The sequence below is a fragment of the Pinus tabuliformis genome, chromosome 4_2, assembly GCF_031772625.1.
Source record: "Pinus tabuliformis cultivar Carrire ecotype Pingquan chromosome 4_2, CPIR1, whole genome shotgun sequence".
In the NCBI taxonomy this organism is placed as follows: domain Eukaryota; kingdom Viridiplantae; phylum Streptophyta; class Pinopsida; order Pinales; family Pinaceae; genus Pinus; species Pinus tabuliformis.
Genome location: NC_142304.1, coordinates 922,689,699 through 922,833,877, shown reverse-complemented (window position 1 = coordinate 922,833,877; position 144,179 = coordinate 922,689,699). Strand labels below are relative to the sequence as shown.

The 144,179-nt window shown below is 37.2% G+C and overlaps 1 protein-coding gene across 5 annotated transcripts; it reads left to right on the top strand.

Annotated features, from left to right (window-relative positions):
* Positions 1-38,349: 38,349 nt before the first annotated feature.
* On the top strand, positions 38,350-102,175 carry LOC149172703 (25S rRNA (uridine-N(3))-methyltransferase-like). Of its 5 annotated transcripts, none has more exons than XM_089427791.1 (6): positions 38,350-38,654; positions 99,693-99,764; positions 100,334-100,522; positions 100,640-100,838; positions 101,026-101,295; positions 101,397-102,175. In XM_089427791.1, coding segments are annotated over exons 2-6 (1,206 nt in total). In that variant the 5' UTR covers positions 38,350-38,654; positions 99,693-99,763; the 3' UTR covers positions 101,944-102,175. The 5 variants fall into 5 exon arrangements, with proteins under 5 accessions (XP_089283917.1, XP_089283914.1, XP_089283916.1 ...); XM_089427788.1 differs by having other exon boundaries at positions 100,271-100,522; XM_089427787.1 differs by having other exon boundaries at positions 38,351-38,654; positions 100,259-100,522.
* Positions 102,176-144,179: the final 42,004 nt, after the last annotated feature.

The following is a 144,179-nucleotide window of genomic DNA, read 5'->3' as shown; positions in this document are numbered from 1 at the left end:
ACATCTCATGGATTGTACTGGGTACTTTGAGAACCATTGACATTACTGGTGGTCTCTCTCACGCTTGTTAACAGTTTACATCATCGACTGGTAATCAAGTGGTTTCTACCATGTTCGACATCGACTCATTTATTCGCATGGCTAGAATTGTACCAATTCGAGAAGTAGGAATGAAGACCCTGGATCAAATCTTTACCATCCAGGCTGCGAGGAGTTTTGTATTCATTATCTAAGTAGACTAATCATAAACAGATGGCTGCGTCCATACTGTGTCTACAAAAGTCTATGATTATGATGTACTGCAAAATCATTTCTGTATCAGAGTAGTTAGTCTGTTAGTTAAAGTTTTTATCTGAGTATGGGAATGCCTACCTCAGTGATAATATAATCTTATCCATGTATTTTGTGTTGAAAATTGCAGGTTCCAACCAGGTTCTCCATGAGATAATCCTCGAAATGATAAAGCGCTTCACCCTTCCTAGATAATACAAAACCCTAATCTATTCTAGGCTTCGCACTTTAGGGGGCAATCTGTTACACTAAAAAATGTCACCATGGCTATTTACAGTCGGTATGGCTCAATCAACAGTCATACTACCCTTTTGAGCAAGTCTTATGCCTCTACTATTCATATCAAACTCCAAGAAAGAGAGAAAGTCTTTATAAAACATGTTTATCTCTGGGTACGCAGGTTCTCTCAAGCCTTGCCTGCGGGTATGCACCTTTTGTTCATAAGGTCTGCGTCCAAGGACGATCTGTATCTAAAGGGGCAGGTGCGTCCCTCTGAAAAGGTTAAAATGCGCAAGTTTTATCTTCAAAAACTTACTTGTGGTCATTTCTAGAGCATTCTAGAAGATTCTTGGATGAGTATTGAGCGCCTCCAGATGGTTCATGCACTCCTATCAAAGAGGAACTTATCCCATCAATAAGGGAGTGATCCCACCCAAAGAGGGGACTATCCCATTGATGGTGGACCTGATTAACTTCCTCTTGAGCACTATAAAAAGAGGCATTGAGCCAGAAGGAAAAAGGTTGAAAGCTATAGATTTCTAAGGGTAAATGCTGCAGGAATTAGGACTCCCATTTAGAAGCTTGTGAGGAGAGATTGTCATCTTTACTTGTTCTATTTGGAAGTGGGTGAGCTTTGTCAAAGTAGAGGAAGACTCTTGTGGACCCTGGAAGGAGCTTGCACAACACCAAGGCTCAGGTTGTAATGGTTCCTTTTGATTACCTTTAATGCAAATTGGTCCATTCTTCTCAATAGCTTGTTGTTAACGGGTTATTTCATGTACTCCTTGGTCTATATGTTGAATATGCTTTGTTTTATGTTATAATCAGGTGCTATTTAATTGTTTGACTGTTGGTGATTGCAGGTTTTGGAGAATGGGAGGAGCTCATCCGGATCAACAAAGCTTGGACTTCTACAACAGCGTTTGGACAGAGGTAAGAACGAAACACTTGATTTCTCATATCATAATGTATGTTTAGAGAAGGATAGCTCCAGTTTGTTTTGTTTGTCATTAGAATGTCTTAGACTTCTAGGAAGGTCAGCTGTGTCCGCACCCTTGACTGATTCCGTGTGACACTACCAACAAGCTCAGAAACTGTAACAGCTTCGGGATTATAACCTGTCTCTAAACGTTGGTAATCTGGATGGACTACCAAGGAAGATTCTCCTTCTTCAGGTGAACCTACTCTACTGCCACTAGGAGGAGTTACAAGGACCTTCAACCCTTCGTACTGACCCAGAACGTCTTCAGGAGATCCACCCCGCGATCTACGGAGTTTTCTTAACAAATCTGTTCCGGTAACAATTTCAGGTTACTTGCCCCGAAGTCTACGGGACTGTCTCGGTAATTCCGCCACAGCTAAAATCTTTTAACTACTACACACGAAAACAAAATAAAATTTCAAATCAAACGACCTAAAGTCTCTAAAGAACCAAACAAATTTGAATCACACGCCTAAAGAATCTAGAGCGTCAAACCAAGCACAAACAGTAGCCTTCCAGACCGAAAGCGCTAGTTGGTGATGAAGCCCAACATCGCTGGATTCAGTACAGAAGTGGCGGGTGGAACAGTTACCCCGGCAACCTGCTTAATGAATAGACTGGACCAAGTTCCTCCACTTTAACCGTCTCGAGTGAAGTGAACCCCCCAGAAAATCCAAGTGAGTCTAGCCGACGGCTGCTCCAGGTACAGTGGGATCTTCCCTCCACCGTCACCTCGGTAGAATCCTAAAGATAATGGTCACTAAGGTTACCAACCGCAACAAATGCACCTGGGGGAATAGTCTAAACTCCGACAGCACGCAAGGGCAGAGTAGCAAGCTCAATCCCCTTGCCGGCTCCTTGACAATAATCCAAGGTTTACCGACAAGTGACCCCTGGCTCCTCGACAATGGTTAATCCGAGGTTTACCGTTTGTAATACGTGCGTGTCTGGCGTCGTTCCCAACGAGGGGGGATTGATCCCCTCACTGGTTCGGACACGAGCTCGTGCTTCTCCTTTAAGAGGAGCTTTCCCAGAGTACAAGTGAGACAATTGGATTTATTCTATCACAAGATAAGCTACTTGTTTGGTTTTGTTGTCTTGGAGAGTTAATTACTCACCTACTCCAAGACACTAGCCTGATCTAAATTGGTGTTTCAGAGCCCTAGTAAATAAAAGTTACTACGTCGATTTTACTTTAAGCGTTAATTTTATGGTTTTTCTTTAAAGACAAAAGGTAGCGGAAGTGAAACCAATGGTGTGTAGACTCGACTCAAACCACTACAAAGATGAACCTAAGATGATTTACGCTACTTTTCCTTTTTTCAATGAAATTCTTAACTAAGAGAGTTGAGAGAATGCAAATTTTAAAGAAAACCACTTTCTTAGAAAAGACAATCAAAGAAACAATTCTCTTTATCTTTTCAAGCATACAAACATGACCACTCTTTACGTGCACGAAAAACTCTTTTTCTTTCAAAACTTTTCAAAGCTACTTGAAACAAAACTTTTCAAAGGAGATGTTTTTGTTTTTTCTCTTTTCAATAAAGCATATAAACCTATCTTAACAAAAACAATCTCAAAAGCTATAAAATCTATGAAAACTTGACTCACAAGCAAATCAAAAAGGAAATTACTCTAAGCAAACCTAACAAGGCAAAATCTCACAAAGATGATTCTAGGTTGTTTTACTTGACCAAAATCAAATCAAGGACTAGCTAATGCAGAATCAAAAGACTAGTCAAAACAAAACTCAAATATTTTTGTTCTTTTTGTAAAATGGAATTCAAGACTCAATCAACAAGCACTTCGAAATTTGCCAAAAAAGGCAACTCAATGGTAAGTTTCTCTCACAGGTAGACTTTATGATAGGTCTGACTTCTTAGAATGCTGACAAAACCAGAGAGATCTAAGGCTTGACAACTTCTACCGCCAAAGTCACTACAAGACCTACTTAAAAATCAAACCCTAGGGCTTACACTTCGATGAAATCCACTAAAACACTCAATGCTAGCGAAACAAGTTCAGGTGAAGATTTTTGACAAGGGACTAATGAATCTGGGTAGTAAAAACTAAGAAAAAACAAAAATCTAAGAGCAAAAATGCAAAAAATGGAATTTCCTCAAATTTTAGCAGGGGACGCAGGCGACCCGTTAGCACAGGTGCGGGCCCGCTCTGTGCACACAGCAACAGTGCGTCCAGGGACGCACTGTGCAACACTCAGAGGGTGCGTCCTACTGAAAAACTCAAGAAAAACCAAAATGAATCTAATCCTAAGCTAACCCACCCAAAGACAGAGTCACAGAGCCAAAATCAGAAAAATAAATCAATTTTCTCAGAGCAAAGTTCACACAAAGGAAAAGACTTTTCACATCAATGGAATCCCCAGCGGAGTCGCCAATTTGTCACACGGAATCAGTCAATAGTGCGGACACAACCGACCTTCCTAGAAGTCTAAGACATTCTAATGACAAACAAAACAAACTAGAGCTATCCTTCTCTAAACATGCATTATGATATGAGAAATCAAGTGTTTTGTTCTTACCTTTCTCCAAACGCTGTTGTAGAAGTCCAATCTTTGTTGATCTGGATGAGCTCCTCCTTTTCTCCAAAACCTGCAATCACCAACAGTCAAACCATTAAATAGCACCTGATTATAACATAAAACAAAGCATATTCAACATATAGACCAAGGAGTACATGAAATAACTCATAAACAACAAGTTATTGAGAAGAATGGACTAATTTGCATTAAAGGTAATCAAAAGGAACCATTACAACCTGAGCCTTGGTGTTGTGCAAGCTCCTTCCAGGGTCCACAAGAGTTCTCCTTCACTTTGACAAAACTCACCCACTTCCAAATAGAAACAAGCAAAGATGGCAATCTCTCCTCACAAGCTTCTAAATGGGAGTCCTAATTCCTGCAGCATTTACCCTTAGAAATGTATAGCTTTCAACCTCTCCTCATTCTGGCCCAATGCCTGTATTTATAGTGCTCAAGAGGAAGTTAATCAGGTCCACCATCAATGGGATAATCCCCTCTTTGGATGGGATAGCTCCCCTATTGATGGGATAAGTTCCTCTTTGGTAGGAGTGCATGAACCATCTGGAGGCGCTCAATACACGTCGAACAACCTTCTAGAATGCTCTAGAAATAACCACAAGTGACTTTTTAAAGATGAAACTTGCGCATTTTAACCTTTTCAGGGGGACGCAACTGCACCTTTACATACAGAGCGTCCACAGACGCAGCTTTTGTGAACATTGGGTGCGTCCCCGCAGGTAAGGTTGAGAGAACCTGCGTCCCCAGAGATAAATACATTTAGAAAGACTTTCTCTTTTTTTTTGGAGTTTGACATGGAGAGCAGAGGCATAAGACTTGCCTAAGAGGGTAGCATGACTGTTGATAGAGCCATCCTAACTGTAAATAGTCATGGTGACATTTTTTAGTGTAACAATAAGCATGGTTAAATGACTGGTTCATGGTTATTTCATGTATTTACTTGTAATTTTTAAATGGATGGATGCAAGACCTAATTGATCGTATAATAGTTCAATGGAGAAGGCGGTGATCCTTTTGGTTATGTTTCATAATTTCTTTCAGTTATTTATGCTTTTTCTTTTATCCTAGACTTATAGGTTGCATTGATGCTAAGTGTTTGACAGAATGTCAGTTCTAGTTGGGGATGCTCAGACCTAGTCCTTAGGTTAACTTTTTATTTTCTTATAGTGGCATCATGTATTTGATGCATTCTGAAGGTTATAACAAGATATGGGTAGAGGCTGGGATTCTGGGCTAGAAAAGGGGCTCAAATCTTGTGGATGTTGGCACATGTCTACTAGAAAAAGTCTTGGGACGCTAGCACACATGCCACTGAGAGCGACTTTGGCTTTCGGTTGTTCTCTTGCCTATAACATGAGAGTGACTAGGGGTTAAAAGGCTTAAATCATTAGTGGGACTCAGGGACAACATGTCTCAGTGTTTGACATGTCTCCTGAGGCTATTTTTACTAATGTGGATGGGTTTGTTTAATATGTTCTATTGATTACATTTCCTTAAGGTCACCAAGGAAGTCGAATCCCTTATAGTAGCATCTCTCGTCACATGTTTACCTTGGATAATCGGTTTCTTGGGTGGACCTGGGAGGAGGGGGTGTTACAAATTGGTATCGGAACATGGCTGCGGTATCCTTGAGTGAAAGTGTTGTTCATGCATGCATATCAGTTGCATGTGTGTCTCTTACACTTCCATTTTATGTGCTTGTTGCATTGCATCATGTTGATCATGATGGTAGTAAGGTTGTCATGAGGAACTTGATGTGATTTTGTGGGATGCATCTTCGGAAGGATATGACTGTTTTTATATGGTTATATGTCTCTTACATGTTGATTATATTGAACTTGACTACATCCTTGTATGTCAGGTGCATTCTTGAATGTTTTGATTACATGTATCAGTCTTGTAGGTTGATTACAAGAATTGATCACTTATGCTCGACTACATGCATTCATACATATGTGTAGTTGATTAGGCATTTCTTATGCATGTTGATAGTTGCATGTGGAAATGTGTGCATTGGAGTAATGGTTGTTGTCATGCATGAGGTCATAACATGCATTTTTGATATGGCCTTGCATTGATGATTGGACCCTAGCTAGAATGATGTTTATGTGTTGATACACTTATTTGATATATGTCTATATGTTGTTATGATTATGTTATACATGTATCACGCTGATTTGATGATACTGCAGATGAGGTATCCTCCCCAAATTATGCTAAGGCACATTGGTTTATTATGATTTGGTTTAGTTGACATAGTATCCCTTACAAGAAAGAGATCAGATGGCTAGCAAGGTGGTATACTACATAGAATCTCCCTATACATCAGATGGGAAGTGTGGTGTAGGGCACTCTTCTAATTTGGTAGACACATTGAAAATCCTAAAGGAAGAAATAAGGAGTTGCAAAGCAGACAATGAAAAAATCATATAGGCACAAGAGAAACAAGTAGAGGTGAATGTGATACTACTTCCGAGTTTGTCAGATTTATAGCGACAAGGACCACTTCGGATCAGCCATGGACATGAGGATAGAACTAATGGGACATATGGCAATAGTTCTCCTAGTAGACATGGGTCAGATAGATCTGACACGATCAGATATGGATGGTTATTGGACACTCCAGATAGGAGAGGCAATTGACATAGGTACTATTCTAGTTATGGTTCTACCAGGCATCATGATCATCATTATTATCATCCTTATAGGAGGAGTGATAGGGGATACTTTCCATATGAGTTTAAGAAGGCAAAGCCACCTACCTTTGATGGAGAGATGAAAAAATCATAGGGTGCAGAAGCATGGTTTCTTGGTATGAAGAAATTTTTCCGATTGCATGATTATTGAGAAAACATGAAAGCAAAGATAGCCACTTTTAGTCTCAAAGGTAAAGCGGATATTTGGTGGGAATACGTGAAGAATTTCAAAGGTATACACGAGGAATATTTGACTTGGCATATATTTGAGAGGCTCTTCAAGAAGAAGTACTTATCAGAGAGGTAATATGATGACAAGGCAAAGGAGTTTTATGAGTTGCGGATGGGTTCTATGACAAATGATGAGTATACTAGCAGGTTTTGGGAGTTTTTGAGATATGTGCCTTACCTCATGGAGGAGGAGGCCAAGGTTCAAAGATTCATCAATGGACTTCCAGTTGCATATAGAGACCGAATTGAGTTTGATGATCCTAGATCGTTGGAAGAGGCCATCTCAAATTTGAAATATTGTTATGCACAGTCAAAGTGCAAAGTTGAGCCTAAGCATGAATTGTAAATAAATCAGAAAGCTAAAGGAAAACATCCACCAAAGAGAGGAAGACCTCAAGATGCAAGTGAGAAAGAAAATGCAGTTCCTTACAAGAGATTCAATACAGCTAAGAAGGGACATGGAGATAAGCAAGCTAAAGGTGATGGTAGGGAACCATTGCAGTGTTGTATATGTGGGAAGGATCATCGCAAGAGGGATTGTTCACAGTATCATAGTGGTGGTAGACCCCAAATCTATAATGCTCAGGAGGTGCATACAGTTGGTGATGTTGGTCATAGCATTCCTCAGATCTATGTAGCTGTGGACAACAGGCAAGCAGAGCATCAGGCACCAATCAATTAGATGGATGGTAAGCTTTGTGATCAAATTGTTTCTATTTTTATTGATCCTGGATCTAACTATAGTTATATTAATCCTGACCTGGTGGATAAGTGTGGTTTGAGAAAAGAAGTGCATGAAGAATCTTGGTTGGTACAGTTGCCTACAGGTACGAAGAAGAGAGTTCACCATTGGGTGAGAGATTATGCATTTGAGTTAAATGGTATGCCTACAACAACACATTTGAATGTATTTCCATTGGGATCATATAATATTATTTTGGGTATAGATTGGTTATACCTTCACAGAACCATGGTGGCTTGATTTGACAAGGCCATTGAGTGTGTGGATGATTGTGGGGAAAAGAAGACTTCGTAGGGGAAGAAGAATCCTACATCAGTGAGGATGGTTATCGCTGTGCAGGCTAAGTGTAGTTGCAGAAAAGGTTGTGTGATGTTTGTAGTACACATTTCGAGTGACAAGAGTAAGGCAGTTGAGGATGTCGATGTGTTAAGCAGGTACCCAATTTTGCAGCAGTTTCAAGATGTGTTTCCTGAGGACATTACAGAGTTTCCACCTCATAGGGAGGTATACTTTTCTATTGATTTAGTGCATGGGGAAACACCAACACCAAAAGTGATGAGCACACTTGAGTTGGTTGAGTTAAAGTTTCAATTGAAGGAAATGTTGGACAAGGGATACATTAGGCCAAGTGTATTGCCTTGGGGTGCACCAATGTTGTTTGTGAAGAAGAAAGATGGTACTCTCAGATTGTGCATTGACTACAAGCAACTAAATAAAGTAACAATTAAGAATAGGTAGCCATTGCCACGGATTGATGATTTGTTTGATCAATTGAAGGGAGCAACAATGTTCTTTAAAATTGACTTGAGATCGGGATACCATCAAGTACGCATCAAGGAAGAGGATATCTTCAAGGCTGCGTTCAAGACCAAGTATGGGCATTATGAGTTTTTTGTTGTTCCATTTGGTTTGAGTAATTCTCCAGCTACATTTATGTGTTTTATGAATTGTGTGTTGCATACTTATCTGGACAAGTTTTTTATTGTATTCATTGATGACATACTGGTATATTCTAAGAATGAGGAAGAAAATTTCGAGAAGTTAGCAACAGTGTTGATATTTCTAAGAGAGCATCAATTGAATGCTAAACTTAGCAAGTGCATCTTACTTCAGACTGAAGAACATTACTCGGGGCATGTTGTCACCAAGGATGGCATAAAAATGGATCTAGAAAAGATAAGGGCTATCATGGAGTGAGCATATCCTAAGAATGTGGATGAGGTGAGACCATTTATGGGATTTCCTGGTTACCATAGGACATTCATCAGGAACTTCTCATGCATTGCATATTCTATCACATCATTGCAATAGAAAGGTAAGAAGTTCGAATGGAGAGAATAATGTGAGGCTAGTTTTGAGTAGCTTAAGCAGTTCTTGACACATGCACTAGTGGTAAAGATTGCAGATTCGGAAAACGAGTTTGTAGTGTGTACAGATGCTTTCATGAGAGGACTCGATGGATTTCTCATGCAAGAAGGATAGGTAGTGTGCTATGAGTCACAAAAACTGAATGAGCATGGGAAGAACTATCTGACGCATGATCTTGAGCTAGCAGTGATTATACATGCATTAAATATGTGAAGGAACTATCTTCTTAGCAGGAGGTTTACATTGATGAGTTATCATAGCGGGTTGAGGTATTTGTTTGGCCAGCCGAATCTAAATGCCAAGAAAGCTAAATGGTTGGCTACCCTCAGTGACTTTGAATTTGAAATGAAATACATCAAAAGGAAGGAGGACCAGGTTGCAGATTCTCTTAGTAAGAAGGTACAAGTAAATCATATAACAGCTATGAGCTTTTATGGGATAGAGTTATAGGATAAGATCTTGCAAGAAGTACAATGGGATGAAAAATTCATGGAGATTATGCATAGGTTACAGTAGAGCATAGTTATAGGTACAGGTGCAGGAGATCGGCATATAGACTATGGCCTCATGACAAATGGTTTGGTGAGATTTAGAGATAAGATCTATGTGTGAAATTGTAGTGAGCTCAAGAAGCTTATCTTGAGGGAGTTTCATGCCAAGCCATACATGGGTTATCTAGGATATTAGATGACATTGACGCTGGTGAAGAAGTTCTACTATTATCCAAATCTGAAGAAGGAAGTGGCAGATTTCGTGGCCAGGTGTTTAGATTATTAACAGGTAAAGTTGGAATGTAAGCATCCAGGTGGTTTACTACAGCCTATAACGATTCCGAAATGGAAATGGGAGGTCATTTCCATGGATTTAATTATAGGTCTTCCGAGGACAGTGAAGCAACATGATTCTATTATGGTTATGGTTGAGCAAGGTAGCTCACTTCATTCCAGTGAAGATTACATATCCAGCTAATGAGGTAGCACGTGTGTTCATCAGAGAGATAGTGAGACTGCATGGTGTTCCGAAGAATATTGTGTCAGACAAGGATGCAAATTTCACTTCCAAATTTTGGAAGGAGCTATGTGTAGGCTTGTGCAAAGAGTTGGCCTTCAGTACAGCTTATCATCCACAAACAAATGGACAGACAAAGAGGTTCAACATGATCTTGGAGGATATGTTGAGGATGTACGTGATGCACCAGTAAAAGAAATGGGAGGAGTATCTTTCATTGGTTGAGTTCGCATACAACAATGGTTATTAGGAGTCATTGAGGATGAGTCCTTTCGAGGCATTGTATGGGTAGAGTTGTAACACTCCCATCAGCTAGAGTGATCCAATGAATAGGTACTTATTGGACCAGACATATTGGCAGATATGGAGTAGGAAATGCATGTTATAAAGAAGAATCTAAAGGTAGCATAGGATAAACAAAACATTTAGGCAGATTAGCACATGGTTTTCAAGGAGTTTCAAGTTGGGGAGCCTGTGTATTTGCACATCAAGCCCAAGAAAATCTCTTTGAGGATTGGTTCATGTGCCAGGTTGGAACGATGGTATTGCAAGCCTTTTGAGATCCTTGAGAGGATTGTACCAATGGCATATCGACTTGCACTGCCTCCAATAGTGAAATTCCATGATGTTTTCCATATTTCATTGCTTAAGAAGTATATAAAGGATGTGGGTCATGTTATTGATTGGTCTATATTGTAGGTGAAGCAAGAAGGAGAGTTCCCACCAGAGCCTCAGTGCATATTACAGTGGAAACATCTCATGCTCGGGAACAGATCCATAATGCAAGTTAAAGTGCAGTGGAAGTATTTTGGGCCTGAAAAAGCTACATGGGAGATGGCAAATCAGATGCGGGCCCTGTATTCTTCATTATTTACTAGTTGATGCAAAAAAAAATTGGTTTGATGTTGGTATATGTTTGGCATATGTTTTTCTGATGTTTTGGTATATGTATGTATATGTACATGGATGTAAATATATCCATGAGCTAAGTTATAAATATCCAATAAGTGGTATGGGTGTCATGTTATTATGGTTGTTATATTGTCATGTTGTCATGATGTCTTTCTTTTAAGCAAGTGTTTCATTGTAAATATTGCAACAATCTAAGTTATAAAGCTCCATGAGTAATATGTTTTCTTTTCAACGGTTTTGTTGAGGTCATGGTGTGGTTTAACACTGAGGACGGTGTTCCCTAAGGGGCAGGGGGGTTCTTAACAATCTTGGTGAAATTTTCATGTAATAAAATTGATTAAAGGCAAAATAAGACCATAGTTAAGGGACACTTATTCCAAGTTGAATGCTGGGCAAAAATATCCTAGTGGGCATCACTGGATGTGTTTTTGGCTAAGGAAATTGGCAAGGGCAAAGGCATTAAATGGAAAAAAGACATTTCTGGCACATTTATTTATGAAAATAAAGGAAATTATGAGAAAAGTAAGGTGAAAGGTCACAGGTTGCATGTGAGGAGGAAATTGAATGAAAAATAATGGAAAATGAAAAATTTAGAGGCCTCATTAATAAAAAGACTTCTGAGGATCAGTTGGTAACCTGTTGTCAGTTCAAGTTTGGAGCTATCTCATTATTCTCTCCCTCTCTCACACTCTTGGTCACTTAGAGTTTTATTGGAAGCACTCTAGCAAGGATCAAGGAAGGAAAAGCAAGCAGAGGGAAAGGAAGGAAAGCAAGGATCAAGGAAAGGAAAGCAAGATCAAGAAGCTTCAATAGGAATACTTGCAGGTAACCTTTTTCATGTGTGATTTCCTAGTTGGTTTGAACATGAATGGCTTTGCATGTTGGTGTATGGTTCTCTTGCTATCAGTGGCATGGTTTTGTCGGGTTATGACAGTGGTTTTCAGCCTAGCCTTGCCTTTTTTCGGATGCCATGTTGTTAGGATGTTTATTTTGGGTTTTGAGATTTGGTTTGTCGAATGGATTTCGAAATCTGGGGCGGAGGTGGTCTCAAAGTTCATTCCTAAAGGCTTAGGAATATCTTGATCGGTTTTGGTGGGATACACGGTAAAGCCTGAGGGTGAACTCTTGGTTTAGGGCCTAGTGATCTGGGTTTGGATTGCAGTAAATCCTGAGAGACTGCTCTTGGTTTGGAGCCTAGTGATCCAGGATTGGATTGCGGTAAAGCCTGAGAGACAAGGAGACGGAAAATTCATCAAGGGTAGCGATGGATTCTAGATGGCATTCCAAGTTTAGTTCGGTTGTGATCGGAGCACTAGTGATCACAGTTTGATGAGAGTGGAGGTGGTTTAACTTTTGGATTCACTTGATTGATCTTGGATTGGTTGTTCTATGAGATCCCACATTCATGTTTGGAATATGGCACGGGGGTGACTGGTTGAAAGATATATTTGGTTCAATGATGTCTACGGTCGGGTGGTACGTGGAAGTCCCGAACTTGGTCATATTTGCGTACGATTAATAAAAGATAAGTTCTCTTACTTTTGAACTGATTTATATGTGGATTTAATGGCTGTCATATCTCTAATATTTATATGGTTTTATGCTAGTTATAAGAATAGTTAAATGATTGGTTCATGTCATGGTTATTTAATGTATTTACTTGTAATTGCTAAATGGATGGATGCAAGACCTAATTGATGATATAATAGTTCAATGGAGAAGGAGGTAATCCTTTTGGTTATGTTTCATAAGTTCTTTCAGTCATTTATGCTCTGCCTTGTATTCTAGACCTGTAGGTTGCATTGATGCCAAGTGTTTAACAAAATGTCAGTCTCGATTGGGGATTCTTAGGCCTAGTCCTGAGGATGATTTTTGATTTGTTTATAATGTCATCATTCATTTGATGGATTCTAAAGGTTATAACAAGTTCTGGGCAGAGGTCGGGATTCTAGGCTAGAAAAGTGGCTCAAATCTCGGGGATACTGGCATAGGTCTGCTGGAAAAAGTCCAGAGATACTGGCACACAAACTTGTGAGAGTGAATTTGGCTTCTGGTTGTTGTCTTAATTATAGCAAGAGAGTGACCATGGGTTAAAAGGCTTAAATCATTCGTGGGACTAGGGAAAACATGTCTGAGTGGCTGACATGTCTCCTGAGGGTGTTGTTGCTGATGTGGATGGGTTTGTTTGATATGTTTCATCGGTTCCATATCCTTAAGGTCACCAAGGAAGTTGAATCCCTTATAGTATCCTCTCTCATCGCATGTTTACCCCGGCTGACAGTTGCTTGGTTGGACCTAGGAGGATGAGGTGTTACATGGCGAACTTGTATAACCAGTTGGGATGACCTATCCAAATCTTTCATATCTCCTCACTCCTATATAGTGAGAGAAAGTACCATATATCCATGGGAAGGTATCAACATAGTATTTTAAGCCATTTACTCTATGTTTCAACATGAGCCATTGAAATTTGGTAGCTCCGGGAGAAATTCCCACCTTTGGGAAGCCTTCCTCATCGAGAGAAGACCTTACTAGCCCTTGGAAGAATTTATTTTTCACAAGGAAAAATATTATTTTTGATGTGAAACCCACATGTGCACAAAAGTACAAGTCAGCCTAGGAAAGGAAATTTGACTCCCTTGGAAACATATAAATAGACTTTAGGTCACATCACTTGGAAGGTATTATCACACATCACATCATCTTCTCTCTCTTAATTTTATTTGTTCGTAGATGTCTGAAATAGGAGTTCTGAGCTCACTTGTGCGAAGGGAAGGGGAATATTCTTGTTTGGTTTATTGACCTTTCCATTGGGACAACTTTGAACAGCCTTTAACTTGGTTTGATTTGTTTAATTTTGACTTGGACATTCATAATTTATCTCTATTTTGGAAGGTGAATTGATGGGAAAGAGACCAAATGTTTTTGTGCAAGTTGACCTACTTTGACTGCAAACTTTGGCTAATTTTGACAACAGATCTGTTGAAGGTTGACTTATCTCTCCTTTGAATGAGTTTTTGAAGGCTGCTTTAACAAGGTTTTACTAAGAAAAAAAGTTTGAGTTCTTTGACTATTTGACTAAGCCTTTTGGAGGTTGACTTTACCATTGATCGGGACTGGTTAGGGTTGTTGTTGCTGCCATTGAATTTGACCAAAATTTGTAGATTTAAATTTTAACCAAATTTGACATTTTGGGCTCATCTTTGATTGGATATTAGATTGGCATTTGGGATAGTGAAAACTTTGACCTTTGACTCTTTGTTGATGAGCTTGAACATTGTATCTCTTTGTTGAATATTTGATGACAATCTAATAGAAGAAGAATTTGAAAAGGGTTTTCTCCCTTGTGGGGTTTTTCCTTGGTATTTGACCAAACTACTATTTTTCTATTGTTCTTGGCTATCTTCTATTGTGAATTTGATTTAATGTTCTATCTACAATTGCTTATTGTTATTGGAAGATTGAGTTTGATTGGATATTGATTGTTAATTGAAGAAGAATTAGAATAAGTGATTGTGTTAAGCATAGAACACTGGAAAATTAACATGAGATAGGTACTTATAGTAAACATTCCTTCAATGATGATCCGGATTTAAACAGGAACGCAAAAAATTACAGAGATAACCATAAACACAGATATGCAGCGGAAATAATACTTCATTTCATTAATGTAAAATACTGAAATATGCTTACAAACAGTAATGGAAATAAACTAGCTAGGGCGATGGTAGCTTATCTCTGAGAAGAGATGTGGTGGCTACATGCCTCTGAACTGTGTTACAATGAGGCTCGAAGGCCTATTTATTGTTGAGAAAAAATGGAAAACCCTTAACATTCCAAAACCTAACCCTAGAAGATGAAACGCCAAACTGTGGGCCCCGTTTGGGTAAATTGGTACACCAACTTCCCGGGGTCGTAACTTTGGCATACGATCTCCGTTTGACGCGTACAATAGCTCGTTAGAAAGATCTATCCGAGAACTACCACTTTGGGAGGCAACATTGGTCCATGGACCCATGTTGCCCCAGATTTCCCAAAAAATGCCGTTTAGGGCCTCAAAACGGCTCCGGAAGTTCAGGACCCGAAAAACTGCTAAAAATAGTAAGTTGTGCCACAATTAAGGAAACTGAAAATGCTGAGAGAAACAATGGTGGGGGTCCAGGTGGACTTGGGGCCACCAATATCCACCTGGATCATTCCTCCCCCCTTAGGAAGCAATGGTCCCCATTACGTTGAGTTCCTCCATGAGATGAGGAAACTTTTGCTGAACTTGTTCCCTGGTGAGCCACTTGCCCTGGTGCAGGAGTTGGCCTGCTTTGACAACTCGATACAGTTGGATATTCTGTTGGCGAGTGTTCTTGATCTGTGTGTCCATGATCCGATCAGTTGCAGCTTGTTCCATGCAATCCGGATTTAATTCTGTGGGTGTGAGCTGTTCTGCAATGTCGGATGTGTCTAGCAATGGTGGAAAGTATGGCCGAAGGCGGTCCACATTGAACACTGGGTGCAGGCCAAGGAATGGGGGAATGCTGAGCTCAAATGCATTGTCTCCCATAGCCTTAGTAATGGTGTAAGGACCATATCGGAGTGGTCTCAGTTTCCGATAGGCTCCAGTAAGGCGTTCCTTTTGCAAATGCAACCAGAATTTGTTGCGCACCTGAAACTTGTGTGGCACCCGATGTTGATCATGTCGCTGCTTGTACTTGGCATTTGATTTCTCCAGAATTTCATGGACCTGCTGGCGAATATGTTGGATGCGCTCAATGAAGCTGGTGGCCTTATCTATTTTGGACTGGACATGAGTTGAATTTATGTGAGTAGCTGCAAGTGGCATGGCCACATCAATGGGGCAGAGTGGCTGGAATCCCAAACCCACCTGAAAAGGGCTATGGCTAGTGGAGCTGTGAAGAGCTCGGTTGTAGTTGTGCTGAACATAGGGTAGGCTCTCGTCCCATGTGCGTGGATGCTTTGAGTTATACATGCACAGAATGTGCACAATCATCCTATTGACAACCTATGTCTGGCCATCAGTTTGAGGATGGAAGGCTGTGGACTTCGTGAGTTTGGTGTCCAGCATTGACCAGAGACTGGACCAAAATGTGCTGAGGAACCGACTGTCCCGATCTGAGATGATAGACTGTGGGATCCCAAAGTGCACCCACACTCGTTCAAAGAAGAGTTTAGCAGTGGCTTCTGCTGTGATATTCTTCTTGCAAGCCGCCATAATGGCCATCTTCGAGAACCTGTCGACGACCATGAAAACACAGTCATTTCCATGCTTAGTGGAAGGAAGGCCTGACATGTAATCCATGGAGATGGATTCCCAAGTTCGACTAGGGGTAGGAAATGGGGTATAGAGGTCGTGCTTCTTGATGGTCGGTTTGGCAATGGCACAGGCAGTACATGATCTGATGTACTTCCCAACATCCTGTCGAAGATTCGGCCAATAGAAATAATTTTGCAGTACTGCCACTGTTTTCTCGACCCCAAAATGCCCAGCAGCCCGACTGTAGTGTGCTTCCCAAATCATCTTGGCACAAAGGTGACCCAAGTGGCATAACAGGGTATCCTGGAGGTGAAAATCTGGAACATGCCGACCCTCCAAGAGTTTCTGGTATGTGTGGCCGAATTCTAGGTCGCTTTTGTAGAGAAGTGGCCAATCAGAGGTCTCGTGCCCACAAGAGTTGAGCACGGTGGTTAGCGCCATGATCGGTGGTCTCGTGCCCACAAGAGTTGAGCACGGTGGTTAACACCATGATCGGTGGTCGACTAAGGCAATCTGCAACATTATTGGTGCTGCCCTTCTTATACTTGATATTCAAGTGGAACTATTGCAGGTATGTAGACCACTTCCGATGGCGATCATTCTGAAATTTCCCTTGGGTCTGTATGAACTGCAGGGGTCAGTGGTCTGTGTGGATGATCGTTTCCTTCCCCAAAATGTAATGCTTCCATTGTCGGCAGGCCTGCACAATGGAATACATCTCTTTATCATAAGTGGGGTACTTCCGGACTGTGTTTGAAAGTGTTTCACTGTGATATGCCACTGGATGTCCATGTTGAGTAAGGACTGCCCCAATAGCATAGTCAGAGGCATCTGTCTCGACCTCAAATGGTTTTTGTAAATCTGGTAACGCGAGCACTGGTGCTATGCAGAGGCGATCCTTCAACTCTATGAATGCTTTCTGTTGAGATTCAGACCAAAAGAATTTTGCTTTCGCCCCTCCCTTGGTGACTTGACTCAAGGGCCAAGTAATATGAGAAAACCCCAACACGAACCTGCGGTAGAAGTTGGCAAGACCTAGAAAGCTGCGGAGCTCTGTCAGAGTGGTTGGAGATGGCCAATCTCGAATGACTTGAATCTTGGCTGGATCCACATGCACCCCCTGTTCATCAATGATGTATCCTAGATACTGACCTGGGTCATGCCAAAAGTGCATTTCTCCAAATTGGCACATAGCTTGTGTTGCCACAGTGTTTGGAGAACCTGTCGGATGTGGTGGAGGTGCTCTTCCCAACTCTGGCTGAAGATCAGAATGTCATCCAAGTATACTACTACAAATGAGTTGGTGAATGGCCACAAGATGTCACCCATTAGCCTCATGAAGGTTGCAGGAGCATTCGTCAATCCGAAAGGCATAACCAACCATTCGAAAAGGCCCTCCTTGGATTTGAAGGCAGTCTTCCACACATCAGAGGGTTCGATTGGTACCTGGTGATATCCTGACTTCAGATCGATCTTGCTGAAATATTTTCCCCCTTTAGTTGGTCCAGGAGGTCATCAATCCACGGGATCGGGTACCTATTACGGACAGTGATCTTGTTCAGTGCCCGATAGTCAATACAGAGTCTCCACATCCCATCCTTCTTCTGTACCAACACGATCGGGCTCCCATAAGGCGATGAACTCGGACGGATGTGACCTTTCTGCAGGAGCTCCTGAATCTGCCTCTTGATTTCATCGTTCTCCAGAACGGAGCGCCGATAAATTGGTCCATTGGGTAGCGGCGCACCTGGGGTCAGATCGATGGAGTGCTTGACTTGACAGTGCAGAGGAACCCCTGCAGGGGAGGTGAAGATGTCCTCGTACTCCTCCACGACCTTGTCCATCTGTAGTTGTCGTGCAGAGGGGCCCTGTCTGGAGGCCGCGACCACCGTCTTCTTCTTTCCTTGAGGGCGTATCATCAGGAAAACAAATTTCCTGGTTTTGGAAATGAGCTTACTGCATTGTTTTGCAGTAATCAAAGAGATGGCGGTAGGTGGTGCTACCTCTGGTATCCTGTACAACTTATTTCCCAATGTAATAATAACAGCACGGGGCCTTGATTCATACACAGCATGTCGCTTCCACAAGTATGGTTGTCCTAATAATACATCACAAACTTCAAGGGGAGCAATATCACACAATACCTCATCCGTGAAGGGCTTGATGTTGTATGGAAGGCGACACTGCTCGCTCACGCGAAGATCTCGTCCTTGGTGAAGCCACCCAATGGTGTACGGTTGTGGATGTGTTGTGGTCGGTAAGCCCAACCGCTTCACGACCTCTGCCGAAATGAGGTTCTTTTGGCTCCCGCTATCAACAATGAACTGTATCGGGGAGCCCTTTACCCACATCTGGGAGTGGAAGAGACGCTCCTCCTCCTCTGGATCTTCGGGTGCATTTTTCTGGATCTTGGCGGTTGCAACAGTGGTGTTGGGATCCGCATCAATGATCTGCTTCCCTTTGTCATTCCCCTTATCGGGTTCTGACTCAGAGTCGGAACATGCATCTGATTCTGAAACCTTCAGCTCGGCCACCAGTGACTGCTTGGCCCGACACTCACTTGTGTTGTGAGTGGAGCTCTTATGGAACTCACACCATTTTCCCGTGTCCTTTTTCGGCTTCGCTGCGCTGTTCTTTGCTTGCAGCTTCGGCTGGTTGTCTTGGGCTGCCCCACCTTGGCTTTGTCCTTTGTTCTGTGGTTTAGGGGCACCTTTCCCCTGCTTTGGATTCGCAGATCCAAAGTCTCGCTTCTTTTGTCTAAACTTCTGCTCGACCTTGACGGCATATCGGTATGCTGTGCCGAGCGAGGAGATGTTCAAGAATTGTATTTCTTCCTGAATCTACTTGTGCAGGCAGCCACGGTATTTGAGTATCAAATGCTGCTCCAAATCCTTGATACCCAACTTTGTGCGAAGGGTATGGAAAAGATTGGTGAACTCTGGCACGTCTTGGTCCCTTCCTTGTCGCAGCGTGGTCCACTTTATGTATTCATCCTCATAGCTTCCGACAGGGTAGTACTGCTCCTTGATGGCCTCCCGGAATGAATTCCAGGTGGGTGCGGCTGAAAATAGTGAGCTAGTACTTTCATCCTTCTGCTCGCAGTAGGTTTCCCACCAGTCTTTGACGTGGGGGGCTGCTTTGAGAAGAGCGAAAACAATCTTTTCCCGACTCGAAAATTCATGAAAAGAAAAATAACCCTCTAGCAGATTTAACCATTTATCTACGGCATCTGCGTCTATCTGACCCTCGAATATGGGGATTTCAAAATTAACTTGTACCTTAAAGGGTGTGGCATTTCCAGAGTAACTGCTGGAAGCCGATGCATCGCTTCTGGGTAGCTGCTAAAGGATTTGGGCAAAGTTGTCCATCATCACGTTCCGTTGTCACTCGAGGGCTTCTTCGAGCAAGATTTTGATAGGATCTCCTGCCCCCTCGTCTTTCTACTCATCCGCCATTGGAGGCCGTCGGGATTTGCGAGGTTGGTCTTGCAAAGGTTTGACCAGTTCAAGCCCTAACTCCCTATATCCCGACCTTGTTGGGGACATGCAAAGAAAAACAGAGAAAAAGCAGACCGCTCTGATACCACTGATCCAGATTTAAACAGGAACGCAACAAATTACAGAGATAACCATAAACACAGATATGCAGCGGAAATAATACTTCATTTCATTAATGTAAAATACTGAAATATGCTTACAAACAATAATGGAAATAAACTAGCTAGGGCGATGGTAGCTTATCTCTGAGAAGAGATGTGGTGGCTACATGCCTCTGAACTGTGTTACAATGAGGCTCAAAGGCCTATTTATTGCTGAGAAACAATGGAAAACCCTTAACATTCCAAAACCTAAGCCTAGAAGATGAAACGCCAAACTGTGGGCCCCGTTTGGGTAAATTGGTACACCAACTTCCCGGGGTCGTAACTTTGGCATACGATCTTCGTTTGACGCGTACAATAGCTCGTTTGAAAGACCCATGTTGCCACAGATTTCCCAAAAAACGTCGTTTAGGGACTCAAAACGGCACCGGAAGTTCAGGACCCGAAAAATTGCTAAAAATAGTAAGTTGTGCTACAATTAAGGAAACTGAAAATGCTGAGAGAAACAATGGTGGGGGTCCAGGTGGACTTGGCAGGTGGCCACCAATATCCACCTGGATCAAATGATGGGCTATTTAAATTGGGCATCAAGAAAAAAATAGTATCCATATAATATTTCCAACAATATCCCCCAGATTTGACATTCTTTGTCTCCTAACTTTGACATCAATGACAACATAATATTCGACATACTTCAATTGAAAATCCATTAAAAAAATGGTTTTGGATGTTATTGGCTCTATAAATCCAAATTCTAATAGTGTACTCATATATAGTGAAAACCATTGACTATTTTAGAAAATGGCCTGAAGTTGTAGCATTCAAGACTATTGATTCATAACAACTCATTCAATTCTTAAAGGACAATACATTTTCCATATTTGGCATCCCACAAATATTTATAATAGAAAATGATTCTATTTTCATATGATCAAAATTCATAAATATTTACGAAGAATCTATTACATTGAAGGGAAATTCATTTAATTATTATCCACAAGTTAATGGTTTAGTTGAATCAACAAACAAATCATTGATTCAAAATATTGAAAAGATAATCCTAACAAATCAAAGGTACTTGCATAAGAAGTTGATGAATGCTTTGTGGGAAGGTGAAATCACTCCCAAAAGAAGCATAGCTCATTCACCTTATACCCTACTTTATGGAAAAGAAGTAAGGCTACCAATATATTTGGATCTTGATGTTTTGGTTATTACAATTAGAATTGAAGATGAAGGGTTAAAACCTATCTAGACATGTTATTATCAATTGATTCAATTGAAGAAAACGAAAAATCCAACTATAAAAATTATATGTAAAAAGAAATAAGCAATTAAAAAACACTCTGATCAAAGCATCACATTGAAATATTTTGAAAAAAACTAGTATTATTATACTACCTACACTAAACAAGTTTATGCCACTTATATCACTTTTGCAAGACATATTAGGTGTTTTTACACTACTTAGGCCACAAAACATGCAATAATTTTAAACATTATATCAGTTAAAATACCACTACAACGACCAAAATAGAAGATTGTGCTCTCATAACAAAATTTTGTTACATTGTTAGAAAATTCAGAGACCTATCAACAAGTTAAGGAGGAAAAAGTCGGGGGCGCTCAACTCTAGCTCTGCAACCTAGGGTTCTGGATCGCCTCTGCAACGGTGCAATCTGATCTTTTTTTCTGACTCCTCTCAACGTTTTTACTCCATACCGGGACAACAGCTTGCGGTTATACTCTGCACCACAATGGCATTCCCCCGGGGGGGGTTTCAATGCCCTCCCCCTCTTCTGAAAGCGATCCTCAAGCGATGAATACGACCGAGCCTCTGGGGCCTGAACAGGATGACAGGGACAAACGGGACCCTCGGATGCAGGAAACGACAAAAGACTCCACTGTGCAGCCTGACAGAAACAATGAAGAACAAGAAGGAAAGTCCAAGCAACAGGAAACGCCAAAGTTTACCTCATCGACATGCAGACCCGTAGCCACTGAAAGACCCAAAATAGAACTTCCCAACCACAAAATCAATGGTCGGATCCAATACATGAAGGACCATGCGCTCATTGGAAAATTTATTGGATTCTGGCCGACGGAAAAAGCTTTGCAAGGATGGATCTCAGCCAAATGGAAACCCAAGGGACAGGTTACCCTGCAGCTAGGACCAAAAGGGTTTTTCACGGCGATTTTTATCTGCATCGAAGATCGAAATAGGGTCATGGATGAAGGTCCCTACTTCTTCAACTCTGTTGGACTGTATTTAAGAGCTTGGAGAGAGAGATTCAACCCTGACAAGGAGGATCTCAACTGGGCGCTAGTATGGATTAGGCTATACTCGCTCCCAGCAGAATACTGGGATGAAGAATCACTCAGAGACATAGGTAAGGGGCTGGGAGAGTTTGTCAAAATTGTTGAAGAAACGAATATGAGTAGATATACCTCCTATGCCCGCATCTGTGTCTTCATGTGCCTGGACAAATCCCTTCTGGAATCGGTAAGTCTCTTCCATGATGACTATGAATGGATTCAACCCTTAGATTTTGAACATGTTTCCTTTCGTTGTCGTAAGTGCCATGCCCTTGGGCATCTGTTCAGGGACTGCCATCTAACTGATAATCCCCAAGCCTCTGAACCCTCAGGCAAGGTGGACCATGAGGGTTTCACCAAGGTTGCAAGCCGTAAAAGATCGCACAAAAAACCTTCCTCTGGGAAAAAAACCCCATCAGGAAGTTGCTTCCATCCCCTCCACAAGAAACAGTTTCGAGGTTCTAGCAAATACTTCGGAAGACCCACCCCAGAACTCTGTGCCAATCCCTCAGCCGATCATCCCATCCCCCCAATCCCTCCTTCAACCTCCTCTCCCAATCCCCTGCCTCCAAAAATCTTCAGTGGGACTCCCAAAGCAGCTCCAAAAAACCCTGATTGGAAATCCAAAGAAATGGATGTTGACAGTCCCCAAAGCCAATCCATGCACTTAGCTCTCATCTCAGAGGAAAGCAGTCAAGCGCAACACATGGATGAAGAACCGAAAAGCATAGATTTGGGCGGTCTAGACATTTTTGAGCTGGAACAAGTATGCAGAAAGAAGGAGTATGATAAGATCCAAGCGCATCAGCTTAGTACTCTGGAAGTTATCATATCCAGAGCCTATCAACAACAACAATTGGGAATATAGCCGGGAAGTCAATGGGATGGCTGCTTCCTTCCTAAAGACTCCAAAAAACGCGGAAGAAAGATAGATCTCCAGAGAACTATAGCCATAGGGAAAATCCTGGTTGACTCAGGCAGATATGCTAAATTGACAAAGTATTACAAGCCCACTACTAATAGTGAATCATGAAGCTCACTTCATGGAATCTAAGAGGGCTCAATAGCCTCAGGAAACTCAGAATGATTAAAAATATGATAAAGCAGGAACAGCCCCAGATATTCTTTCTGCAGGAAACAAAATGCAACAATAACACTTTGGGAAACATCCTTTCAAAAGCATGGCCAGGTTGTCACTCGGTTGTAGTGGACGCGTCAGGTGCATCTGGAGGATTGGCAATTGCCTGGAATACGCAAGCAATAACGCTTTCAAACTTCCATGCCTCCCATCACATTATTTAGGCAACGTTTCATATAATCGGCACCAACATTCATGGTCATCTCACTAATTTTTATTTTCCACAGGAAGCAGCCAACAAAATTGCTCTTCTAGACACCATAGAAGCACTTAACTCCAATAGAGACCATCCTCTATGGATCATTGGAGGAGACTTCAATATGATCACCAAGTTAGAGGAAAAGAAGGGAGGTCGAGCCAGGCTGGAACAGGAAAATGACCACTTCAAAGATTTTATCCACAACAATAGGCTAATAGATATGCAAACCTCCAATGGAATGCACACTTGGAGCAATCGCAGGGCTGGGTGGCAACAAATTGCTTCAAAACTTGATAGATTCCTCATCTCGGATAACGCAGTGCATCTCGGTGGCGACCTCTCAGCATCCATTCTTCCTTTTTCTGGATCCGACCATTGGCCTATCTCTCTCTAGTGGCAACGGCCAGGCGAATCAACCAGACATCCATTCAGATTTGAAGCATTTTGGCTTTCCCATCCCGCCTTCAACGACTTCATCAGATCCACTTGGAACAACTTTCCTGCGCCAGAGGGATCAAAAATGTTTCTGTTTCAACAGAAACTCAAATTCTTGAAAGCCCAAATCAAACGTCGGAATAAAGAGACTTTTGGAAACATCTTTCAGGCTCAAAAAGATCTAAACAAAGAAATGAGAGATCTCCAGCAACAGATAATCACAGAAGGACACAAGGATGGGACTTTGGATCAAGAAAGGCACATTCACAATCAATTGGAGGAGAGAAGAAAGCAGGAAGAAATTCTATGGAAGCAGAAATCTAGGATTAGATGGCTGAAAGAAGGCGAAAGAAACACTAAATTCTTCCACATAACTACTATTCAAAGAAGAATTCACAATACCATCTCCTTTATACAAAAGCAAGGAGGGGAAAGAGTGGAAAACCATGCAGAGATTGAACAGGAATTCATCAATCACTTCCAGGAGGTCCTACAAGAACCCCAAATTGATAGACGACCTGCTATAGAAAAGATCACTCAAAATGTGCCAAAAATTATCACAGAAGAACACAACCAACTCCTTCTTCGACCTGTAGCACCTCAGGAGGTGGATCTGGCCATGAATCAGCTTAAGGAGGGAAAAGCACCTGGACCAGACGGTTTCACCACTACTTTCTTCCACTCTTTCTGGGAGCTTATAAAAGAGGAAGTGTGGCAAGTGGTGGAGGAATCACGCACTCTACATTGGCTACTGCCCTTGCTTAATTCAACTTTTATCGCCCTCATTCCCAAAGAAGAAAGTACCCTCACTCCGGACAAATTTCGCCCAATCGCTCTTTGCAACGTTATATACAAGGTTATATCCAAAGTCATTGCCAACAGGTTGAAGCCGCTTCTGCCCCTACTCATATCGCTTGAACAATCCGGTTACGTTGAAGGGCGTCAAATTTTGGACGGCATCATCCTTACTCATGAAATCATACACTCCCTCAAGAACTCCAAACAGGCAGGTATGATTCTCAAGATTGACCTTTCCAAAGCTTTTGATAAGTTAAGTTGGACTTACATACAAAAAATGTTACATGCCTTTGGTTTCTCACCAATGTGGGTTCGCTGGATTCAGAGTTTAATTTCCACTACCTTCTTTTCAATCCTTATAAATGGCATTCCCTCTCGACCATTCAATTCCTCTAGAGGCATCAGGCAAGGGGATCCCCTATCCCCTTTCCTTTTCGTTCTAATGGTTGAAGGGCTAGGTCGACATATCAAGCAAGCCCTTCTCTCCCAGCATCTCAAAGGAATTTCCATTCACAATTCTCCTGCCACTACCCATCAACAATTCGTTGATGACAACATGCTTTTTGGATACCCATCTGTTCAGGAAGCCTCCATCTTTAAATCCCTCCTGAAGGATTTCTCTAACGCATCAAGAACAAGCATAAATAAAGCCAAATCGCAGATCTTCTTTTTTCACACCCCTCCTATTACTCAACAAGCTATTGCCCGCATTCTAGGCTTCTCCATAGCCTCCTTGCCTTCCAATTACCTAGGCACCCCCCTTATAGACTCTGCAATCAAGCACGCCTCCTGGCGTATGCTCCTGGAGAAACTTGAATCTCGTCTCACTTTGTGGACTCACAGAACTCTGAACATAGCCAGTAGATTAGTGCTAATCAAAGTTGTGCTTCAGGCAATGCCCCTCTATCTCTTCTCAATTCTGGCAGTGCCTAAATGGGTCCTTAAAAGAATCAGAGATCTTCAGCGCAATTTTCTTTGGGGGGCATATGGTACAAATCGCAAATGGGCCCTTGTCAAATGGACTACAGCATGCAAGCCAAAGGAAAAAGGGGGCATAGGTCTGCGAGACCCTAATCATAGTAACGAAATCATGGGCGCAAAAATTTGGTGGCAATGGCTCTCTGCACCCAATAAGCCTTGGGCAGCCATTTGGACAGCCAAATACGCCAATCACAGACCAGCGGAGGAGCTTATTAGATTCACACCTTCTGAAAAAGGATCGCTAATTTGGAATGCGGCTAGACAACATTTCTTGTTGATCCAACAACACAGCTTTTGGGAAATTAGAAACGGCAGCACTGCCCGATTCTGGACGGACGCCTAGAATCAGCTTCCAAAGCTCAACAGCATCCTCAGCCTGCCGCCTGGCCAAGAATGGGAGGAGCAACAAAAGGAATCAGTCAAGCAACAGTGGACTCCGGAGATAGAACAAGGGTACAGACAATGGAAGCAAACCGACAGGCTTATCAGAAATGTTGATAACCAGACAAAAGAAATCTTGGAGAGTGAGCTCCAAAAACGTCGAATTAGATACTCCGAAGGCAAAGATATCTTGAGATGGGGATATACCCCTAGAGGATCCTTCACTACCAAAGAGGCCTACAAAATTAGATGCCAAGATTCAACGCCTCCGGATCCTATTTGGGGAAGAATCTGGGCTCCGGGTACTTGGCCCAAAGTATCCTTATTTCTCTGGCTCACTGGGCACCGAAAGATCTTAACTTGGGACAATCTAAGGAAGAGAAACATTCATGGGCCCTCCATTTGTCCCAACTATCATTCTCAGGAGGAAACGCTTCAACATCTCCTGGACTCCTGTTCTCTGGCCAACCAACTGTGGGAGAAGGCCAGTTTCTGATGCCAAAGAAAATGTCGAGTGTCCGAGGACATTATCAACTCCATTCACCTTTGGCACCAAAGCCCTTATAAAAGCGCACTTCTCAACCATTTATGGAGAATAATACCCAGCCTCCTCCTATGGACAATATGGAAAGAAAGGAACAAGCGTATCTTCAAAGACAAAAGCACTCCTTTAGAAATCATCTGGGGCAACCTCTATCACAATCTGAAAGAGACCTTGGCGCTTCAATCTTGCCTTCCAGATGACTTTCCCACGATGGCAAATGAGATAACCATATGGGAAAATTGGAACGTACAACTCCCTAAAGGCATTCCCACTTGCAAACCTTCAGAAAGCATGAATACCAGAAAGCACTCATGGTGCCCCCCTCCAAGGCATAGATTCAAGCTCAACTTTGATGGAGCTTCTAAGGGTAACCCTGGCAAAGCAGGATTTGGTGGCATTTTCAGAGATCATAAGGGCTCTCCTCTCCTGATTTACCTCGGCAACATTGGATGGGACACGAATAACTCAGCTGAGCTGGAGGGTCTCTGGCAAGGATTACTCCTTTCCCAGCAACATGGTTTCCAGCCTCTGGAGATAGAAGGGGACTCCCTAATCCTCATCAACTTGGCCAACCAGCTGCTCAATGGAGCTCATGCGCATAAAATAGCCAACAGTTGGAGACTTGAAGCCAGGCTGGATGCTATAGAAAAAGCACTCAACACCAACCAAGCAATCATATTCAATCATGTTAAACGGGAAGGAAACAAGGTCGCGGATCTACTGGCCAACCTGGGAGTGGAAAATGGGCATTCTCTTCTCACTGGAGCTCTAGACATAATTCAGAATCATGAACAAGAACAGGAATGCAAAATTCTGGTCCAAAAGGATGCAGCTCCCCCGGATGCGGGTGTATAGCCAGATGGTTAATGTGATGGGATAAGGGTGCGGCGAGGTGGGACGACACCTGCCTGCCCTGTACCACATGGATTTTCGTCTGATGCAGGATAAACAGTGGCATTTGGGGATCTTTGGGTGCATTTGTTTCACTTCATGTGGCTTTGATCCGCCCAGCCTGTCCTCTGATTTCCCCATCGCCTCCGCATGCTCTGGTCTGCGCTGGGCCTCGGCTCTCTTCAATGTAGTAGTTATGGCGGGTGCAATTCGAGGCAGGACGGAGGGCGATAAATATAGGCTCAGCCTTGGGATTGCTTTGAAGCCTCTGGTGCTTTGCTGGTCTAGTAATGGTCTATTATGGTCTGTTGCTTTGTTGGTCTGGTTATGCTCGGGCAATCCTCCGTCAACTCCCAAGTTTCTTTTGGAGGCTTCCAGCCCTCATTCGGATGCTCATTTGAATAGCCCGAGCTCTGCGGAGGTGGTTGAGCGGTCTTGTTTTCATAGTGTTGCTGCGGTCTTCGTTATGCCCCGTCTTCGCCATAGAATGAGGAGTCGCAGGGGTACTCCTTGGCGTGTGCCCTCCCGCCCGTCCTCCAATTCTCCCTCCCTCTCCAGTGATCTCTCAGCCGGCCATTACCCTCGCACTCGCAGTGGGAGAGGGCGTCTCCATCTCCCCAGCCACTACCCTCTAGACTCCACGTCGTCTCCCTCTTTTGGCTCAGCGATTTTCACCTTTAATTGTTCCCTGAATCGTCCAAGAATTACTGCTCACATCTCGGTGTTCTTTCATGAAGAAGCCCAGGAGGTAGGAGAGTCCAGCTCTCATCAGGAGGGCCCTGCCTCTGTCTCTGCGCAGAATCCTTTTTCTTTGCAGGTTCCGGAGGTCCCAATTCACAATGCCTTGGACGTGGTGATGGAAACGACGGCTCCTGGTCCTTCTGAAACTGATGCTGCTCATGCAAGGGATGATACTGATGTTGCTCGTGCAAGTGCTCTAACTGAGTTCGGCTGGTGCAGAATTGTGGAAGAGCCTCCAGATGCGTAGTTCTTTCTCTGTTGCCTCTGTTACTTGTCTCGCGGCCCATAATAGTGGGCAAATTTTGGTTCATGCTGCTAAGTGGGTTCACATCTGTAAGATATGGTTCAATTTGCATGTTTCTTTGAATTTTTGTAAGCTCAGTAAGAGGGTCAATACTTGCTCCCTTACGTGGGATTTGAACACTAGTTTTCGGCTAAGTTCACTGTCATGGGCAGTGTTTCTGATACTCTCTACCGCTCCTACAGGGCAGTTGTTTTTTACTATGGTCTAGATGTAATTTTACCCCTTTAATGTTAATAGAGTAATTTTATTTAGAAAAAAAAAAATACCACTACAACATAAAATGTTATTCATTAAGGAATTTAGACTTCTGTGATCCATAACTTGTTTAGATAATCTTCGGCAAAATCACATAATAAATCGTTTGTCGACGCGTTTCGAACCAACCAGTGTGGTTCATCGTCAGGACAAGTTGAAGAACCAATCTGGATTAGCTTGATTAAATAGAGGTGCAGAGACTCCAACGGTTATAATGTCAACGGCTAATTTTGACCAATCACCCTAGTCAAATTTAATATATATATATATATTTATTTATTTATTCCTAGAAAAGGTAAGTAAAGGCATTTCACTTGTTTATTTATAAATAAATAAAGAGAATTCATATTTTAGTTATAAAGGTTATTGTATAAAGTACATATTTATATTAGTAATCATCCCAATATTGTTTAAATACAACTAAAAAGTGATAAATCATTATTATTTAGGTAATGCGTAATAATTATTAAAGGTTCATTGGTAAGTTAGATCTTTAAATTATATTATTCTTATCTATTATTTTAATATAATGGTCTTTAAATTAATAAGTAATGAATGTTTAATAATAATCTATATCTACTTAATAATCCATAATTCCAAACAAATTGTTAAATTATTACTTATTCCTAGGAATTAGTTCCATTAGGTACATAGAATAACTAATTATCCTTATGGTTAAATAATCAATAATAATTTAATATTTCAAGTTTAACTAAGTCATTATTTAATTACTTATAAGGTAATGTTTATTAAAAATGGTATTTATTGGTATATCCTAACTAATCCTTAATGGTAAAATTTTATATTCAATGATAATCTGTATTAATTTATTTATGGTTAATTACGTCAAACTATAATAAAAAAGGTTTTATTAGACAAAAGGTAAACTCAATACTAAGGATATAATAGAATTAATAATGGAATCAAATCTAATAGTAATATGCCTACCTAATTCATAATTTAAAAAGGACCTAAACACTTCATAAATCAGCCAAAAGAAGAATAAGAGGCGGGGGAAAAAAAAACAGAAAACTAAGACCTACCCCAAAGGGGAATGAGGAACCAAGGAAGACAAGGCTGGGACCCAGCAACGGCTAATCTTCCAGCCATCATCCCTATTAAGATTCTCCGGCCTTTTCTCAATTTCCAGGGCCTCTCTAAATTTGCGATGGTGAAAATGCGCAATTTTGGCAATGACTCGAGCCTCCTCTATACAAACATGGGGTAGGTCTTAGTTTTCTGTTTTTTTTTCCCCCGCCTCTTATTCTTCTTTTGGCTGATTTATGAAGTGTTTAGGTCCTTTTTAAATTATGAATTAGGTAGGCATATTACTATTAGATTTGATTCCATTATTAATTCTATTATATCCTTAGTATTGAGTTTACCTTTTGTCTAATAAAACCTTTTTTATTATAGTTTGACATAATTAACCATAAATAAATTAATACGGATTATCATTGAATATAAAATTTTACCATTAAGGATTAGTTAGGATATACCAATAAATACCATTTTTAATAAACATTACCTTATAAGTAATTAAATAACGACTTAGTTAAACTTGAAATATTAAATTATTATTGATTATTTAACCATAAGGATAATTAGTTATTCTATGTACCTAATGGAACTAATTCCTAGGAATAAGTAATAATTTAACAATTTGTTTGGAATTATGGATTATTAAGTAGATATAGATTATTATTAAACATTCATTACTTATTAATTTAAAGACCATTATATTAAAATAATAGATAAGAATAATATAATTTAAAGATCTAACTTACCAATGAACCTTTAATAATTATTACGCATTACCTAAATAATAATGATTTATCACTTTTTAGTTGTATTTAAACAATATTGGGATGATTACTAATATAAATATGTACTTTATACAATAACCTTTATAACTAAAATATGAATTCTCTTTATTTATTTATAAATAAACAAGTGAAATGCCTTTACTTACCTTTTCTAGGAATAAATATATATATATATATATATATATATATATATATATATATATATATATATTTTAAATTTGACTAGGGTGATTGGTCAAAATTAGCCGTTGACATTATAACCGTTGGAGTCTCTGCACCTCTATTTAATCAAGCTAATCCAGATTGGTTCTTCAACTTGTCCTGACGATGAACCACACTGGTTGGTTCGAAACGCGTCGACAAACGATTTATTATGTGATTTTGCCGAAGATTATCTAAACAATGTTATTCATGTATGAGTAATCATTAGCCCCAAGTTTATGCCACTTATATGGCTTTTTTCCGAACATATTAGGTGTTTTTCCACTACTTAAGCCACAAAACATGCAATAATGTTAAACATTATATCAATTAAAATACACTACAACATAAAATGTTATTCATGTATGAGTAATCATTACCCCTATCCATAAAAGACTTGATCAACATTAGTAAGAAGTGATGTGTCTTCTTACTTGAACCTTGAACAATTTGAACCCAACCCAAATTGTCTCTTCAGCCATCCAACCATCACAACCTTTGTATCCCAACTTTCAAGCATTGCATCTATGTGACGAAATGATTTCTTAAAATAGGACCACCAAACATAGTTAACACTGGGTTTATTAGATAAATGTTCATGTTCAGATGTAGATAAGCATCGTTATGAAATTTGAGATTCTATCTTTCAAGCTTGAAAATAAAAATAAAAATAAAAAGTAGTTTTGCAAATTATGTTATTAGTTTTCTTTATATTTTAAAGGTGATAACTCATAGTTTCGTTTTGGATCTCGTTTAGCTAACAAAATTCCGATGTCTTTATGATTGAATATTTTTTTAGTAGATAAGGTTTCAAGGAATTTCTATTATTACATAGTTGAAGTACGAATCATTATAATAAAAAACTAAAGTTTAAATAAATTGTATATTTATTTTTTAATAATACTTAATATTTTTTAATTTAAAAATATAAAAATTATATATATATATATATATATGAATATTTCGCTGTATATTTATTTTTAAAAAATAAAAATAAAATATTATAATTTATATATATAATAATTATAAATATTATAGTATAATTTTAGTAGGTAAGGTTTCAAGGAATTTCTATTATTACATAGTTGAAGTACGAATCATTATAATAAAAGTGAATTAAAATTAAAATTAAAGTTTAAATCAATTGTATATTTATTTTTGAATAATATTTAATATTTTTTAATTTAAAAAATAAAAGTAATATATATATATATATATAATTATGAATATTTCACTGTATATTTATTTTTAATAATATTTAATATTTTTAATTTAAAAAATAAAAGTAAAATATTATAATTTATATATATAATAATTATGAATACTTTACTATATGAGTATCACTATTAATATTATTAATTTGAAATATATGATAATGTAAAAAGATTACATATTATATTTTTTATATAAAAATAACAATTTAAAAGAAGTGCATTTCTATTTATAACATTGAAAAATAAATTAATGGAGAGTGGAAAGATTATTATGAATTGAAAGTAATTGTAAATCAAAAGATTTTTAGATATAATTCAGTTTTATATATATATATATATATATTTTAAGATTTTCATTATTCTTATTATTTTATATGGATATGAGGTTTTAGGCTGCAGTGCTTTTAAAGAGCCATACAAGAAGATCAAATAGATCCAAAGGCCATTTATAACCTACAATGTAAAAATTGAAGGAAATACACTCTATTTTATCCTCCTCATCAAGGCTAGCTTCTCCTGCACTAAGAACATAGTCATGATCATGTGTTTAATGTATAAGAAGAGATTAAACAAGAGGCTTTCAAAAATTGCTTCAAGGTCTAGCTGAAATCACATTCATCTGAAGCAAAGGATGACATAAGGATTTCTAATCTTCACTAGATTGTTTGGGGATAAACAAAGAGATTATTTGGAGAATAAGAATAAGACTAAATATTACTACCTCAAATTTAAAAGGGAAATTGTTGTGTGAAAAGGAGTATGAGAAAAAAAGGAAATGAAGATATTATAAGGAGGTGATCAACCACCATCTTGAAAATCAAATTATCCTTCTATCTTGAGTAGTGTAAAGAAGAGAATAATCATTTTTAAAATAAGAACAAATTCTTATGAGTTCCATACTTAAACTAAGCATTGGCAAATTCCCAAAATCCTCAAATTATACTCAAATTATGTTCAAATTATATCCAAATTTCAAATGCTTGTCACAATACTAGCATTATTGACCTTTTAAATCAATAAAGCTATGGTGATCTTGGAACTTTTTTTTAATGTGTTTTGAGCATAAAAACAAGCTTGTAAAGAATTTCAAGTAATATCCTACCTTTCATAAGGTAGGATAAACCATTTTTAATTTTAGTAAAAAAAAAAAATTGTGAAGTAAATAATTTATGTTGCCTTCAAACCAAAGAGTGCATTTTAAGTTTTTGAATTCTGACTTAGTCTGTCACCAAGAAAATTGGGCCTTAACCATGATTTAAATCTTTTTGAAAGGGAAAAAAAAAATAGTTTGCCTAGAGAATCAAAACCAAAAAACCCAAAATACATATCTTGAACATAAGACTTCCTAGGCCCTGAAGAGATTGAGAAGTAAAAGAATGAAACATAAAACTAAGAATAAGAGACAAAGAGTCAAATTAAAATGAATTATCTGAATCTGTGGCGTTAGCGGGTATAGGATCCTTGATGCTATGCAGAGATCAACTAGAATAAGGAGGAATGCCCAAATGTTTCTCAATACAACACAACTGACTATCCAACACTCTCATTTGTCGATGCCTGTGATCAAAAGCAAGGAGAACATCCTCTCCACTTTTGCTTATGTCCATCATACCCCGCCAAAAGCAAGGAGAACACCCTCTCCACTTTCGCTTATGTCCATCAATACCCCGCCCAGAAGAAACTTAAGATCCCAGTAAATGTCCAATATGTAAATGTATTGATTATATAGTCTCCACGTGTGCTCAACATTACCATCCCAATCCGCAACTTCTATGTGAAATTTCATGTCCAGGAGGGTACATCTCTTATTATCCAATTCTCGTTCTTCCTGAGGAAGGTCCCCTTGGATAGGTTGAGGAGTGAGCTCTCAAAACAGTACAGTTGAACTTTTTGCCCTTACTTGTGTCCAAATGCATCCATGTTCCCCTAGGCCTTGGTAGTAAGAAGCCCCATGATGAACCTAATCTCGTTGATGTATCATGTTATCTGTGTTGAGTGAGGAAAGGCCCAAAGTAAGTCAAAGGTTACCACCTGCTCAAGATAGAATTGAGAGAAAAAGGTGAGCTTGTGGGGGATATGATCCTTGTCGGGAGCCTTGTTAGATAAAATAAGCTAGGGCATATTCTTTGAATAACATAGACTAGTAGTTTTGAAATGGGAAAGAGATTTGTCACTACCAAATCCCTCTCAAGTTCTTATAGAACCAGCTAACACCAAACACAAGATCAGGAGAAAATTAAGATAATGCATAAAGAGATCAAATTCAAAACTAAGTTTTTGGATGCTGGGAATATTTGTAGGTTGAATGCTAGACCTATCCTTGTAAGTCTACCTACATGGAATCCAACTAGAAAATACTCTTTCAAGGTGTGACTAGGGCAGGGAGGCTACCCACATTCATTGGCTAAAAATGATATAAGCAGAGGGAATGGAGGAAATGGTTGGTTCTTGTTGGATTCTCCAGTAAGACCCCTCGTGATTAATTCTTGAACAAATGAAGGTCCAAAATAACACTATTTCAACCTGCTTCAAGAGTATCAACATCACCTCCATGAGGAGGATAAATAATGTGCTTCTGCCATGAGCAGATTAATAAAGTATCGACTCAATACACTTGGTTTGAATCACGTAACTTAATGGAGATCCACCAAACTGGTGGTGTTCCATAAAGTTTTTGAGCTGTGAATTATTGTAATTATCCTCAACTCGAATATATTAAATTATCCCATTATGACCTGTGGTAGGGAACCAATCAAACAAGGTTGGCAAATCCCCTTAGAGCGTGTGAAAATATATTTGTATGTGGTGGATTCCACTGAATAACTCGAGTTGTGAGTGAATTGATATTTATACGAGACATGGGAGAGTTTAGTGGAGATGTTCCTCATGCCTTTCACGTGGAAACAATCTAAACCATTATTGGGCTTCGTTGCCATGTCCCCAAGGCATATGGCCAGGTGGAACCATGGTAAATGGGAGTTGGCCCCCAACCCTTCCTCGATTCAAGCAACCCATCCTTGATAATTTGAATAAATATTAACCACCATTATTAAAAAAAGAAATTTAAAATTAAATTTTATATAACTAAAAAAAATAAATATATTTTTAATTTTTTAATTTTTTTTTTTAATATTATTACATAAAACACTTCCCATTATTACTAATATGATTAAAGATAAATGTGCCTTCCCAAAAGCCATCTTTAATTTTTATTTTTATCTTTTATACAACACAATAATGTGAAGACTCTTACCTTTTAAGCTAATATAATAATAATAATGTCTTTTATTTTAATATTTACAACATTATTTTAAAAAAGTTGGTTTAATTACTTTTATTCGAATGAATAATGAATATTATTTTCTTAACAATAATTAAATAAACAATATGAAATTTTATTATAATTTTATTATGAAATTAATAATAAGATAATCATTTTAAGTCTTTAAGGTTGGCTTAATTGGTTGAGTCCCCATCGTTAAAGCATCTTTGTTATTGAGAGTTCATGGGTTCAATTCTCTCAACACTCTCGAGGTTAGGTTCTATGGTTGATTCGACAGAAAGTGATCCCTTTGAGTGGATCTGCTTGGTACAAATATTTCTTAGACATAATGACTCATTGATCTCTCGCATTTGTGAACCACATAAAAAATTAAGATAATCATTTAAATATACATAGTCTTATTGTTTGACATTATATAATTATATATATATATATATATATATATATATATATATATATATATATATATATAAAGAGAGAGGGGGCATGCACTTTATATTATCACATCAACGGGTTATATTGTCCAAAAAAAATCCTCTTTGGTCTACATAATGGGAAGTCAAACCAAAAGCTAAGATTTAAAGTCTTGAGGTTATAGAAACCCCTTCTAACTAGAGCATCTAATAGAAAAAAAAGGTTATACATAAGTTGAAGGTAGCAAGAACTAGCATGCCATAGTCTATATGAGAAGAGAGCATTACAAAATATACTATCTAAAAACCAATGATGCATAAAGATTATTGATTTCAATTAACTAATTACAGAGTTTGTTCAAAGTCATTCCACTCGAAAGAGTGAGGGCAGTTAATTGTCTCGTTGATAGGGATGTCTAGCTTATGATCAATCCCTTCAAGTCGCTCCTCCAATTCTGAAAATCTTATGTTGTTTTCCTGTTGTGCGTTGTTGCTGTTAGTGAGGACACAACCTAGAAGTACTTTGGTACACCAATAAGAATTGACAACTTTCATATAGCTTAAGAAGCGTGAGCGGATGGAAGTGCCAATGTTGGGAATCCAATCTCGAGTATCCGCATTGACATGATGCTTATTAGTACGACACCTCTCATGGTGGACCTCACCTTCAATTATCTTGATCTCTCAATGAAGTAGTTCAAGAATCATTTCCTCATATCAAGCCAGGGATTTTAGTGTTTGTGCTTGGGCATGTCATTACAATGTGAAAACAATGTTGTTATCAGTGGGCCCATAGGGAAAGGAGCATCCCATGCCTTGCTCGTGACGAACGGAAACAAAATGTCCACGTGACATAGTTAACTAGGTGAGAAGATCCATAAGAGCTGACAAATGTTGACACAAGAGTGGGACTCAGGAGCGAGGCACAAAGCAAAGTGAATAACAAAGGATTGGGAGGGGCAGAGAATGGATGAAACATAGCGAGGCCGGAACGAATTAGAGATGTGGGATGAAAAAGTAAAGCCAAATTCAAACGAATAAACAAAGATGGAAAGGGAGTCACCAAGGATATACCAGGCATGGGAGATCTATTCTGATTATGGTACCCACAAAAGAAAGGTGAGTCCAAAATCCAAAAATGAAGTTATTTAACCTGCTAATATGCATAAAAACTGGGAAAATACAGAACTTGATGACAAAATGACTTAGTCTAGGTGGGGTGAAGCATATAAATAGGTCAACTCCATGGAAACTGAGAAAAGTCGACAAGAATTCGTTGGCAAAGAACCAAATAGAACTGGTGAAGTACAACATAACCAAAATTTCCTGCCTTGATATGCTCAAAGTTTCCAAATTCGAGGAGATCCATATCGACCAAAATTAGGAGGAGCCTGCTGATATAAGAGATAAAAGAGTCCCATCCCAAATCAATTTGATAATTACACTCATTATTTTCCTTGTGATTATTTCGCAAGAAGTGTTAAGGGAGAACCAAGGAGTTCACAAGAACTATCATGTTGCAAAGAGCTTTACCAACCACAACCCTTCGTAATAAAAGCCACTTGTGCGGCATGATGCTCTGTGTTTTCATCCACCAACGTTTATGCTTAGACCATAAACTTGTGTGATGCAACGAGATGATCTGTGAACATGCAAGGTGTCATGTCATCTACATGTCATAATAAATTTTCATCGAAGATAACATTCAATCAAGGCAAGGGAATCACATTCCACACTCCATAGAAAATCATTTAAAATATAGTATTTATCGTAATATTTCATAAACCCAGATGAGGCATCCCGATCGACCATGCTTGTGTGAGTGAGGACTTTGACCCCAAAATTCTAGATTTAAGTCCTCCCTAAATGAACAATGTAATCATATGTAAATATTATATCAACCTACAATTTTTTTTTCTTTTATAAATTTCATTAAAACAAATTCTACTCCTTCCAAATACCTATAAATCTTACACTATTATAACTATAATATAATATGTCTAATTTTACTCCTTCCAAATACTTATAAATCTTACTTTATTATAACTATAACATAACATATCTAATTTTACTCCTTCCAAATTATAAATCTTACACTATTATAACAAACCTATTATTGTAAAATAGACACCACATCCACCCAAACCTATGGCTGTAGCAAAAAAACATTTATTCCTCATAAATATATTCTCTTAATAATCACCTTTAAAAAGGAAGTCACGTACATCATATTCCACTTCCGTATGAATGCCATCGCTCTCGCTTTAGTGAACTGCGTCTCTTCGATTTAGCAAAAGGCGAGCAGAGGTATCGTTTATGAATTTCGTTGATCGGCCAGGCCGGTCATCTTCGTCTTCGTATACAGTTCTATTCCCGAGATGTAGATTGATTAATTTTTTATTTTTCCAAGTTTAAATTGTATGGGAGTTTGTAGAAGAGAAGTTGAGGTTGGAAGTTATTTGGGAGGAATTAAAATAATAGACCAATTATCTAGAAAAACATTTAAATTCTCCTTTTCTTCCTCTGCAAGCCAAAGTTACCACTACTGCCCGCAGTGGCAGCTTTCCTTCCAAAAGTGAACTAATTAATTATTCTTTCATCCAATAAATTCTCCTTTTCTTCCTCTGCAAGCCAAAGTTACAACTAAGGGCAGCAGTGGGAGCTTTCCTTCCAAAATAAATTAATGTTTGATTGCATCTATGTAGTTCAGTTTTCTGCAGGTTGGGTATCTCTCACAGTTGTTGAATTAATTCACAGTTTTGATTGCTGCTGCTCTCATCGGGAATTTGGAATCATCACAACATTGGGTTTCAAAATCCACTGCAGAGAGTGCAAAATGAAGAAGCTTGCAAACAGTCAAGGTGAGCAGCTTTACATTTTTTATTTCCTCGTTTCTTTTGGTGTCTGCAGTGAGCGTTATAATTAGAGAAACAGAGTGGGGTTTGATCTGATGGTGTGTTTTTCCAAGACAAAAGGCTTGAACACTGCAACATAAACTGTATGTGCCAGCCTTTTACCTTGGATAATACACCCAGATCTGATTTTTTCAGAACACTTACAGCTTAAAGATATAATTAGTATGGCTTGATTTCACTTCTGGATTTAGGGGAATGAATTTCCTTTTAAGGAGCAAGTTTTAAAAGTAATTTTTTATTTATATGTGTTAGTAAGGTAGGAAGATCTAGTGTAATATAATTATTCTGAAAATTAAAATTAATCTTTATGTATTTTTCACAATACTGGTTAATTGGGTTTAGTTTTTGAAAATTAAAACAATGTTTATATTGTTTTAACATTTTATTATTATTATTAAATTTGGTTTTTAAAAGCTAAAATTAATGTTTATGTAGCTTTAGTGTTTGTAAATCCCCAAGGGTGAGTTTACGTGGTCTAGAGTTAGATATGAAGTTTTTTGATATTGTTGGTAGTGTTGATGATATTGTTGGTACTTGTTGATGATCATGGGTTTGACTCTCTTCTTTGATATTGCTGCTAGTTGTTGGTGATCATGGGTTTGACTCTCTTCTTTGATATTGCTGCTAGTTGGTTGGACTCTCTTAGATTCCCTTTGGGGTTTACTGGTTTATCATCCAAGAAATGTGAGGAAGTACTCTGAGATTTCCCATGCTTTCATTCCTAAGTGTAAAAAAAATAAAAAAATAGTCCTTGTTAATTGGGTTTAGTCTTAATGGTGGTGGGATAGAGTGCCCACCAAGGTTATATTCCCATATGTTAAACTCAAAACAAATATATTGTTCTAGCAGTTATGATCTCTATTGTTGAGTAGCTTTGTGTTCTCAAGTATCTAGGACTTACCTTAGGCATCATCCTAGAAATTAGGGAGGTGTTTAAGGGCTTCCCCAAAAATATGTTGCCTAGAAGAAAAAAAAATGAACACTCCCCAAAAATAAAAATAAAAATGGAGAAATGATTTTCCTTCTCTACTTGATTAGTCTTACATAGATTTTAAAAATTCCTTCTTATCAATATGTTTTAGGTTTTCCTTAAAGACTATTTTTTCTTTAAGCTATCAACAATATAAAGATATAACTTGGGGTTAATGATTTCTTTGTACTAAATGATTACCAATACAAGTTTTCTCTTTAGCTTTAGTTAAGATAGCAATGATACTTTCAAAAGAAACCTCCTCCACTATGCCCCAATGGTGAAGTCAAAGAAATCACATCTCTAGTCTAACACATTTTGATCCTCAAGTAACTTTTCTCATAGGTTTAGTAACATAACACTTTTTAAAAATCCTCCACTATCCCCCAATGACGAAGCCAAGACATCACATGCCTAGTGAAACACCTTTTGATCCTCGAGTAACTTTCCTAATAGATTTAATTGTGATAGCACTTTTAATGATATTAATATTTCCAAACACAACCTCCTTTACTATCCCCCAATGGTGAAGCCAACAAATTACATCTGAAAATTTAGGTTTCTTTTCAAAGGCCATAAGTGTTCCTTGATAAAATGATATCATCTACATATAGAAGGGAGGTGATGATTAATCCTCTTATATTCATGCCTACATAATCTCCCTTCCTTTGGCAATCCTTTAACTTGCCAATAAATCTTAGACAAAACTTCTTTAAAAACACTTTGTTTACAAAATGTTATCCTTTTATTAAGGGATTGTAAAAAAATCTTCCAAGAGTTCAAAACTTCACCTCAAATAATAGGTAAACCAATTCTACATCTCCTCAGGAAAAGAGCACAAAAAACTCCAAACCTAGTTGGGTTAGTTGTAGAGATCAATGGAGACACATTGCATTACAAAATAATTATTGAACAAGGAGAGGGTAATAGGAAATAAAGTCCATGAAGCACACAAAAAGATGAAGATACTTGGAGAATAAAACCTGGAAGTCTCTTGTTTAAGTCTAGGGAAAACATTACCGCAAGCAAGTCAAAGCCAAAGCCAGGGAAATTTAAGATCATGCTTAAGAAATCACTTCTAGGAATGGCCAAAAAATCAATTGATTTTCATCCAAGTGGCTCATGATCACTCCACATACCTATATACAAAGGGTCAAGTTAGTCAAATCCTCCTTGGTTGAACATGACTTAGGGCATACTATGAATCATTATTGAAGAAAACAACCTTAAGATCATTGATGAAACATTTGAAAGTGAAATCATTCGAGATATATGGAATCTAGAACTATAAAAAGCAACATGTCTAGATGGATTCACAAACCACTTCTATAGTTCTTGTTAGCAAATCATAAAATCAAACTCAGGTTGTATGATCAATGACTCAAATAATATGGAAAGAATACGGAGAGGGATCAACTCTTCTTCCCACCATATGGGGGTTTTTCAACCAATGTCGATGATGGATACATATTCACCAAGTAAAATGCACTATTAGCTTCCTCTCCCTAGAACTTTTGTGCCAATCCAACATTGTTGAGCATACTCTACATTTCCATTAATTTCCTATTCGTTCTTTCTGCAAATCCATTCTGCTGATGAGTATATGGAGTAATTATATGGTGTACTATCCCACGCTATTTGCATAATTTCTCAAACCCTTTCCCACATAATTCACCTCTTTATCAGTTCTCAACACCTTTATATATGTCTATTTCTTCAAAAGACATTTGAATGCCCAAAACATCTTAAAAACCTTTGATTTATTCTTAAGGAAATATAACCATGTCATTCCAGACACATCATCAATGAAGTTCCATACATAATATATGGACTCACCTAGGGACTCCACTGCTATCAGCGCAAATATATCACTATGAATTAACTCCAAAATTCCTTTTTCCCTTAAAATGCCTTATGGAAATCTAACATGAATATATTTCCCATAAACACAATGTTCATAGAAATTAACTTCTAGAGAGTTACTAGGTAGATGTTAGACTATACCTTTGCTTTGCGTAGCTCGAATTCCTTTCTCTCCAATGTGTCCCATTTTTTGATGCTACAACATGGTTTGATTGACTAGATAAGAGGATGACCCATCAACTTATAGGACAACCCCACTACTAAATCAACTTGGGTCACTATGCCATGAAAACTTGTATAATTTCCCAATCCAAACACCTCTTATCAATACCATCACTCCATGTACCATTTTCCATGAATCCTTCTCAAATGCCAATATGCACACGTACATCACCCATTTAACTAATAAATATTATGTTTCTCTCCAAACCTAGAATGTGTAGTACCCACAACAATGTTCTACTCTAGTTGTCCTTTAGCACTAGTCAAACATGACTTTGATCAACTATTATGGTTAATGAGTGCTCCCCCGAGTAGATATATTCACACTCAAAAAAATATTCCATGTGGGGTGTCACATGATATGATTCTCTTGATTCGATCAACCATACCTCATGATCTAATTGTGTGCTCGTTGAAGATAAATACACATCTCCTCTTTCATCCAAAGAAGTTATCATTTCCATCAACTACTCATCAAATCCTTTTCGTTGTTTAACAATATTTGACTTGCAAACTCTTTTATAGTTTCTAACTTTACCACGTTTGCAACATCTTCTTGTCAACTTACTAGGAGACTTAGATATTTCTTTTTATCTTAATCTTCCTTTGGAGAATTTACCTTTACCTATATCCACTAGTTGACCTCTCATTGATAAATCATGTTTAATTGATCCTTTTGTGTTCCTTATCCTCATCTCCTCTCATAATAGAGATGGAAGAACATCATCAAGTGTTATTGTGGTCATATTACTCATGATAGCAATGACTAAAATATCCCATGAGTCCTACAAAGAACACAATAGATGATAGGGGATGCCTTTGCTATTGAGGGGTTTTGATCGAGCCTGTGATAGACCCTTTTCAATGGGAGATCTACGTGATCAATTCTTGTGGTGAAAGAAGATGGCGAGCACTTGAAAGATATAGATCAAGAAATTTAATGGTCAGAGTTTTGAGTTGTGGAAACTCAAGATGGAGGATCCGCTGGTGGATAAAGATCAGTGGATCGTGGTAGATTCGGGTACTAAATCAACAATAATGTTAGCTGAAGACTGGGCGAAGTTGGATCAAAAGGAAAAGAGCACAATACGATTATGTGTATCAGATTCAGTATTGTTGAATGTATCAAGGGAAGCTTCAACGAAGGCTTTGCGGAACAAGATAGGGACTTTGTACCAATCTAAGTCTCTGGTGAATAAATTGTTCCTATGGAAAAAGTTGTATAACCTGAGGATGAAAGATGGAGACTCAGTGGTAGAGCATCTGAATGCCTTTAATACTGTGGTAAGCCAGTTATTATCTGTTGATATTAAAATTTTAGATGAAGATAAGTGCATCAGTTTGTTGTGTTCTCTACCATATTCATGGGATAGTTTGGTTGTTGCAATAGGTAGCAATGCAACTACCTTGCAGTTTGATGAAATAGTCTCATTCTTGTTGTCAAAGGAGATGAGATAGAAAAATATGGAGGGCCATAATGGTGATGTGTTGTCTTTATAAGCATGGTCCCAGAACATAAATAAAAATAAGTCCTCGAGTGGGCTATCTAAATTTAGAGAGAGATCTAAATCTCTAGGAAAACCTATAAAGGTGTGTTGGAAATGCGGAAAGGAAGGGCACTTCAAAGGGACTGTAAATCTAAAGCTCTTGAGAAAGGAAAGGGATCTGATGTTGCTCCTTCTGTAGAGGCGAAAACTACCTCATGAAGGTGGGGAAGTGTACTTGGATTCTTCTTCAAGTACACATGTAGATCATGAGGCATGGTTGATTGACTCGGGTGCATCCTTTCACTTCACTCCCCATAGAGAGTGGTTTTGCGAGTATGAGAAATATGATGGTGGTGATGTCTTCTTAGGAGATGAAAGGAATGATAGAATCGTTGGTCTTGGAAAAGTCAAGTTGAAGTTGCAATGTGGAAGGATTAGAACACCTCTAGGTGTTCTGCATATTCCTGCATTGACCATAAATCTGATCTCTGTAAGCAAGTTGGATGATGCAGGTGTAAAAATAGTGTTCGATAAAGATACCTGCAAGATGGTTCGGGGAGCACTGGTATTGATGCAGGGAGTTCGGATTGGAACTTTGTACAAGCTTCAGGGTAGCATTATTATTAATGGGTGCAACAGTTTTGTGGTTCCTGAAAGTGGAGCAGAAAATCTAGTGGTCTTTGGAGAAAAGACCATGCTATGGCATCAAGGGCCTGGACATATTGGAGAGACACTACAACAAAACCAACGATTAGTATCCCTTTTTACTTCTTTTTTTGCATCTAGAGCCCATTTTTGGTGCTATTTGCATCCATTTATCAAATATGGTGCAAAACTTGACAAAAAATTTGCATCAAGTTTTGCACCAAATCTTACACCAAGTTTAGCACCAGGTATTGCAATAGGTTTTGCACCACGTTTTGCACCAAATTTTATGCCAAGTTTTGTGTCATCCTTTGCACTAGGTTTTGTTCCAGGTTTTGCATCAATTTTGGCATCTATTTTTGTTTGACATAATTTTGCATCCTCATTTGCATCCACTTTTTGCACCTACACTTGCATCAACTTTTGCATCGACTTTTGCATCCTTTTTTAAATCATTTTTTGCATCCATTTTTTCATCCATTTGTGCATCACTTTTGCGCCACGTTTTACATCGAGTTTTGTGTCTAGTTTTGCATATAATTTTGCATCTACTTTTGTTGCATCCACTTTTCCATCTTGTTTGGCATCCATATTTACATCCTCTTTTGCATCTATTATTGTACCCACTATTGCATCTAATATTTTTGTGCCACAATTGGCGCCTAGTTTGACACCTCCTTTTGCACTCACTTTTGATTATAATTTTGCATCCACGTTTGCATCCTCATTTGCATCTAGGTTTTCATCAACTACTACATCTATTTTTGCATCCCTTTTTGTATCCAATTTTGGACCAGGATTTGCATCGGGTTTTGTGTCTCGTTTTGCATCTACTTTTGCATCGACTTCTATTGCATCCACTTTTGCATACAATTTTGCATCCACTGTTACACCCATTTTAAATTTCACTTTTTGCATCCCTTTTTACATCTTCATTCGCATCATATTTTGATTCTTTTTTTTCATCTATCATTACATCCACTTTTGTTATGCCATAATTTGCACCATGTTTTGCACTCACTATTGTATCCACGTTTGCTTCCAATTTTGCATCCATGTTCACATCCTCTTTTGCATCAAATATTGCATCTATTTTTGCATCCACTTTTGTGTCAGGTTTATGCATTGGGTTTTGCATCTCGTTTTGTATCTACTTTTGCATCTACTTCCATTGTATCCATTTTTTTCATCCAATTTTTTTTTGCCTGTTGCATCAATGTTTGCTTCCACTTTTACATCCATTTTTGCATCTTTTTTTTCTATTGTTACATCCACTTTTGTTGCACCATATCTTGCGCCTACCATTGCAACCACATTTGCTTCCACGTTTGCATCCACATTTGCATCCTCTTTTGTGTTCAAGTTTGCATCAGATATTGTGTATGTTTTTGCATCCCCTATTGTATCCACTTTTGTTTCATCCATTTTTGCATCTACTTTTGTGTCCGTTGTTGCATCCACATTTGTTTCACCACAGTTTGTGCCAAGTTTTACACCTATCATTGGACCCATGTTTGCTTCCACTTTTGCCTTCATGTTTGCATCCAAGTTTGCATTGACAACTGCATCTACTTTTGCATCCACTTTTGATGTTAGGTTTTTCATGTTGTTGTGCATCGAATTATGTTGTATCCACTTTTCATCCAATTTTACTTCTATTGTTGCCCCCATTTCTATGTTCGCTTTTGCATCCCTTTTCCAACACTCATCATATTTTCTGCATTGATGATATTCCTTATGGCATTGACAATTATGAACAATTGATGACAATGTCAATAATATTGACAATGATGAAAATGAAGATGATGGCGATGACATGAATTGTGATTATGATGATAAAGACGATAGTGGTTACAATGACATTAATGATGATGATGGTAATGATTATGATGATGACGACGCTAATGACCTTGGCGAATCTTCCCAATTTTAGATGTTGTCATTGTCATAATCATAAGCATTATCTTTGGTGTCATCATCATCATTTTCATCTAGGTCATCATCAAAAACAATAATGGCATGAATGATGATGATGATTACAACAATGTTGATAGAAATTACATTAATGATGATGATGGGGATGATAAAAATGATAATGACGATGATAATGGTGGTGATGATGATGATCATCGATCATCTCTCAAAAATAGAGTTGTTATTTCTCTTACGTATATCAATGTGTCCTAAACAACCCTTTTCTAGCACTGATCACATTTTTTTGGTTGATGATATTTCTTACAACGTCTATAATTATAAACAATTGCAAACAATGTCCATAATGATGATGATGATGGAGCTGATGATGATGGCATGAATGGTGATTATGATGATAATGTAATGATGGCAATAACGATGACAAGTATGATGGTGATGATGATGACAATGATTATGATAATGAGAATGAACAATTACTAGTTTCACTACCATCTTCTGGATACATATTACTATCATACTTTTTAAATTTTCTGTCTCTCTTGAGGTATCTTACTATAATGGTGTTGTCAACACTAGAAAGATATCTTGTTGTAATGGTGGTTCTAATGTTAGGACTAGCAAAGTTTTTGTTAAATTTTGGTTAAAAAAAATCGATTTATGCAATTATTTTGACAATCTATGTAAAAAAGTAAATAACATCCAATTATTTTGACTGTAGTCCCATTGATTATCATGAATTCACCAGTCTGAAGACCATCTTCTACATACATATTATTATTAAACTTTTTGCGTTATATCCCTCTTATAACTTGTTGTAATGGCAGTATTAGCACTAAAAAAATATCTTGTTGTAATGGTGATGTTAATATTAGCACTAAAAAAATCACTAAATTTTGGTAAAAAAAAGTTTATCATTTATTTATTTTTAATTTGGGAATTTTTATTTTTTTTTTAATTCTATTTTTATGCAGTAATATTTTTTTTGGTTGAATTTTGGTAGTAACTAGTTTTTGGTCGAATCATATGTATTAACCATGTTCTTTATGCTACAAGTCTAATTGTTGGGACAAAATTGCTCTTTCAAATAAGTTGCAAAAGATATTTTACATCCATTGTTGCACCCATGTTTACACCCACTTTTACATCCCTTTTTGCATCCTATTTTTCATCTTCATTTGCTTCTTTTTTTGCATCTATCATTACATCTACTTTTGTTGTGACAAAATTTGTTCCATGTTTTGCACATACTGTTGTACCCACGTTTGCTTCCAATTTTGCATCCATCTTCACATCCTCTTTTGCATAAAATATTTCATCTATTTTTGCATCCACTTTTGTGTTGGGTTTTGCATCTCATTTTGTATTTTCTTTTGCATGTACTTCCATTTCATCCATATTTTGCATCCAATTTTGTTTCTCATGTTGCACCCGTGTTTGCATCCACTTTTACATCCCTTATAGCATCTTGTCTTGCATCTAAGTTTGCATATTTTTTTATGTCTATTATTACAACCACCTTTTTTGTGCTATTATTTGTGCCATATCTTATGCCTATCATTGCAACCCACATTTTCTTCCACTATTGCATCCATATTTGCATCCTCTTTTGTGTCCAAGTTTGCATCAAATATTGTTTATGTTTTTTTCATCCCATTTCGAATTTACTTTTACATCCACTTTTGATTTGTCTAGTTTCGTAACTAATTTTGTGTTCACTATGTCACCCATGTTTGGCCCATGTTTACATCCCTTTTTTCATCCAAGTTTTCCTCCTTTTTGCATTCAAGTTTGTGTCCCTTTTTTTTTACATTCATTGGAGTATCCACATTTGTTTCACCACAATTCATTCTAAGTTTTATGCCTACTATTGTGCCCATGTTTTCTTCCACTTTTTCATCCATGTTTGAGTCCTATTTTGTGTTCAAGTTTGTATGAACTATTGCATCTACTTTTTCATCCACTTTTGTTCAATTTTTCTGTCTTGTTCTGCATCTACTTATGTTGTGTCCACTCTTCATCCAAATTTACGTCTATTTTTACCCCCATTTTTTTTTTACTTTTGCATCCATTTTCCAACACACATCATATCTTTTGCATTGATTATATTTCTTATGACATTGAAAATTATGAACAACTGATGACAATGTCAATAATTATAACGATGATGATAATGAAGATGATGACGATGACATGAATTGTGATCGTTATGATAATGACAATGATGATAAAGACGATGGGAGTTACAATGACAATGATGATGATGCTAATGACCTTGGCCATTCCTCCCAATTTTTAAATGTTATCATGGTAAAAATCATAATAATTATCTTTGGCGTCATCTTCCAAGTCATCATCATCTGATCATCATTATCATTATTTTCATCTTGGTCATAATCAAGAACAATAATGGAATGAATGATGATTATGATGTTCATGATGAAGATGACAAAAATTATGATAAAACTTATATTAGTTATGATGATGGGGATGATGACAATTATAATGACGATGATAATGGTAGTGATGTTGATGATCATCAATCATTTCTAAAAAATAAAGTGGTTATTTTTATTTCATATATCATGTGTCCTAAGGTTGGTGATATTTCTTATGATACCTATAATTATGAACAATTGACGACAATATACAAAATCATGATGATGATGATGATCATGAAGAAGACATGAATGGTGATTATGATGATAATGAAATGATGAAAATAATGATCACATTGATGGTGGTGATGATGGCAATAATGAAGATGATGACCCTCCCTCTAAACTAGCGAGGTACTCATAATGAGAAAAAAAAGTACTCTCAAGTTGAAATATTCATATAAGAAGGGATCTAGATTGATAAGAATAAATGATGATTTACATCATCATAGCCAAAATTTTCAAAATAGTAAGGCCTTGACTAACAAGTTTATCTCTCCATTAGATCAGAGCACAATGTTGGGAGGCATAAATTTGGACACCACTGCCTTTCAAGGCACTTACCCCACCAAGATGTTTACCAGGTATGTCCTCACATGATCATTTCCTAATCCACTATCATAATATTTGACACCAAAAAATGTCAATCCTCATGACTATTCTTATCTTGGATTAATGTACTTGACTTATGGCGATTAGTCCTAGTCAATGTCCAAATTCTCAAAGAATATTGGTCCCAAATGTTTATCAAATCCACCATTATCCCTACTAGTGCCTTTACTAGGCTTACGATTGTTAATCCTAGCCATAGTACAGGACACATGGATAACATGGTGTCTACCCTCACTCCCTCTCAACCAGGGAGGAAACATCCACAAGCATAAGATTTTCTCAAGAATACCCATCATTTTCGTAGAGAATAACATCATTAATTTGTTTTCATCACATGACAACTTTATGATTAAGCATTCATAGATGTGTGGCAAAATATTTCCCCTTTTGTATTTGTGATGAAATACAATAAAAAAGTGAAAGCCAAAATCATTAAACATACACTATATTGATTTATCTAAGTCTAAACTCTAAGGTTGAAGTGAAAATTCATGTAAATCTTATATCTATGAGTTGTGCCAAACTTATGAAAACCTTATTCCCTAAGTCCTATATATAAGAAAATGAAAAAGAAAGAAAAATAAGGGCCAATAAATGGTAACTCATGTATTCACTCCCTCTTTGGAAAATATATGAATATATACACTCCTAGTCACACTTGATCACATGTATGTGATGGTTAAATCATGAATTCTTCTTTTCTCCTTGCATTTTCACTTCATCATTTAAGCACCTAATTGAGGATCTAAGGAATGTTTGTTTCCTAAGGTTTTCATGTCTACTCTTGGTTTACTTATGTCACACTACTGTCAATTTATGTGACAGAGTGAAATACATAAGTTTGTGGAGTTATTATAGAGGTGTATTGAGTTCGTAACCACACACACATGTATTACATCTCATTGATCCACATGTGTGGGTTGGAGACTCATTTCTTGACAACTTTAATGGAGACTACTTTGTGGCTTTAATGGTATAGCTTACAAAATATCTTGTTAAACATTTCGATTCATTCTTTCTTTTCCTCGAGACACTTATAATATTGAAGTCACTCCCAACAATCCATGGAGATGGGGAGTATAAATTACTTGTGCTAAAAATAGAATTGAGAAATAGAGGTTTTCCATTTGCGATATTGGAGTCATATACATTGGATACATGGTAGTAGTCCTCAATATCAATTAACTAAAATTGTATTGTCATAATGCGAAAAGAGGTAAACATATTGGTAACCTTGATGTATTAATCATTTCAAATAATAACCATTCCACCCAAGTATCTCTAAGCATCAATCACTACTACTTGGAAATTCCTCCCCCATTTTCTAATTATATGAGGTTGAACCTCACTTAATATTTTTGCTTCTTATATCAACATTATTTATGGGTGCTTTGCATACCATTTTTCTTTTAGGAGTTTGTTTTCGCTTACTATTGACGCCCCTCATGTTCCAAGACTATTTTCATCAAAAATTTACATAGAAAGAAAGTATAAAGTGACTAAAAAGAAACATGACTCAAGATTTAAGTGCTTGGACAATTCCACTTCATGACTCCTATATTTCCTTAACCTGGGACCAAATGGTGAACTTGATGGCATTAAGGGAAATTGATCAATGAAAATCTAAAAAAGAGGTGATTTTTGACTTTATCACATATAATTTAATATACTAAAAAAATTATCCATAACAATTTCATCAATCAATGAATCATTAAAAAAAATATCAAAAACAATTTCATCAAGCAAAGAGTCATTGCATTATAAAATACAATCTATAAACATTTTGGGAAAGTTTTGCTAAAACATGCTTAAAAATCAGCATATTTAATATTAATATTTAACAATAATATGGACAATAACACATTTTGATAAATTAAATAACATATTATCAAGCCTAAAAAATGTCACTAACTGAAAACTACAAAGCATGCAACTAATGGAAGTGACCACTCAAGGCCACCACAAGACAATTAATCTATTAAGACCAAGATTAATGGGGACAAAGATCTATAAAGGACAAAGGAAAACCTATTTTAACTTTATTGTTTTATTAGCCTGGTTCAAGATGAACATTTCAAGATATCATGAAGAACATAATTAGTTTTATTGCATTAAGAAAACCCAAGCACATTCTATAACTTAGCAAGAAAGAGATGTATAACACCCATCTCAGCAACACGACACATGACATTAAGTTACTTTAGTATATATAATTTAAACTACTATCATAAAATCACAAATTTAGCATGAATGGAATGTTTAAAATCCATTTTTATAAAAACAAAATATAATTTTTCTTATAGAAAAATATACCAAAAACTAAATATATTTTTCTAGAAAAAAAAAATACTAAAACTAAATATATATTTAAAAAAAACTAAAACATAAGCAAACTAGAATTTGAATTTGACATTCTTGGTCACTTTCGGAAACATATGGTGGAATGTAATCTCTTTATCCTCATCTTTAGCTTTTTCCTAAAAAATAAAAGCATACAAAAGTGGGAAAGAGCCATAAAGCATGGGGAAGCTTTTTCCTAAGCACAAAAGCATCTAAAAAGTGGAAAATTCCTTTTTTATATGAGGAAACATTATTCACCCAAAATATTTTTCCCAAATTGAACTAATGAGTAATTTTGGAAATCTTCATAGCCTCCACTTTCCTATATATTAGAGGCTTGGCCATTGAAAAAATGATGGGAAATTTGTATTGTCACGCTCTTGAGATCTGTCTTGAGAGGGAGAGTTTTGGAGCTATGAGTTGGGGGAGGTGATGTTGCAACGATATCTGATTGTTGTAACTTTCCTCCAACTCCTTTATTCATATAGATCAGTTGTTCTTCCTTCCATATGTTTCTATTCATTCTTTACTTCTTCTATTTAACTAATGTATGCATGGGTTTTTGGTTTATATTTATTTATTCAATAATATTTATATGTTTTTTATAGTTTTGATTATTAAGATATTATGTTGTGAAGGTTGCTTTATTCTCTCTCTTATGTGTAGGACCAAGCTTTGGAGCTAGCTAGGAGCGCTTCTTGGCTATACGAAAAACTCCAAGAAGACCTGCATGCGAGGACTCACAAGAATTCATTCTCTTTTTCTTAATCTATACTCTACATCTTGATCTACTAAGAATCCTAAGCCTTAGAACAACCTTTCTCTTAATTGGTTTGTCCTAGGTTTCTGAGATAAACTGAGAGGGTTTTGTTTTCATCTAACAATGCATTAAATCCTACAGCAAAATGATATTTAGAAAATTTAATATATTTCACTATGTAAATGAACTTAGTAAATGAACCCATAGAGGTGGTCATAAATGGAAATAAAAGTAAAACTCTAAACAAGAAGCCAAAAGTGGATTTAACCATGGATGAAAAATTGGGAGTAGAATTGGATGTTAAACTAGCCATCAAAACAATATGCAAACAATGACACAAAAAGGTTTTTAAAGTAAAATTAAAAAAGGGTGCAACACTAGACACAAAGAAAGGAACAAAATAGGGCATATGAAAGGATACCAAATTGGGTGCAAACAAGGATGCAAAAATGGACACCAAAATGAGGATGCAAATAATGGTGTAAAATTAGGATGCAAAAAGGATTTAAGAAAAGACACAAAACAAGATGCAAAATGGGACTAAAAAATGGTGAAACCAAGGATGTCAAAGATGATGCATAACTAGATGAAAATTCCAACTAAAATCTAGGTGCAAAATGAAATGCAAATGTGGACACAAAATGTGGCAGAAAAGAGGATGCAAATTTGGAAGCCAAAAAGGATGAAAAACTAGATACCAAAAAGGATGCAAATTTGGACATAAAAAATGGTGCAAAATTGGACACAAAAGAAGAAAAAATGGTGCAAAAATGGGCATAAAAATGGCTCGTTTTGGATGCAAATTGAGATGCAACATTGGATGTAAAATGATGCAACAAATCATTCAAAACTTGGTGCAAAAACAAATGCAAAAGTAGACGAAAAAATGGCTCAAAAGTGAACGTAACAATAGACACAAAATGGGATGCAAAGGTGGATGCAATATATGGTTCAACATAGGATGCAAATTTAGATGCTCAAAAGGATGAAAATTTGGATGCAAGAAATGGTGTTAAAAATGATGCTAAATTGGATGCAACAAATGATGCAAAATTAAATGCAAAATATGGTGCAAAATAGGATGCAAAAAAGGGAGATAAATAAAATGTAAAAGTGGATGCAAAAAATGGTGCAAAAATGCATGCGAAATTTGGCACTAAATCAGATTCAACATATGGGCAAAATTGGATGGAAAAGATGGTGTAAAAAAAGGCACAAAAATTGGCACAAAAATAGATGTAAAAATAAGTACAAAATTAGAAGCAAAATATGGCATAAGACCAGATGCAAAAATTGGCACAAATTGGATGTAAAAAGAGGCGCTAAATAAGATGTCAAAGATGGTGTAAAAATCGATGCAAATTATGACACAAAAATAGAAGTAAAGAATTCCACAAAAGAGGAAGCAAAAAATGATGCAAAAATAGATGCAAAAAAGGCACAAAACTAGAAGCAAAACCTGTTGTAAAACCAAATGAAAATCTTGGTGCAAAATATGATGCAGAAAATGATGGAAAATTTGGCGTAAAAAAGATGCAAAATTTGGTGCAAAAAAGGACGCTTTAAAAATTGTACAATAGAGCCGGATTTAGCGCCAGGTTGCTCATCCCAATTGAGAAAAAAATGCACTAGAATCTGGTGCTAAATCTAGCGCAAATTGCTTGTTTTGTTGTAGTGAGAAGAGGCTTTGAATACTTCATGGTAATGGTATGGTATAAGGTATGTCTAATTTCTCTTTGGATTTTGATTTATGAGAAAATTTTGTATATGGAAAGCAAAATCGGGTGAGTTTCCCCTCTGGTGCTAAGAGGGTGAAACATATATTAGAGCTTATGCATAGTGATGTGTTTGAACCTGTGTCGATTCCATCACCGGGTAAGTATGTGTACTATGTATCATTTATAGATGACTTCTCAAGGAATACATGGATATATTTCCTCAGGAAGAAATATGAATTCTTTGGCAGGTCTAAAGAATTTAAAGTTATAGTAGAAAACCAGACTGAGAAGAAGATAAAGGTGTTGAGGACAGATAATGATGGAGAGTTTTGCAAGAAGGAATTTGAAGAGTTTTGTAAGAAGTCTGGTATAGCACAACAGAATACTACTCCATACACACCTCAACAAAATGGAGTTGCGGAAAGAATGAACATGACATTGATGGAAATGGCAAGAAGCATGCTCAGTGGTGTTGGGTTAGGACATGAATTATAGGCATAGGTGGTGGAGACTGCATGTTACCTGGTCAATAGATTACCTTCATCAATGTTGGAGCATAAGACTCCACAAGAGGTATGGACTGGTAAGAAACCCTCTCTTTCACATCTGAGGGTATTTGGATGTGATGCATATGTGCATGTTCCAAAGGAGAAAAGAACCAAGTTGGATAGTAAATCTGAAAGGTTCATCTTTATTGGATATAAGGATGGTTTAAAAGGTTATAAGCTTTGGAAGCCAGAAACAAGGAAGGTTGTGTACAACCGTGATGTGGTGTTTAGAGAGGTTAAAGATGTTATTAAACATGAAGTCCTACCAAAGGAACCTGAAAAGATAGAGTTTGACCTAAAGGAGAAAGAATCAGACTCTACAATAGAAGAGGAATAAGAAGATGAGGAACCACAAACTCTAGTTGTGAGAAGATCAGTTCGAGAAAGAAGGTTGACAGAAAGGTATAGTCCATTTTCTTTCAGTTCAAATATTTCTTTATCTATTACTGACGATGATCCCAAAACTGTGAGGGAAGGAGTAGATTCAGAGGATGGAAAACTCTAGAAAGAGGCCATGGTTGATGAAATGGAATCTTTGCAACAAAATGAGGCTTGGGATCTGGTGGAGTTGTCGGTTAGGAGGAAACCCATTGGAAACAAATGGGTATTTAAGAAGAAGATGAATGAAAAAATAAAGGTGGAAAAATACAAATCTTGGTTGGTAGAAAAACGTTATTCCTGGTGTCGGGAATTGATCTTGGTGATATTTTTTCTCTTGTTGCCAAGGTAGCTTCTATTAGATTACTTTTATCTGTTGTTGTTGCTTTTGATTTTGAGGTAGAGCAGATGGATGTGAAGACAACATTTCTTCACGGGGATCTAAACAAAGAGATCTAAATGAAGCAACCTAAAGGCTTTGCGGTGAAGGGTAAGAAAGAATTGGTATGCAAGTTAAAAAATCTTTGTATGGGTTAAAATAGTCACCAAGGATGTGGTATAAAATATTTGATACATATATACAGGGACTTGGCTTCAGCAGAAACAAAGAATATCACTGTGTGTATTTTAAATTAATTGATGATCGTGTTATTTATTTGGTCTTGTATGTGGATGATATGTTGCTGGTTGGAAATGACAAAGAAATTATCCAGGATTTGAAGATGCAATTGTCCTTCAAATTTGACATGAACGATCTTGGTTCTACAAACTATATTTTGGGCATGGAAATTAAATGAGATCAAGCAAAGAGGAAGCTCTAGTTAGACCAGAGGAAGTATGTCGAGACAATATTGTAGAGGTTTAATATGAAGGATAGTAAAATGGTGAATGTTCCTATTCATGTACGTGTAACGTTATTTGCTGAATAGTGTCCCAAGACACAAGAAGAGGAAGAGGACATGTCATGTGTTCCATATGCAAGTGCAGTCAGTAGCTTGATGTATGCAATGGTCTGTACTATACCAGACATTGCACATGTAGTGGGAGTATTGAGTAGGTTTATGTCAAAGCCAAGGAAGGAGTATTAGACAACAGTGAAGCGAGTTTTTAGTTATTTGCGTGGCACTAGTGATTATGTTTTGTGATACCAAGGAAGACCAAGATTAGACAAAGTTTTGGACATCCATGGCTTTGTCGATGCAGACTAGGCCAGAGATCTAGATAAAAGAAGATCTACAAGTGGTTATGATTTTAACATATTTGGATGTGCAGTTAGTTGGATGAGTAAGAGATAGTTTGTAGTGGCACTTTCAACTACATAGGCAAAATACATGGCAGTCACTCATGCAATAAGGAAGAAGTTTGGTTGCAGATATTGTGTTCAAGTATCGGGTTAGTAAAACAAGATATAAGGATATATTGTGACAGCGAAAGTGCAATTTTCTTAGCAAAGAACCCTACTTATCATTCAAAGACAAATCACATTGATGTTCAGTATCACTTTGTGATGGATATGGCTGAGGATAAAAAGGTGTTGTTGGTAAAGGTGAACACTTTGAAGAATACTACAGATGCATTGACAAAGTATGTGAACACTAAGCTCTCTTGTGTAGAGAAACAATGGGAGTTGCACAACTGGACCAATGAATAAGCTCTCCTATGGCCCCCTGTGGAAAGAAAACAACAAGTGGGATAATGTTGGGTGTGTGTTATATTCTTTCCACAACCATCCCATGCGCGGGGGGGCTCACAAAGGGGGAGATATATTAGGTGGGCGGACCTACCTATGGTTTTTTGCATGTATTTCACACATGGTTTTGGGCATGATGGATTTTTGTCCATGGTATTTTGTAGATCCATTTAAGGGAACTACGGTTATGTTATAATCCAGGGTTAATGAATTGGGGTTTATGGATACTTCGACATGTATATATATGTATTGTAACGTTGAAGGTAATATAATGAAAAGTCAATCCAGTAGTCCCAGTTTTGGGATCCATGAGAAAATATCTGTGTATATCTATTTTATGTTTTATGCTCTCGATATTGTTTATTTTTTGTTTTTAGAATTTGTATGTAGGTAATTTTTGTATGGGGTTAAAACCTTCAATAGATTGATACACATTTTTTATTTTGCAATGGAGATATCTACATTAAATAATTGATATATCATAATGTTAAATGTATGAAGGTGTTCTATGATTGAATCACCCTTGCTTATCCTCAAAAGATATTTTTTCCTCCAAAGGAACAACTTATTAACCAATGATTTTGACTAGCATGAGTTTCTTGACATATCACACAAGTTCTTGGTAGTGTCTTCTCCCAAGATATTTAGCAATACCAAATATACAAGACAGTGTTGAATCATAATCCTAACTTTTCTTTCAAGTTTCACCCAATCCTTCATCGATATTCCAATGAGAGGTGTTCTTCTATGCACTTTGATTCAATGTTCTCGATCTATAAGGAGATCTCCATTTTAAGCTTCCAAAGCTTAAAAACCTATTCGTTGAACTTCTCAATCTCAATTCTTGTGTTTTCATCTATCCTTCTTTAACAAAAGTTTTGTATAAAGAATCCCACTCAACCAACCTTATTTAAGATCTAATCAAGAATGACATTCTTGAACAAATGCAAATTAAACATCCTCAACATTTGATAGTAGAGGCAATCCTCTGCAATCAAATGAGCTCTCGTACTAGATGTTGGGCTTAACGTACTTGATCTACACTTCATATACAAAATGTCCAGTAGAATATCAATTAACATAAAACTTTAATGATCACGAGAGAAATTAAAGATAAGAAAATAATCAATGAAACAACATAAATAATTACAATGCACAAAAACATTTCTCCCTCGAAAACCTTAATCAAGAAAACCAACTAACCTTTGAGCTCCACCATTATTATATTCTTAACTGAATATTACAACTAGTTTACAATGAATGTTGACCTTAGTCTTCTACTATGAATAATACATTCATATTACATCTCTCATCTTTCAGCATATTTTAGCTTTCAACATCTCTCATTAGTCTTACATCATGCTTTATTTATAGGCATACAAAAACCCTAATTCAAAACATCTTGAATCGATACAAGTAGTTGAATATCATTGGATAAGATCTTAGGAATCTACAGATTCATAATAATTTTCTAACTATAACCAATTCACTTTTTACCACCATTCTAAGTCAATTATATGCATGTTCCCAATTGCAATTCCTTCAACTGCTTTAGTCAACTATCAACATCCATCAACTACTGGACCTCCCATCCACTTTGACTCAGGTAACTGATCTTCTAGCTTAACTATTGACATATCAACTTGATCATTGACTTCTCTTCCTCTTTTATTCGTTCTGAACCATACTTGTTGAGATTCATCCCTAGTCATGTTTCTTTACTAGATCATTCAATTAACTAAATTCTAGTAAATTCTAGTCAACTGAGATTAATTGCAAAGAGTATTTCATCTTGATAAACCCTCTCTAAAATATCAAGTTACCCAATCGTTGTATCGTTGATTTTTTTGGAAAAGGGGGTACCAACCAATTGCTCGAAAAATAGGTCAACATGCATTGAACTTTGGAAACCCTTCCAACATATCAATTCTTATGGGGTCTTTCCTTACCACCCCTCGCTTACCCATGGTGTTGATTCTCAATACAAGGATTTTTGTGGAAACACTTCATTTCTCAATTCAAAAATGTAAACGATAATGGTTTGCATAAGGCTAAACGAGCATTTTGATGGTTGGTTGGGTTCTAAACATACATCTTCATTTTGAACTAGCTTGTGTATGATTCAAAATGACGTGGATGCAATCATGGTGAAAAGTAGTTGGGTTAGAAATATTGTTGAGTATTTGATGCATGAGCATCTTAGCTCCAAATCAAAATACATTTTGACTGGAAATAGAGATCTTTAATTTACGAAGGGTGTTGATTCCATAATTAATTATGTTATTGTGTTTTCCTATGTATTCATGAGAAAATGTATATAAGTGATGAATATTGTAAATGGGAGAAGTGTCGAGAATATTTGAGAGAGATAGAGAGATCATAGGGTCAGTTATATATATTGGGGAAAATAATTCTAGGAGATATAATAGTTAGTTTGTTGAGGAAATTGTGGATCTAAAAATGAATTTAGTTCAAGATCCTTTGTATAATTGTGTAACCAAAAAACATGTATTGATATGTAGAAGTGTGATAGAGATAAGGAGAGAGATTCAAGAGGCTTAGAGGCCAAGTAAGGCCACAAGACCAAGAAGGGCCAAATTAATGTAAATCAAGCTAAAAGAGGTCTTGGTAATTCCCTATATGTGTGTATATTTATTAATGGAGAAACTTTGTTTGAGCGTTTGAAGTATTTGTATTTTATTATTGTATACAAGTGTGATGTAGACCAAGCAAGTTAAGCTTAGGGGATATCGTGCAGAATGACCTATAGCAGATCAAAAGATACAACGTGGGAATCTACTAAAGCTCAGGAGGGAGAGCATTTGAGGACATATGTTGGAATCAATACAAGGGATTCAGAGCCTTTTCAGAGTAGATATGAGTCTTTCTTTTATATTTGGAATGAATAAGACTATAATCATTGATCAACAACATGATCAATGATCCAAATTTAATAAATATTGAAGAGGAGCACAATCTTAATGCAGAGGCATTGCAGAGGTGTTGGAACCGTGAAGGAATCAATTTCTTTGAATTAGAATATATCAGTGGTGCAGTGGAAGTAGTGGAGTCCAAAACCAAAAGAGAGAGAGAGAGAGAGAGAGAGATAAGAGGGTTGAGACTTAAGAGAAGCTTTAAGATAGCCATTAAATCGAGTTAGAGTTGGAAAACCTATGCAAGTTAGAATTGTAGGAGTGACAGAGGAGCATCGAAGAACATTAACAGATTCAAAGCCGGAATACAAAGGTAGAGTCGAACATAGAGGAGCACAACACTTAGTTTTTTTAGAGTCCTAACAAGAGTCTGTCAATTAATAATGTTGGAAACTTGATTTTTTTTAGAGCAAAATCCAACACTTAACAGTGTTGGGCCAAAGGCTTTATCTCAGAAGGATAAGAGGAGCACTTCATGGGAATATATGAGCTAATTGGGACCAGGCTGGCGTGCTAGAAAACCAATCAAAAGGAGGCCAAAAAATTACGTAGACTGTGGGTGGGTTTGTTTTAACTCATCTTGGAGGATAAAGGATTGAACTTTGTTTGGAAAGAGCGGGAACGAAAAATGACAGATCATGAGGCTAACAGTTGATAGAGAAATCTCAGAATCTGTCTCTCAGGGACATTCCCTTTGCACACTTTGTAAACGGTCAGGATGGCATGACTGTGAGATGCTATGTCGAGCAGGATTGACAATTAATTGAGTTGGGATGACGTGTCCAATAGATGATTCACACGGCAAGTAAAATGGTTGGGGCTTGGTAATGAGAGATGGTCATATTACGAGAAAATTAAAATCACCAGGGGTCAAAGGAGTAAGGCCATAGGAGCATTGCCTGTTATAATAGAAGCTCAAGCCATGATTATAATAAGGAATAAGGAAAAGGATCTGAGCATGTTCGAAGATGAGGAATTGGGTTGGAACTCCAAACCCACATGAAATATTGGGAAATAACTGAACCACCCCATGAACGATATCGATCATTGCTTTACCAAGGCTTAGGCAATATTGGTAAAACGATCCTTGGTAATGCAATCCTGGACATAAATAAGCGGTCTTATCACTGATAAGTGGTTAGGCCTGCATCGATATGAGAGTCATGAATTCGATGACAATAAAATTATGACAAGTGATCCATCTAATGATTGTGGAAAAGGTAGAAAAATGTTGAGGGTGGTGAGTGCATGATGTGGAAAGGTAGCAGGAAAAGTCGTAACATTGTTATGATAGACAAGGAACAAAGTACATATGCATATATATGTTATTGAAGGGTCAATTCTAATCATATGACAAGGATCACTCAATAATCATATATATATATATATATATATAATCTCAATGAGTTTTTCATGATTTAACCATATTTTCAACAAAGAGAAGAGATTTGAACTTATTTTTACCTTATGTTAGAGAAATAAGAAATTAGTTTGGCACTCATATTTATGCTAGTATTTTAAGACCATCAACATGGAAGACAAGACTAAAACTTGAGAACCTATGCAATATGTCAAAGGAATGTTGATGCCTAGTAGTTGAGAAAGATCAAGGTGATGCTAAATGTTGTCGGCGGATTTGGGAAAAATAAAACTTTTCTTTTGCAGAAGATCACTGGAGAGCTCAAGTAGGAAGCCATGAGTTTCCTGTGAATCCCTAACCTATGGATTAGAATCTAATTAGAATAAAAAATAAACTCAAACAATGATAGGGAACTCAAAAGGAATGTTAAACATATAGTAACCACTATAAATATTTTCTAAATACTAAGAGAATCCGCTTAATGATGCAATCAATAAATTCTAAAGCTGCCACTGGACAACTCTCAAAGTGTTATTATTTTTATGACACAAATTTTGGATGTGGATATTCTTTTGGATATAAGAACAGAGGATGCTTATGCAATTTATATCATGGGTTTCCTCGAGTTCTCATGAGAAAAAATTCAAATCTTAAATGTTCTGAAAACCCATAGAACTAATTGATTAAGAAGGATTTTTTATGAAGTCTAAAATATCCCACTTATTATTCAGATTGAAAAATGAAAGACATCTAATTTTCTATCTTACGTTACGCCACAAGAGGAAGGCAATTTTGTTAGATTTAACCAAAATTTCAACCTTTACAACATGGAAAAAATAAAATGAATGATGAACTATGACTATTGAGGCATGTAGAATGTTGAGAAAATGGTAATACTTGGAGGATCCTGCAGCTATTGAAAAATATTTGTGAATTTTTCCTACTAGAGTCATGGTTTTCAAATTGAATTCATGTTCAACTACACAAAAGTCTAGTTCTCACAATGGAAACACTCTCTCTCTCTCTCTCTCTCTCTCGATATATATATATATATATATATATATATATATATATATATATATATATTATCTTTATCTTTTTCTTGTTTTATTTTTTATTCTCTCTCGATCTAGGTGTGTGTGGGGCGGGGAGGGGGGAGGGTAGTAATAAAGGAGTAAATTGAACCAAGGTGGGAGGAAGTTGGGAATCTTCCTTGCTGAGTACCTTCATTCACAATTTCTATAATACATCTTGAATAAATTCCTCTAGGATCATAGCCTATTGATCCATTTTTATTTTATAACAGTTAACCAAGAGAGGAATTCCTTCTCTATGAATATTTTTATTATCATGGAATCATTTTCAAATAGTCTCAATTTCATAAGGGCCTAACCATTAAGAAGTGAGTTCCCCTCAAAATTCTTAATTTGGGAGTAGAAAATGAGAGCACAATCCCCTAGTTTGAATTATGTCTTCTGAAAAAATTTGTTATGCCACTTCATCCTCTATATTTGGATAAGAGTGTTCCACTAAATGGGATCCTAGTGAATTTCATCTAGTTCATTAATATGAGTTATCCTATACTGTTGGACATTTGAGAGATTAATAGCTAATTAATTTGGAGCTATAAAGGTATTTACTTGAAACTTGATTGGCAAAAGAACTTGTTTACCATACACAAACTCATAAGGTCTAAATTTGATTATATTTCTCCATGTAGTCTTGTACGACCAAAGTGCCTTGGGAAGCCAATTTCCTAATTGCGATGGTGTATTTGAAGGGTATTAACCGTACCTACATCCACCTTAACCCCAGATCTATCAAGTGTCGAGAAGGGTTGAATCTCTCAAGGTGCAAACCTCTTTTTGAGTGCAAAACTTAAGGAAAGGTTTGCACCTTGAGATATTTGATCCCTCTTGACACTTGATAAATCCGTGGTTAAGATTGATCTAGGTCAATTTTTATATAGAGGCATACCATATATAGGTTGGATCCATCTCCCCCTTTCTCTTTCCACCTTTCTCTATGTATTTATTCTTCCCTCCCTTTCTCTCTCCCTCCAATTCCATCTCTTTCTCCCTCCCTCTCTCCTTCTCTCTCCCAAGTCCTCTATATTTTCCTTCCTATCTCTCCCTTTATCTCCCATCTCCCTACGTCTCTACCCCAATGAAACTCTCTCTCTCTTTGCTCTCCAACTTTGTCACTATCTCCCTTCCTATATCCTTATATCTCTCCCTTTCTCTCTCGCCTCCATATCTGTGTCTCCCTCTCTCTCTCTTTCCCTTCTCTCCCTCTCTCTCCTCTTCTTCCTCTCTCTTCCCTCCTCTCCTCTCTGACTCTCTCTCTCTCTCTCTCTCCATCTCTCCCTTGTCACTCCCTGTTTCTCTCCATCTTTATCTCTCTATGTCTTTTTCCTTCTCTCTCTCTCTCTCACTCCATCTCTATGTATCCCTCTCTCTCTCCTCTCCTTCTCTATGTCTTCCTTCCTCTCCTCACTCCCTCACTCTCTCTCCATCTCTCCCTTGTCACTCCCTCTATCTCTACATCTATCTCTCTATGTCTTTATTCTTCCCTCCCTATCTCTCCCCCCCATATTTGTCACTATCTCCCTCCCTTTCTCCTTCTCCCCCCACCCGCTCTCACCATAATTTAAGCAAGTATTTTCATAAACAATGGATAGGAACAAGATGTAAAAACTATACTTACAGGAGTTACTTCCCACCATTATTTATGTTTTTTCAGCACTATGCAGGAGCAAAATTGTAAATGTGTAGACTTACTAATTGTTACTACCCACCAAAATTTATGGAAGTTCTTATGCTTGAGAAAGTAGTTTACTTATCCATTTCACATCTCAATTTATTAGTTCCTTACAAATCAATACTATAGGATCATTTGGCTATCAACCATTATTAACTTAGCATTGACCAATGCAACTTATAATTATTTATGCAAATTTTCTCATAGCATAATTTCTAACTTGAGTTGGAGGGACTAAGCTTTATATTAATTTTAAACTTTTATTGTTTTTTAATTGATCCAACATATAAACGTTAAATGTTTATGTTAAATTCTGAATTTTACAAACATTTACTCCTATATTAGGATATAGAGTACCTCTCTAGTGGACTCCATTTTCCCATCATGTTGTGGATGGTAGGAAGAGTATTTTTAGTGCTTTATTTGATATTGTTGAGTGATGGACTACATAAACTTTGATTTGAATTGTGCTACGTGATCTATAACAATTTCTCTAGGAACATCAAAGGAAGTGAAGGTATCCTCAAATACAAAATGAACAACTACTTGTTTAGTGGCATGAACAAGAGCTTTAGCTTCTAACCATTTAGTAACATAATAAGTAATGATATGAAAGAGGAGAGAAAAATTAGGTCTTGTTAGAATTGGTGCTAGATAAATTGTCTCTTTTATAGTCTTAAAAGCATTTTGACAATGTTCATCAATATAAAATTTAGTATCCTTAGCAATTAATTTAAACAAAGGAACAATTATTCTTGAACTTTTTTCTACATGACACCTATAATATCTTACGAGCCCTAAGGAATTATTACATCCCTTAGAGACCTTGGAGTGAGAAGTTTAGGTAGAACTTCAATCTTTGTTAAATCAACTTGATTTCCTAAATAAGATATGTGGTGACCAAGAAATCTGCAACATATGGCATTTTTTTGTTAATTAATGCAAGGTTAGTTTGTTGGCATATTATCAAATTGATAGTGTAAGATTGGATAAATGAAATTAGCATTGAGTGATCTTTATAATTATGCTTTAACGATTTCCTTTAAAGATGGATTCATCCATATTTGGGGTTGTAAAATAAGATGAGATTTTTCCTAAATATAAACATGGTGTGTACAAGTATAGGATGCATTCCTTGCATATCATAATAACTTAGAGCAAATGCATTAAAATGTTTTTGTTGCATCTTAATGGATTTCTCCCATTGAAGGTTGTTGAAAGCAAATTTAATATTTAAAAAATTTCATGGATTAATTTCAACAAGGATAGTATAAGATTCTAATGTGTTTATAGCCAATGCTGAAGGATTCAATGATGAAAAAGTATTTAAACCACAATTTTCATGAAATTCTGGACCTAAGATATGATCAAATTGATAATAAAATGAACCAAGATATCAAACAAAGTCTGAATTAGTAAGGGAATTATCAATATTATTATATTCATTATTCCTTTTAAAATGCATAGCTTAGTCTATTGTGAAAAATAATTGCACATTTTCTTCATCTTTGTTAGTGTCATCAAACCATAAATTATTTTCCAACTCATTGAAATATTTTGTAAGTAGATACACAATTACCTTTTAACTGAGTCACCATGTGCAATAATCATATTTTTGGATAGGTAACCAATAAATGCATCCAAAGTAGCTAGCTATGGCCTTCCTAAGATGAAGGGATACCCTCTTGTAGAAGGTTCAATCCATAGGACCATAAAATCAATGAAGTATTCTCAAGAATCCAAGGATACAATGATATCATTTAATACACATCCTAGTTTAATTTCAAGTCAATTTTCTAATTCAAGATGTATCGGTGTATGATGGATATTCGATAATTGTAATTGTTCCATGGTTTATTTATTCATTATATTAATTGTTGCCCCTAGGTATATCAAATTATTTGGAACAAGGATGTTATAGTTATGTACTCGAATAATATGATTGCTAGGATCAAATTTGTTTTCTATGGAAATCTATTCTAACATTAACTCGACTAATTTTCTAATAAGTTCAATAGTTTTTTGTTCAATTTTATTCCTTCCAAGTTTCTTCTAGAAGAGTTTCCTAATTATTTTTGCATAAATGAAAATATCTTTGATATATTATAGCAATGAAACAGTAATACAAGAATTCTTCAATTTAGTGATTTAATCAAATTTAGAGCACACAATAGGTTTTTCAAAGTTCAACCTCTCTGGATCGGGACTTGAATTGGATGATTGAGGTTGATTTATAATTGGAGAAGTTTTCTTTATTGGCATATCATCATTTAGTACATTGGGAGTTTCATCCTCTTATTCTCTTTTAATGATTATACAAGAATCCTCCTCCTAATAAAGTGCCTTTTCTTGTCTTAATTAAATATATTGTAATCCTATTGGGGTAACCAAATAAGTGGGAAAGTGTCGAGACTCAACATTAAGAATACGTTGAACCAACTTATAATTTGGGTTAGGGATCTGCTAAGTAGTTAGTTGAGTAGTTTCTGAAGGTTGAGAGGATTGAATCTATAATTGTTGAGGCGGTGCAACTTGTTTTCATTATGATTGTGTAGGGTATTGCTATTGAAATTGTGAAGGGTATGATGGTTGTGGATATTGCTCAGGTTGTGGTTGCATAGGGTAAGAAGGCATGTTTCCATAGCTAATCCCTCACCATCCTTGTTTCTGCGAATGGTTTAGGACTTTCCACTAAGGCCATGCTTTCCATGTCATTGTGGAATTCCAAAACTATGATGGATCTTGTTGGCCATAATAGTATGGAGAAAATTGAGGTGTAAGGTTTGAAGGTGTACATATGCTTGAAGATTCCATGGTCTCTCTTGTGCATGAACAAATAATTTATCTATGGGTTCATTTACTCCTTGATACACTACCTTAAGTCTGGGTAGAGAAGAAAATGCTCCATGAAATGTTCGCCTACACAAATGGAAAAAAATTCAATGTTATCCAAAGGGAATTCTTTAAGTGGATGTTTCTTTCTACATCTAGAAAAAAAATATAGAGAGTTTCATTCTCTTCCTATTGTTTCTTTTTTAAATTGTAAAGTGTTTAACTACATACTGAGAGTAGCAAGAATGTTAGTCCTAAATTTTTGTAATAGATTTCCCAACTCATCCATAATTACTCCACTAGTTGCAAATTTGGTAACTTTCAAAAAAGTGTCTCAAGATCCCTTGCCATATCTAGCTACATCATACACAATTCACTAATTTTCCTAAAGGTTAGTTGAGAAGCATATGCAACTCCCATTAAATTATGTAAATTTATAAAACCATTCAAAATTTCCCTCAAAAATATAGTTCTAAAGGTTATGCATCTAATCTATTTTGTTTGGATCATTGGAGATTATATAAAAACCTTTCAAGATAATCTTCTAAGCTCTCTTCTTATTTTTGGGTCATTTTAAATATTTCCCCTCTCAAATATTTGTCTTTGGAATATTCTTGATATTTTATAACGAAAGTCCTATGCATTTATTTCCATGTCTAAATTGTGTTTCCTCCCAATCCCATAAACTAGTGCAAGGCTGAGTCTTTGAGAGTGTTGTGAAATAATTTGAGTTTGTGTGCATCATTTGAATAGCCATAGAGACAAGACAAAATTTAAACTAAAAATTAAAAACATCAAGAGCTTCTATTACCATACAATCAAAATTGGCCAAAACTAATGGAGAGGTGTTCTTCATTTGTACTATTCTAGTGGGATACATAATTTCAATTGTTGGGGAAACTGTGAGTGATACGGAGCTGGTAAATTTTGCTCTAAAGGGTAGTGTTAAGCATTGGACCACATTTGTGGATGGAATCCTTGCTAGGAAACAACTTCCTGATTGGATTTGATTGTGGGATGACTTCATCCGAAAGGAGATATGGGAGAACTCACTAAGTAGAGGATAGTGAAATGGTATTGAGGAGAAAGATGACCTAGATCTCGCTACACAAAAGAAAAAGGGAAAAGGGAAGGCCAAACAGAACCAGAGTGGAGGAGGATCTTCATAAAGTAAAAAGGAGAAGGACATGAGAAAATTCAAGTGCTTTACATGTCACAAGTTTAGGAATATTTCCAATCAGTGTCCAAACAAGAAGAAGTGAAATGGAAAGAAAACTACGACAACCACTGCACATATGGATGATATGGCTGAAAAGTCCAAGAAAAACTTTTCCTTGGTATCATGCCTTTCTGGAACTATCACGAGGGGTGTCTTGTTTGTGGACAATGGAGCATCTTGTCACATGATGGGATCTCGAGACATATTCACCAATATGACTAGGGGCCTAGGGATATACATGTGGAGCTTGGTAATAAGGCCAAGTCTGCAGTAGAAGGCATTGATGGAATTGATATTTAGATGGACTCAGGTAGTATCATGCAGGTGAATGAAGTATTATACGTTTCAGGTTTGGAGAAGAATCTCCTTCCATTTTCATCTATAAAAAATAGATGAATAGAGGTTAGTTTTATTGAAGATGAAGTAGATGTTTGGCCAAAAGGAATTGATCCCAACAAGAAGCGAATAATTGCGAGAAGGGGTATGGATCTACATTTGTCAAGAAGACAACAAGCGAAGGCTCTCATACATGAGAGTGACAATGAGAGTGAGATATGGCATTGGAGGATGGGACACCTACACCAAAAATATCTCCCTATGTTGCAAAGAATGGTTATAAGTTTTCCAGAGATGAGAGTGGAGCAAGATGAATTGCGTAAAGGGTGTGTGCTTGGAAAGTAGGCCAAGGTTGTGTATCCTCACAACTAGACCAGCTCCAAGTGAGTATAGACTTGGTGCACTCAGAAATTTGTGGTCCCATGTTCGTGATGTTGATTACTGGGTGTTTGTACTTTGTAAAATTCATAACAAAGTTATCGATCAAACGAGAACTAGTACCTCAAAGCAAGGGTTGTAGCAAAAAACAACAAAAAACCATGAAAAAATAGCTCGAAAACAAAAAGTGTTGATGTTGCATCACAACTTTTTTTTGGGGGTAAAATAACATTTTTTAAAAATGACAATAAAATCCAATAAAGGAAAAAAAATTGGTGCAAAAAACACCCTGGAAACAACATTTCAGGGTAAATTTTCAACATTTTTTAGCAATGACGTTAAAGATAAAATTCATGACTCTGAAAAAACTTAAACTTCAAACAACTTTCAAGCATGACATTAAAAATAAAATATCGTGACTCCAAAAAACCTTAAAATTCCAACAATCTCCAGGCATGACATTAAAGGTAAAATGTCATGTCTCTAAAATCCTTAAAATTCCAACAAGTTTCAACCATAATGTTAAAGATAAAATACCTATAATCGTTTTCAACCATAGAATTCAATAGAAAATATTGTGACTTAGAAAAACCTTAAAAATTTAACAATTTTTCAACCATGGAATTAAAACCATATATCACGACTACAACAAACCTTAAGTTTTCAATACATTTCAACCATGGCATTATGGAAAAATTATAGGACTAAAAAAAACTTTAAAAATGAGCGCCTTGATGAATGAGTCATTATACCAAGAGTAATTTCTTTTTTTAAATGCTAAAAGTATAGATGTTTTAAAATTTAGCCTAAGACAACTTGACACATTGCAACAAAAATTTAAAAATCAACCATCAAATTAACATGCGGTGTAAGCAAACTCGACCTATTACAATGAAATTTTAAAAATCAACCATGAAATTGACACATTGTGGGAGCAAACTTGATCCATTATAACGAGAACTTTAAAATCAACTATCAAAACGATACATAATGGGGTCAAGTTGCTAGTTGATGATCGACATGAACCTGCAAACAAAAATAAAATAAAATAAAACAAAATAATAAATAAATAAAAATGAAAAATACAAAACAAAACAAAAATTAAAAGATTGAAGGAATGGGATGGCATATCAAGGAAGAAAATCGGCTTGGTGGAAGCTAAATCCATTTGCATGGCCTCGACAGGGGCCTGACAACCACACTAGGTATGTGAAGCAATAGAGAGGGAGGAGTGAAAAGCTAGATGGGATTTGGAGACTTGCCATGTCTCAAGATTGGCCCACCACCCACCCTGCACCCTTTTTTGCTTGTAAATGGGACGAGACTAAGAATGAAGAGAATATCGGTATTGAAAATCCCATCCAAGACAATAATAAGCTACAATGCTTGTGGATAACATCTTTTTCTTGTGAATAGGTATCAAACCGTGTGGATATGGCTCGGCTAGCAAGAGGACGGGGTTGAGGGAGACGAGGCTGGGAGCCTGTCAAGGCTAAGGACCCAAGCACGTTGGAACCCCGCAAAGGAAGAAAATCAGTTGAGCACCTCATCAGCGAAGCAATCGCGGCATACCAAGAAGGAACGGATGAAGGCATTCTAAATTTTCTAGAAGAATGGGAAGACGAAATCAAGTAGGGTAGTGAGACATAGGAGGAGTTGGAGATTTGGAGGACATTAGTCCCAGACCTTGGGAATACCAGAGGAAGGATAACCCAATTGAAGTAGACTTTATATCTCTACTGGCTAATGAAAATCCTGTTGGGGAAGGCCATGGAATAGATCTCGATGGGGATGGCTCTCTCTCTCCAAGGCATGCCAAATTACAAACAGGATCTACAGAGAATTCAGTTTCAACTCCACAAGAAGGACATTAGTTTGGACAGAATTCAAAGGCACATGCCATGCATCATAGAATTGACTGAGATGCCTGGAGCAACTATCAAGGATCCAATACCGGTGGAATTAGCATCAAAGGAGCAGAAGGGCTAGTCAGTTTACCTTGCTTTCTTTTTGTTTTATATGCGGTTAGCATTTACTTTATGTCATGCATGTTTAAGGATAGCTAGACATATAGGGTCTAGTCATGAAACAAAGACATACTTAGCTTGCTTAGAAAGATTGAAACTTTATTGTTTTTGGATGACTTACAATGAGGATATGTGGCCAACAGACTTGGTTTCCCACTGGGAAAGTTGAGGCCACCTTTTCAACATATGTGGTGTAAATTTACCAATTATAAATAGAAAATAAAAGGTCATGCCAAGCTTAACAAAAAAAAAAACAAAAAAAAAACCAAAAAAAAAAAAAAACAAAAAAACAGAAAGATAGAAAAAAATTAAAAGTTAAAAAAAATAATAACTAATAAATAAAAAATATATTAAAACATAAAAAATAAATTAAAAAGATAAAAATTGACAAAAAAGTAATCAAACATAAAAAAATATATATACAAAATATCTTTCGAAGAAATCACAAAGTCTTTTTGAACCACTTATTATACTTCATCATCACGACATATATATATATATATATATATATATATATATATATATAGTGTTAAAAAAAAACAAAATTAACGATAAAAAAATAAAAATAAAAACTAAAACAAAATGAAAAAACAAAAAATTATTTCCAAAGAAAAACAAATAAACAAAAGCGAATTAGATAATTAAAAAATAAACAAAAAAATTAAATACAAACTAAAACAGTTAAAAATTATTTAAATCATAAAGTTAAAAATAAACCAGTAAAATTTAAAATATATATTAAAAATTTATTTTAAAAAAAAGCATTAAAAATTTTAAAATAATAATAAACAAAAACAATTATTAAGAAAAATAGTGAAAAAAAATCATTAAAAAAGAATTAAACAAAACACTATAAAAACTTTACTTAAAAAAAAAAAAAAACAAATAAAAAAATAAGAATAAAACTAAATTTAAAAAAAAAAAAAAAAAATGTATAATTACAAAATAATAAAAAGATAATAAAAAAATTTAACTAAAATTTAAAAAATATATATCTTTAAAATTTGAAAAAATTATAATCGAAAAAAAGCAATTAAAAATTAAAATTAAAATTTTAAAAAATGGCCCTCGACCCCTACATGGGAGGCTCCACTGGACCTGTGGCTACTCTCAAGCCTCTGCTTGGCGGAGGGTCGGTTTCGAGAATTGACTCTTGGTCAGGCAAGGGCTGGAGGGGGGAGCCTCGGGGCCCCCTCTGTCGGCCCTCACCTGGCCGCCACGTTTTATTATTATTATTATTATTATTATTATTTATTTATATTTATTTATAATTTTAAATATTTTTAACTTTTAATTTTTTTAATGTTATTTAAAATATTAAAAAAAATTAATGTCGTTTTATTTAATAGGTTTTCTTTGTATTTAATTATTTTTAATTTTCTTCGGTTTATTTTTATTTTTCTAAGAGATTTATTTTTCTATTTTAATGTTTTTTTTTTTTTTTTTTTTTTTTTTTTTTTTTTTTTTTTAAATATATATGATGTTTTTATTATTTTTTTATATATTTTTATTTTCAATGTTTTTTTAATAATTTAATTGTATTTTTTTGTTTTGTTTACTTTCTATATTTTCAATTTTCTTCTTAACGATTTGTTTTTATTTTTACTTTTATTGTTTTTTTAAATTGTATGTTTAATTTTTTTAATTATTTTTTACTGTTATTTTTACTTCAAATTTCATCTCAGTTAATTTTTTTTAATGAAAAGTAAAAAAGTTCACATGTTATCATTTTATGATATAAAATTTCATAAAATTTGTTATTTTTCCAATTTCTTTTATTCAATTTTTTTCATAAAAATATTTTATTTAACATGTCTTTTTTAACGAAAAGGTCCCAAAATGCATATTTTTTAATTATATCTATATACAAAATGTGTATTTTTTGTCGAGTGATTAAAATTATTATTATTTTAGTGAAAATTATTTTATGTGCATTGAAATATTAATTAACGATATATAAATTTATAAAAAATCTTAACCTTAAAATATTAATGTTAATATTTTTTTTAAACTTTACAAAAAAAATAGAAAATTTCATTATAAAAAGACATTGCAAAGAAAAACAAAGAACTCACATTTTGAAAACCCTTAAAAAACAAACACCTTAGGATGAAAAACAAGAAGAGGAATAAGACAACTTATGGCTAAATAATCAACATTTAAAAAAAATTGTGAATACCAAAAAATCTTAACCTCAAAATATTAATGTCATTATTTTTTTAAACTTTGCAAAAGAAAATAAAAATTTCATTATAAAAAAACAAGGAACACACATTTGGAAAACCCTTAAAAACAAACATCTTAGTATGAAAAACAAAAAGAGGAATAAGACAACTTGAAAAATGGTTAAATAATCAACATTTTAAAAAAATCATGCATACTTAGGACATAAAAAAAGTTTAAATGTAAAAAATGTGCCTTAAAAAATGATGATTTTCAAAATCCGCATGAAAATTACAAACATTAAAAAAAATTATCCACACTTAATACATTAGGAAATTTGAAGTGTAAAAAATAAACTCTGTAAAAAAGGGGTTGATGTTGCATCAACACTTTCCAAAATCAACATGAAAATCACTAACATTTAAAAAAAATTGTTCATACTTGATACATAAGAAAATTTAAAGTGTTAAAAATATCCAAAAAAATAGGGGTTGATGTTGCTTCAACACTTTTCAAAATCAGCATGAAAGTCACTAACATTTTAGAAAAAATGTTCATACTTGATACATATGAAAATTTAAAGTATCAAAAAAATGCTCCAAAAAAAATTAGGTGTATTCAGAATCAACACTTTTCAAAATCAAATGATTTTTTTGCTACCTCAAAAAAAAGGGTAATTATTAAAGTTCTCTTTTAATCGGTAACTATGTTTCATAGATGACTATTCTAAGAAAACTTGGATCTACTTTTTGAAGACCAAGGATGAGGTCTTTGATCGATTTTGGGAATTTAAAGCTCTTGTGGAGAATCACACTAGGAAGAAGATTAAGGTGATAAGACCAGATAATGGGGCTGAGTATGCCTCTAATGAGTTCCAAGATTTTTGCAGGGTAGTATGGATTAATAAGGAGCTCATGGTACCATAAAACCCTTAATATAATGGGGTTGTCAAAGGGAAGAACATGACCATAACGGAGGTAGTGAGGGCAATGATCTATGATCAGGAATTGCCTATGTTTTTATGGGCAGAAGCCTATAATATAGTTGTATATGTGTAGAATAGGAGTCATCACAAGTATTGGAGGACGTGACTCCTGAGAGATGTTTACAAGAGTGAAATTGTATATGAGCCATTTACGCATCTTCGGTAGTCTAGTGTGTGTCCATGTTTCCACAAAGAAGAGGAATAAGATGGATCCCTTGTCAGAAAGGGGTGTATTTGTGGGCTACAATGAGGTCTCAAAGTCCTAGCGAATCTGCATTCTAGAATGGAGGAATGTTATTTTGAGTCACAATGTCAAATTTGATGAGGGTAGGACCCTTTGGAGATCTCATTAGAAAGATCTAGCAAGGTTAGAGGACCGGAAGCAAGAAGCTCTTAAGGTTGAATAGGGACCAATATTAACAGCAACAAGGACACAATCCAAAAATCTAAACGATGAGTTAGATATTCCTTTGAGCTCTACGAGGAGGAGGCCAAGATGGGCAGAGAAAAACTTGAAGGATGTAAAGGAGCATGTGTAAGCTCTTAGCAACACCTTTAGGCAGAGCATACCACTGACAAGATTTTCCATTTATTTGGTATTGTCAAGTAGCATCAGTGAGTTAAAGCCTTCCACTTTTGATGAGGTTGCAAATGAGAAGGTTTAGAGGGATGTCATGGTGGAGGAGTATAACTCCATCATGATGAATGATGTATGGGACATATTGTGAGACCAGAGATAAATTCTATGGTCACTTCTCGATGGATCTATGAGAATAAATATGCAGCTAATGGCAGTGTCGGGAAGTATAAGGTGAGGTTCATGGTGAGAGGGTTTTCCTAGAAGGAGGGAATGGATTACAAGGAAATGTTCTCACATGTTGTCATATATGCATCCATTAACGCAACCATTTCCATTGCTTCATAGATGGGGTAGAGGAAACATCAAATGGATGGAAATACTACTTTCCTTAATGGGATGATCAAGAAGGAGTTCTATATTGAGCAACCTTGAGGCTTTGAGGTGCATGGGAAACATTCTCATGTATGTAGGTTGAAGAAAGCAATTTATGGGTTGAAGTAGGTTCCATGTGCATGGTATGCCAAGATTGATGGATATCTTCTTGGTTTGGGATTCACCAAAAGTGAGGCAGACCCCAACTTGTACTATTGACTTGTTGAGGGCAAGCCACTCATCTTGGTACTTTATGTGGATGATCTCTACTTGGTAGGATTAGAGAAGATCATAGGGATGTGAAAGGAGGATCTTGCTTCGTAGTTTGAGATGAAGGACATCGGCTTGATGCACTACTATTTTGGATTGGAAGTGTGGCAGCATCCAGGAGAGATTTTCCTTTGATAGGGAAAGTATGTAGTTCATATGTTGATGAGGTTCATGATGGAGGCTTGCAGGCCTATGTCTACACCGATGATCACTAACTTGAAGAAGCTAAGTCATTTTTAAGGCAAGTTGGTGGATCCCACTGTGTATAGGAAGTTGATAGGTTCCTTGTTGTATTTGGTCAACACTATGCCATATATCTATTTTGATGTGAATACACTGAGCCAGTTCATGGTGGAGCCAATACAGGTTCATTAGGTGGCAGTGAGGAATGTGTTGAGGTACCTGCGAGGTATGGTGGAATTTGGACTAAGATATGTTAGAGGTGGAGAAGTGAAGCTATAAGGGTACATAGATTCTGATTGGGATGCGAGTGTAGTGGATAGAAAATCCATGTATGGATGTTGCTTTATATTGGGATCAACCATGGTCTCGTGGTACAATAGGAAGAAATAGTCAGTGGCACTTAGTTCAGTAGAGGAAAAGTACATGGCAGTGAGTATGGTGAGTTGTGAGATAGTGTGACTTCACAAGATGTTTGCAAGACTATTTGGTTTGTAGAAAGGACCAACAGTGATTCACTGTGATAATCAAAGTTACATGAAGCTCTCTAAGAATTAGGTGGTATATATTCTCACTAAGCCTCTAGTCAAAGGGAAGTTTGTGAAGTACCGAGATAAGCTGGGGGTGTTGGTGAATGACTTCCTTGTTAGGAGGGAGTGTTGAATTTTGTGATACTTTTGGAAGGTCTTCTACATAGGCTTGGTGTCTTAGAATGTGGAAGATGACTTTTTGTCACTTTAGGTACTTTCTTGGTGGAGTAAGAAATTTATGTATTCTTTCCTAAGTATAACTTATGAAAAGTACAATGATTAAATTCAATTAATTATTGTGGACTATTAAGTCATTTTCTAAGGACAAATAATTTATTTATTTGAGTGACTTAGAAATAATCTCAACCACTGATCTTTAATATCTTCTAGAAAGGAGATTGGGGCTAGGGATTTGGGTGTAATGAATATTATAAAAGAATCTTAAGGGAGAGGTGAAGACATAAGTGAGTAGACACAACAAGGGAAAGTGATTTTCTCTAGTGCGAGTCGATCTAGATATTGAAGTGTAGAGAAAGAGAAGTACAAGAGAATTCAAGGGTGAATCTAGGAGGTTTATTTGTGGATATTGCAAGGTTGAGTTGTTGAAGTGAGGCATAATTGTTGGGGAGGCTGAATTCCGAAGGCTGAGTTTTTGGGCACATAGGTTGATTTTCAGGTGAGAAGTGGGGCTGATTTCCATCATGATGAATTAATTCTGAGGCCAATTTCTAGGAGGTTGAATTCCTTGGATTGAATCCTTCCAGTGAGGGGTTAAGTTACAGGTTCTAGTTATTGTATTTTTCTTGTAATAGTTTGTGGGTTGAAAACGTTAATTTTCCAGATGAATAAATGATGAAAAATTGTTGGGGATGATGTTGGCGCTTTTTATTTTTGACTTGGGTTAATGCACGAGATGTGACCAAGAAAGAACCTATTAGATACTGACCCTTTCCGACAATGCCTGTAAACATGCAAAGTCTCACCTAAGGCACCAATGGTGGTTGCAATAACCAGTCTTTTGCAACAATGAGGAGATTGGGAATCTAATCTCGCTATCATTATATGACGCCTAAGCTCTAGTTTAAATACTAACCTCACTTAGATACTCATGACAAATGCATGTCATTATCAACAACAAGAATTTTAAGAGAAAGGGGTGAATCGATTACTCTTGATAAGGAAACCCATCCAATTAAACATTAGCATCGCAAATAAACACAAAACATAATGAAATCATCATAAGAACACAAGAAAATAGGTATGAAGAACTCCAACCATTATTATTATTACCAAAAAAGAGTGCCATATGCAATGCATACAACCTCACCATAGTTTTCTACTCATCTCACTAGCCTAATTTCAACATTTTAGAGTTACAGTAATCAACCAAATACCCAACTGACTAACTAGCTAACCCCAATCTCGTTGACTCTTGTCAATTAATACCTAATTACATAGATGAAAATAACATGGGAAATACTCAAATATTCCTTTACCATGGGCATAGAAGCTACAACTTCTAAACTAGACCGAATAAAAAACATGGACAATGATAGTTTAAAATTTAACCATTCCTGCCTAGCCACTTCACGTGTTGTGCATTTTGTGTGGTTCTCCACTCTATGCTAATTTTGCGCATTCTGACAAGATTGCACAATACTCCAATGTGGTGTACCTGCTCCTACTCTTATGCCTGCACTATCATGACTACTTCAAAATGTCTTCAATTCCATCAAATTAAAACTTGCCCTAGTAGCCTCAGAACGAACACCTATGGCTCATCCCAAGCTACTTAGACCATTTTCATAGAAGGGATTTTCATCATGATAGAATTTTTCAATGAGTTGAGAGATTTGTGCATATCATAAACTTTTTCTTGCAACTAAGCAGTATGGGATTTGATATGAGAAGAAGTATGCAGTCATATATCATTAGAGGTTATCCACTGCTCCATGTCACCAATGATGACCTCAAGGTCCTGTCGAATTGTGCCATCCATGTTCATAATTCATAGTGATTTGTCATGAAACCCCTCCATCTGACATGTAAACACCTGTTGGATGGCTTTCATTTACTTAAGTTCTTGTTCCAATTACAACTTTTGGTCTATAGTGGCCTTTGATCAAGGGTTAAAGAACTTAAACGAGTAACAAGTGTCTCCATTTTATCATTTGCATCACAGACCTGGTGAGTGAGATCCTTCAAATCCTAATTCTCCAAAATATTAGTCCATAAACTCATCCTTTTATAAATAAAGGTTAGCACTCATGATATAACTACTTTAATTGGGAAAATCAGGTGCAAGCATGCTTTGCTTCAACTCATCATCGCTTCTCTTTAGGGATGTGTAGGTGGCCTCTTTTGCATCCTCAGATCCTTGACCTAAGCTTTCAAGGCTTCTGTGATTTCACCTATCTTCAAGACTTGACCTTCCAGCTGGACACCTTCCTCCATAGACTCTGCCACAATATGCTTGTACACAGTTTCAACAGTTGCGCACAATTCCTTCTCCATGTCCACAATGTTATGCTTTTCCTCCACTAGATGCACTTTCTCATGTTGGAATACTTCTTGGGAAACAAGGGCTTGCAATAAGTCTAATATGGTAGCTAAAGCATGTGATTGTAATTCGATAGAAACACTATCCTAAAACTATTGTAAATTGTCCAGAGACAACTGCATAAAATTAAACTGATATGCATCAAAATTTTACTTGTTCTGACACAACTTCAATAGAATACTCTATAGATTGGGGAGAGACCTACATTGTTCTTTGTTATCCAGAAGTAGCAGACATATCCATGCACAATTATAAAATATCGGGCATGCTCTGAGCCTCTTCATGTTCTACTAGCTCAATAGTACTTGGTTATGCAGTTACTCCCTTACTAGATTCTATTAGTTTCCGCAACTACTGGACTAGCGTGTCCAATGTGTGTTGCTAATATTGTTGAACTTTCCCAAGCACCTCCTTCGTCTTCTTGTCAACTGTACTCAATTTTTCCTTTTTTCCTCATCTGCCTGCTCAAAAATATGTTAAATATCATCCTCAAACATAGATGTCACCACACTGACGTGAGTCGATTTACACTTCTTCTTGGGATGAGATGTACCTTCTCTAATGCTTTCTACAGGAGTACTCTTCACTCTTATCCTCGTTGTGGCTTGAACTTGTCCAAATTATCTTTTTGCAGACATATTTGCATATTATTCAAGTTACTAACATTGATTATGTTATGTCTCTTGTTCTTGTTGTTGTTCCTCCTAGTCTTATTGCTTTCCAAATTTTCTACATCCAACTGCACTTCAAGTGGTTTTTTCCATTCCTCTTACCAGTCACCAACATAAGCTTTCACATCTGCAAATTTTAATTTGAAATTACATGCCTCCCATTGTTGATAAGGATCTATCTTAGCCTAAATATATAGGTGATGGGATTGGCCTTAAAATTTTCTCACACCTGCGAAGAACTTCTGTAGAAATATGCAGAGTCATTTTTATTTCCCAACTAATCATGTCCTGGTAAATAAAAAATGTAACATTGATATCTATCTTCGGGCTAGGAAATGGTGTTTCCCACAGGTTTTGGAATCGCGTTGCTTCAATAGGGGTACAGGTGCCCCCTATTATCTATAGATCTTTGGGTGTCTTCCACTTAGTGAGAGAAATTAATATAAGCAACCAAGAATAATGAAACTTTGTTCCAGTCTCTTGCACTTCCCGACAATCTATTGAAAAATGATTTAGCAGAAAGGGTGCCCAATTCATTTGGACACCTCACATACCCTTGGCAGCGACCATAATCACACCTAACGACACTACCTCTTTTTTACACTTACAGGGTAGTTTACATGCAATCCCTATGTGGAAAAGCAAATAGTTGGTTCACTTATCTTAGAGACCACAAACCCTCACTTCCCCTTTTTGTATGAAACCTATTCTGTAGCTCTACACCCAAGATCTTCGTATTGTATTCAAATAATGGCTCATGTCTCTCTCTTGATATCGAAAAACTAGTAATACCTACAATGACTCGTGGGGTAATCTCAACAGTGCGATCCAACCACAACTTCTTGTTATGCACACAACTTAGTGATAAAATTTATCTCATTACTACACCCAAAATAGGGGATCTTGAACAATTTCAAAATGCGTGATTAGTGTAACCCCAAAACTCAGTCTTTTGATTCGAGTGTGACAATAGTGAAATCCTCATGTTCCACCCTCTTCAAGTGCTCAACCAATTCCGATAATTTATTCATATGTGTATTGTCATGGTGAGCATGTTTGAGTCTTCCCACACAATTGAACAGACCAACTGGAACCAAAACACCTAATGGAATTCTCAAATACTCCAAAAGGTAATTAGGATCCTTCTTTAAGTGAATTGGCTAAGCTTGTTCTTTGCGGGGTGGAATAAATTGTGGTCTTGACTCAAACCATCTAGGCAGTGACGACAACCCAATAGCTTCAGTTGTTCTCCTTTCCTCTATAACTGATATCTCTACTTCTACCATCCCAAGGTGGATAGGAACAAAGGGATTCTTTTTATGAAGCCTTTGCATTGATGATGTTTTCTATTAATCGACCCATATGCACAATATAGAATTCTTCCCAAAACCAATGACAATCCCTTACTAAAATTTACCCTTGACTAGGCATGCCAACTTCATGCAACAAACCTTCATCTCCCTTTCAATCAACAAAAATTTCAAAATCAGTACTATAATAATGGGTTCCCAGTTTACATATTTATAAGACACAAGCTCTAACGAGGTGTTTCGACATCTTTATGACTTAATCTTCTTCCATAAATCCTACATGGAATTGGCTTTCCTTGATGCACGGTTCGTCCTTACAGAAATCTTATTGGCGATCCTTTCCGAAGAGATTTTCGTATCCCGATCCATTTTCTGGGATTAAAGTATTTCATGGTAGTTAAGGAAAGGTATTTTCACACCAGACGAAACTAATTACCTACTGACATGACCGAGTGTTACATTAAAATAAACATATAATATCACTATTCATTTTTTATAGCTCTTATTACGCACTTTGGCACAGGTGCCCCCAACAATGTGCATTACTCTCTTCTATAACATAACTACTCAATGTTCTCCCGTACATGCAATGATTTCTCCCACCTATCGATGCAACTCCTGTGCACCAGTCCACCCAATCGGAGTGTTCCAAAACAATATTAATGGCACTAGTTACTCTCTAGATATGGCTAGCACTTCCTTTAGGTTTTTTTCCAACTTGAGAACATCTACGCACTAGACAACTCTAATAGTAACTATGAACATTGAATGGAAAGGATTCATTTTCCATAGAGTGCAATATTTGATATAACCTACCCACTTTGGCTATCTTACTGAATATATACTTATGCTCCTGAGCTATCGCTCCCCACCACATCGTACTCCTCGGAGGGTTTGGTATTTTTGTCCTGATCCATCACGCTATCTGAGGTATATGCGCACATCTCCTAGCAGATAATTCATGTAACCAGTTCCACAATTCTATAATCCTTTCTTTGAATCTAATGAGTAGGACTCATAACTCCTACAGCTCAATACCCCATCAATAATGGGATTGACATAATCCTCCCTATGGGAAATTGACTTATAAATTTTATCTAGAGTGTCGACATTCTACTCATCCCACTCTGGCTCAATGTGTTGGTTCTTTCCCTTTTTCATAGTGACATGGTATAAGTTCTCCAACCCTTCTGAATCAAACTCCTCCCTAATAGGTTTTATATATCTAGCTCCCTCGTTAGGATCCAAAGAAACTATCACTCGAACATCACTGGATTGAAAACAATATGCCTTCTCTTTAGGTTAATAATCACCCAATTGTCAAAGGCTCAATCAATTCACAATAGAGTAGGATAAGGGTATGTATCATCAACTATCTCGATCACCTCAAAATCTACCATGTTTTTCACCTTGTCAGTGTCGATCTCCACATTGGACAACCTTCATATAGGGAAGATTCAATACTGATTTGCTAGATGCAATTGGATATGGGACCATTCCAACTTAGGTATCCTCATCATCTCCCAAGTGTTTTTAGGAAAAATATTCACATCAGACCCCATATCCAGAATGATGTTATCATATCGAAAACTCCTACCTGCGCACCAAATTGAAACTCTTAGTTAGTCATTTTATTTCACACAACCTTATTAACTATGCACCTTTGAGAATGCATTGTTGTAACTCTAGACTCCTTAGTATATTGGTTAGTCATCCTTCGAAGCTTCTGCACAACATTGTCATCCTACACCAATTCCAAGCAACTCTTCAAAAATGCCTTAATAACATTTTCTTCTACTATAGGACCCTTAGCAGTTGTTTTATTAGATATTCTAGGCATATCAAACACTAGGATATCCTCTGAAACATCCCATTCTGATGCAACCAACTGTCTATGCACTTCCTTGTAGGTGGCCTTCTTTATATTTGGATCAAACTTTTTTGTTGGGTCAACAACTTTCCTTAGCCACAACTAACTTATATTAGACTGCTTCATTGCATCCAATCTTGTCTAGCTCCTCTTCGCATAACAACATTGATGTTTTGTTGATCCCCGCGCGAATCTTCAATGATCTTCTAAAGATTATGGCCTTTATTCTCCTAAATCATAGCAAGCAATAAAGGACAATCCTCCACCACATGCTCGAAATCCTTGTAATATGTACACGTTGAACAACGGTTGGGACAATCTTTGGCGAGATGTCCTGGTTGTCAAAAATTGTAATAGATGGTTGGTCCTCGTCCTCACCCAAATACTCCCCATCCTATCTCGATCCTCCAAGGCCTTGACCCATCATGTCTTGACTTATTCTGAGTAGATTATACATGCCCTACTGATTATAGTTATGTGTCATGCCATCTTCGCCCTCCTACACTCTATAAGAATCCATGGTGTGATATTGCATTAGCTCCAATGCTCCAAATGTATGAATATCATGGCCAACAAACTTAACAAAATTGCAGAATTGATTCCTCACAAAGGTCCCATATTTTTGCATCATAGGTGATCAGGAGCTCAAAATTTGCCAAAAATTCAAAGTTTTCAGAATGGTGTGGAACATGAATGATCACGTAGATCTCATCGTCATGATTCCAGCGCAACTCATTTCACAGAAAACAGATATCATATGCTCAAGATATCGCATGTTATTGTTTGCCCAAACAAGCAATTTTTTTTAGGGATGTTGACTAGGAATCCATATAGCCTAGTCAACAAAAAGAATATTCTTGGTATATTCTTGTGGTATATTCCTCCAACATATTCTTTTGGAATATTCGTTAGGCTCGGTGGCATCACTCTATTGGTCCACATGTTTTCTATGGGGCCAATGAGGAGGTGACAAGTGACTAAGCTCGGGGTTGCCATGTTTCCTCCTCGTGGCATGGTAAAATTTGTTATTGCAGACTGGGCGGATGCAGTGGGGGTTGAACCCATGACCTCCCAAACACTAATGCAAAGCTTCACCATTACACCATACAGATGTTTCTTAACCATATGCATTTTTGTTTATATTTAAATAGACATGCGTGCACAATTTGGGAAGTGGGGTCAACCCACACAGTTTATAGACGGCCCATGTGAATGTGGCCATGTCTAACCACCAACATTTAATGTGACAACCAAAGGGAGGGGGCCAACGCCGAGGGCTAGCCCCTGGGTGCATGGCCCCCCATATGACCATTATTTTAGGCCTCGGCAGCAAAATCGATTGTTCGACTCTGCCCAGATTGCGGCAGATTTGGTGGCCCGTTACTAGAAAATGGGGAGAATTTGTAAGATTATGTCGGATTTTGTGCAATTTATAGAGAGAATAGTGGAGAAACTAGGAGAGGTCAGAATGTCTTTAGTTTTTGACCAAATTGGGCGCGAAAGGAGGCTAGGTAGCCATTTTTGGACATTTTGGACTCATTGGAGCATATTTCATAATCAAATGAGCACGATGATGGACTCAGTAACTTACTTGAACCTTTGAAGTGGACGCAAAGGTGAAAGCTTCCTCACATCAACCTGAGATATACGCGGACTAACGCGACACCTTTCGCTTCTTCAACGCGCTTTACAATCTCAACCCCTTGAAATGATCTTGGAACAAAACTGTCCTCAGAGAAGCGGCCCAGCAGGCTTCAAAATTAATTCAAGCAAAATATTACATACCAAGTTAAGCCTCAAGATTAGAGCTTTCTAGTCTCTGTTCTTTGAGATTCAGATTACGACACACACTCACACTCCAAACACTCGATGCCTAAACTGTCTACAGCACACTTATTTATAAGACATATGAGAATAATTGAGGGTCCTTGTCTGACATTACTTAGTCATGACGGTGTCTACCCAATATTCTCGAGTACAAATAAAGCAAACACACTCATAAAAAGAAAAGACACTACCAAGGTCCTGTCGGACTTCTGTCACTATCATAATCTGAAGCAAACTCGGAATCTGGCGAGATCCTTTGTCTTTCCCAAGATGACGTAAGCCACGATAAATAATATTTTTTCCAAGTGGGGTCATTTTGTTCTTGAGCATCTTGGTACATGTCTACGAACACGGTTTCTTTTTCCTCGGATACTTTCTCTTTACCTTTTGAGCTGGTTATGGCTATTGAAGATTCCTCTTTGAGTGGTGCCCGTGATGATTGTCCTGTGTCAAACTTTACCGTATCTGTCGTGACTCTTAGATTCTTTTGAGGAAAGAGATAATCATCTTTATTCCATCTATTAACATAAGCAAATGGATCAATCTCAATATTAAGAAAAGAATCTTTTTTACTTTTCCGAAAGTCGGGCAAGGACTGAACTGACAACTCCACTCCATCCAATAATTCCCATTTGAAGATCTGGAACATGCTGACTGATTGCTCGATGGCTGCTTGTACCCATAGTTTACAATGATGACTGATATTCCCTCGTTCTTGCCAATTTACTTCAAACATCATGGATGAACATACTCTATTAGATAATAACAGATTGATCAGGCATACTACATCATCAGACCAATTACCTGAAGAAACACTAATTGTGATTAGTGCCTTTTGATTGATTATCAGCCTCATTACTCCATGTCTGCCTTGCAATGGTTCTAATGTTTTGATTAATGAGACTTTTTCTGATAGTTTCAAAGTATGAAACTCTTTAAGCCAACTTGACACTTTCTTAATTTCTTCAAAATTAGTAGCAAGAGTATTTTCACCCATACTGTCAGATCCATAGACTTGTGAAAAAGGATTAGGAATTATGGGATTTCTAAATTCCATGCTTTGATAATCCCATGGTGATGAAAAGGTTCTCAAATATTGAAGTGTTCTCTCAACACATTGAGAGGCTCGAACCTGAATCTTCTTCTGACATCGTCCTTCTTTAAATTCCCAATCAGCAAAGGATGCAAACAATTCGTATTGTGGGAAGGAACCAGTACCTGCAAAATTCTCATCATTTCGTTGCAAAAAAGCAGCTTCTAATTCTTCAAATAAATCAGGGATCCTTAAAGATTTTAAGAATCGTTCAAATTGTTCATGCATATTTATCTCTTCCAGATCTAGCATTTTTGCAGTAACATAAACAACAACAGAAAAATCAACTCCACCAATGATTTGATAATAATTCAAGATTTGCAAAACTCAGATCATCTCATCTGTGTAATTCCTGGTCCAAGAATCATCTAGGGTTTTGAAATATAGTTTTACCTTCATGTTTGGTAGAGGATAAACCTTTACCAACTCTTCATCCATATTTAGAAAAACACCAACATTTTTATGTTGCCATGCTTGGCATCTTTGGATCCATTGGTTTCTTCTTAACCTTAAACCAACAATCTTTTTAATTTCTTGAACCACATCGCCTAGAATAAAATCAAGAAGGCGAAATCTTTGAACAAATATTTCGTAAGTGTCATCGGCAGGGGTATTACCAGGAAGATGAAAAATATCATTTCTGTGAACATGAACCTTGTTCATTTCTCTAGTAAGAGAATCAGCTAAAACATTAGAATTACCAGGAACCCATTCAACTTCAAACTCATACATCTGAAACCACATTTGCCATGCCAAAAGTCTTCCACGCGCAAGCTGTTTTGAGATTTTTGCTGTCAAAAAATACTTGAAGTGCATAGAATCAGTTCTGATTAAAAACTTGGCGGGAGCTAAATAGATTTCAAATTCTTGAATACCATTAAAAATGGCAAGGGTTTCTTTTTCTGCAGGAAAATAGTTTTTATGGCATTTCAAGAATTCACCATAAGCATAAGCACATAGGATTTATTCAATCTTTTCTCCTTCTCCCTCTCTTTCAAAAAGTACTGCTGCCCAAAAATTATCAGAGGCATCAGTCTGTAAAATAAGAAAACCATTTCCTGGGGGTTTGAGTTCTGGGAGATGTTGAGATTCTTCTTTAAGAAGCTGAACTGTTTTGGTAGCTTCAGATGACCAACCAGAATGAAGATGTTGACGAATAGGAGCAGTTTTTTCAGAAAACCTAGGAATATACTTATGTACATAATTCAAAATTCCTAAAAAGTGTTGAATCATCTTCACATCTTTCAATTGATCAGGAAATTTAGAGAGTTTAGTTAACACATGTGGTTGCATCTGAATTTTTCCACAACTAATATGAATTCCAAGAAAATCTATGCTATCTTGAAAAAGACACATCTTCTTTTCTGAAAGAACAAGACCATGAGTTCTTGCTTCTTCCAGAAACACTTGTAGATGTTTTTGATGTGTTTCAAGATCCGGTCTATGTCCAAGATTATCATCAATATATACAACAATAAAATCATATTTGCCAAAGATATGATCCATCCTTCTTTGAAAGAACACAAGAGCATTCTTCAATCCAAATGGAACAACTCTCCGTTGAAAGAAACCGACAGGACAAGTGAAAGCAGTTTTATGGCGATCTTCTTCCTTGATCTGAATCTGATAATAACCAGATTTCATATCAAACTTACTAAAGATCTTACTGTTCTGGATCTTCTGCATTATTGTTTCTTGACGAGGCAGAGGATAATTAAAACTTTTAGTGATCGCATTCAATGGTTTATAATTAATAACCATCCTATCTTTTCCTCTGACTATTTCGGAATGATTTCGAACTAGGAATGCAGAACAAGAGTAGTGAGATCCACTACGTTCAATGAGTTGAAGATCTAGCAATTCATCAATCTGCTTTCTGATTTCTTTTTCTTCAGCTGGAGTACAGGGTATTAGCTTTCCAGTTACCCCATTGTCATGTAGAGTAATAATCTCTTGTTGCGGACTTTCAATACTCCAGAATGCTTTAGGATTTTCAGAACAACATTTTAATAATTCTTCATTCAAACTTAATTTTTCTGGGGACCAATCAGGATTTCTATTAGCTTTTTGTGTAGGCTGGTTCTTCTCAGATATCTGCAAAACTTCTTTCCAGTCATGAGATTCATTCTTTGATTTTCTGATACCTATTTTCTTTTGGCTCTGTTCTTTTCTTGCTTCAGAATTTTCCATAACTAGCCTTGGGACTGCTATTGCCTTTTTCTTAATGTTACAGATAATTTTATCTTCGTTGATAGTCACAGGCAATACTGAATTGATAAATGGCATTCCTAAGAACAGACTTGCAGAGGCATCATAATGTTGTATTGCAGACATTTTGACAATACTCCCCCCAATTTTTAAAGAAACATTATCAACATAATGGGTGAGATTGACTGAACCACCAATAGTTTCAGATACCAAAATATGCTGTAAAGGTTTCCATAAACCTTTAAACAAAGATGGACGAGCAAGATTGTTAGATCCACCCGTGTCTATGAAAGCATCAACAGATATCCATTCTCCTCTTACTTGGACTTCGACTGGGATATACAGGAGATTGTTAGACTTGACAATCTTTTTAAGAAAAGCATTTTCTTCAGCAAGAGCAGTAGTATTTACAGGCAGTGATGAGGAGGATGACGCGACTGTTTTTGGATATGGACAAAAAGAATTCAGCAGGGGTTGTGAAGGCAAGGAATCTAAAATGGGAATTGAATTCTTAGAGTCAGTTGTGGTCACAGTGTCGACAGAGGAGTCATCTGAGTATTCTTCTGTATAATCTTCTGAATCATATTCATCACTATAATGAAGCTCTTGATCACTAGGTTCACTTTCCCATGCAGAATAGCAAAGATCCATTTTCTGACTGACATCAGGAATAGATTCATTATCAGACAAAGAAGCATCTGTCAAAATATATACATCGGACACTTCATCTTGAGAATCAACGACTGACCAATTATCTACAAAATCTCCAATTTCTATACAAGCTTTTAACTTATTGGAATAACTCTTTGGACACTTACGAGCAAAATGACCTTCTTTCTTACAGATAAAGCAAGCGTTGTCTCTCTTGGGCTGCCTTCTCTTTTTCAGATATTTGAATTTTCTGAATGGTCGCCTTGGATTTGCAACACGCTTTGGTCTGTATTTTCCATACTTTTTAGATCTTCTCTTCTTAAAAGGGGTCCATGGAAGTACCGAACGACATACATTCAGATTTGGAGAAACATCATGGATTTGTTTTTGCCAACATAAATATTTGACCTTTTCCTGACATCTGAATAAAAGATCTATCCAATAAGTCTGTTCTATCTTTTTACCTTGGATTTCGAGATCTTTCATTATCATATCACCTAACTTTCCTGGCAACTTAGACAAGAAGGAAATCTTTTGATTAGAACCATTGGTAAGATTTGCTTTATAAACCTTTGACATATAGTCATTACCAAAATGATCCAAATCCTTTAAATCTTTTAATTCCTTTCTTGTTAAATCTGTGATAAGTTGCTTTTTCTGATCTTCAGGTTCAGGAACAAATTGTGTCAGCAATAAAACTTCTAATGTGGCTAAACGTGAAGCTGCAACATTTCTCCTTTCTTCTTCTGTCCCACCCATCCACCAATCATACACAATACTGGCCATTCTTTTTTCAGCTAGAAGGAAGATAGAATAATTATCCAACTTTGAAACAACTTGCATCTAGTAAAGAGCACCAATCCAGAGTCTAATGGATTCTGCTGGATTTTTGGATTTATCCAGATCTAGAACATATCCATATGAATTAGTAGATTTATCCAAGGGTAGAAGAAGATTTATTCCCTACTAATTCATCTGGATATGTTCTAGATCTGGATAAATCCAAAAATCCAGCAGAATCCATTAGAGTCTGGATTGGTGCTCTTTACCATATGCAAGTTGTTTCAAAGTTGGATAATTATTCTATCTTCCTTCTAGCTGAAAAAAGAATGGCCGGTATTGTGTATGATTGGTGGATGGGTGTGACAGAAGAAGAAAGGAGAAATGTTGCAGCTTCGGGTTTAGCCACATTAGAAGTTTTATTGCTGACACAATTTGATCCTGAACCTGTAGATGAGAAAAAGCAACTTATCACAGATTTAACAAGAATGGAATTAAAAGATTTAAAGGATTTGGATCATTTTGGTAATGACTATATGTCAAAGGTTTATAAAGCAAATCTTACCAATGATTCTACTCAAAAGATTTCCTTCTTGTCTAAGTTGCCAGGAAATTTAGGTGATATGATAATGAAAGATCTCGAAATCCAAGGTAAAAAGATAGAACAAAATTATTGGATAGATCTTTTATTCAGATGTCAGGAAAAGGTCAAATATCTATGTTGGCAAAAAAAAATCCATGATGTTTCTCCAAATCTGAATGTATGTCGTTCTGTACTTCCATGGACCCCTTTTAAGAAGAGAAGATCTAAAAAGTATGGAAAATACAGACCAAAGCGTGTTGCAAATCCAAGGCGACCATTCAGAAAATTCAAGTATCTGAAAAAGAGAAGGCAGCCCAAGAGAGACAACGCTTGCTTTATCTGTAAGCAAGAAGGTCATTTTGCTCGTAAGTGTCCAAAGAGTTCTTCCAATAAGTTAAAAGCTTGTATAGAAATTGAAGATTTTGTACATAATTGGTCAGTCATTGATTCTCAAGATGAAGTGTCCGATGTATATATTTTGACAGATGCTTCTTTGTCTGATAATGAATCTATTCCTGATGTCAGTCAAAAAATGAATCTTTGTTATTCTGCATGGGAAAGTGAACCTAGTGATCAAGAGCTTCATTATAGTGATGAATATGATTCAGAAGATTATACAGAAGAATACTCAGATGACTCCTCTGTCGACACTGTGACCACAACTGACTCTAAGAATTCAATTCCTATTTTAGATTCCTTGCCTTCACAACCTCTGCTGAATTCTTTTTGTCCATATCCAAAAATAGTCGTGTCATCCTCCTCATCACTGTCTGTAAATACTACTGCTCTTGCTAAAGAAAATGCTTTTCTTAAAAAGATTGTCAAGTCTAACAAACTCCTGTATATCCCAGTCGAAGTCCAAGTAAGAGGAGAATGGATATCTATTGATGCTTTCATAGACACGGGTGGATCTAACAATATTGCTCGTCCATCTTTGTTTAAAGGTTAATGGAAACCTTTACATCATATTTTGGTATCTAAAACTATTGGTGGTTCAGTCAATCTCACCCATTATGTTGATAATGTTTCTTTAAAAATTGGGGGGAGTATTGTCAAAATGTTTGCAATACAACATTATGATGCCTCTGCAAGTCTGTTCTTAGGAATGCCATTTATCAATTCAGTATTTCCTGTGACTATCAGCGAAGATATAATTATCTATAACATTAAGAAAAGGGCAATAGCAGTCCCAAGGCTAGTTATGGCAAATTCTAAAGCAAGAAAAGAACAGAGCCAAAAGAAAATAGGTATCAGAAAATCAAAGAATGAACCTCATGACTGGAAAGAAGTTTTGCAGATATATGAGAAGAACCAGCCTACAAAAAAAGCTAATAGAAATCCTGATTGGTCCCCAGAACAATTAAGTTTGTATGAAGAATTATTAAAATGTTGTTCTGAAAATCCTAAAGCATTCTAGAGTATTGAAAGTTTGCAACAAGAGATTATTACTCTACATGACAATGGGGTAACTGGAAAGCTAATACCCTATACTCCAGCTGAAGAAAAAGAAATCAGAAAGCAGATTGATGAATTGCTAGATCTTCAACTCATTGAACATAGTGGATCTCACTACTCTTGTTCTACATTCCTTGTTCGAAATCATTCCCAAATCGTTAGAGGAAAAGATAGGATGGTTATTAATTATAAACCATTGAATGCGATCACTAAAAGTTTTAATTATCCTCTGCCTCGTCAAGAAACAATAATGCAGAAGATCCAGAACAGTAAGATCTTTAGTAAGTTTGATATGAAATCTGGTTATTATCAGATTTAGATCAAGGAAGAAGATCGCCATAAAACTGCTTTCACTTGTCCTGCCGGTTTCTTTCAATGGAGAGTTGTTCCATTTGGATTGAAGAATGCTCCTGTGTTCTTTCAAAGAAGGATGGATCATATCTTTGGCAAATATGATTTTATTGTTGTATATATTGATGATATTCTTGTACATAGCCCGAATCTTGAAACACATCAAAAACATCTACAAGTGTTTCTGGAAGAAGCAAGAACTCATGGTCTTGTTCTGTTAGAAAAGAAGATGTGTCTTTTTCAAGATAGCATATATTTTCTTGGAATTCATATTAGTTGTGGAAAAATTCAGATGCAGCCACATGTGTTAACTAAACTCTCTGAATTTCTTGATCAATTGAAAGATGTGAAGATGATTCAACGCTTTTTAGGAATTTTGAATTATGTACATAAGTATATTCCTAGGCTTTCTGAAAAAACTGCTCCTATTCGTCAACATCTTCATTTTGGTTGGTCATCTGAAGCTACCAAAGCAGTTCAGCTTCTTAAAGCAGAATCTCAGCATCTCCCAGAACTCAAACCCCCAGGAAATGGTTTTCTTATTTTACAGACTGATGCCTCTGATAATTTTTGGGCAGCAGTACTTTTTGAAAGAAAGGGAGAAGGAGAAAAGATTGAATAAATCCTATGTGCTTATGCTTCTGGTGAATTCTTGAAACGCCAGAAAAACCATTTTCCTGCAGAAAAAGAAACCCTTGCTATTTTTAATGGTATTCAATTTGAAATCTATTTAGCTCCCGCCAAGTTTTTAATCAAAATTGATTCTATGCACTTCAAGTATTTTTTGACAGCAAAAATCTCAAAACATCTTGCGCGTGGAAGACTTTTGGCATGGCAAATGTGGTTTCAGATGTATGAGTTTGAAGTTGAATGGGTTCCTAGTAATTCTAATGTTTTAGCTGATTCTCTTACTAGAGAAATGAACAAGGTTCATGTTCACAGAAATGATATTTTTCATCTTCCTGGTAATACCCCTGCCGATGACAATTACAAAATATTTGTTCAAAGATTTTGCCTTCTTGATTTTATTCTAGGCGATGTGGTTCAAGAAATTAAAAAGATTGTTGGTTTAAGGTTAAGAAGAAACCAATGGATCCAAATATGCCAAGCATGGCAACATAAAAATGTTGGTGTTTTTCTAAATATGGATGAAGAGTTGGTAAAGGTTTATCCTCTACCAAACATGAAGGTAAAACTATATTTCAAAACCCTAGATGATTCTTGGACCAGGCATTACACAGATGAGATGATCAAAGTTTTGCAAATCTTGAATTATTATCAAATCATTGGTGGAGTTGATTTTTCTGTTGTTGTTTATGTTACTACAAAAATGCTAGATCTGGAAGAGATAAATATGCATGAACAAGTTGAACGATTCTTAAAATCTTTAAGGATCCCTGATTTAGTTGAAGAATTAGAAGCTGCTTTTCTACAACGAAATGATGAGAATTTTTTAGGTACTGATTCCTTCCCACAATACGAATTGTTTGCATCCTTTGCTGATTGGGAATTTAAAGAAGTACGATGCAGAAGAAGATTCAGGTTCGAGCCTCTTAATGTGTTGAGAGAACACTTCAATATTTGAGAACCTTTTCATCACCATGGGATTATCAAAGCATGGAATTTAGAAATCCCATAATTCCTAATCCTTTTTCACAAGTCTATGGATCTGACAGTATGGGTGAAAATACTCTTGCTACTAATTTTGAAGAAATTAAGACAGTGTCAAGTTGGCTTAAAGAGTTTCATACTTTGAAACTATCAGAAAAAGTCTCATTAATCAAAACATCAGAACCATTGTAAGGCAGACATGGAGTAATGAGGCCGATAATCAATCAAAAGGCACTAATCACAATTAGTGTTTCTTCAGGTAATTGATCTGATGATGTAGTATGCCTAATCAATCTGTTGTTATCTAATAGAGTATGTTCATCCATGATGTTTGAAGTAAATTGGCAAGAACGAGGGAATATCAGTCAGCATTGTAAACTATGGGTACAAGCAGCCATCGAGAAATCAGTCAGCATGTTCCAGATCTTCAAATGGGAATTATTGGTTGGAGTGGAGTTGTTAGTTCAGTCTTTGCCCGACTTTCGGAAAAGTAAAAAAGATTATTTTCTTAATATTGAGATTGATCCATTTGCTTATGTTAACAGATGGAATAAATATGATTATCTCTTTCCTCAAAAGAATCTAAGAGTCACGACAAATACGGTAAATTTTGACACAGGACAATCATCACGGGCACCACTCAAAGAGGAACCTTCAATAGCCATAACCAGCTCAAAAGGTAAAGAGAAAGTATCCGAGGAAAAAGAAACCGTGTTCGTAGACATGTACCAATATGCTCAAGAACAAAATGACCCCACTTGGGAAAAATATTATTTATCGTGGCTTACGTCATCTTGGGAAAGACAAAGGACCCCGCCAGATTCCGAGTTTGCTTCAGATTATGATAGTGACAGAAGTCCGACAGGACCTTGGTAGTGTGTTTTCTTTTTATGAGTGTGTTTGATTTATTTGTACTCGAGAATATTGGGTAAACACCGTCATTACTAAGTAATGTCAGACAAGGACCCTCAATTATTCTCATATGTCTTATAAATAAGTATGTTGTAGATAGTTTAGGCATCGAGTGTTTGGAGTGTGAGTGTGTGTTGTAATCTGAGCTCTCAAAGAACAGAGACTAGCAAGCTCTAATCTTGAGGCTTAACTTGGTATGTAATATTTTGCTTGAATTAATTTTGAAGCATGCTGGGCCGCCTGTCTGAGGACAGTTTTGTTCCAAGATCATTTCAAGGGGTTGAGATTGTAAAGCGCGTTGAAGAAGCGAAAGGTGTCGCGTTAGTCCACGTATATCTCAGGTTGAGGTGAGGAAGCTTTCGCCTTTGCGTCCACTTCAAAGGTTCAAGTAAGTTACTGAGTCCATCTACTCCATTAGCCTGAATGATGCACATTTAAAAGACTGTTGGAAACTGTTGACTGGAGTCCAAGGTCTTGATATGGCTGAAGATAGTGAATACTTTTCTGCAATTTTCCAAGATAATTATTCTATCTTCCTTCTAGATGAAAAAAGAATAGCCGGTATTGTGTATGATTGGTGGATGGGTGGGACAGAAGAAGAAAGGAGAAATGTTGCAGCTTCGGGTTTAGCCACATTAGAAGTTTTATTGCTGACACAATTTGTTCCTGAACCTGTAGATGAGAAAAAACAACTTATCACAGATTTAACAAGAATGGAATTAAAAGATTTAAAGGATTTGGATCATTTTGGTAAGGACTATATGTCAAAGGTTTATAAAGCAAATCTTACCAATGATTCTACTCACTATCTTCAGCGATATCAAGACCTTGGACTCCAGTCAACAGTTTCCAGCAATCTTTTAAATGTGCATCATTCAGGCTACTGGAATAGTCAGGAAATATGGTTCCATATTGGCATCCAGTGGACAGATTTCCCATAATGGTTCCTATTCTTGCACTATCATAAGTTTGATGACAGGTATCAAACAACTCAACAATACTTCTAGATAGGTTTTTTGCAGATTGAAGTCTATGGGTGCCATGGTCAACTAGAGAGTTGAATCAGTTTATGGAGGAGTTTGAAGATGGAGATGACCTTGCAGGGGTTTTCCAGCCTCCATGTGCTTTTTGCAACAACTATTACATCAGTTTTGTAGCTTTTATTCCTCTTTTCTCTGTGTTTTGGAGAAGAGACTTGTTTATGTACTTCAAGTGGATTGTGGTACTATTGATGCTCTTTGAAGTTGGAGTATGGGGTCTTGGTGCAAGATGCCTTTGTTTGCTAAAAGTTTACATGTTTGATTGTAGGTTAACATGTATATGGAGTGATAACTCTTGCAGAAGTTTGTTTCTTTGAAGGAGAAACTAACCATTCCATTTCTTAGCACTTTATGTACTCTTCTTTTCTAAACATTGAGCATAATGAGAAGGGGTCATGCCATTAGAGTTGATCCAAGGAGATGTAGCCCAGGAGGGGTGAACTCCTTTAACAATGGTTGGTGTATTACTGATTGATGCATGCTTCCATTCAATGTTTTAATTTCATGTTTTAAATTTTTCATGAAATTAACATAAGAAAACACATAAAAACTCATGTTTTTACTTGCTATTTTATAGTACAAATCTCAAGCACATTTTTGTATTCTGATGAGGATCTTAGCATAAAAAACTAATATTCCACATTCTGATAAATAGGGCAAGTTTGGGGTTTGTGTATCCACATTGCAAATTTCACACCAAAATCCTCTCGCTTACGCCAACAGATTAGCTGCACCAGTCACCATGTAATCTGTCATCATTATAATTTTGAATAACAACTTTCCCAACAATAATTTAAACCATTGATCATAATCCCAAATGGATTTGTCCCATCTTCGATTAATCTCCTTCATCTCTGTTGTGCACTAAGATGCAGACTTAGGCCTGTGAAACTCCTTCAATATCCCTTGCTTGATGTTCCGTAATGATCTTGGTTGTCTTGGTGGAGCAATATTCTTGTATTTCATGACTACCAAGTTAAGGCATGATCTCTAAAATTAGTCTCCAACTTTATAATCTTGGCATTGTCATCACGAGCATTATTGGCAGCCCATACTACCTCACATACAAATAAGCGTTGTTTGAGATCTCCATTCCTCGAACCAAGAAAAACCAACATCTTCGAGGTGTCTTTTATTTTTTTCTATCTATTAACTCTTGATTATATTTCACTAGATACAACTATTATCTCTTGCAATCCACTTCCTCCCAATTGACTACACTGACTCCAACTACTAGTTTGAATTCCTTTACTCTCTTTACTATCTAAAGTATGTAAAACATTACGTGGGGAATTTACCTCTAAATGAATAGGTGTGTGCAGGGTCATGGGTTCGACACAGGGCATACTCTTAACAAGATCATCGAGATGCATGTTTTATGTTATTCTTGGCCTAAATTGTGAAGGTTTCCCACCCTCTCTTGCATGTGGTATGCTAAGGTGTACTATGTTCAAACTTCTCTGGTCTCCACTAATCCTCCTCCTATGACCTCTCTCTATATCCTTTATTACGCTTCAATCAACTACTAGAACAATTGAAAACCTCTCTCCTTATCACTACCACCTCAAAACCTTATTCCATTGTGAAAAATACCGCTCTCAAAATATGTCATACTTTTCCTCCCATGTATTATCTTAACTCCTATGGAATACCTTCTTCTAATCTCATTCAAGGCTCTTTCACAGCTCCTTCATCCTCTTCTTTCTTCTACTACTAAATCTCTATCATGTTCCCTCATATTATCCCCTAGCTATCCCCCAACTCTGGCTCAACACATAAGGGGTTTAGTTGCTCATGGTATTGAATTCCACCCTCAAAACGCCTTTATCACACAACAACAATTTGAAAAAAGTAGGTAATGATCGAATAAACCTTCCTTGTAGTCCCTTAAAAAACCGTCTCTCAACAACACTATAAGAAATGATCAATTCGATCGCGAACCCAGTGGTATATTCTCCAATCACACTTTCAAAACAAAAGTTGGTTGCTATAGGGTTATTTTGTTCACAAACTATAGCATCTGAAATCGCTTAGGAGTCCACCCTTGAAGTTCAATTTGATGCCAATTTCTATTAAGGTCATTAAGTTTCTGGATTCACTTCACTAGTAACCCTAGGAATTTGGTAAATAAATTTTGTATAGATTGTCGATGAATGCGTACCACTATAGCCATTAGTCAATATTGATTGGTCGATTCCTGATCTCACCAATAGAAACTTCCTGTAGCTTTTCTTGAAACCACTGCCCAATTTCTTCCTTTGTAGGAAGCCACATCCCCTTCAATCATAAGATCTGATCCCAACAGCGGAACCATTTACTGGGGCTTTTCATTTCTGACTCGGATTCATGCATGAGATGCAACCAACAAAGACCCCACTAGATACTAGCCCTTTTTGGCAACCACTGTAGAACATACTAAGTCTAACCTAAGACACTGATAAGCGCCGCAAGAACTAGGCTTTTGTAGCAGCGAGGGGAATGGGAATCCAATATGGGCTATCATTCTACCATGCTTAAGACCAAGTTTAAATACTAACCCCGCTTGCAGATACTCATAACAAATGTGTGTCATTATCAACAACAAGAATTTTCAGGGAAAGGGGTGCATTGATTACTCTTGACAAGGAAATTCATCCAAATAAATAATAACATTGCAAATAAACATGTAACATAATAAAATCATCAATGTATGAACACAGGAAAACAAATATGGAGAATTCCAACCATTATCATTATTACCAAGAAAGAGTGTCAGATGCAATACATACAACCTCACCACAGTATTCCCCTCGGCTCACCAGCCTAATTTCAACGTTATAGACTTACAAAGATCAACCAAATAGGAAACCAACTAACTTACCAACCCCAATCCCGTCATCTCTTGTTGATTTATACCCAATTACATAGATGAAAATACCATGGGAAAAACCTAGGCATGCCATTACCATGGGCATATAAGCTACAATTGTTAAACTAGACCGAATAAAAGACACATACATTGATACTTTCAAACTTAATCATTCTTGCCTAGCCACTTCACGCATTGTGCTTTCTGTGTGGATCTCCACTCTATGCCGGTTTTTCACATTTTGACAGGACTACACAATGCTCTAGTGTGTTGTTCCTACTCCCACCCTTCTGCGCCCAGTATCATGACTGCTTCAAAATGTTTTCAATTCCACCAAATCAAAACTTTCCCCAACAGGTGAATTATTTATTTGTTGCAATATGTGAATGATATCTTTGTTTTTTTTTTTTTTGCATATATTTCTAGATGTTAAAATACCAAATATTTTATTTTTTGGTAATTTGGAATTTATTTTGTTAAATAAATAAATTGTTGGGAATAAAAAATTATGGTGAGAAAATTAATCTGGTTGGTATTTGAAAATTTAATAGTCAACACTAGGCTAGATATATATTTTATAGTGAACATTTTAAGTTGGTTCATATTGGAGCCAAAGAAAAAGCATTGGGTAGTTGCTAAATATGTGCCCAGGTATTTGAGTGGAAGAATGGAATCTGGTATGAAATACCTTAGAGACGGTGAAGTGAAGTGAAGTTGCAAGTGTATTCAAACTCATAGTGGGTAAGAAACGTAACAACAAGAAGAGAATTTTAGGATGCTACATTAGCTTGTGACTAGCAATATAGAATGGTTCAATAGGAAGCAAAGTCATAATACATGTCATCTAGCACTGTGATTTGTGAGGCCATTTGGCTTCACAAGTTACTTGCAGGTTTTTTTGGTTAAAAATTCAAACCTATAGTCATGTATTGTGACAATCAAAGTTGTATCAAAAAATTCTATGAAAATCTAGTATTTTATGACAAGTCCAAGCATATAAAGATCATATCTCACTTCATATGAAACAACATTCAAATGCAAGTAATGAGGTTGTAGTATATTTCCATTTATAAATAGGGAGTTGATATTCTAAATGAGCCCTTGGCAAGTGGTAAGTTTGAGGCATTTGGAGACAAACTTGGATTGGTGTACAATTCTTTCCTCACTAAGGAATGTTGAGAATTATATATCAGATAGAAACTTCCACATAGGTTTAAGGGTGAACATGCAAGAAGTAGATCAAGCTATTTGTGAAAAATAGTTATATTTTGTAGTTCAAGTAGTAAAAAATTGAAAGTTTTATATTTTAACTCTTAAATCTAAAAAAGTGTATCTCGGCCATGCGTGATTAAGATTAGGAATAAACTTAAAAATAGATTAAGATTTTGATTTTAGCTAAAATTACGAAGACAAGTCAAAATAGAGATTTGAACAAATAAAAAGGTTGAGCAAGTGAGTGAGAGAACATGTAATTAGGAAAGAGGTGTTTTCAGGCCATGTAATTCCATACAGGTGCCATACAATTTTGTATGGCCATATGGAATAGTTTCATATAGTCATACAATTGTATGGACATAGATATGTGTATCAGAAGGACAGACTATACAAGCACATGTACAATCCATATGGATAATCGTGAGTTGTCTAGGTCGCATATCTATACATCAAGCCATTCTCACTTAGCAGGTTATTCCATTCAATTTAGGGTTGATTTCATTAACTGTGCAATGCAATTTTTTTCTAGCAATTTGTAGGAAAAACAAATTATAAAGGAGTAATTAATTGTGCAGGTTTCAAAATGATTTTATGTTTCTATTATTTAATTCCAACATTTTTGTAATTAACATTATGGTTTGAAATTTATTAACTATTTTGTGATTAACATTATGATTTAAAATTTATTTCTCCATTAATTAAATTCTATAATTATTTTTCAAATAAAATGCTATAAATCTTAATCACTTAAACTTGAAAATTTTAACAAATAAGAATTATTTGGTTTATTTACCGGATAGACTGATAACAAAGTTCGTAGATAAACAAATAACATTAATGATAACTTTATTTCTCGACTGTAATGGAAGAGAAGGATCAGAACAGAGGAAAACAATGTTTAATAACATTAATGATAACTTTATTTCTCGACTGTAATGGAAGAGAAGGATCAGAACAGAGGAAAACATCATTGTTTGAATCTTTTGTTTGCCATAGTTTTGAACAGAATAACTTTGTCTGTTAATTAGTAAAGACCAGAAAATGAAAAGCAGTTGTGTTAAAACCTAACGATAGAGAAGTGTAAAGGATAGTAATGATCATTTCCTTTGTTTGAGATGGCTTTGAATAAAAAATGTATGTATTGAAAGTTAGATCAATGCCAGAGGAGCAGATCAATTATGATAGTATTGACTATTTATTTATTCTGCAGTGGAAGTGGAGCAATTGTTTTTATTTATATATATGTATTTATTTTAATAAAATAAAGTTAAGTTATCTTGTTTTGTTTTGTTTTTTTGCTTATTTATTTATTGATAAATCACGTTCGAAACTATCGACAAAACTCTAAAATTAAAAATTTTCCTAACATTTTAATTAAGAAATTATTCCTTTGGAATTAAACAAATACTAATGACCACCTTTACATTTCTTTTCTGATACTAATGACCACCTTTACATTTCTGACTTACAGTGGAACAGCAGAGCTGAAGCAGGGGGCATCATTCCTCATATCCTTTGTTTGACATAGTGTTGAACAAATAAAGTATGCTTATTCATTGTTAAAGCTCTATAATAGTTTGGATATTGTAATATGTTTACTCATTGTTAAAGTTTCAGAAAGGGTTGCATATTAAGTTTGAAACTGGGTTTCTCTAAGGTTTTATTGCTCTGTTCCATGTTTGAACATAGTGCATTTCAAAATTTCGATGGATGGCAAGAAGTATAGTAAATTGAATGACAAATGCTAAGGAATTTGGTCATATGACTGCATTTTACTATTTAAGAACATATAATTTAGACTTTGGTTGTATGACTGCATTTTGCCAATTAAAAACATATAAATTTAGCACATGTGAAGTACTGGAGTAATATTATAATACAGAGGATCCAGGGTTAAGTACTTATTCGTCAGGACTGTATATTGTGTTTTGATGGAACCTGAATTGAGTTTTCAAAAGTAGGAATGATACCAAGTTGAGAGCTCTAATGCTTTAATGGCTTATAATTCTCTATTCCTGACGTCATCCTATAATTTAGTTGTGATGGCAGGGACTTAATTTCTATTATTTTTTGTGGATTCTCTACTCTTGTATTCAAATATGGAGTCAGCAGTGCATAATCCAGATATCAGAGCGTCCAGCCATTTATTGCGAGGTCTCCGTTTGGAGATGAGTATCAAACACTATTCAAACTTCCATCAGATTTTATTAGTTGGGGAAGGGGACTTTTCATTTTCGTTAGCTTTGGCCAATGCATTTGGATCTGCAGAAAACATGGTTACCACCTCTCTTGACAGTAAAGGTCTCAAACAGTTTCTCCCACAAATTTATGTTTGGCTTTGGTTGTTCTTGTCCTGTGTATTTGCTATTGCTTTCCTTGTATTCTGATTCTGTCTTTATATTTATGCCCTTGATATAGATAAGGTACTACAGTTGTATAAATCAGCCCATGAAACGCTCTCAAATTTGGAGAAGCTGGGAGCCAATGTACTTTTTGGTGTTGATGCAACAACAATGGAGAAGCACCATATCATAAGAAAAATGAGGTTCCATAGAATTGTCTATAATTTTCCCCACGCAGGTTTCTATGGACGGGAATCTGCTAAGACAGTTATCAAGTAAGTTTATTGGCCCTTATATTTTCCTGTCATGTCAAAATTTATCATACCGAAATAACTATTTCTTTTCTGTTTTTCTAATCAAAGGTACTTTTTAAAAACTGTGTGAATTGGAGCATCTCGCACAATCGATATCAGAAATGTTATACACTATAGTAGCTGAAATCTGTTCTGCTATACTTGGCAGAAAGCACCGTTACCTGTTGAAGATGTTTTTCATGAATGCGAGGACTATTCTTAGCGTAGATGGAGAAATTCATGTTACTCACAAAGAAAGTGACCCGTATAAAAAATGGGAGTTGGTAAAACAGGCAGAAGAATGTGGATTGCTTTTGAAAGAATCAGTTCCCTTTACAGTATCTGAATATCCTGGCTACACTAATAGAAAAGGATCTGGGAGAAACGCTGATCGCACTTTCCCACTGGGAGAATGTCGAACCTATATGTTTGTCCTCGGGTAAAAGTATCCTTACAACATGCTCCCTGTGTTTGATATTTTCCTTTAAAAGCTTGTAATGTTGCATCGTTTCCTTATACTCTGAAACTTTCGTTTTGCAGTCCAGAAAACTTTATGAAACCTGAATCTGAAAGGAAACAGATAACTGCAGGTGAAATGGAAATGGCGTATTCAGCCAAAATAGCACAAGCTGATCCAGAGATGTCACTAAAGGATTTGAAGGTGAAATTAAATAAGGCACTCAATCAAAGCCATAAATTTGCAAGACAAATGGCTTACAAAGATCATCAGAGGGAAAAAATAGAGACAAGCCTTAAGGAGGTTAATTTACAGCTTAAATCTGAAATGCGGGCAAGGGAGGCTGCCGAAATAGCTCAAGCTGATTCAGAGATGTCACTAAAGGATTTGAAGGTGAAATTAAATAAGGAACTCAATAGAAATTATGAATTAATGAAGCAAAGAGATGAGATATTTCTCCAAACTCAAGAAGCTTTAAGATTACAAGTGGATGCAGTTAAGCAGAGAGACAGGATTGTGTGGAAGTCGAAAGTTGTATCTTTTGTCTTGGCTATTATATTTTTTTTCAATATTTTTTTCACCCGCTCAGCACCGCCTGAACCTCAGCAGCCTAAATCCTTCTGGATTTGAAGGGCAACTCATCAAATTTCGAAGGGACAGGCACAGCCACAATCTAAAAAGGTAAAAATTATTTTTTAAATCTATGAACCACCCTGAAATCTCGATAAATATAGATGAACAAACAGAGTCCGACATCCCACTCTCTGTTTTGATATTTGTTTGTAATTTGGGAAGCTGTAGCAAAACTCTCTGTTTTGAATTTTGTTTGTAATTTGGACAGCTGTAGCTGGGTTTTGCTGCGTCCCCTGACTTTCAATTATAGAGTTAACAAAGGACAAATGTGCATTCGAACCAATCGTTATTTTGGATTTAATGCATTTTTAAAATGATTTTTGTTTTTCGATAATGGCACACATGCTCATAATTTATAAACTATTCAAATTACATTGGCCCATAGGCGTTCACATGTCTTCCATCACACGTTATCCATGTCATTATCTATGCATTTTTTTGCCGGTAAAATCATAAGGGAAGAAAGATTTTTTAATTTGATAATTATTTGTGATTTTCTTAGTTTTTTATGGTTTTTTAAAATTTCTTTACGTTTTTTTATCATCTTAATTGTTAAAACAAAACATGAAAATCAATGACACAAGATGTAAGCTCTTAGACATGGCAAAACTCCTCTTTGAAGAGAAAACTCAAAAAACTTCTCTTTTTCAAGAACCAAAGCCAATGAGACAACCAAGACCAAGACCTTCCACCATTCACCAAGTCAGCCTCTCATGATGACAAACCAAACTTTAGTCAAATCTTCAAAAGTCAACTTAGATCAGTTCTCCAAAAAGGGCGAACTAGGGTCTCGGCCCTCTCTGCAATCTTGAGATTTTCAGCCTACACCTTTAGCCCTGCAACATGCCTCAATCTACTTCACACTTGTGGCAGAATGACAGAATTTCGACTAATTTCTTATTTGACAAGAGTGTCCTCTTCTTCATTGTTATCTTTCTTCTCTTTTAGGCTCTTTGAATTCTCTTTTTCACCTTCGAAAATTTCAAATTGAATCACCACTTCCCTGTCTCCAAACTAGGTCAAATCCTCTACAATATATAGTGGTTTGAAGCTAAGTTACCAGAAACTTCCCTCCCAAACCCCAGAAACATTGTTTGACGTTTCGGAAATGGGTATGATACGGCAGGGAAACATTTTAGTTTTTTGGAAACGTAGAATCTTAATTCTGAAGCGTTTCCATTTTTTTGGAAACGCAAGATCCTATTTTCAAATGTTTCGGGCATTTTTAAGGGTTTTGGATCTGTTTCTAGAGTTTCCTGACTTGGATATGATGTTGAATGCCATGTCTTATATGATTTTGTTTGATGAGGAGGCACCAATCATTGCATCTTCGAGTGGACATGGTAGCAATACTCCCACTCATGGAGAGGATTCAAATGATAATGTGAATCTTAATTACATGGATGAAAACATATTTGATGATATGTCAATGTAATTTATGATGATGCTTTTACTTTTGAGCAATGGACATTGAATACCATAATATGTCATATGATAGTAGACCATAGTTCACTTTTTTAATTTGTACTATGTAGTGTGTATTTACAATTATTAATTTTGGTGATGATGTTGATCATTGAAATTGGAAACGGAAACTTGATGATATGTTGAATGTTATAATAATCTCTAATGATGATGACAATGTTTACGCTGAATTGGTGATGATGATTTATTTGTGTGGAATTCATGATGATGATTATGTATTTTTAAATAGAGAATCTAGATTCTAAAAGATGAATGGTAATATGAAAGTTTTATTTTGTCATATATATATTTTTCCCCAGATTTTGTCATATATATATATATATATAGATGTCGTTTCCTTGTTGTATTGTATCCGGATTTTTTGAAAGTTCGTTGTATCCGTTTCAAACCCTGTTTTCGTATCCATTTCAATGCAACTTAGGTTTGAAGTTGTTCTTTGAGGCTGACTTGTAGAGTGAACATGCTGACTTGATGGTGGTGGAGTAGATGACCAAATTACATTAGTATATTTTTATTTATTTGATGCAAAATGCCCAATAAGTGTCCAAACCATAATGACAAGGAAATAGGCTCGTAACTCAACCCAAAAAGCACACAATGGGTGTTTTGACCTAGAAACAAAATAAATAAATAATGCATGAAACGCATGACAGTGAATACGTTTTCATTTACAAATAATTTCCTTTTTCTTTCTTTTGACAAATACATTGCATTATGACTCAAATACAATTATGAAGACCGATACTAATTACATTTCTCAACATATTATAAATTTGATACCTTGTTATTTGATCTTGCCTAAATTTATATCTTGTTATCTAATCTTGTTGTTGGACACCTAATCCTCAATGCGTTAGTGTGGAAGCCGAATGGACAAAAGGAGTCCAAGAGACCTTGGGATGTGAAACCCAACGGTCACATAATGTACTATAAATGTATATCTCTTGTTAATAAAGATTGCACTCTCATGATTTATCTTTCATATTGTTCTTGCTACCCATGTGTGTTTAACATGGTATCAGAGCAGGCGTATTCCTGCCCTACATAATTATTTTGAGCCATTTGTTTTATGGCCCTTATGTGTATGTGCATATCATTTCATGAATATTTTCTAAGCTAACGTGTCATTTCTCCAGCGCCATTTTTGGCCTCTCTCTGCCATTCTGAATCTTCTCAGTCGTAATAATCTGCTCTCTGACTGCCTGAAGGTCTGTCCATGAACGTTTGCTGTTCTGCATATTCCATTAAACCGTCGCCTGACATGGTACCTGCGCCTAGCATTAAACCGTAGCCTGCATTCTGCTAAACTTTGGTAGCCTGTTCATCTGGATGCGCTGACACCTGCGTCTGACATAACTGCTTTTCATGCTGCCTGAAATACGTTTGCTGCTTTGAGTATTTGTACAAATGAATGCGTTTTTCAAATAAACGCTGCCCATTGGTATCAGAACTGTTTGATGAACGCTTGCGCTGAGGCCTGACGGTGCCACTGCAGAGATTCGCCACCATCGATGAAGGTCCAGCTCCTGTTGAATGCATTATGTTCGAGGTTTGAATGCGTTATGGTTCGATATTGAATGATATGCGTTGAACCTGAATGGTATATGCCTATGCGTTTGAATTGTTGTGTTATTAACGTTGTTGAATGAATGTTGAATGGCCTGTTGAATATTAACGTTGTGCTGACAAAAGGAGTTCATTCCAAATCAGTATATGTGTGGGAGACAGATGCGTAAAATGGTTTCCATTTGAATGGTATTAACGTTGTTGAATGATGGTATTAACGTTGTTCCATATTTTGTTTCATTGCTGAAAAGGGAAGTCCTGTTCAATCAAATGATCCTTTGGAGGCTGTAGCAGAATTTCGACTAATTTCTTATTCGACAAGAGTCTCCTCTTTTTCATTGTTATCTTTCTTCTCTTTTAGGCTCTTCGAATTCTCTCTTTCACCTTCGAAAATTTCAAATTGAATCACCACTTCCTTGTCTCCAAACTAGGTCAAATCCTCTACAGTATATAGTGGTTTGAAGCTAAGTTACTAGAAACTTCCCTCCCAAACCCCAGAAACATTGTTTGACATTTTGGAAATGGGTATGATACGGCATGGAAACATTTTAGTTTTTTGGAAACATAGGATCTTAATTTTGAAGCGTTTCCATTTTTTTGGAAATGCAAGATCCTATATTTGAAATCTTTCGGGCATTTTTAAGGGTTTTGGATCCGTTTCTAGAGTTTCCTGACTTGGATATGATGTTGAATGCCATGTCTTATATGATTTTGTTTGATGAGGAGGCACCAATCATTGCATCTTCAAGTGGACATGATAGCAATACTCCCACTCATGGAGAGGATCCAAACAATAATGTGAATCTTAATTACATGGATGAAAACATATTTGATGATATGTAAATGTAATTTATGATGATGTTTTTACTTTTGAGCAATGGACATTGAATACCATAATATGTCATATGATAGTAGACCATAGTTCAATTTTGTAATTTGTACTATGTAGTGTGTATTTACAATTATTAATTTTGGTGATGATGTTGATCATTGAAATTGGAAATGGAAACTTGATGATATGTTGAATGTTATAATAATCTCTAATGATGATGACAATGTTTAAGCTGAATTGGTGATGATGATTTGTTTGTGTGGAATTCATGATGATGATTATGTATTTTTAAATATAGAATCTAGATTCTAAAAGATGAATGGTAATATGAAAGTTTTATTTTGTCATATATATATTTTTCCCCAGATATTGTCATATATATATATATATATATATATATATATATGTGTGTGTGTGTGTGTGTGTGTGTGTGTGTGTGTGTGTCGTTTCCTTGTTGTATCGTATCTGGATTTTTTGAAAGTTCACCGTATCCATTTCAAACTCTGTTTCCATATCCATTTCAATGCAGCTTAGGTTTGAAGTTGTTCTTTGAGGCTGACTTGTAGAGTGAGCAGGCTGACTTGATGGTGGTGGAGTAGATGACCAAATTACATTAGTATATTTTTATTTATTTGATGCAAAATGCCCAATAAGTGTCTAAACCATAATGACAAGGACATAGGCTCGTAACTCAACCCAAAAAGAACACAATGGGTGTTTTGACCTAGAAACAAAATAAATAAATAATGCATGAAACGCATGGCAATGAATACGTTTTCATTTACAAATAATTTCCTTTTTCTTTCTTTTGAAAAATACATTACATTATGACTCAAATACAATTATGAAGACCGATACTAATTACATTTCTCAACATATTATAAACTTGATACCTTGTTATTTGATCTTGCCTAAATTTATATCTTGTTATCTAATCTTGCTGTTGGACACCTAATCCTCAATGGGTTAGTGTGGAAGCCGAATGGACAAAAGGAGTCCAAGAGACCTTGGGATGTGAAACCCAACGGTCAAATAATGTACTATAAATGTATATCTCTTGTTAATAAAAATTGCACTCTCATGATTTATCTTTCATATTGTTCTTGCTACCCATGTGTGTTTAACATGGTATTAGAGCAGGCGTATTCCTGCCCTGCATAATTATTTTGAGCCATTTGTTTTATGGCCCTTATGTGTATGTGCAGATCATTTCATGAATATTTTCTCAGCTAACCTGTCATTTCTCCAGCGCCATTTTTGGCCTCTCTCTGCCATTTTGAATCTTCTCAGTCGTAATAATCTGCTCTCTGACTGCCTGAAGGACTGTCCATGAACGTTTGCTATTCTTCATATTCCACTAAACCGTCACCTGACATGGTACCTGCGCCTAGCATTAAACCATAGCCTGCATTCTGCTAAACTTTGGTATCCTGTTCATCTGGATGCGCTGACACCTGCGTCTGACATAACTGCTTTTCATGCTGCCTGAAATACATTTGCTGCTTTGAGTATTTGTACAAATGAATGTGTTTTCCAAATAAACGGTGCCCATTGGTATCGGAAATGTTTGATGAACGCTTGCGCTGAGGCCTGACGGTGCCACTGCAGAGATTCGCCACCATCGATGAAGGTCCAGCTCCTGTTGAATGCATTATGTTCGAGGTTTGAATGTGTTATGGTTCAATATTGAATGGTATCCGTTGAACCTGAATGGTATATGCCTATGCGTTTGAATTGTTGTGTTATTAACGCTGTTGAATGAACGTTGAATGGCCTGTTGAATATTAACGTTGTGCCGACAAAAGGAGTTCATTCCAAATCAGTATATGCGTGGGAGACAGATGCGTAAAATGGTTTCCATTTGAATGGTATTAACGTTGTTCCATATTTTGTTTCATTGCTGAAAAGGGAAGTCCTATTCAATCAAATGATCCTTTGGAGGCTGTAGCATGAAATTTGGTGTTACCTGCCCATGCTGCTCTCGTAGAGAGCTTGAAATGAAACCCCGGCGGCCTGATCATTTGAAGAATAGCTTTTTGGGGGCGATCTCTGGAAGGTATTAGGTGCTGCAGATTTCATTTGAAACTCTGACAGATTCTTACGTATCTCAACCTGTGATGCAACACTCGGCTTGTGGTCTGAAAATACCGCGTGATCACCAAAATTCGTGGATTGTCCAGGGAGGGTTCGAGAAAGAGGTTGGGGTTGCTTTCGTCGAGGAATGGGATTTCGAAGACTTGCCTTGACATCCTCAAAGTGTTTTGTTTTAGGATCTTCTTCTTCTTTGGATTGATGATGACTACTGCTGCTTTTGCTTTGTTCGAGACTCTGTTTGAGATGATTGAAAGATGGAATCCACTGCGTCAGCCCTCATGGCTCCCCCATTGTGCCTCAGTTTAAAACAAAAAAAAAATCACTGAGAGGGCCTTTCTGATGAGCTTTTGGTAATCCCATAATTGGCATTTCAACATCCCATCACTCCTTGTGTGTCAACCTGTCGACGCCTCTTCGTTATCCATTTTGTTCACGTAGGTAGCCGAATCTCACCAATGGGTTACTCACCTTGAGCCTTCAGTGCTCTATCATCTCGCACAACATGATTGGTGTGTACTACAATAGCCTAAGACACTATTTTCTTGTGGCATTTATTTGTGTGTTTTTCGCATTAAAGACACCTGTGCATGCCTAAATATCATATGGTGCCAAACCTTGTTGGATATATGTTGCGGATATATGTTGTGCTTCAATGACCGTGTAATGGTATTTCCATTGTGCGTTATCCAAAAGGTGTGCTGGTTAAAATGATGATTTTATGCTTTGAATATGAGTTGGAATACGGTGGTATGTTGTCTGCGAGTCCGTTTTGGTGTAGGTATGGTTACAATGTTATTTGAGCCATTTCTATGTGAATTGATATGGTATAATGTTGAACGTTTTATGGTGTTGTGCATTGAAAAAAAAATAGACAAAGAGGAGCCTATCTCAAGAAGTTGAGTTGGTTGTAGCTTATCCAAAGAGGAAAAGTTGGTTTCAAAGCATCTTCAAATCAAGTTCTATCAGTTTGTGTTCGAGTTGTCCTTTGTGGGTAAATTTTATCACTGTCAAAGAATCAAATCTCCTTAATAATTGGTTGCATATACATCTAAATCAAGGGCGAGTATTCTCTAATCTCCTGGAGGTTTTCCTGAAACTGTGCATAGTTGGAAGGCGCTTGAAAGGTCATGGTAAAATGCTATGGTATATATGACCAGCACTATACAGTTTGCTAAGTATTTGGACATGTAAGGAGGTCTATCACTGTTGTTTCAGCATGCTAGAGATTCATTCCAATGCCCATGACATGGTGTTATAATTATTGAAGTTCTGATAGCCATCATTTCTGAAGGTGTACTTGAAGGATCCAAGCAAGTTTGCAGTTGTTGTTGCCCCAATTGTGGCATTGTATTTAAAATCCATTATAGTTTCTGTCTACATATATATGCATTGATTCCCTGATTCATTTGTTGCACATTTATACAAGATATTGCTGTGTACTGTGAGTGGATATTACTTTTCTGCATTAAGTAATAATTGTGATCAATTTTTAAGGTGTAAATCTGACATTGAAGAAAAATGGCCAGAATCAGTGAAGTATTAGAGTTCATGAAACCTCTTATACAATCTACTGTTGATGACACATTACAAATCAGCAAAGGATCTCTCTCAGAAATTCAAACATGTCTAGAAAATGCACAGGAAAAGATTGCTTTTTTGCAACTTGAATCTCAGCTACAACAAGAAGAATTAAAACGGAGGAGTCATTCTGAACCTGTTTCTGTTCATAAAAATGAAGCAGAGTCCCATAAACAGCAAGACAATATTGTTGAAGTTCATTCAGAGCTAGTGCCCAATAAAGCAGTAGTTGTACAGGAAGATGCAGAAACTTAGTCTGCACTTCCCAAGCCCATCATCAGACCTTAGGAACAGCTTGTCCACAACAAGCATAGAACCGGTCTTGGATATGAGAAGGAATTGTCCTTTCATATTCCAAACTACACCAAGCCCATTCAGTTTCAGAGTGCTGGATTCATTCATGACAGTTCACCTGCTCCTCATGTGTTATGCTCTTAACCTGCAAAATAATACTCAGATACAGAATATGCACAGAAAAGATACCCAGAACACAAAATATGCGAAGAAAAGATACCCAGAACACAGAATAGCAATGATTTTATTATTCAAAGAGCAATGTTCACATGCCTCTTCGAGGGGGCAACCTCCAATAGAGCAGAGCTCGATTACAAAATAAGACACAATACTCCTCGCAGGGAGTCTCTATCCTTTATATATGACTCCTACATGCAATACCACGGGCCAATACCGTGGGTTTTATTAATACCATCTATCTAATACTACTGCCCATTTGCAACTAACTGTGGTCCCGTCATTAATTGTGGGTTAACCACTTACAAATATTAATATGGGCTTTATTGACTCTAGACTATGACGTGATCCCATGACATAAATAAGGGGGTTAGGGTGGGACCCTAACATGCCCTCCCCCTTAAAACTAGCCTTGTCCTCAATGCTGAAGCTGCGGAAACTTCTGAAGAATAGTGGATGGTTCCCAAGTTGCATCTTCCGGAGAGGTGTCTTTCCATTTGACGAGGACTTCCTTAATCATGCGGCCGCGCAGGTGCTTGTCCCTTGTGTCTAGAATTTGTTCGGGTTGAAGCCAGATTGACCCTTCTTTGTCCAATTCAGGTAGACTGGTTTGAACTCAGCAATTGTTCCCAATCACTTTCTTGAGGCACGATACATGGAAAACTGGGTGGATTTTTGCTGTAGTTGGCAAAGCCAACTTGTAAGCCACTTCTCCAATGCGCTGAAGTACTTGGTATGGTCCGTAGAATTTTGGAGAGAGCTTTTGACAACCCTTGTCTTTGAGTGATGTTTGCTTATATGGTTGCAGCCTCAAAAAGACCTGATCCCCTTCTTGAAATTGGCGCTCTGAGCGATGTTGGTCGGCCTGTTGCTTCATGCGGTTCTGAGCTTGATGAAGATTCTCGCGAAGATGGGCGAGCATGGTCGCGCGTTGTTGTAGGAGTTGATCCACGGCTTGTACTTTGGAGCACCCCGTGAGATAAGAAGTAGGGGAAGGCGGAAGTTGACCATAGACTGCTTCATAGGGAGTCATTTTGGTGGTGGCATGATAGTTGGTGTTATACCACCATTCAGCCAGAGGTAACCACCGTACCCAAAGGTGTTGCTTTTCTGAAGTGAAACACCTAAGGTAGGTTTCTAGACATTTGTTGACGGCTTCGGTTTGACCATCTGTTTGCGGATGATATGAAGTACTGAGTTTGAGTTGAGTGCCTTGTATTCTGAAGAGTTCCTGCCAAAAATTACTGGTGAAGATCGGGTCGCGGTCGGACACAATAGAAGTGGGCATGCCATGCAATTTGAAGATCTGATCCATGAAAGTTTGAGCAACCAAAGCTGGTGTAAACGGTTGGGGTAGGGCGCAGAAATGAGCATAGTTCGACAGTCGGTCCACAACCACCATGATGACTGACTTGTTCCCAGACTTTGGAAGACCTGTAATGAAATCCATGGAAACCTCCGTCCAAATTGATGCCGGAATGGGCAATGGTTGTAATGTGCCTGGTGTGTTGACGGTTTCCCCTTTGTGGCATTGACAGACGTCACATTCTGCTACGAAAGTAAGGATGTCCTGTTTCATGCCGGTCCAAAAAAATGATCTTCTGGTGCGAGCATACGTCTTCTGAAAACCCGAATGTCCTGCAATGGGAGATGAGTGCAATTCTGCCAAAATGCGACTTTTGAGGGTGGATGTTGGTGATATTACGACTCTGTCCTTGTAGCGAAGAATATCATTCTGCCACGAGTAGCCCTTGCTGGAATTAGGATCTACCTGCAATTGAGAAATGAGTTGGGAGAGCCCGGGGTGTGAAAACCATTCCTTGCGAGCCTCTTCAATCCAGTCTGGAATGGGGAGGTAAATTGCGAGCAGAGTACTTTCCTCCTCAAATTGGCGCAACAATGCATCTGCTACACTGTTGTCTTTCCCTTTCTTGTAAATGATCTCATAATCATATCCCAGCATTTTGGCTAACCATTTATTTTGTTGTGGGGAGGATAGGCGTTGCTCCAAAAAATATTTAAGACTGTGATGATCTGTGCGGATTTGGAAACGTCGCCCCAACAAGTAACGTCGCCAGGTCTTGACTGCATGTAAGATGGCCATCATTTCCTTCTCGTAGGTAGATTGGCCCAAATTCCTCCCACTGAGTTGTTGGCTGGTGAAGGCCAATGGTCGCCCTTCCTGCATTAAGACCGCTCCAATACATGTACCTGAAGCATCACATTCAATGACAAAAGATTTGGTGAAGTCAGGTAGTGCTAAGATGGGAGTGGAACACATGGCGTTTTTGAGAGCGGTAAATGTCTGTTGTGCTTCCTCGTTCCAGAAGAAGGAATTTTTCTTTAGGAGTTGAGTGAGGGGCTTCGCTATGTGGCCATAGTTGCGTACAAATTTACGATAATAGCCTGTGAGACCCAAAAATCCTCTCAAGCTTTTCAAGGTCTTAGGTTGAGGCCATTCTTGCATTGCCTGGATCTTTTTGGGGTCCACCTTGACACCTTCACGCCCCACAATGTGGCCCAAATACTCAACTTCTTCCATGCCAAACGAACACTTAGACATCTTGACAAATAATTTATGCTTGCGGAGCAGTTGCAAGAGTAGATCTACATGCTGAAGATGTGCCACCCAAGTGCCACTATAGATGAGGATGTCATCGAAGAAGACAAGGACAAATTTTCTGAGATATGGTTTGAGGAGGTGATTCATAAGGCTCTGAAAAGTAGAGGGGGCATTACAGAGACCAAATGGCATGACCAGGAACTCATAATGGCCTTCATGAGTTCTGAAAGCCGTCTTGGGAATGTCGACTTCCTTCATGCGAATTTGGTGGTAGCCTGAGCGAAGATCCAACTTAGTGAAGAATTGAGCCCCATTGAGTTCGTCCAGCAAATCGTCAACCACCGGGATGGGAAATTTATCTTTGACTGTCAACTTATTGAGGGCCCTAAAGTCGGGACACATCCGCCACTCCCCATCTTTCTTGAGGACCATGACCACTGGGGATGAATAAGGACTAATGCTAGGACGAATGACACCTGCTTCCAACAATTCCTTGATGATTTTTTCTATTTCATTCTTTTGGGTGAACGGATATCTGTATGGCCGCACATTTGGGGGTTGGGCCCCTGGAACCAATGTGATGCTATGATCATGTTCCCCTCGCGAGGGTGGAAGCTCATGAGGCTTGTCAAAGACCGTCCGATGTTTATTTAAAATCTGTTGCATCTCAGGATGAATTGGCAGAGACATGGTTTCGACTACCTGGATGGCATTAAATTGAGCTACCAATCCATGATGGCCCTTTTTTAACAATTTTTCCATCCTATGCGAGCTGATGATAGAGGGGGCTCCCGCCTGTAGTCCACGGTGGGTATGTGTGGAGTTGTTCTGCTTAAAACTCATATATAACTCCTAGAAATCCATTGTGATTGGCCCAAAAGTGCGGAGCCATTCCGCGCCTAGGACAATGTCGCAACCCCCCATGTGTATTGCAAACATGTGGGTTTTCAACTGATAATCCCCCATTTGAAGTTTGACATTTTCACAGCGGCCTTCACATTTCATTGTGCCCCCATCTGCAATTTGGACTTGGAAGTTAGAAAATGCCCGGACAAAACAATGCGCTGCTTCAGCGATCTTTTGATGGATGAAATTATGGGTACTTCCACTATCAATCAAGCCTACTACTGGGCGATGTTTAAGAAAACCCCTGATTTTGAGAGTTTGAGGGGAAGAAATTCCTGCCAATGCATTTAGCGAAATAATTGGTTCGTCAGATACAATCTCCTTTTGGTTATCTTCTTCGATCGCCTCCGGTTCCTCAAGTGGTGGATCTTCCTCGGTGGAGCTGTAGTCAGTGGCATCTATTTGAAAAAACTTGGGCTCCTTGCATTTATGACCCGAGGAATATTTTTCATCACAGTAGTAACATAGTCCTTGCTTCCTTCTTTCGGCCATTTCCGTAGGTGACACCTTTTGAATCTTAAGTGTCTGAGTCGTGTTGGGAGCCTGTGGGGGACGACCTTTAGCGGGGAAGTTGGGGCGGCTGGATTGGGCTGTTAATGCACGTTCCACCTTACGAGCTACCTGGCAAGACTCTGTCCACGTGGGAGGGTGGTGGAGTAGAACCTGAGCTTTGATGGCTTCTTTAAGACCACTGATAAAGCATTCCATGTAGAACTCATCTATGAGACCCTTAGTGCGGAAGGCTAAGGCTTCAAAAGTGGTAATATATTCCTCCATTGTACCCGTCTGTCGGAGCTTAGTGAGACGCCCCAAAAAAGAGTCTTCCTGTTCAAAGCGATTTCGAAGAGCTTTGGCAAATTGGGCCCAATTCTGAAAATGTCCATTGCAACGCTGATTCCATTCCCCCCATTGCCATCGTTCATTGTCCAAGTACATGGTGCCCACCATAAGCTTAGTCCCCTCATCTAGGATATGATTCAATTTGAAATACTGCTCCATTTGTGCTAGCCATGCGGACGTGTGAGAACCGTCAAATTTATGCATATCCAACTTGGGAGGTCGCTGACTGGGTGGTGGATGGGTGTGCCAGACGTGAGGAGAGTGGCTAGACTCACCCTCATGGTATTCATGGCCATTATACGCCTCCTCGTGGGCTGGCTCCTTGCCCTTCGAGAGTGCATTCTGTATCTGGAGACTTATTCCTTTAATCTCATGTTGGATTTCGTTCACCGCAGTTTGGATGGAGTTCACATGGTCTTCAATTTTGTCCATCCTTTCATTGGCCATCGCTTGAGCGCGAGTTTCTACCATACACCAACCTGATGAAAAATTGGGACCGCCTAAAAATTTTTTACTAAGAAATTGAATGGTACCACCTTGCTCAGCTCGTCATCCTGATTCTGATGGGATAGATCACCAATAAGCGCCCCGAAAGATCTCAGACTTTTTTTTTTTTTGGAAAACTCCTAACGGAGTTTTACTCCTTCTTTATCAATACTGCGGTCGCCAAATCCTCAAAATGTCAATGCTGCCAAAAGTCCTGCGAAAAGTAGACCCCGGTATAGGAACCCTTCTCAACAACTCCGATCTGGTGGATCTAAGAGATCTGAATGGTGGCACAACTGCTGCTGCGGATCTGATGGAGCTACTGCGACACGTCTTTGCACACGCGGATCTGGAATAGATGATGTGTGATCCCCCTATAGAAAAGGGAACTATGGTCTAGAGGAGTGTCAGGTGCTACAGATCGCAATATACATAAGGGTCTGATAGTAGTACTTGGCCCAATGTTTCAGGGCTCTAACTAAGGAGGATCGACCGTACCCTTAGCCGTACAACCCGACTACCCTATTGTATGGGCGAGTAATCTCTCCGAGTGTTGTTCTTGGTGTATTGTAGCCACAAGGCGGCCGAAGGTTTATCTATGGCGAGGTTTCAAGGAGCCTAGGGGGCTTCCTATATACCCAGAGGGTACGTGGAAGACAGTCCATGCGCGGTTCTGTCTAATGCGCTACTACTCGAAGGGGTACCCACAGGGGTTACAAGGGAGTCCACCAGACGTGACCACCTCTTGTATTTCCTGCGTGCATGCCTCCCCAAATCCGCAGGTTTATGCGCTTAACGACAGATCCCGTGGTTTAAAGACGCCGGAACACGTCTCTAGCCAAAAAAAATTTGCTAAAAATTGGAGATCCCACCGAGCCCTGGAAAGTGCTCTGATACCACTTGTTATGCTCTTAACCTGCAAAATAATACCCAGATACAGAATATGCGCAGAAAAGATACCCAGAACACAAAATATGCGAAGAAAAGATACCCAGAACACAGAATAGCAATGATTTTATTATTCAAAGAGCAATGTTCACATGCCTCTTCGAGGGGGCAACCTCCAATAGAGCAGAGCTCGATTACAAAATAAGACACGATACTCCTCGCAGGGAGTCTCTATCCTTTATATATGACTCCTACATGCAATACCACGGGTCAACACCGTGGGTTTTATTAATACCATCTATCTAATACTACTGCCCATTTGCAACTAACTGTGGTCCCGTCATTAATTGCGGGTTAACCACTTACAAATATTAATATGGGCTTTATTGACTCTAGACTATGACATGATCCCATGACATAAATAAGGGGGTTAGGGTGGGACCCTAACATCATGATAGTTCACCTCCAGTTGTTCCAGATTCTGCCCCTCTTCCACAGCAACAACAAAAACAACAACAATAACAGATCGTGAAATGCCAACACTGTAACCGAGTTGGCCATTTGAAAGATCACTGTTTTGATCTTCATCCATGTAAGCACTGTCATAAAACCACCCATTCTTCACACAAATGCTTCAGAAACAAACGTCCTGCAAGAACAAAGATTCATCTTGGATGGATCGCTTCTTGGCAATGGGCATCAACAGCCAAGAAGATATTCCAATCACATGTCAAAACTTCGTCCAGAGTATTGAACAGTCTTGCAATTGAGTTTTCTCCATCATCTCACCTTGTATCTGATAGGGGGGGGAATGATGGTCATCTACAAGCTTCAAAGCCACATCAAGCGAGCCTGAGCCACAATCTACCACACCAGTTTCAGAGTTGTAGCCAGAAACTAAGATGCCTGTGAACATGCCTTGAGTTGGCAATCTGTGACACTTCCTCTAGCAGAAGACTTCAGCTTCTTGCCAATTTCAAAAGAATTCCAGGAACAAAATTGAGAACACTTCCTCTTGCAGAAGACTCCAGCTTCTTGCCAGTTTTGGAAGAGTTCCAGGAATTGCATTAAGCATTCCAGAGTTGTTGGTTATCCTTAAACCATCACAGGTTGAGACTTCCCTTTTCAGGTTGAAGTTTTCCCTTTTATGTGGGGTGAGACCTCCCTTTATTGGTTGAAGGTTTCCCTCTTCAAAACAATAGGAGCACTTTCTCTAGCAGAAGACTTCAGCTTCTTGCCAGTTTTGGAAGAGTTCCGAGAACTGCTCTAAGTGTTCCGGTGTTGGTGGTCATCCTTAAACCACCACCCTTTATACCAAAATTTCAGAGAGCACATTCAGCCTAGTGCTGCCATGCATTTTTGCACATTTTGTATTACAGCTCTCTTCTTGGACTCATACATAACCCTTCGGATTAAGGGGGGGAATGTTGGACAAATAATCCTCAATGGGTTAGTGTGGAAGCCGAATGGAAAAAAGGAGTCCAAGAGACCTTGGGATGTGAAACCCAACGGTCACATAATGTACTATAAATCTATATCTCTTATTTTCTCCATCATCTCACCTTGTATTTGACAGGGGGGGAAATGATGGTCATCTACAAGCTTCAAAGCCACATCAAGCGAGCCTGAGCCACAATCTGCCACACCAGTTTCAGAGTTGTAGCCAGAAACAAAGATACCCATGAACATGCCTTCAATTGGCAATCTGGGACACTTCCTCTAGCAGAAGACTTCAGCTTCTTGCCAGTTCGGAAGAATTCCAGGAACAAAATTGAGAACACTTCCTCTAGCAGAAGACTCCAGCTTTTTGCCAGTTTTGGAAGAGTTCCAGGAATTGCATTAAGAATTCTAGAGTTTTTGGTTATCCTTAAACCATCACAGGTTGAGACTTCCCTTTTCAGGTTGAAGTTTTCCCTTTTATGCGGGGTGAGACCTCCCTTTATTGGTTGAAGGTTTCCCTCTTCAAAACAATAGGAGCACTTCCTCTAGCAGAAGACTTCAGCTTCTTGCCAGTTTTGGAAGAGTTCCGGGAACTGCACTAAGCGTTCCAGTGTTGGTGGTCATCCTTAAACCACCGCCCTTTATACCAACATTTCAGAGAGCACATTCAGCCTAGTGCTGCCATGCATTTTTGCACATTTTGTATTATAGCTCTCTTCTTGGACTCATACATAACCCTTCGGATTATGGGGGGAATGTTGGACACCTAATCCTCAATGGGTTAGTGTGGAAGCCGAATGGGCAAAAGGAGTCCAAGAGACCTTGGGATGTGAAACCCAACGGTCACATAATGTACTATAAATGTATATCTCTTGTTAATAAAAATTGCACTCTCATGATTTAGCTTTCATATTGTTCTTGCTACCCATGTGTGTTTAACACTTGCCTTGTAGATTCCTGTAATAGTAAAATGTCTAGTTTCAAAAAGGTCAAATGTTATGCAACCAACTCACAAAATAGAAGAAAAGATAGATCAACGACTTTGAAATTAGCCTCTTCGAGGGGGAAACCTCCTTTACATTACACAAATGAATAATTCTTGAATGATACAAATGACATAACCATTAGAGACGAGATAACAATAATAATGTAAGGGCACAACAATAACAATAATGGGTTTCTATGGGACACAATAATAACGATATGGGGACTACATGGGCACACTAATACAATAAGGGGGTTGCACTAATAAAAATAAGGGACTACACTAGCAGTCTAGGGACCTAACATGCCCCTCTCATTCAAAAGTGTTGTCCTCAATGCTTGAGTAGTTTTGGATGCTTCTATATAAAATTATCATCCTCCCATGCAGAATATTTAGCGGTTAAGTTCTTCCACTTGATGAGATACTCTGAAATTGGTAGATTTCATAACTGTTGTGTTCTTATTTCAATGACTACTTCAGGTTCCAATATGATTTTTCCTTCCTCGTCAAGTTCCAACAATATTGTTTGAACTAGGAGCTTGTCACCTATAACCTTCTTTAAGCATGAAACATGGAAAACTGGGTGCACTCGGGAAGATGCAGGAAGCTCCAATTTGTATGCCATAGTACCAATCTTTTGCAACACCTTGTAAGGACCATAGTACTTTGGTGATAATTTATTATCCTTCTTATCTTGCTTGAGGGACATTTATTTGTATGGTTGTATCCGTAAAAATACGCAGTCGCCTACATCAATGCTTCTTTCGTTGCAATGTTGATCTGCTTGTTGTTTCATTTGATTTTGTGCCAAAGTAAGGTTATCCTTTAAGGGTTGGAGAACATTTTTGTTTATGCTTGATGTGATCTTCCATTGCTTGAACCTTAGAATTTTCTCTTAAAGATGATGTGATGGATGGTGTATGATATCCATAAAGTGCCATAAATGGGGTCATTTTTGCTACAGTATGGAAGGAAGTGTTATACCACCATTCAGCTAGAGGCAACCACTTGACCCCATTGTTTTTTTTAATTAGATACAAAGCAACAAAGATATCCTTCCAAACCTTTGTTCACTATCTTCATTTGTCCATCTATCTTGTGAGTTTGAGGAGTGGTAATTTCTACCAATGCACTATAAGATATGGTCAGATTCATTTATTCTTTCTCTGGGGTTGGTTCTTAGTGTATATCCTCTTCTTTTGACGTTTCATAATCCCTTTCTTCCTTCTCTTCATAATCTATGTAAAATAATTTCTTCTCAGCACACTTATGACCTTTAGTGTATTTTCTATCACAACTGTAACAAAGCCCTTTTTCTATTTTTTCTTCCAATTGTTGTAGTGTCAACCTTGCAGGTTTTGGAAGGCTAGGAGAAATAACACTTCCATGTTTACAGTTGTGAGTGGTAGGATTCCTTGTTTCTATCATTTTTCTTTCAATTTTTCTTGCCAACCCGAATGCCTTCTCCAATGAATCAGGTTCCCAAAGACTAACTTCATGATGAATGTTATCCTTTAAAGTCCTTATAAAGACATCAATCCTTTGCTTCTCTGGAATATCATTTACCCTTATATTCAATTTTTTGAATTCCTTAATGTGCTCTTCCATTAAACCCTTTTGTTTGAGATTTATCAATTGGCTAAAGCAGGTGTTTCTCTCTGTATCCCCATAATGTGCTATCATTTCCTCCATGAAAATTGACCAAGTGACATGTGGTTTACGAGAACAAAGCCCTCTATACCATACAAAATAAATTGGTTCTAAATATTAATATTTAATACTTACCTTTTGTAACAAATTCAAATCATGTAGATCAAAATACTGGTCCATATGTAGTATCCAAGCTACTGGATCCTTGCCATCAAACTTCCTCATGTCTCTTTTTCTTGCTTTCAGGATCTCAATATTGAAACGCATGTAACTCTATAATTTCATATCTCTAATTTCTAAAAATATGCCTTGTGGTAGTCCTCTGTGTCCTCTTTCTAACCCCACAAGTTTGATCAAGATTGGATTTTCCAAGGAGTTATACCCAACCTTCAACAATGACCTGATTATAGACTTGTTCAGTAGAGCGAATTTGTACGAAGTGCCCCATATCACTGTTTCGACCTTAAGCCCTGCCCTGAAAATGTTATCCAACAAACTACATCCCGTCCTATTTTTGTCAATTTTTATGAAATTTGAATCTGATGCTCAGAGAGAAAGTTATGACAATTTTCCCAAGGTCACATGTTCGAGATGGAATTCGGGATCCTGCAAAAACCCTAACTTCCTCAATCCATATCTCAGAAAATATAGTGCAAAATGGTCTGACATTCGGACACAACGTTCATCACGATTTTGTCTCAAATGGGTTTTGTTTTTAGCTTCTGAAGCTTCGTAGAAAAAATTTATAGCGAAAATTCCACGATGACCTGTTTGAAGCAACAAAACCCTAGAATCCAAAGCTCTGATACCAAATGTTATGCAACCAACTCACAAAATAGAAGAAAATATATATCAACAAATTCAAAATCAACCTCTTCAAGGGGGAAACCTCCTTTACATTACACAAATGAATAATTCTTGGATGGTACAAATGACACAACCTCCTTTCTATATATAGGAGTCTAAAGAGTCATAATATAATCAGAGACCACAAAACAATAATAATGTAAGGGCACAACAATAGGAATAATGGACTTATATGGGGCACAATAATAACAATATGGGGACTACATTGGCACAACAATACAATAAAGGGGTTGCACTAATAACAATAAGGGACTACACTAGTAGTATTTTATAGTTTAGCAATCATTGCAATGGACGTCAAATTTCAGTGCTAATGTGTACTAAAGACACCAAATCATTTACAGGCAAGCTTGATACCAAAAGGACCTTTACCAGTGGGAATCTTAAGAACATCAGCCTTACAGACTTAGCTTCCAACGCCTATGTAACAATGAAGAAAGCAAATGAAATAATTCAAGAACTAGTCAACCAACATGGCCATTGGAATTATTATAAAGTGTGGAAATAATGTCAATGAGCATATTGAAATTGGAGCTAACGGATTGGCTATCTAAAGGATTCCAACTAAATGTCACATTTAGAGACTTAAAGTAGATATTAGGAATTTGTGGGTTTGTCATTGCAAAAGATAATGTTGTTTAAAAGATGGTATTTGGAATTCAAAAAAGCTTAGAGAGGAAACAAAGAAACACATATATATTTGAAACATAACAAAATTCAATTGTCTATATTTTGAGATGGAAAAATACAAAGCAATTATATTATCAGTTGAGTTAAATCCCTAAAGCTAAAATATTCACAACATATTTCAGGGGTTTGAATGTTGACCATATAATGAGAGACATTTGTATTGCAAAATTTGGCAACTGATAAGAATATGGGGTTTTAAGTTCACTCGTTCAGCATTCAGCCAAGCACAGAAGAGAAAGAAAAAGGAAAGAAATAAATCGTATTAGTGGTTTAAATATCATTGAAATCTGTCAATGAAGTAATGAAATATTTTTTTAGAGTATGTTGGTGAACAAAGTGGTAGAAAATCCATATTTTTCTAGATTAACCAAATGTAATAGTGAAAAGCAAGCAGATTCAGCTTAAATAAAATGCTCTATTGGTTGTAGAGTGGACCTACAACCCACATGATGTTCAATAGGAATTTGGGGTGTAGCATTGTACTCTTGTGGGAAATGATGCCACTGATGATGTAAAACATACAGGGAAAAAGGTTTATGGTCTCATATGGACAATTTATTTTATTAAATTTTCCCTAATATGTGTTTTGAAATACTTTGTTGAGTTCTCCCAAATGTTTGAATTAATTCTAACTAAGATCCGATCTTGAGCCAACAATATTATTCTAATCCTTCATTCCTCAATTCTTTAGAGAATATAATTAAGAAGTAATGGTTGTAAATCACTGATCCATTGCAATGATCGAAGTAAATCCCTTCAAAGATATGAAGGTTTGTAGTTTAAATAACACTCTGGTATTTTGGTTGTACCAGTGGAGTTTAATATTGACAAAAAGACAAGCCCATCAGTAACCAAAGCTTGAAGTACAAGAAAATGCTTGAAGTGTAGGCATTTCATAGAATTCAACATAGGATAAGATATATTATGCATGTCGTTGTGAAACATGCTAACCTTATTTCTATTTTATGTCACACTGGAATGAAATTAACCCACTGAGGGCACTTCAGAACTTCTATTCTTACACTGAAATAACTTGAATGAAAGGTTCAACGAAATGTTCAAAACACTGCATTTTTAAAAATATTTGAAACTTGTGGTATAGGGTTTTATCATAATGAATTGTATTATTTCCAAATCTTTAAAACTTGTCGCATAGGCTTATCTATCAATAACTGTGTTAAATATCAGGGTTTGAAGGATAGCGCCAATGAAACTAGTAGATGCCTACATCAATCAATCTGCAATGCACTTGCAATTTGTTCCCAGCTCATTGCCTAAACCTCAATCAGTGCGAAATACCTAAAATTGACTGTGGGACTTGGTGAAAAAGTGTATGAAGCAAGCAAAACTTGGCTACGATGATATCCCCAACATTTCATATTGCCTACAAAGGTTTTCCTAACTTAGTATGATAAGCCTGAAAATGTTTTTTCTCTTTTTCTTTTATTAATGGTACTAGGCGCCTCATTTCACAACAATGTCATTCCCTCTTTTGCACAGCAATGTCATCCTCTATTTTGTAGATTGACTGCATTTCAGGGATGATTATTTGTATTCCACCTAGATAAAACACAACCAAGTTTGGATTTTGGAAAAGAAGTTGGAGAATAATTTGAAATTGTGAATGGATCCAGTATTATAGGTCTCTGTTAGAGTCGGTCTGGTTATCCCTCCGTCAGAGATTAAAACTCTTTTTTTTCATTTCATGTTTAGGTGTCCCATCAATTTCGATCAGTTGCATTTCGTTAGGAGCATGCCATAAATCTGACGGAAAGGTTTGTGTCACTCATTCCCCTCGTGCTTGGCACTGCTGGCTCAGGTCTATTCATAAAAATCAAGTCTTGAAAAGTCATTTGCAGTCCTGTTTCAGTTTCTAGGTCATAACAGTTTTTTTAGTCATTAGGTCTAGGGTTAAGTCAATTGGGTCTTTGACAAAGTTTAATAAAGCCAGCAGGCCAGAGGGAGGTCCTTGATAGGTTGTTATCTCAAAGATTTTTATCATTATACGGATAGATTATGACTTCTCTTCAAAACTCTGTTTTGAAGATAAGTCGACATTTCATTTTTGTAATAAATTTTCAAAAAATTCAGTTCTTGAATTGTCCAGGCACAGCCCTGGTCTCCTTTTCCAGATCATATCACAGCTATCCCTGCAAAAAATTGTCAAAGAAAATCATTATTTCAACCAAATTTAAGGAGGAAACAAAAAGGTCAAAATTCTATTAATCCTGAAAAAGTGTCAATTGCAAAACATAACAAAATGGGTTATGGAAGAGGCAAAAATCAAATTGGTGTCTATATAAAGGTTTTTCAATGAAGTTTCAAGTCATTGTGCATGCCAAAGGTGAAGAAAGTCATTGCAAGTCGATTTTGTGCGTTTTGGAGAGGATTGGTCCCCATTTCACCTGTGTGGTGCATATAACAGTCTGCGCGGCGCATATAACTTGCGCGGCGCACACAGGACTTCAGGCCAGTGCAAAATATAACTAGCGCGGTGCATATACCTTGCGCGACGCACTGGGTAATGAGCGTGGTGCTTACATTTTGGAGCCCGTAAATGGTTTGAAAACTCATCAAATCGCCCCATCTTCACATCAATTTGCCAAGCAGGCTCGCCTCCATTGCTTTTGCTTTGTTTTTAATGGTGAATGTTATGGGTTCATGGATGATTGCCGTTGAGACAAGATTTTGAAAGCCTCCCTTTGCCAATATAAAAAAAAATGTTGTAGGTTTTGAAAACAGTTTTGTTACCAAGGTTGTTTCCTTTCCCCATTTCCCTTTGTTCCTCATTCCCAAATCCACTCATCAAACTTCCTCATTAATCCCCTCATTAATCCTACACTACATCCCTAAAATCCTAATCCCTCACCCCTATAAAAACTCCTTAACCCTATTTAATATCCCAAACCCTAAAACCCTAATCCCATATCTACATTTCCACTCCCTTCCCTAATTACATTTTATTTCAAAATTCCCTAATTCCCTGATATTTTCCCCTTCCTAATATTCCCTTGTACATTTGTTTCCCCTTGGTCACAGCATTGTTTAGATCAAAAGAACAGTCCATATTTAGTTGTACACATCAGTTTCACATATCAACATTCATTCGAGGCAGTTTGTATATCAGCAGTGATGTCATCTGGTCACTCATCTGAATATGAGGCAGAAACCCAAAGTGATTCTCCCTTGGGTGAACAGGAACCCCGGAGGCCTCGTAAAAGTGGCAAACATGTTAGGGAAGAACCAATCAACCTTAGAGAATTGCATGCTTGTCCTCTTGCTATGCAGTGTTTTGAGCATCAGTCATGCTATGAGTTTTGTCAAAAGGTGGCTGAGGTCCAGTTTCATTATGAGTTGGCTCGTCTTTTTGTCTTGCATTTGCACGGAGATCAAGCTACCTTGGCTGGGGTCACCTTTACACTTACACCAGAAATTGTTTCGCTAGCAACAGGTATACCAAATATTGGTGAATTATGGCATAAAAAACAACAGATTGATAAGAAGCATTATGAGCCATATATCAAACCCAATTGCTTGAGGCAGCTCAAAAGAGTGTTCCCGTTCAGGTACCTGAAAGATGAATATGCTCCACTCATGAGATTGATCATGAAATATTTCAGTTGTGAGGGACGATTCTCTCGTCTTTATGCTTATCACATCAGGTTACTCATGCATTTCACCAGGGTGCGGATGATGAACATTCCGTATTTCATCTGCCGGAATATAGAGAGGATGACTACCTTTATACAACATAAAACCCCTCAGCAGCAACTCAACAGTGTCTATCATTTTGCGCTTATAAAGATTTTGGTGGTTCATCAGCTTGGTTTGCAGGGCATCACTTAGGATGACTTCATCTCATGCGATTTCTTCAGAGCTTCACGAAGAGTATCAGAGGTGAAACACGAGGGTGAACCTTCTCAACAGTATGAATGTCATGAGACCAGACCTATTTTCATTACATATTAGAGAGGCTATCCGAAAGGCACCAGATCTTTGTTTGCAGCAGCAAAGCAAGTGTTATCTCCACCTAACGTGGAAGGGGCCTCGCTTCCGACATCAGCACCACAGGCACAAGTACAGGGCAAGGGCAAGAAGCCCATGCATGAGAAAGGGCCTTCAGGTGAGCCATCAGGTTTCGTTCTCATTCTTGATGTTGAGACAACTACGGATTTAGAGAAGTTTAGATATAGAAGGATTATCGAGGAGCAAGAAACAGACATTCAAGCCTTGGAAATCTAGTTGGAAATGGCCAAATGGAACATCAGGTATCTAGAACAGAGAAATAAGCAGCTTGAAGACCAGCATGCGATCATGGAGCTACAGAACATCCGTGAGAATCGCCAAGCTTCCCGACATAGGAGGATTCAGTTCACTTCTCTAGAGCGATAGGTCAATGAGGATCGAGAGTCTAATCTCGAGAATGTCAACATTTACTTGGAGAAGCGGTTGAACAAAGCCCATATAGATAATGCATTGTTGAGACACATGGCTATTCACTACAGGGCACAGAACCAAGTTTGCAAGGCTCGGATAAGAAATCTAAAGGCAAAATTAAAGAAGGCAATCAGCAAGCAAAAGAAGCAAAGGGAGCTCGATCGTCTTCAGATTTTGGCTGAGGCCTCTTTAGCTCATCATCACACTTGATAAGGAAACTCCAGCCCAAATTTCAAGAGATTTGGGGCATTTTTGGAATTTTTGCACTTAAAAAACAGGCTTTTTCCCTATATGCGCCACGCACCTTGCGCGACGCATAGGATTGGGAGCTCCAAATTACAAATGGCTTGCAATTTTAGATTTGCATGAGAAATCATGAATTTTGGTACTTGGACAAGAAATTTGGGAAAGTTTTGGGTCCCCAAAAGATCAAAAAACATGCAAAAAATGACCTCACTACCCCTATTTTGACACACAGGAAGCAGTCTTGGGAGAATGCACTTTTGGAGGGTCAAATGAACACCAATTTTGAAAATTCCACTTGGGTTGGATAGTAGACAGACAGGGCTTTCCAACAAGCCAACCTAAGCTCAATTTGGACTCCTTCAGGTACCTCAAAATCAGCAGCAAAGTAGCGCGGCGCATATAGATTTTTTTCCTTGTTTTTCATCTTTCAGCTCAGAAACTCGGCTAGTTTGACCAGTTTTGATTTGTGATGTAATTTTTGACTTTTCTTGATGTAATTGATTGAAACATGATGTAATTTTGACACTTAGTTACTTGTTCTAGAAGATTCATTCACCAAAGAGTGAAAATTTAATGAATGAATCAGTTTCCTACCTTATAGAGGCAAGTTGTTTTGACTGCCTAGATTGTAGTGCTTTATTTAGAATTGGTTGAAACAGCTCCTAGAATGATGAGCTCGACCCATAGAGGCAAGGGAAGAGGTTTGCTTGCCTATACGATGTAATTTCTAAGTCATTTTCAGGGTTGGACTCTTGGGAAGAGCTTGACACTCTATTGTACATTCACTTCTGCATTTTTGGCAAAGGAAAGACCAGGGTTTTGCAGCACTGTTTGGGATCCTTGTGGCTTTATGTGTTGATGGTGTGCTTCTTTCACTAATTTTAAGTTGTTATGCGTATCATTTTCCTTCTCTAATCTTCTGCAATTGAACAAATGAAGTGTTAAGGTAGAATCCATAGATTGTTATGCTTTGCCTTTAAGTTTGTTTGATTTTTCATGTTTTCGTCTGTTTAAGGAGAATCCTTGAAAGCTTCTTGCTCTCCTTAGCTTCTCACCAGTCAGATCTAGCCATTAATTCTCTATAAAAGCATCAAGACGATCGCCTACCTTGCCCCAAATAGACCTCTGCAAAAAACTATGTCTCATCCCCGCACCCAAAATTGCCTTTCCCTTTGATTCAACAAAAACCTCAAAAATCAACCTCAAACTCCTTGTACTTCATACCTAGCCTAAGATTAACTAAAAATTTAGTCATCTCAAGCCTCATCGATTACCTTTTGCCGAGATTGACTCGGAGAGAGCCCTCTCCTGTCCTCGTAGGGCTAGCTACGAGGCTGAGCGTGGTTTGATGTGGACCTAGAACCTTGTCTTTTCAGCCTGAGACAAATCTAGGCTCTAACATAGTGGCGACCATACTGGGGAAAAAATGGTTTGTTTGTTAATGTCATTTGTTTTATAAGCTACAGACGGAGCCTGAAGATTAGCCAGGTAGCCTTCGAAACGCTTTTGCTTTGCATTAGCGCAAGTAGATAAACGCTACTTCAGTCAATCTCTGGTCTAGCTTGTAATTATGACACTTGAAACACCCCAGTACATCTGCAAATTCTAAGCTTCTGGATGATAATTTTAGGGTTTGACAGGCTAAAAAAGTTGTTTATGTTCCTTTGATTTCTTGAAAATAACACGCTAGCTTCAAAGAGATATACCAGAGCTAATCCAGATCCTAATCCTCCTCCTATTTACGAAAATCCCAATTTGATTCCAAGACTCCTTCGTCAAGAGAGCTCTGTGACTCCCGTGTTTAAATCTCATTCATGTCCTGCAATTTTTAAGTATCTTGAAGAACTTGATTTTGACGAAAAGTTTGAATTGTCGTTGTTCAAAACCAAATCTGAAAGTGCACTTGATTCTCTAGTTCCAAATCCTGACTTTGCTGCAGCCCTTGAAGTTGAAAGAAACAATAAGTTGATTGAAAATTTTATCTTGCGGCGCCTTCAGAGAGACATTCAGTTTTCAAGTCTTGCTGATTTCCTAGAAGTTGCATCTGCAAACATTGGATCTTCTATCACGGCTTCCGCCTCAAAAGTTCCCACCGAACCCCCTTTCATTCCCACTATTCCCCTGCAACCTATAATCACTTATCAAAAGTCTACAACAAATTCCCCTTCTTCATCCCACGTGGCTTCTCCTCTGCATACACCTCCTCATACTCCTCATACTTCAGCTACATCCACTCCTCCAACAACTCCTAGACCAAATCCTCCAAGAGCAATGGTTGCTCGGTTTGCACCTCTCGCTCTTCCTCAAGTTTTGAATGACATGCTCGCAAACTATCAAAGTAAAATTCCTTGGTTCGATGGCACACCTCAGAATATCACAGCTCAATAGCATGTCGACAAAATGGCGGATTTCTTTGATCTCCATGAGATTGATGAAGAGAATGTGACTATGAGGCTATTCGTGCAAACTTTTGGTGGAGAGGTAAGGAAATGGTTTAGAGCTTTGCCGGCTAGAAGTGTTCCTACATTAGAAGATCTTAAGAGACATTTTTTAGAACGTTGGGAAGTAAAAAAAGATCAGCTGCAAATAAAATCTGAATATACTAAGATCAAACGAAATGCTGGAGAGTCCGTTCAAGACTATTGCATTAGATTCAATGCAGTATATAATGCAATTCTAGATGATTTAAAACCAACAAGAAAATCAGCATTGCTTAAGTTCCCAGATGGTTTTGATCCGGACATGGCTTATCAATTAAGGGAGAGAGATCCACCTACCTTAGAAGAAATGCAAAAAATTGTCGTTAGTGTTGAGGCAAATTTGAATGATAAGAGAGCTAGAATGAAAGCCGAGAAGAAGGTCTCAATAAAAGAAGAGGCCTCTACATCAGACCAAGTTCTCCACAAGGTAGAAATGATGATTGAAAGGTTAGCTCTTGATAATCCTGAACCGCAGATTCGGAATCCTAATTTTCGTGGTCAGCAACAGCCACAATTTAGGATCAAACAGCGTGAGCAGCGAGCACAAGACACGGCATCACAACAACAGCAAGTAAAGACACCTCTTCAGCAGAATTTTGTTGGTCCCGAGTCAGATGATGAAGATAATGTAGTTGGAGAAGAAAATCACTTCTTTACTCCTGATGATATGCCCACATTTATCACTGAAGTAGATGAAAAGGCAACAAGCTCAGCAGTACAACATGATGCAGATTTTGTCTTGGAAAATGATATAGCTTTGGAGGAAGAGTCAGATGAGTATCAGAGAGGTTACATGCATGCTTTGTCCGCCCAACAGCGTCAGTATTCACTTAGAAGCAAAAATGTTCCCATCAATCCATTGCAAAAAAGAAAGGAAGTTCCAGCATCTAAAGATGAAACACCGGCTACACCAAAGAAAGGAAAAGAGAGTGCTGACCCTATGACTAGCAAGCCTCCACCAGCAAATGAAAAGGTAAATCAACCTATTGTATCAAAGGATAAACCTGAAAAGAAAGATGTTCCAGCCAAAGAGGTGGATAAGACTTCTACCTTTAGTTTAGAGAATGAAATTTCTAAATTGAAGGTATCTATTCCTTTGACTGAGCTCATGAAGAACAACAGCTATAAAGGTCAGATCTCCAAAATTCTGAATTTTGACCCAATGTCTGATATGGTGAGTGTGGAGGATGATCAACCAGAATTGATATTTGGACCAGCATTGAGTGGTGAGTCTGAAGTACCTCCTTTTTATATCAGTTTGAGAGTGCATGAGTTTGTGTTGCATAATGCTATGTTTGATACCGGCGCCTCCCACAATCTTATGCCGAAAGCTATCATGGAGAAGTTGGGTTTGGACATCACCAGGAAATATCAAGATCTTTATTCCTTTGATTCCAGCAGGGAGAGATGTATAGGGCTAATTAAAGACTTGGTTGTAAGTTTGGATTAGATCCCCGCAAAGAATGTCTTGATGGATGTTGTCGTGGCTGACATTCCTCCCCGCTTTGGTATGCCCCTTTCCAGATCTTGGGGCGCAAAATTACAAGGAACTATACAGCTTGATTTCTCCTATGCAATGATTCCCATGTTTGGCCAAATGAGAAAGTTGTACCGGGAACAAAAAATGAAATACATGATCACCATCAAGGAGAAACCAATTAATCATCCCATCAGTTATGTACATACAGATCTAGAGTCTTTTGTTTTGTATTCAGATAGTTTCAATGATATTGATAGTCAGTTAGTTGTAGTAGATGATATTCCAGAAATAGCAGAGAATTTCAGAGAAGTTTTGAAGAAAGAACGACAAGAACAACAAAACATCATTGAGCAATCAGCTGGAGGTAATGGACAGCAAGCAGAAAAATCACAGCAAACAACTTTTCAGCACTTGGTAGAAGAGGAAGATGGTTTGTGGACCATGGATTTTGATGGAGCAGTGGGAAATGATGGTGTTGGGATTGGTATTTGGGTATGTAGTCCTTTTTCTGCTTCAGACAAAGAACCTAGTAATGTGTGGGTATGTTCTTAAAAGCTTGCTTTTGATTGTTCGAACAATGAAGCTGAATATGAAGCTTTGATCGCTGGTCTGAAAATTCTAAGAAAGCTAAATGCTAAGAGGATTGCAGTATATGGTGATTCTGAATTGGTGATCAAGCAAGTTAAAGGTGAATATCAAATGAAACACCCACAGATGCGGGCATACCGGAATGTTGTTTTAGATATCTTGAAAGTGTTTTCAGATTATACATTGACGTGTGTGCCTCATATTCAAAATAGCATTGCAGATGCACTTGCTAAGGCAGCCAGCAATTTGAAAATTCCTATGAACTCAAGCAATAAATTTGAAATCCATGTGAAGCATCATCCGACTGTTCCGGACAATCAAAGACATTGGCAAGTTTTCCAAGATGATGAGGAGATCAATGATTTTCTGCAAAGCAAAGGTAAGTTCAAGGATACTTCAATGGATGTAGAACATGATGATGGTAGCAATGATGTGCAAATAAATCAAATGGAAGTGTTGCAGCTCAAGGATAATGTGATTCCTAAAGGCTTGATACCTTTAGAGGAGCTCTTTGATCATGATGACGTAGCCCGCAAACCAACATTGCAGCCAACAGAAAAGGGAGTTGAAGACGTGAATCTTGGAACAGCTGAGCATCCGAAGATGGTAAAGATCTCCAAAACATTGCCACCGGAGGTAAAAGCCAAATATATCAACTTGTTGTCATCTTTTGCCAATGTGTTTGCTTGGGACTATTCTAATTTGAAGACATATGATACAAATATAATTCAGCATACCATTCCTATTAAGCCTAATCAAAAACCTTTCAGACAGAAGTTAAGAAGGCTTAATCCAAAATTGCTGCCATCAATTGAGAAAGAGATAAATAGGTTGTACAAATCAGGAATCATTGTTCCCATCCGCTTTTCTGATTGGATATCTAATTTGGTGCCTGTGCGAAAGAAGACCGGTGAGATTCGTTTGTGCATTGATTTCCGAAATCTCAACAAAGTTTCATTGAAGGATAATTATCCGCTGCCCAAAATGGATCACATACTACAGCGAGTAGTTGGAGCATCCCGCATGTCCCTACTCGATGGTTATTCCGGGTATAACCAAATTTTATTCCATGAAGATGACAGAGACAAAACAGCCTTCACCACTCCGTGGGGAACCTTTCATTACGCGAAAATGCCTTTCGGTTTGAAGAATACAGGTGCTACTTTCCAGCGGGCAATGTACTTGGCTTTCGCAAATGAGAAGGATGTCTTCTTGGTGGTTTACCTTGATGATCTGACCGTGTTTTCCAAATCAGATGATGAACACTTGCATCATTTGAAAATTGTCTTTGAAAAGTGCAGAAAATATGGTGTGTCGTTGAATCCTAAGAAGAGTTTGTTTGCCATGGATGAAGGAAAACTACTTGGGCACATTATCTCAAAGGATGGCATTCGTATCGATCCAGCATGTGTGGAAGCAATTCAGCAAATTGACTTGCCAAGAATAAAAAGGAGATTCAATCGTTCAATGGTAAGATGAATTTTTTGTGCCGTTTTGTTCCTAATCTTGCTGAGCACCTTAGAGAAATTACAGACATGCTTAAGAAAGACAGCCAAGTGTCATGGACAGAAGAGGCTGTGAAATCTTTCAATTTAGTTAAATTGATTCTTTCTTCAGCTCCGGTTCTAATCAGCCCAGATTATACTCAGGATTTTATATTGTTTTCTTTTGCTTCGGAGCATACTATGGCAGCTGTGTTAATGCAGAAAAAAGAAGAGCATGAAAGACCCATTGCTTTCTTCAGCCGGACCATAAGAGATGCTGCTTTGAAATACAACATTATCGAGAAACAAGCCCTTGCACTTGTAAAAGCATTGAAAGATTTCCGTGTGTACATTCTGCATTCTCATATTTTAGCTTATGTTCCTAATGCTGCTGTCAAAGATGTTTTGGTTCAGACCGACCCGGAAGGAAGACGTGGCAAATGGATAGCAGCCTTGCTGGAGTATGATGTGGAGATAAGGCCTACAAAGCTTGTTAAAGGTCAGGGATTGGCAAAATTGATGGTTGAATCAAATCTGTGCGTCTTAGACATCAATTTGATCGTTGCCTTGTCCGATGAAAATGATGAAAGCTCTTCACTTCAGGTATCAGAAATGTTTGTTCTTTCTCCATGGTATTCGGATATCATATATGTTCTTCAAAATTTGTCTGCACCACCTAGTATGGCTAGAAACAAAGCAAGAACTCTTACGTTGAAGGCTGCTAAGTTTTGTGTTTTAAATTCTGCACTTTATTGGAAAGATCCTGGTGGCGTTTTTTTTAAATTGTTTTGTGGAAGAAGAAGCGAAACAGGTCATAGAAGATTTCCATAAAGGCGATTGTGGCGGTCACCTTTTTTGGAAAACAACAGCAAATAAAATTCTGAGGGCTGGATTCTATTGGCCGACATTATTTGCTGATGTGTTTAAGGCTGTCAAGAGCTGTCATAAATGCCAGATTTTTGAAGGGAAACAAAGATTACAGCCTTTGTCGCTTAAGCCCATTGAGGTGAGTGCCCCTTTTCAGCAGTGGGGATTGGATTTTATTGGTGAAATTCATCCTTCTTCTTCAGGTCAGCATAGATGGGTCCTCACGGGAACGGATTACTTCACAAAATGGATCAAAGCAGTTCCCACTAGGCAAGATACGAATGCGGTAATAGTTTCATTTCTTGAGAATAATATTTTGTCTCGTTTTGGTTGTCCGAGTAAGTTAATCACTGATAATGCAGTAGCTTTCAAGTCAAAAAGGATGGTTGAGTTTTGTAATAAATATCATATTACTTTGGGACACTCAACCGCCTATCATCCGCAAGGAAATGGATTGGCGGAGTCTTCCAATAAATCTTTGGTTAATATCATTAAGAAAATGCTGGAAATGAACAAGAAAAGTTGGCATAAGAAGCTGGTCCATGCACTTTGGGCAGATCGAGTGAGTCAAAAGAAATCCATTGGCATGTCCCCCTTTGAGTTAGTTTATGGAGTCGATACAGTGTTCCCTACCTCTCTTGCAGCTCCGGTAGTCAAACTTCTTCAAGAGGCTGGTAGTGAAGAGGATCCAATGCAGCGAAGGATAAATCAAATGATCCACTTGCAGCAGACATGGGAAGATGTTTTTCAGAACACATGTAAGTTGCATGAGCAAATTAAAAGGATTTTTGACAGAAAAGCAAAGGCGGATACATTTCAGTTGGATGATGTGGTGTTAAAGTGGGATGCAAGAAATGAAGAAAAGGGCAAGCACGGGAAGTTTGAAAATCTATGGAAAGGTCCTTTTAAGATTGCAACATTTCGGGGTCAAAACGCTTTTCTTCTTAAGGAGATGAACGGGGAAGATTGTCCAGGAGGGCCGGTCAATGGTCAGCTGCTCAAGCGGTACATTTTCTGAATTTTTCTGCTGTCCTATTAGCATTGTAAATACCATTTCATTTTAGTTTCGATGCAAGTGTGTGCTGTGATCATTTCTTCAGTCTGGGGCCCGAAGTGAAGGCTATAATTCTGAGGAAAGATTTCAGTTTGAGTTCAGTTTGTCGAGTCAGTTTGTTAGTCATATTATCGAGTCGTTTTCAAGTTAATTTTCAGTCAAATAAATTGAGTCAACATCTTGAATTGTTTGTCGAAATAATGACTCCATAGCCCAATGGATGAAGGCACTGTCTAGCTCTTACAGAGATCTGTTGTTCTTGGCACCTCCGAGGAGCTACCATCCCCATTGGAGCCAATGTTAGAGTCGGTCTGGTTATCCCTCCGTCAGAGATCAAAACTCTTTTTTGCATTTCATGTTTAGGTGTCCCATCAGTTTCGATCAGTTGCATTTCGTTAGGAGCATGCCATAAATCTGACGGAAAGGTTTGTGTCACTCATTCCCCTCGTGCTTGGCACTGCTGGCTCAGGTCTATTCATAAAAATCAAGTCTTGAAAAGTCATTTGCAGTCCTGTTTCAGTTTCTAGGTCATAACAGTTTTTTCGGTCATTAGGTCTAGGGTTAAGTCAATTGGGTCTTTGACAAAGTTTAATAAAGCCAGCAGGCCAGAGGGAGGTCCTTGATAGGTTGTTATCTCAAAGATTTTTATCGTTATACGGATAGATTATGACTTCTCTTCAAAACTCTGTTTTGAAGATAAGTCGACATTTCATTTTTGTAATAAATTTTCAAAAATTTCAGTTCTTGAATTGTCCAGGCGCAGCCCTGGTCTCCTTTGCCAGATCATATCACAGCTATCCCTGCAAAAAATTGTCAAAGAAAATCATTATTTCAACCAAATTTAAGGAGGAAACAAAAAGGTCAAAATTCTATTAATCCTGAAAAAGTGTCAATTGCAAAACATAACAAAGTGGGTTATGGAAGAGGCAAAAATCAAATTGGTGTCTATATAAAGGTTTTTCAATGAAGTTTCAAGTCATTGTGCATGCCAAAGGTGGAGAAAGTCATTGCAAGTCGAGTTTGTGCGTTTTGGAGAGGATTGGTCCCCATTTCACCTGTGCGGCGCATATAACAGTCTGCACGGTGCATATAACTTGCACGGCGCACACAAGACTTCAGGCCAGTGCAAAATATAATTAGCACGGCGCATATACCTTGCGCGGCGCACTGGGTAATGAGTGCGGTGCTTACAGTTTGGAGCCCATAAATGGTTTGAAAACTCATCAAATCGCCCCATCTTCACATCAATTTGCTAGGTAGGCTCGCCTCCATTGCTTTTGCTTTGTTTTTAATGGTGAATGTGATGGGTTCATGGATGATTGTCGTTCAGACAAGATTTTGAAAGCCTCCCTTTGCCAATATAAAAAAAAGTGCTATAGGTTTTGAAAACAGTTTTGTTACCAAGGTTGTTTCCTTTCCCCATTTCCCTTTGTTCCTCATTCCCAAATCCACTCATCAAACTTCCTCATTAATCCCCTCATTAATCCTACACTACATCCCTAAAATCCTAATCCATCACCCCTATAAAAACTCCTTAACCCTATTTAATATCCCAAACCCTAAAATCCTAATCCCATATCTACATTTCCCCTCCCTTCCCTAATTACATTTTATTTCAAAATTCCCTAATTCCCTGATATTTTCCCCTTCCTAATATTCCCTTGTACATTTGTTTCCCCTTGGTCACAGCATTGTTTAGATCAAAAGAACAGTCCATATTCAGTTGTACACATCAGTTTCACATATCAGCATTCATTCGAGGCAGTTTGTATATCAGCAGTGATGTCATCTAGTCACTCATATGAATATGAGGTAGAAACCCAAAGTGATTCTCCCTTGGGTGAACAGGAACCCCGGAGGCCTCGTAAAAGTGGCAAACATGTCAGGGAAGAACCAATCAACCTTAGAGAATTGCATGCTTGTCCTCTTGCTATGCAGTGTTTTGAGCATCAGTCATGCTATAATTTTTTTCAAAATGTGGCTGAGGTCCAGTTTCATTATGAGTTGGCTCGTCTTTTTGTCTTGCATTTGCACGGAGATCAAGCTACCTTGGTTGGGGTCACCTTTACACTTACACCAGAAACTGTTTCGCTAGCAACAGGTATACCAAATATTGGTGAATTATGGCATAAAAAACAACAGATTGATAAGCAGCATTATGAGCCATATATCAAACCCAATTGCTTGAGGTAGCTCAAAAGAGTGTTCCCGTTCAGGTACCTGAAAGCTGAATATTCTCCACTCATGAGATTGATCATGAAATATTTCAGTTGTGAGGGACGATTCTCTCGTCTTTATGCTTATCACATCAGGTTACTCATGCATTTCACCAGGGTGCGGATGATGAACATTCCGTATTTCATCTGCCGGAATATAGAGAGGATGACTACCTTTATACAACAAAGAACCCCTCAGCAGCAACTCAACAGTGTCTATCATTTTGCGCTTATAAAGATTTTGGTGGTTCATTAGCTTGGTTTGTAGGGCATCACTTGGGATGACTTCATCTCACGTGATTTCTTCATAGCTTCACGAAGAGTATCAGAGGTGAAACACGAGGGTGAACCTTCTCATTAGTATGAACATCATGAGACCAGGCCTATTTTCATTACATATCAGAGAGGCTATCCGAAAGGCACCAAACCTTTGTTTGCAACAGCAAAGCAAATGTTATCTCCACCTCGCGTGGAAGGGGCCTCGCTTCCGACATCAGCACCACAGGCATAGGTACAGGACAAGGGAAAGAAGCCCATGCATGAGAAAGGGCCTTCAGGTGAGCCATTAGGTTTCGTTCTCATTCCTGATGTTGAGACAACTACGGATTTAGAGAAGTCTAGATATAGAAGGATTATCGAGGAGCAAGAAACAGACATTCAAGCCTTGGAAATCCAGTTGGAAATGGACAAATGGAACATCATGTATCTAGAACAGAGAAATAAGTAGCTTGAAGACCAGCATGCGATCATGGAGCTACAAAACATCCGTGAGAATCGCCAAGCTGCTCGACATAGGAGGATTCAGTTCACTTCTCTAGAGCGACAGGTCAATGAGGATCGAGAGTCTAATCTCGAGAGGGTCAACATTTACTTGGAGAAGCGGCTGAACAAGGCCAATAGAGATAATGCATTGTTGAGACACATGGTTGTTCACTACAGGGCACAGAACCAAGTTTGCAAGGCTCGGATAAGAAATCTAAAGGCAAAATTAAAGAAGGCAATCAGCAAGCAAAAGAAGCAAAGGGAGCTCGATCGTCTTCAGATTTTGGCCGAGGCCTCTTTAGCTCATCATCACACTTGATAAGGAAACTCCAGCCCAAATTTCAAGAGATTTGGGGCATTTTTGGTCATTTTGGAATTTTTGCACTTAAAAAACAGGTTTTTTCCCTATATGCGCCGCGCACCTTGCGCGACGCATAGGATTGGGAGCTCCAAATTACAAATGGCTTGCAGTTTTGGATTTTTCATGAGAAATCATGAATTTTGGTACTTGGACAAGAAATTTGGGAAAGTTTTGGGTCCCCAAAAGGTCAAAAAACATGCAAAAAATGACCTCACTACCCCTATTTTGACACACAGGAAGCAGTCTTGGGAGAATGCACTTTTGGAGGGGAAAATGGACACCAATTTTGAAAATTCCACTTGGGTTGGATAGTAGACAGGCAGGGCTTTCCAACAAGCCAACCTGAGCTCAATTTGGACTCCTGCAGGTACCTCAAAATCAGCAGCAAAGTAGCACGGCACATATAGATTTTTTGCCTTGTTTTTCATCTTTCAGCTCAGAAACTCGGCTAGTTTGACAAGTTTTGATTTGTGATGTAATTTTTTACTTTTCTTGATGTAATTGATTGAAACGTGATGTAATTTTGACACTTAGTTACTTGTTCTAGAATATTCATTCACCAAAGAGTGAAAATTTAATGAATGAATAAGTTTCCTACCTTATAGACGCAAGTTGTTTTGACTGCCTAGATTATAGTGCTTTGTTTAGAATTAGTTGAAGCAGCTCCTAGAATGATGAGCTCGACCCCTAGAGGCAAGGGAAGAGGTTGGCTTGCCTATACGATGTAATTTCTAATTCATTTTCAGGGTTGGACTCTTGGGAAGAGCTTGGCACTCTATTGTACATTCACTTCTGCATTTTTGGCAAAGGAAAGACCAGGGTTTTGCAGCATTGTTTGGGATCCTTGTGGCTTTATGTGTTGATGGTGTGCTTCTTTCAGTAATTGTAAGTTTTTATGTGTATCATTTTCCTTCTCTCATCTTCTGCAATTGAACAAATGAAGTGTTAAGGTAGAATCCATAGATTTTTATGCTCTGCCTTTAAGTTTGTTTGATTTTTCATGTTTTCGTCTGTTTAAGGAGAATCCTTGAAAGCTTCTTGCTCTCCTTAGCTTCTCACCAGTCAGATCTAGCCATTCATTCTCTATAAAAGCATCAAGACGATTGCCTACCTTGCCCCAAATAGACCTCTGCAAAAAACCGTGTCTCATCCCCGCACCCAAAATTGCCTTTCCCTTTGATTCAACAAAAACCTCAAAAATCAACCTCAAACTCCTTGTACTTCATACCTAGCCTAAGATTAATTGAAAATTTAGTCATCCCGAGCCTCATCGATTACCTTTTGCCGAGATTGACTCGGAGAGAGCCCTCTCCTGTCCTCGTAGGGCTAGCTACGAGGCTGAGCGTGGTTTGATGTGGACCTAGAACCTTGTCTTTTCAGCCTGAGACAAATCTAGGCTCTAACAGTCTCCATTACCTATATTCTACTATTCACACACACACACACACACACACTAACACTATATATATATATATATATATATATATATATATACTTACACTATGAAATAAAGGCCCTATGGTTTTAAACTGTTTTTCTGCAATAGAACCTCCTCAGGCATGGTGATTAAGAAGATGTCTAATAATATTTGTTTAATAATTTACCTCACCGAAATCTCAAGAGAACAAGAAAATAAAATAAAAATAAAAATTAATGAATGCTTCATCTTCTTTAATTCAAGAAACTTCTTAAGATTGCATCCTTAAGTAATAAATTCCCAAGGGAACCCTAAACTAGTTTGACTCTAATCTCTAGTTAGAATACTGGAAACTTATCTAGGGATGTCAATATTATATAATTCTCCCTATTGCCTCTATTCTCACAATTCTGTAAATGATTTGGAATGATTTGGATTCGATTGTTGGGTAGTCTACAGTTCCCCAATACCATTATGAATTTTGATTATTAGATTAAAACAAAGATTCTCCATAGGTAAGCCTCCAAATATGAGTTAAAATTCACACTTGTAAAATCATGCAAATTTTGTTTTGCATTCTTGGAAGGAATATTTCTGAATGTGTCGATACTGTGCGATTCCATCACAGATCTTGTATTAATGTAAGATTTTCCAATTTCCGTCACCGCAAATCAAATCCATCGGTCACCATTGATCACAAGGTATCTGTTATCTGAAAATAGAGTAAGCATTATCACAGCTAGAATAAACAAGTAGGGTATTTAGACTAACTCATATAGGACTTGCATTATGATGACAAGGATGTTTTAAGAAAATTAATCATTTAACTATGATTAGGTTTAATTTAGATTAAGGTTAGTTTTAATGTTAGATGGAAAAATTAATGAAGTTTATTATTTATATTTTTTTGATTAGGAATGGTATTAAGTATTAGATTTTTTTGTTCTATCTTATATTAGTTTGTTTTAGACTAAATTTGTTTCTATAATTTAAAAATATAAATTGAATTTTACTATTTTTTATTAATATTTAAAATTATTTATCTGCAATATGATTGGTTCAGGTCTTGTTATTTTGGGTATTGTTGTCACTACTACATGTGTTATTGGTCACTCATCATATCACTACCACAAAATACTAGAAGCTTCTGACGTATATCTTAGCCACCATTAGCAGACCATGACATGCTTACCATGTCTACATTCTTGACCTCTCTGCATTCATCTGTTCTGCTAACCCATTGCAAATCTAGGGCTTCGGTTTGTGAATATATTTTAGATTGAACAAAGTTTGGTTTGCATAATTTGGCCATGGACATTGAGAGAAAAGAAAAATAATAAGATGAAGATAAGAATGGAAATCGAGATATGGAGGACCAAAACGATATTGAGGAAGTGTGCAAAAGTGGAGAATGTGGGGAATGGATGGAAAAGGGAACTATTACTCGCTTTGTTGCTGCAGGATGTTGTTGCTGGTCACATGTGCCACATTCAATAGGCTAAAAAACCTTCCAAAAAATCTAATAAATAGTCTACACTCATCCAATTCCTTTGCTTACCAAAACGTTGGCAAACTTCTTGTCTTCCACTTACTCACCTCCAACCATTTTGCAATGACTTTGTTCTCACGCGTATAGTCTTGTTATATTAATTGGTGTTACTTGTTTTTATTTCTTTTAAAATGAAATAAATTTTAACAAATAAATTAAATTATAGTAAAAATTATATAATTTATCAATTCAAACAACAAATAACCAAGTAAATAAAGCAACTCTATTTTTAATATTCATATATTTTTTAAGGAACATATTCAACCTATAAAATATATTTATCTATACTCACAAAGAAAATCTAAAACATTCTAGACAATCTTATCAATAAAAAAAAACATTATCACTACAATATGATATTTTTATTGACATTGGGTAGGATTATATTCTCCACCACATCATTGCAGAATTACAATTAACAAAATACCTCAATATACCAATCAATAAAACCTAAATTTACTAGATTCTAAACTTTAACACGAACTTAACTATATTTAAACCAAGTGACACACACTAACTACTATATAATATGTTAGCACTCCGTAAATTCTCAGGCTATAAAGGAATTGCAGAGGTAACCACAAAACCACTTTTAAGTTTAAAAGCTATCCCTTCTAAACTTAGAGAGGGATCTCTCTGCCGGATTTAACTTTGTTGCTTTAGGATTTTAGGCTAGATGTAAGGTTTAAAATTTGGTCCTTTGAATTGTTTGGTTGAAATTGCAGAGAAAGGCCATTGTGTAAATGGAGTCAAAGGCCTTAGGGTGATCATATTCAAAAATATCAGAATAGATGTAAGAGGCAAGGTAGGAAGGCTATTGGATCTTCATAGCTTGATGGAGTGATAGAGAGGAAAAGTTTAAGCTTCAATTAAACATAAAGTAGTTAATAATTCTATATTTAATTGAACGTTAAACTTTTCCTCTCTATCACTCCATCGACCTATGAAGATCCAATAGCCTGCTGACCTTTCCCTGTTACATATGTTTTGATATTTCTGCATCTGATCAACCTAAGGCATTTGAATCGATTTGCACAATGACCTTTCTCTGCAATTTCAACCAAACAATTCAAAAGACCAAATTTTAAACCTTACATCTACCATAAAATCCTAAAGCAACAAAGCTAAATATGACAGAGAGATCCCTCTCTAAGTTTAGAAGGGCTTGCTTCTAAACTTAAAAGTGGTTTTTTGGTTACCTCTGTAGTTCCTTTACAACTTGAGAAATTACAAAGTGCTAACATTCTGGCGACCATACTAGGGAAGAACATATTTCACTAAAAATTATTTTTCCTTGGTAAAGATTTCATTAGACCTTAAAGCTATTTCAAGTTTGTGGCTTTGAAATAGATTTGTTTCAGGTTGTTTTCCACTTTAAAAGTTGTATATATTTTCTCTATGAATACTTAATAGTAGATCTGGCTCCTAAAAGAATATACACTAGAGCTAATCCAGATCCAAATCCGCCGAAAAAATAATTAGAAAGAAAAGTGTATCTGAGAGTGAATCAAGTGAAGGTCCTCTGCCTAAGTTTAATTCCCTTCCTGAGAATTGTGTCACCTTAGAAGATATAGAATTTGATTTATCTTTTTAACATAGTCTTTTTAGAAGTAAATCTGAAAACTTTGTGCCTAAAACTGTGATTGATGAAACCCTGCTAAAACCCTATAAATCGAATTATGTTGATGATGAACTCAAACAATTTGACAAGCTTGAAGCTCTAGTAATCTAGTTAGATCAGGTTGTGTATAAATCCCTGATCTATCAGTCACCTAAACACTCAACTTCTTCCTCTACCGCTTCATCCCCAACCCCACTAAAAATTACACCTAGTATTTCTATCCCACTAGAAATTCCTCCCATTTCTACTTCTCCTTTAATAACTTCCCTCATTACTACAATATGTACTTCCACTACTACTACACCAACTCAACAGAGTTCTACTCCACCTCCTTTAATCCCTCCCACATACACACCTATTATAATTTCATCATCTTCTCATTCTCATTTACCAATCATGGCAGCTCATTATGCCCCCTTGGTCCTACCTGCACAACTCAATGCAATGCCTCAAGATTACCAGAGTAGGATTCCTCAATTTGATAGCACTGGGCCCATAACTTCTCAACAACATATTGATAAAATGAATGACTACTTAGACCTCCAAGAGATAGATGATGATGATGTAAAAATGAGATTGTTTTCTCAAAGTCTCACTGGTGAGGTTAAAAAATGGTTTAAAGGATTACCAACTCGTTCTATCCCAGACCTTACTCAATTTCATGAAACCTTCCTTAGAATATGGGAAGTGAAAAATAACCCTCTACAAATCTTAGCAGAGTATGAAAGTATCAAAAGAGCCCCTGGTGAAACAGTCTAGGACTATTGTATCAAATTTAACAATATCTATAACTCCATCCCTACATCAATACAACCCCCTCTAGGACTAGCTCTGATTAAATTCCCCAACGGTTTTAACCCCGACATGTCTTACCAATGAAGAGAAAGAAACCCTTCAACCCTTGAGGAAATGCAGAGAAATGCAGTCAGTGTTGAAGCTAATCTGTTAGCAAAAAGGGCTAGACTAAAGGCCGAAAGGAGAATTACAATAAAATAGGAACATGCTTCTTCTTCCTTTGATGTTAAGTTGGATACTTTAGTAAGAAAAATGGATAAATGATGGAGATAATTAATATAGCTGATAGAGCCCCTCCAAGGAAAAACAAAGGTTGTCACCAAATTAGAAATCCAAATTTCAGTAAAAACCAACCTTAGATTAAACAAAGAGAGCAGAGAGGGAAAAGTGACCAACAACATATTAGATCTACATTCCAAGAAAACTATGTAGATGAGGAAGTTGACATACTTGAATATCCTAAAGAAAAACAAATAAATTTGTTTGAGGAAATTGAAGTTGACCATATTTTCCTAACTATAGAAGAGCCAGACATTTCCCTACTCTCACAACTAGAAGCCATTCGATTAGAGTCTGAAGACTACAAGAAAGGATATCAAAATAGAATTATGGAAGTACATAGACAATATAACTTGAGGAGTAAAAAGAGTACTGACACTCCTCCCAAGAAGACCTAAATTGATACTCCTTCTACTAGTCAGCCTAAAGATGATTCTTAGAAGGAAACTTCTAAGAAACAAGATGCAACTACTTAAGAAATAGAAAAACCTCCTATATCTTTTAACATTAAAAATGAATTGGCTAAAGTAAAAATTTATATTCCCCTCACTTATTTAATCAATAAAAATGCATATAAATCACAAGTCATAAAATCCTTGAAGATAGGGGAAGGGACTGACACAGTCAATTTGACTGATGACCAACCTAAGTTATTGTTTGGACCCAAGGTCGAAGGAAAATCTTATGATGGCAATGTGACCCCTTTCTACATTAGCTTGAATATTCATGCTAACATTCTACACAATGCTATGCTTGATTCTAGAGCCTCACACAATCTAATGCGCAGGGCTATTATGGAGAAGCTAGGGTTAAACATAACTAGACCATACAAATATTTATATTCATTTGATTCAAGTAAGGTAAGATGTTGTTGATGGTGTTAGACCCGCTAACATCAAGGGATCTCCCCGGTATGAAGTCCCAACTAGACCTCACATCGTTTGGTGTAGGAGTACCATCTGGTACGATGGCCCGATTTCCATTATCTTAAAGATATGCCTTAGCTCTTTCTTGTTAGCAAGTGAGAGTGGTCTGCTTTGTCTTCCAACAAGGAGGTTCACGTGCCTGGTGAGTTCTAGTGTTACTTGTGTCAAGGTTCTTTCACCGCAGAGAGAGAGTGTGGGAGTGAGTCTTAAGTCAGATGGGAGGAAGCCCCAACTCCATAAGAAACACACAAAACAACAAGACGTGCGCAGATTCCAAAGGAGCAATCCACATGGATGCGGTAGTCACAACACACAAGGGAAGATAGCACA

What these genes read in the sequence shown, in the direction of transcription:
- LOC149172703 (XM_089427790.1), top strand. Translation starts at nt 100,321, where the DNA reads ATGGAGTCAGCAGTGCATAATCCAGATATCAGAGCGTCCAGCCATTTA. An exon ending in TCTGCTAAGACAGTTATCAA is followed by an intron (nt 100,839 to 101,025) that starts GTAAGTTTATTG and finishes TATACTTGGCAG; the next exon opens with AAAGCACCGTTACCTGTTGA. An exon ending in ACCTATATGTTTGTCCTCGG is followed by an intron (nt 101,296 to 101,396) that starts GTAAAAGTATCC and finishes TTCGTTTTGCAG; the next exon opens with TCCAGAAAACTTTATGAAAC.